The sequence below is a fragment of the Megascapheus bottae genome, chromosome 30 (assembly GCF_031878675.1).
Source record: "Megascapheus bottae isolate mThoBot1 chromosome 30, mThoBot2.hap1, whole genome shotgun sequence".
NCBI lineage: Eukaryota > Metazoa > Chordata > Mammalia > Rodentia > Geomyidae > Megascapheus > Megascapheus bottae.
The window spans coordinates 2,838,209-2,982,387 of record NC_143538.1 but is presented as its reverse complement, the minus strand read 5'-3'; the positions used below and the strand labels follow the sequence as shown (position 1 = coordinate 2,982,387).

At 41.5% G+C, this 144,179-nt stretch overlaps 1 protein-coding gene across 1 annotated transcript; it reads left to right on the top strand.

Moving 5' to 3' along the window:
• Positions 1-27,686: 27,686 nt before the first annotated feature.
• On the top strand, positions 27,687-136,320 carry Neo1 (neogenin 1). The gene is made up of 29 exons (XM_090321599.1): positions 27,687-28,140; positions 58,244-58,561; positions 59,679-59,954; positions 63,517-63,670; positions 66,925-67,061; positions 74,477-74,631; positions 76,674-76,794; positions 91,439-91,598; positions 94,230-94,384; positions 97,990-98,138; positions 99,094-99,232; positions 99,879-99,928; positions 100,369-100,516; positions 102,114-102,224; positions 103,449-103,643; positions 106,771-106,866; positions 110,062-110,285; positions 110,373-110,511; positions 112,280-112,387; positions 113,488-113,682; positions 114,292-114,324; positions 117,609-117,677; positions 121,153-121,297; positions 126,878-127,116; positions 127,528-127,620; positions 128,993-129,151; positions 132,399-132,662; positions 134,612-134,748; positions 135,533-136,320. The coding sequence occupies exons 1-29, from the start codon at positions 28,008-28,010 to the stop codon at positions 135,614-135,616; spliced, it is 4,386 nt and encodes a 1,461-aa protein (XP_090177725.1). The 5' UTR covers positions 27,687-28,007; the 3' UTR covers positions 135,617-136,320.
• Positions 136,321-144,179: the final 7,859 nt, after the last annotated feature.

The window sequence follows — 144,179 nt, the reverse complement described above, 5'->3', positions numbered from 1 at the left end:
GCAGGCAGGAAAGGAGGAAGGCAGGCAGGCAGGCAGGCTTGAGACCATAACCAAAGCAGAGAAATGACAGCAAGAATGAACCAAAGCATATTCAATCACAACCCTTAGACCCCAAAGAATAAATAACTGTACTGGAGCTGGGTTCAATTATCGTACATTCCCCATAATCTTTGAGTTCATCCAGGCAAGGCTGTGCAGCACTAAGTGAGTTTCAAGCCCAGGAGAGGCGTGTCACATTTGTCTTTTTCTCTGGCCTTTATCTTCACAGGCACAGCCTGACATGTGCTTCTGGGCTAATTAGAATGAGGTTGACACTGGGTTTAAGTTTTCCTTTTGACAGAGAGAGAGAGAGAAAGAGAGAGAGAGAGAAAGGGAGAGAGAGAAAGAGACCAGGGGGGGAGAGAATGATTTTCAAATAACTGTCTGGTTTTGTTTCCCAAAGCAAGTCATTAGATACCAGAATTTAAGGATTTAAATGCTCCTTCTAGCCCTGTGAGCCCTCTATAAGCTCCAACAAGTACAACTGCCTGAGTTCTGAACTCAGGAGGAATCAGCTGGGGAGGGACGAGGGAAACCCACCAAGAAGAATAATAGGTGTATTTAGAGTCATTTATGGGGCTGAGGTTTGACCGCCTTTGTTGCCTTGTTACTGGCAGAGAGTGCTGATTCATCAGGAAGAAAGAGGCTGGCGGTCCTGGGAAATAAACCATCTCTAAAGAGGTGCCAGTGTCTTCCCAGCCATGCTTTATTTGGTTAAGGCATAATGCCTAAATGACAAAATGGAAGAGCAGTCATTTCGGTATTTATGGGGACAGCCTGGCTTCCAGTCTGCTTTTACAGGCAGTCGAGGTGGAGTGGGGTGGGGAAAGACCACCAAGAGGCTATTTGGTTGGGGAAAAAAAAAGGAACAAATTTAGGGGACTAGGGGACAGACACGGAACAGTGTTTCCTAGAGGGGAAAACAAGGACAGTTCTGAAATCTGAGCAGGGTATGCATGGAGGTGTGCATGTGAACAGAAACAGCCAGGAGACAAGGCTCATGCCCGTCATCCTAGCTGCTCAGGAGGCTGAAATCTGAGGATCAAGAGTGGAAGCCAGGGGCCGGGAGTTTGGCCTAGTGGTTAAAGTGCTTGCCTAGCATGCATGAAGACCCGGGTTCGATTCCTCAGTACCACATACATAGAAAAAAAGCCGGAAGTGGTGCTGAGGCTCAAGTGGTAGAGCTCTAGCCTTGAGAAAGTCCAAGGACAGTGCTCAGGCCCTGAGCTCAAGCCCAGGACTGGCAAAAAAAAAAAGAGTGGAAGCCAACCTGGACAGGGAAGTCTATGAGACTGGTATTTCCAATTAACCAGCAAAACGTCTGAAATGGACCTGTGGTTCAAGTGGTGGACACTAGCCTTGAGCAACTACAACAAAAAGCTCAGAGACAATATTTAGGCTCTGAGTTCAAGTCCCAGTACAGGCACATTAAAAAAAAATAATAGGCCCAGGAGGGTGGCCTAGTAGGAGAGTGCTTGTCTAGCACGCGTGAAGCCCTGGGTTTGATTCTTTGGTCCCACATACACAGAAAAAGCTGGAAGTGGTATTGTTGCTCAAGTGGTAGAGTGCTAGCCTTGAGAAAGCCCAAGGATAGTACCCAGGCCCTGAATTCAAGCACTAGGACTGGCAAGAAGAAGAAGAAAAATAAGAATAACAATAAACCTAAATAATGTCACAGATCCTCCAAACTAAAAAATACTAGAAAGACACCGGTGACTCTTACTATCCCATTGTACTAACTAATGTAGAAACTGTGGCCCAGAGGTTAAAGGGATCTGAGTTGAAGCCTGAAGACCTGACTCCTGAGTCTGGAATCTTAAGGGGGTGGGGGAAGGCGGGGGGCTGTGACTGAGCATAACCTCCATCCCAGGGAATCAACAGCCTCTGTACTGGTCCAGCCTGGCCAGGACACCTGTGCCTATCAAATCTTTCTACTGACAGCAACTTCCTATGTAACACTCACTCCACCCAAAGATTTTTTGCTTTTGTGCAAGTCCCAGGACTTGATCTCAGAGCCTAGACTTTGTCTCTGAGCTTTTTTTGCTCAAGGCTAGTACTCTACCACTTGAACCACAGATCCATTTCCTTGAGAATTTGGGAGGAGGAAAACAGGTCTTGGGGCTTCCACTAAGGGCCTGGGAACTATTGTTGTTGTTATTCACAGCTGGTGCTCTACTATTTGAGCCACAGCACAATTCTTTCAGTTTTTCAGTGGTTCTTTGGGGATAAGGGTCTCATGAGCCAGATGTCAATAGCTCACATCTGTAATCCTGGCTATTTAGGATTCTGAGGATTACAGTTCAAAGCCAGCCCAGGCAGAAGAGTCCCCATGAGACTCTTTATCTCCAATTAGCCACTCAAAAACTGGAAGTGGCACTGTGGCTTAAGTGGTAGTGCATAGGCTTGAGCACAAAGACGTTCAGGGACAGAGTCCAGGACCTGACTTCAAGCACCACTACAAACAAACAAACAAACAAACAAAAAGTCTCGAAGACTTTCCTTCCCCCCTGGCTGGCTTCCAACTGTCATCTTCAGATTCCTGAGTAGCTAGAATGACAGACATGAGCCCCCAGTACCTGCCTGAGAGAACAATAAATGCCCTTCAATTTGAGAACTGAGTGAAATGGCTTCTGCAGAAGTTCATGATCAAATAGTGCTCACTTTGTAATTCATCTGCACACCAGGAATAGCACAGCCTAAGAGGTCCTGGAGGACAGAGGCCAGCCACTGGCCCAGGTGCAGGTTACCATGTCAGCGACTCAAGCTAGGCCTAACCTAACCACCCGACTCTGGAAAGAGTCTGATTGCAATTTTCTCTGCCCTGTCCCGGACCTTACCTTTATAACCACCCCCCCCCAAACCCCCACCCCCGCCTAAGGAAACTGATTGCCAAACAATCAAATGATGGCCCCTGTTGAACTCTCCCAAAGCATGACCCACTTGTCACTCAAACCGGACAAGCGTCACCAACCAGGAAGGCCACGCCCTCAGTGATCCTGAAAACTACCAAGAAAGCCCCCCAAAAGCCTCCTCCAGGCGCAGACTAACTTCACCCCATCTTGCCTTAAGATGCTGGATACTCAGTTATGTTCCTGTGCTAGGCAAGGGCAGAGAGGGGAGAAGTGTTAGGGGCTGAGCTAAGTGTGAGCTAGAAAGTTAAGTCCTGGGGCGAGGTGCTGGTATATTCCCCTGTAATCCTACTTATGAGGCTTGAGATCTGACAATCATGGTTCAAAGCCAGGCTGGGCAAAGAAGTCTGTGTGACTTTGATCTCCAATGAATGGGCAAAAAAAAAAAAAGGGAAGAAGTGGAGGTGTGGCTCAAGTGGTAGAGGTTTAGCCTTGAGTGGAAAAAGCTAAGCAAGAGGAAAAGCAAACAAAACCCTGAGTTCAAGGGCTGGTATGAGAGAGGAGAGAAAGAGACATACAAAAAGACAGCCAGATAGAGACAGACAGAGAGGACAGAGTGGGAGAAAGGAGAGGGAGAAAGGGAAGGAAGGAAGGAAGGAGGGAGGGAGGGAGGGAGGGAGGGAGGGAAGGGAAAGGGGAAGGGAAGGGAAGGGAAGGGAAGCAGGCAGGCAGTCTTGGGATTCATGTGATGTGGGGGTGGAGAAGTCCTGAATCAGTGACTGAGGTAAGAAGCCAGGAAAGTGGTATGGATTAGGAAGATGAGATTCAAGATGGGCAGAGTAAGGAAGAAACTAGAGAGAGCTGCCATTTGCCAGCCAGGATGTATGCAAATTAAGAAGGGTCAAGCCAGGTGAAATGGGGCCTAGGTGAGGTGGGGCTGGGAGGACACAGCCCTGGGCTGAGAGCTGGCAAGTGGGAAGGGAGAGAGAGAGGAGGGAGAGGGAGGGAGAAAGGGAGGGGAGGAAAGGGAGGGAAGGGAAGGTGCAGCTAGATGCTGCCAGGAGCTGCCAGCCACAGGGATTCCCAGCTGTGCCACCTCAGCTCAGGGGCACCTGACACACCTGAAGTTTACCTTTTAAGGAAAGTGGTCCAAACCAGTTCTTTCCTGCTTATGCCATGCTTTGAGTGAAACCGACTCATTGCCTTGGCTACAAATGGCTTCTCCAGAAACGCTAGCGCCAATCCCTGTCAGAGGCCAGCTGCTGTGGGACAGAAGCTTCCCCAAGAGGTAGAAAACTACTCCTTATGGGCTGAGGGGGGAGCCCACCCCACCTCTCCCACCCACTCCCCCCAAAAGTTACATGAAGCCCCAATCTCCAGCCTCTCTGAATGTGACTAAGTTTGGCAACAGAGCCTTTAAAGGAGGGGTTATATTAAAATGAGATCATTAGGGTGATCCTAATCCAATCTGATCAGTACTGCCTCCTCCTCCTCCTCTTCCTCTTCCTCCTCCTCCTCCTTCTCCCCCTCTTCCTGTTCTTCCTTCTTTTGTCCTGATACTGGGAGCTTGAACTTGGGGCCTGGACTCTGTCCCTAAGCTTTCCCACTCAAATCTGTGTTGGGTAATATTGCAAATGTACTACACAAATTTATAATAGGCTAAGATGTGAGGATCATGATTCAAAGCAAGCACAAAGCAGAAAAGTCCAGAAGAGTCTTACCTCCAATCAAGCATTAAAAAGCCAGAAGTCGAGCTTCCATGGTGAATTTCAAATGGTAAAGTGCCATTGTTGAGCAATAAATAAATAAAGCTAAGAGACAGTGCCTAGTCCCTGAGTTCAAGACCTGGACTGACACACTGACACAAGCACACAGACACACACACTCAGACACACACACACTCAGACACACACACACACACACACACACACACACACACACACACCCCACTGTGATAAAGGAAATGAGTGACAAATACCTTTTATTAGATGTCTACATAAATTGTAGTATAAATGTGCTTGACTACATACTTATTCCATTTATTTTTCAATCAAGTGTAACATTGTCTATGTTTTGCTTCTGCGTGGGTGCATGCATGCCAGGCTTAGGGTTTGAACTCAGGGCCTGGGTGCTATCCCTGAGCTTTTGTGTGGGCTAGCTTCACACTGCAATCCTCAGTTCTCACCCTCCTGAGTAGCCAGGTTGACAGGCTATGTGTTTTGAATTACCTCAAATAAAAACAAGATTTCACAGGTCCCATGTGGTCTTGTGTGCAGGAATGATCTTTCTGGAAACACCAATTGCTAGGGCAGCAATTCATTCATCCAATGGATTCCCGGTGGATGGTGACAAGGCTATGTGAAAGGCTGGAGGTAGCTGGTTTAAATCACTACCTGTCAGAGGCGCAGCAGGGAGGCCATGGGGGCCTTGGCAGCAGGAATGTCCATCCAGAAGGCAGCTAGGACCTCAGCACACGCAGGCACCAGACGCCAGGGGCCTCGGAGCACATCTGCCTGCGAGCCAGCACCGCTGCTCTGCCTCCCTAGACCAGATTTCATATTGGAGGGTCATGGCTGGAAACACCAGGTCCATTTATCTTAAACTTCCAAAGGGCAACTGGCAAAGAAGGGAGAAAGGAGAAAAGAAACCCCAAGACAGACAAGTCCAGAGCCTTGATTTCATGCATTGTTATGAGGTCAAAGGCACAGGCCAAGGGGCTATCAGAGAGGATGGTATGGTTTCAAAAGGCTGGAGCCTCTATTCATCAATCACTGGCTGCATTATCTCTATGTGAGCAAGCATACCTGTTGGGAGGTGTTATTGTCCCATTTCACAGATAAGAACTTGGAGGCTTAAAGACAAAAAAGGTAACTTTAAGGATTCATAAAGAGATGAAAAGAACTAGGCACTGAGGGCTCACTCCTGTACAGAGTCCTAACTACTCAGAAAGTCTGAGACGGTGAGGCAAACGGAAATTTGAAGTCATCTCGGGCAGATTACATTGCTAATGAGCCAGCAAAAATGTTTGGCTGGAGACTGGTTCAAGTGGTAGAGCACCAACCAGGAGCAAAAATGCTGAGTGAAAGTTCAAGGATCTGAGTTCAAACCCTGGTACTGGGCAGAAAGAAAGAGAAGGGGTGGGGAGGGAGAGATATTAAATGAACTGCTCAAGTTCACATGGTTAGTGTATTGTAAAACAGGAATTTCATTTTTTCTTCCATTGAAAGAATTTGTGTCTATGTCAGAGAATGAAAACTTAAAGGGAATAATATATCTAAATGAAAGGCTTTTTTTTGGAGAACTATGAAAAGCTAAACAGATGCAATTCTTATCATTAAAGGCAACTCTTTCAAGACAAGGCCACAAAGAGCTGGGGAAAGACTCTAGTTCAGGGAAATGTGCTCATTTCCCAGTGTCCCTCCTTCTCCGGTCACCAACAGTAATAAAGTGAGTTAATGACTGAATAAAGCTTTTAATGGTGGGTTGGGCTCAATGAACTTTAAGGTCCTGCCAAGTCAGTATTTCTGAGAATCATGAATTTTATCAGAGTAGTAAGAATTTAGAATCTGACCTCTGGGAAAATTATGAAGTCAGCAAAATGTTTCCTTTTGGTCTCTCATTTCATTTGTCTTTTTTATTTTTTTCTTTTGATGGCAGTACTGGGGCTTGAACTCAGGGCCTGGGCATTGTCCCTTTGATTTTTGCTCAAGAATAGTGCTTTACCACTTAAGCCACAGCTCCACTTACTGCTGGATAATTGGATATAAGAGTCTCACGGACTTTCCTGCCTAGGCTGGTTTCAAACTGTGGATCTTCAGATCTCAGTCTCCTGGGTAGCAGGGATTACAGACATGAGCCACCTGCACTTTCAACCATCTTTCCAGGCAGTCACTTCTCACTGTCCTTCGACATTGTACGCCAAAGAGGAAAGGGATTCAGAGACCAGAACAGAGAGATAGATCCTTTCTGACTATGGACTCCAGTGACAACTTTTGAAGGGTTGCCAATAAACCTTTCTTGAATCTAAGACTGTTTGTTCATAGATGAGACTAAACAACCAGGGCAGAGAGCTCATGGTAGAGTTGAAGCAATGTAACATGGAAAGTGGATGTGATTCCCTCTTTCCAACTCTCTCCCTTCATTTTTTTTTTTTTTTTTTTTGCCAGGCCTGGGCTTGAGCTCAGGGCCTGAGCACTGTCCTTGGACTTTCTCAAGGCTAGAGCTCTACCACTTGAGCCTCAGCACCACTTCCGGCTTTTTTTTTTTCTATGTATGTGGTACCGAGGAATCGAACCCGGGTCTTCATGCATGCTAGGCAAGCACTTTAACCACTAGGCCAAACTCCCGGCCCCTCTCCCTTCATTTTCTTCCTTCCTCTTCCCTTTTCTTTCTTTCTTTCCTTCCCTTCTTTTTTCCCATTTCCTTCCTTTCTTCCACTTTCCTTCTTTCCCCCTTTTCCTCCTTTCCCTCCTACTTTTCTAATATCTCTCTCTCCTTTCTTCTCTCCCTTCCTTCCTATGTTCTTTTCCCCTTCCTCCTTCTCTACCTCTCTTCTTGCCTCCTTTCTTCTTTTTTTCCCTCCTCTTTCCTTTTTGTCTTCTTCCTAAGTTTAGGAATACTTAACTGTTACTGCCAAGAATTTGTGTATATGACAGAGCCTGCTCTTAATAGCCTTTGCCTTTTGCTAATAAACAATAAATAATTCCTTGACAATATCTGCCCTTTATTGGTAATTGGAGAAATGTTTACTTTGGTGATAGAATGAGAGAGCTGTGACCTTTTAACTTTATTCAGTTGGTAACTGAGACCCAAAAAGGGAGTGGGGAGGGAATGGTAAATGAGAGAAGACAAGATTCTGGCAAACTTTCAAAAATGAAAAATCAGTACAATTTAATGCAGACCCAAAGCTTTGTAAGTGCCAGTTCTTCTTGGCAAAAAAAAAAATGTCTCTTACCTCAAAAACAAAAAATGGTTACAAAAATCCGTAAGTTTTTGTCTTGAATATCAAGTAGAGCTTTTAAAATATATTAAGTGAAATGGGATGACAGTCATGATTAAATGTCCTTTAAAAGATTTGGCATTTTTAAGATTTAAAAGACAAATTCCAAGGAGACCACATTTGCCTATTCTGTTCAAACCAAATGTTTGAAAATAGTTCTAAATAGTTAGTTGAATAGATAATCCTTCTGGCTACACAACATTTCCCTCCCTGCAAGTGATAAGTGTGTGTGTGTGTGTGTGTGTGTGTGTGTGTGTGTGTGTGCCAGTACTGGGGCTTGAACTTGCAGCCTCATGTTCTTGCTTGGGTTTTTCATTCAAGGCTAGTGCTCTATCAGTTGAGCTGTACCTCCACTTCTGGCTTTTTGCTGACTAATTGGGATAAGAGTCTCACAGACTTTTCTACTTGGGTTGTCTTTGAACTGGGAGCCTCAGATCTTGGCCTCCTGAGTAGCTAGGATGACAGGCATGAACAACCAGCACCTGTCTTGATTTTGATTTTTAAATGACAAAGCTAGTTTTCCTATCATTTCTTTACATAAATGAGAAAAGGGAGGGGCCGGAAGTTTGGCCTAGTTTGTGGAGTGCTTGCCTAGCATGTGTGAAAACGCGGGTTCAATTCCTTGGCACCACACATACAAAAAAAAAAAGCCAGAAATGGTGCTGTGGCTCAAGTGGCAGAGTGCTAGCCTTGAGGAAAAGTGCTGAGGCCCTGAGTTCAAGCTCCAGGACTGGCAAAAAAGAAAAAAGAGAAAAGGGATTAACATTTAACAATTCTTAAGTTGCTTATTTTTGACAGTGCTAGGGATACAACCAAGAGCCTTGGTACTATACTAGGCTGGTACTATATTACTGAGCTACATCTCTAGCCTTAGCAAGGCCAGTAATTTAGATAGATACCCAGTGTCCCCAAAAAAACTTTGCATGAGGATTAGGGGTAGAGGAAGTGACATTAAAGCTGATTGATTTGAATAATGTACCTGTATATTTAGAATTTGTTATATTTATCATTTGTATATGTATATATGTATGTATGTCATAGAAATTATTCATTTTCCTTATAATAACTTCAGAAATATGTGCTTCACTTTAAAAAATTTGCTTTTTAAAATAAAACTAGAGGCTGGGAGTTTGGCCTAGTGGTAGAGTCCTTGCCTAGCATGCATGAAGACCCGGGTTTGATTCCTCGGTACCACGTACATAGAAAAAAGCTGGAAATGATGCTGAGGCTCAAGTGGTAGAGCTCCAGACTTGAGAAAGTCCAAAGACAGTGCTCAGGACCTGAGCTCAAGCCCCGCCCCCCCCAAAAAATAAATAAAAATAAATAAAACTAGACAGGAAATTAAAACGTGAGAATGCCTGAGCGCTGGTGGTTCACGCCTGTAATCCTAGCTACTTAAGAGGCTGAGATTTGAGGATCGTGGCTCAAAGCCCAGCTAGGGCAGGAAAGTCCATGAGACTCCTAATCTTCAATTATCCACAAAAAGCCAGAAGCAGAGTTGTGGCTCAAGTAGTACAGCAGCTCAAGTTCCTGTGTCAAAAAGCTCAGGAACAATGAACAGTGCTCAGGCCCCCAAATTCAAGTCCTAGGACCAGCAACAACAACAAAAAAAGTTTTTAGGTTAGCCTGGCACAGTGGTGGAGCCTGTCATCCTAGCTACTCAGAAGGCTGAGATCTGAGGATCATGGTTCAAAGCCAACCTGAGACTCTTAGCTAAAATTAATTGCTAGAAAACTGGAAGTGGAGCTATGGCTCAAGGGGCAGGGTGGTAGCCTTGAGCTGAAGAGCTCAGGGACAGTGCCCAGGCCCAGAGTTCAAGTCCCACGACCTACAAAAAAAAAGTTTTTAGGTTGAGTCAGGCACCAGTGGTTCACACCTATAATCCCAGCTGTTCAGAAGGCTGAAATCTGAGGATCATGGTTCAAAGTTAGCCTGGGTAGCAAAGTCCAGTGAGACTCTTATCTTCAATGAACTACTAGAAAACTGGAAGTGGGGCCGGGAGTTTGGCCTAGTGGTTAAAGTGCTTGCCTAGCATGCATGAGGACCCGGGTTCGATTCCTTGGTACCACATACATAGAAAAAAGCCGGAAGTGGTGCTGAGGCTCAAGTGGTAGAGCTCTAGCCTTGAGAAAGTCCAAGGACAGTGCTCAGGCCCTGAGCTCAAGCCCAGGACTGGCAAAAAAAAAAAAAAAAAAACTGGAAGTGAAGCTGTGGCTTAAAGTGGTAGAGGACTAGCCTTGAGCAAAAAGAGCTCAGGGACAGCACCCAGGCCCTGAGTTCAAGCCCTACAACCAACAACAACAACAAAAAGTAGATGGGAGTCAGAGGTAGGCCACGTGCTTAGGGGATCAGAGACCTTGGTTTTGTGTGCTTATGTGCACGTGTATATGTGCACATCCATACATACAGAAACCAGGAAAAAGAAATCGCTGATCTGATGGAGTGGCTTTTTGAATGTAGACTAATCAACAGTGTTTATCAGTGAAGGATAGAACATATTTGGCTCTCCCCCACAGCCTTCTACTCAGCCCATGCAAAACAAATTGGAGTGAGACAACACCATCTGCTCATTTCACACCCACTGAAGAAACTAGGCAATTCTTTCTCAAGGTTAGGAAGTCCAAACTCAAAAAAAAAAAAAAAAAAAGACACTCCTTCAGTGATGCAGTTTGGAACAAAAATGCCTTCCTGAAAGCATGGATATCAGACAGAGTCTCCAAATCCTTGATATTATAAAGACTCAAGCTGGCGAGGGCTTCCTGTAGGAACATCATGAGTGGCTTTTCTTGGTGCTAGAATATCCAACTGCATTTCTGTAATTTTGTGTCTGTAACTTAGGTTTCTTTAAAAAAAAGGGGGGGGGGAGGAGGGGGAAATGGCTGGGATATAGCTCAGTGGCAAAGCACTTACCTAGCAAGTTCAATGTCCTGGGTTTGATCCCCAGGACCAGAAAAGATTAAAAAAAATACAGATTAAATAAAAAACACCTAAATAAACAAACAACAACAAAACTTCTTTTCAAGACACAGGTAACTCACACCTGTTATTCCTGGCCACTCAGGTTGAGATCTGAGGATTGAAGTTCAAAGCGAGCCCCAGTAAACCCAGGAAACTCTGTGAGATTCTTATTTCCAATGAACAAAATAGAGCTCAGGGACAGCACCCAGGCCCTGGGTTCAAGTTCCATGACTGACAAAACAAACAGACAAAACCCCTAGCATTAATCACCATTGTTCCTGCATTCCCATGCCAAGAAGAAAAGAAGTAGAAAGCAAAGTCTAGCTCCACCTGAGCGGCTGTTTTGTTTTGATATTTTCCTTCTGCAATTACCTTTGTTTTTGTACTTTCCTTTTTGGCAATCACTTTACAAATCTAAAATCCCTAAATTAAACTCCATTATTCTACCTAGAGAGATGATGCTTTGCACAGAAGAGGAAAAACTTCTCCTGCTCTCCTTTTCTAACTCTAGGTTCAAATGTAAAGATGGCTGGATGCTAGTGGCTCACATCTGTAATTCTAGCTTCTTAGAAGGCTGAGATCTGTGGATGTGGTTCAAAGCTAGCCCGAGAAGAAAGTCTTTTTTGTTTTTTTCTTTTAAGTAGGTCATGGGGCTTAAACTCAGGGCCTGGATGCTTTTCTTGAGCTCTTTCTGCTCAAGGCTAGTACTCTACTACTTTGAGTCACACACAGCTCCACTACTGGTTTTTGAGTGGTTAACTGGAGATAAGAGTCTCATAGTATTGCCAGGCCAGGTTGATTTTGAACCACGATCTTCAGATCCTAGCCTCCAGTGTAGCTAAGATTCCAGATGTGAGCCACCAGTGCTCCACCATGAGACCCTTTTCTCCAAATAACTACCAAAAAAAAAGAAAAAAAAAAAAGGGGGGGCCGGGAGTTTGGCCTAGTGGTTAAGGTGCTTGCCTAGCATGCATGAGGACCCGGGTTCAATTCCTCGGTACCACATACATAGAAAAAAGCCGGAAGTGGTGTTGAGGCTCAAGTGGTAGAGCTCTAGCCTTGAGAAAGTCCAAGGACAGTGCTCAGGCCCTGAGCTCAAGCCCAGGACTGGCAAAAAAAAAAAAAAAAAAAAAAAAGCCAGGGCTGGGAGTGTGGTCTAGCACGCTTCTGTGGGTCAAGTGGTAGAGCACTAGCTTTGAGAAAGCCCAAGAACAGTGCCCAGACCCTGAGTATAAGCCCCAGGACTAACACCAATAATAATAATTTTAAAAAGCAAACACACACACACACACACACACACACACACGAAACAACAAAAAAAGTAAAGATAAGGAAGGGTTCTCATTAGTTCATATTGAATGCCTCCAGAGAGTAGAAGGAAGGTTGTTGACCTTTGGTATTTTTTTTTTTCTTTTCCTTCCTTTGGTTGTTGCCAGCAAATCTTAATTTCCATACCGTTATAACCAGCCACCCATTAAATAATGCTTCTCTCAAGAGGACTCTGGGGACAATAGGTGGCTGGACAAATACAAAATTGGAGAGGAATTAAGCTTCTCTAAAATACTGGTATGCATATGATGTAGGATTCCCCTCAGAGAAATAACCGATTTATAGAAAAGGCTAAATTGCGATGTGCTTATTATCAAATAAGTATCCATTTTATAAAAAACTGTTCTTTTTATTCCTTCAAGCTCTTGTACCATAGTTTTGAGATTTGGTAAGCCAGCCACATTAGCTCAAATTCATCCATCCATTCAACCATCTGTTGGTGTGTCCATCTGTCCAACAAACATCACTCTGGGTTGACGTAGCCAGCCCCCAGGATTACCAAGACAAATAAATCATGGTTCCTTCCCTAATAAGGAAAGAAGACTTACAAATAATAAGATCATTATTTAGTGACATCACAGAAATGTGTTCATGATGAGTGAAAATGTGAGACAGGAAACAACTTTTCTGGGAGAGTTTAAATATGGCTGTAATCCTAGCTACTCAAGAGGCTGAGATCTGAGAATAACAGTTCAAAACCACCCCGGGGTGAAGTCCATGAGACTCTTATTCTCCAATTAATCACCATGAAAACCAGAAGTAGGGCCAGGAGTTTGGCCTAGTGGTTAAAGTGCTTGCCTAGCATGCACGAAGACCCAGGTTCGATTCCTCGGTACCACATACATAGAAAAAAGCCGGAAGTGGTGCTGAGGCTCAAGTGGTAGAGCTCTAGCCTTGAGAAAGTCCAAGGACAGTGCTCAGGCCCTGAGCTCAAGCCCAGGACTGGCAAAAAAAAAAAAAAAAAAAACAGAACTTGAACCAAAGCTGCGGTTCAAGTGATAGAGCACAAGCCTTGAGGAAAAAAAACAAAAAAAAACAACAAAAAAAAGCTCAGGTCAGTGCTTGGGCCTTGAGTTCAAGCCCAGAACTAGTATGAAAGAAAAAAAAAAAGGCCGGGGTGGGGGGAAGAGTTTAAATATGAGAGAGGGGGTTGGAATTTATTAGGCATGTGTATTTTAAACAGTAGGCACAGCTTGAGCAAAGGCAAAGAAGCGTGAAAGAGTCTGGGTGTTAAAGGAGCCAGAAGCTGTGTGACATCATGGCAGGGTTTTTGGTGACAGGGAGAAGAGTCTAGAGGCTAGAGAGACAGAATGAACAGGCGGTATGAAGACACTTCTCTGCAGGACACAGCCAGCCCTGGGGGTTCTCAGGAAGGCTTGTGTTTAGATTCATGTGTGATGGAAAGAAAATGGATAGGAAGAAAGGAGTTCCTTCCTTCCTTCCTTCCTTCCTTCTTTTCTTCTCTCTTCTCCCCTCTTTCATTCTCCTCTCTCTCCCCCCACCCACCTCTGGTCCCTGTCTTGTCCCCAAGCTTTTCTTGTTCTACAGCCTCCATTCCTATGGAGCAATTTGCTGGCTCGTTGAAGATAAAGAGTCACACAGACTTTTCCATCTAGACTAGCTCTGAATCACAATCCTCAGATCTTAGCCTCCTGCGGAGCTAAGATGGCAGGTGTGAGCCACCTCGGCGCCCAAGCACACACCAAGATTTCCAAAGCTATGATTTTTATCTCAGATTTTTTTCTTGGCCAAGAAAAATTGCAAATCTTAATATCATGGATCTCATGGTGATGGGTAATATTTTAACAGCCTGCTAGGACATATTACTCAGTCTGTTTGCAGCTAATGAACCAGAGGATCCAGCTGCCCTAAGTCCCCTAAGCAGCACAAGCTTTAAGGGAAACAGTAGCTCAGATTCCTCTATACTGGGGTGAGATACCCGCTTGTACCTTGGTGGCATTCCCAGTCTATGTGCTTCTGGAAACAGATGAGGCAATCACGAAACACAACCAGGCTAGAGCTGAAAGCCAAGCCTTGGTCCCCAGGCTCCAATTACAACGCCTTTGCCTTCCTGTCCAACTGTGCTGCCTATTGGAGCTGGGCTTTAGCAGAAATCCTCTCCCAGGATCTAGAAAAAAATACATACATAGTAACAGCTCGTTACGAGGTTGAAATATTCCAGGCTGGCCTAGGAGAAAAAGAATGTTTTCTCATAAAATGTTTTCTTCTTCATTTATTATCATTGTTATTATCACCATCATTATTGTTATTACTGCTGGTCCCAGGGCTTGAACTCAGAGCCTTGACATTATCCCTAAGCTTTTGTGCTCAAGGTTAGCACTCTACTCCTTGTGGGCACACCCCCTCTTCTGGCTTTTTGGTGGTTCATTGTAAATAAGAGGCTCACATGGGGCCGGGAGTTTGGCCTAGTGGTTAAAGTGCTTGCCTAGCATGCATGAAGACCCGGGTTCGATTCCTCGGTACCACATATAGAAAAAAAGCCGGAAGTGGTGCTGAGGCTCAAGTGGTAGAGCTCTAGCCTTGAGAAAGTCCAAGGACAGTGCTCAGGCCCTGAGCTCAAGCCCCGGACTGGCAAAAAAAAAAAAAAAGAGGCTCACAGACAGACCTTCCCACCCTGGCTGGTTTTGAACTATGATCCTCAGATCTCAACCTCTTGAGTAGCATTACAAATGTGAGCCACAATATTTTTGTATTTGACAAAGCATCTCTGAACCCTGGCATGTAGAGACCCAGGAGTTTGAGATAACCTGTGAAAGGAAATGAATGAGTGAACAATGAAACTAGACACACACACACACACACACACACACACACACACACACATATCCAATTTCTCTGAATTATAGCTGCCATGGTCTACTTGCCATGGTTACTCTTTCTTGCAGAGTTTTTCTGTTGGCGAATAATGTTATTTTTTAATTTGCTATGTGGTCTATGAATAATTCATTTAAAATAAAATTGTAGTATCTTTTGAGCTTATTTTAGGGTCCTAAGCATTGATTAAAATATCTGCCTGTTTAGCATACCAGCGTGGGGCTTAGCAGTCTTTATGAAAATGCTTTTCTTCCATCTCTGTGCCATTATATGTTCCTGGCAGATGGTTTGTTTTATTATTATGTTATTATTATTATTATTATTATTATTATCAGCTGGGCATGGGTGACACACACCTATACTCATAGCTGTTCAGGAGTTTGAGATCTGAGGATCAAGGTTCAAGGCCAGCACAGGCAGGAAAGTCTATGGGACTCTTGTCTTCAATGAACCACCAAAGAGCTGCAAGTGGAGCTGTGGCTCAAGTGGTAGAACATCAGCCTTGAGAGAAAAAAAAAGCCCAGGGAAGCTCTCAGGCCCTCAGTTCAAGCCCCAGGACCAGCACAAGAAGGAAAGAAAGAAATGAGGGAAGGAAGGAAGGAAGGAGGGAAAGAAGGAAGGAAGGGAGAAAGGAAGGGAGGGAGGAAGAAAGAAAGGAAGAGAGAAGGAGAAAGAGAGGAAGGGAAGGAAAAAGGAAGGAAGAAAGGAAGGATGAAAGGACAGAAAGAAAGGAGAAAAAAGGAGGAAGGAAGAAGAAAAGAAGGAAGGAATTATCTACTAGTGATTATTGTATCGTAAGACTTTCTGTGTGTCATTCACTCCATAATTCAACTAAGAAAAATGTTTTCTGCTTATCCTTCTACCCCAGTTACTGTTTGTTTCATTGTAATGGAAAGAGCTGTACTTCAAAATGTTGAAGTTATCTGTCAAGCTGGGAAGAAATACTACAAGTTACTTGTCCTGACCTCATTTCTGTCTTCAAACGCCACATCCGGGACTCAGAAAGGAATGTACACTACTGGTAACATTATATTTCTTCCTTGCTGAGACTGCCAAACCCAGTAGGCCAACAACTGTAATCATTTCTGGAAGGCATTCGTGATACTGACACTCAGCCCATTATGAGCTGCAGCTCACTGGAGTTGAAAAGCTGCTGTCCGTGATAAAAGCCCTCAGTTGTGACTGACATGGGGGAGATTTGTGCTCGGTTTACCCATTTCCCATTCCAGTTGGTATTTCTGTTTGGTGTTTGGATCCGGGCAAAGATACATTTGGACTCTTAACATTCCTTCCGTATTTCTTCGCATCAATACAAATCAAAAGCCATCTCCAGAAAGGCAATCTTGTCGATATGTCTGGCCAAGTCAGAAGCAAATGTATCTTCTTGCGGGGTTTGGTATTTTCTCCAAGAAGCACCATTTTGTTACCTCAATTAGTCTGATGTAGCAGCTTTGTCAGGGAAATGTGGGGACTCTGTCACTGGGCAGAGTGATTTGATTTCTAAGCTGCTAGAAGGAGACAAAACACCCATCCCAAATGGTAAATCCTTGTTATGAAAGCAGATGTACAGATCTTGACATGACGTGCTGGCTTAACTGTCAGAGAAACAGGATGATATTTGATCCGGTCTTCATCTGGGATTAGCGCCCTTCAGTGTCACAAGCCCAGAGATTCTGACTGTGACCATCAGGTTCCTCAGGGGTCCTGGAAAGTGACAAGACAGATGTTTCTTTCAGAAAGTCAGCTCCTTTTTTTTTTCTTCTTCTTCTTTATCTGCCTTTGGCTAGCCAAAGATAGAGCTGACAGCCCTGAACACCGCACTACGGGGCATATTTGAGAAAGGGGGGCATATTTGAAAAAGGAGGGTATGATACTCAGATACTATACGCAGGAGTCACACGTCTCTCACATCATTCAAAGGCCACAAAATTAATCTGCTGCTCAGCTGTGTGCACTGGAAATGTAGTCTTTTTGTCACGAAGACAACTAAGAGCCTCAATACAGTGGGAGAAGTCTGGCTTGCAGTACATAGATAAGAGAGAGGAGGATGGAACAAGAGAGCAAAACAGCATATTATCATTTTACTCTAACTCCCTGCTGACCTGATCTGGCCAGTCTAATATCTAAAAAAAAAAAAAAAAGAAAGTATTGTTATTATTGCCTCCAGGAACTACAAAGCAATCTCACTTGCATTCTTTTCAATCTAAGCCGGTTGAGAGGGGGAGGGGGGAAGGCCATGTATTGAACTAAATCGGAGAAATTTCATAAAATCCCAAAGCATAGTTTAATGACTACAGGTAACAATGTCACTCAGAGATGTCCCAAACTGGCAACTGAGTGACATTCTAATATTGTTCTATCTATGAATCACTGCTGAGATTTGGTGTGTCACCCTTATTGTCTGTTGCTGGACACTAGTTTTCTCTACATTTTGAAAAAGAAATGTGTGCATGTACAGGTCCTAGTGGTAAAATGTTAGCCCTCAACTCCCTGAGCTTGAGTAATCTGAGGTCTAAAACCACTCAAAGCACCTCTCATGGGTTCCATTAGTCATGAACCAATAGGCTATAATCACTGTGATCAACCAAGCTGAGTCAGGTGCCTACGCCACCAGGTGATATGGCCAGCCTTTGGGTAATGTTCCCTCCTTCTGTGGAAATAATGCATGTAAAGGGGAGTGAATGACTAGCTGTGTGTGTGTGTGTGTGTGTGTGTGTGTGTGTGTGTGTGTGTGTGTGTGTGTGTGTGGTCCTAGGGCCTAACCACAGGGCCTGAATGCTGTTCCCGAACTTTGGCTCAAGGCTAGAGCTCAACCACTTAAGTCATAGCTCTACTTCCTGCTTTTGGGGGGTTTCACTGGAGATAATCTCAAGGATATTCCCGCTCTAGGTAGCTTTGAATCTTGATCCACAGATCTCAGCCTCCTGAGTAGCCAGAATTAGAGGTGTGAACTAGCACCCAGCCACAAATATGTTTAACAGTTGCCCCCACCATATAGCTAAAGCAGAGAGGGGGTGGGGGGGAAGAAAACTTACAAATAAAAAGAAGATCAAGTTATATTAGGCACACTTACACATTCAAAAATTCAAATGCAAGTTGGGAGTCCATGTTCATGTCTGTCAGTGTAGCATCTCAGGAGGCTGAGATCTGAGGATCGTGGTTCAAAGCCATCTGAGGCAGGAAAGTCCGTGAGACTTTGATCTCTGATTAACCCTCACAAAACTGGAAGTGGAGCTGTGATTGATTCAAGTGGTAGAACACCAGTCGTGAGCAAAAAAGTCAGGATTGGTGCCCAGGCCTAAACACACACATACACACACACACACACACACACACACACACACACACACGCACACACACATCAAATTCAAGGTCAAAGCCACTCCATCACAAGTAATTTTATTTTGGTAAGAGATGTATTTCAAAACACAAACATAACTGTAATAAACCCTGAGACGGCAAATAACATATTATCAAAAACATAGTAAAACCTATTAGAGACATAAGGAGAGAGGAACTGTATGCCTATAAAACCAAAGAGATTCCATTAAAAAGCTATTTGAATTGATAAAAAAAAGAAAGAGTTCAATAAAACAGTAGGATGAGACAAATATGCAAAAATCAATAGCTAGCTTGTATAACAGCAATCATGTATTAAAAATGTGATTTAAAAAAAGAACATCCCACTCTTAACAACATAAGAAAACATAATAATGGTGGCGGAGAACAGTCTGGGATGATTAGAATCGTATGAAATTTATTTAGAAGAGTAAGTGATAAAAATACAGAAACACATATGTGAAATTCAAGAATAATGAGGAGGAAATTAGCCTTGCCAGCTTTGTACATATAAGGTCTTATATATGAATGATTGAAAGCGTGGTACTAGGGTGTGGGTGGGGTTGGGAAAGGTGGGGGGTGGAGAGAATGATGGATGAAATGGATGACGTTGATCAAGATGCATTATAGCCATAAAATGTCATGTTCAATTGTAACCGCTTTGTACAGCTTCTTAAAGACAATAAAAATTATTTCAAAAAAGAATAAACTGGTGGCAAAACAAAATAAACAGATTATACAAATTAACCTTGAGAAGGATCCTGATAAATGTCAAATGTTACTCCGTGATGCACGAAACTTCAAATGTTAATGTATGATGAGCAAAATCAATAAGGAAAAATTAGCCAATGAATGGCTATGCAGAGAAAGCAGCAAAGAGAAGTGTTGGCAACCAAGAGGAAATGGAAGGGTGGTAGGGTAGGTATATTGGTAGAGCACTCGACTAGAAAAAATGGCTCATATAAAGAATCTGGTAAAATTACTAAAGCAAATACTATTTTTTTTTGCCATTCCTAGAGACTGAACTCGGGGCCTGTGCACTGTCCTTGGGCTTTCCTCAAGGCTAGTGCTCCACCAGTTGGGCCACAGCACCACTTCCAGCTTTCCTATGTATGTGGTGCCGAGGAATCAAACCCGGGTCTTCGTGCATGCTAGTCATGCTAGGCAAATAGGATTTTTTTTAAGTTTATTTCTTTACTTTTAAAAAATCTCTTTTAAACTAGACTTTATTGGCTCACACTTGTAATCCTAATTACTCAAAAGGCTGAGATTTGAAGATTGGTGTGCCAGGTCAGCCTGAGCAGGAAATCCAGTGCAACTCTCATCCCCAATGAACCATCAAAAAGCCAAAAGTAGATTAGTGGCTCAAGTGGTAGAGTGCTAGCCTTGTGTGAAAATGCTCAGAGGTAGTGCCCAGGCCCTGAGTCCAAGTCTCCAGAAATAAATTAACAAGAAATTGAAATCAGTAAGGAACTGTGATTCTCCAGTCTCAGTTTCTTTAGTAGGTAGGATTACAAGCGTGAGCCACCAGCCTCTGGTTATTAGATACACTTGTAAGAATAATAAGATCACATGGGGGAGTATTTACGATTAAGTAATATGTTTAAGAAAGAATATGCTTTAATAAGCATACAGCCATGCAACACATAACAATGTTTTGATCAATGCTAGATTACCCCTGTGATGGTGGTCCCATACAATTATAATGGAGTGGGAAGGTTCCTCCAGGCTGGTGACGTCATCATTGTCAAAACATCTTAGCGCCAGGCCTCACTTATACATTTGTGGTGATGTTGACGTACACAAGTCTGCTAGTTTCAGGCAGTGCAATACTTGGCAACAGTGACAAAGAACAACCTGTTTATGCACTTGCTATTCTTCTAGTGCTATTTTAGGATGTGTGTTTATGTATGAAAATGAGAGTTTACTGGCTGGGTGCTGGTGGCTCACTCCTGTAATCCGAGCTACTCAGAAGATCTGAGTGAGGTGCATGGTTTAGAGCCAGTCTGGGCAAGAAAGTCCATGAGACTCTTAATATCCAGCTGATCACTAAAAAGCCAGAAATGGAGCTGTGACCTTGGTGGTAGATCACTAGCCCTTCAGCAAAAGAAAGCTCAGAGACAGCATCCAGGCTTTGAGTTTAAGCCCTAAGACCTGCCCACCACCCAAGAGAGAAAGAGGGGGAGAGAGAGAGAGAGAGAGAGATCACTGCAAAACAGAATACCATGTTAAGGTAACCCTAGCTGTATATTTCGTGTTAACTGTGTCTTCTGATTAATTTTCTCTCGTGCTTGATTTAATCGCATGATGTTTTTGTTTCATCATGGTTCAAGGAGCATCTAGCTAATACGAATATATATATATATATATGTGTGTGTGTATACATATACACATATACGTTTACACACACACACACATATATATATATATCTCAATCTCATATAGCGTAGGTGTGTAGTTGACTACACCCTCTATGTTTGTGTAATTATACCCAATGCATACAATGTCGAAATCACCTAAGGACACATTTGTCAGGACATGCTTCTGCCATTAGGAGACATGTGACTACACATTATGATCGCAAACAGATGAGAAACCATGCTGAGAAATGAAATCGGAAGGAGCTATCTCTGAACACTCAGTATAGTGTGGGAGAAGAGAATACAGCTTCTTTTCTTCCTCTACATCCTTCTGGGCATTACCCATTTGTTGTTCCATAACAACAAGCATGTCTTTAATACTGGGAGAATTAATGAATATCACATGAAAGGGAAGAACTTTTTAAAAAAAAATCATAAATGCTAGGATGGTATGATTTCAAATGAAAATAATGGCCATTGGAAAGACAGAGTAGGAATTTAAAAGTGCCAGAAATAGGAGAGTATAGATTAATGTTTTGTAGCATCATCAGTATAATTAGATACATTTGGGTTTAAGAATACAGTATGAGAAGGTGGCTGAGTGCTGGTGGCTCTCACCTATAATCCTGCCTGCTCAGCAGGCTGAGATCTGAAGATGGAGGCTCAGGAAGGCTTGTATATGCTTCCTTCTTCTCATGTCTCACACAGTGGAGGCACAGGAAAGCTCTCCAATCCATTTTCTAGCTACCTCTCCACTGTCAACCTGGTGAAAGTGATCATGTCTCAACATCTGAGGAAGGGGTTCTTTTTCTTTTTTTATTTTGTGCCAGTGCTGGGACTTGAACTCATAGCCTAGGTTCTGTCACTTACTGTTTTCACAGAAGGCTGGCACTCTACCACTTGAGTCACACTTCCACTTCTGACTTTCTGGTAGTGAATTGGAGCTAAGAATCTTATTGATTTTTCTGCCCCAGGCTAGTTTTGAATGTCAGTCCTCAGATGTCAAGCTTCCTGAATACCCAGGATTTACAAGTATGATCCTCAGCACCCCGCCTAGTTCTTAAGGTATTTCCGTCATTTAGTTGAGTTCCCTGGTGCTAGTGGATTTCAGGGAAGGTGGATAAGTCATAGCTTGGAATGAAGAGGTTGGATGTTTCCTAGTAATTCTACTTAGCAACTTACATCATTGTAGAAAGCAGCTTGGTGATGGTGGTGTGTACATAATCATAGCCAAGCTTAGTATAGACAATTAGTCCAGAGCAATAATGACGACCTCAATATTTCCTTTTTTTTTTTTTTTTTGCCAGTCCTTGGCTTGAGCTCAGGGCCTGAGCACTGTCCTTGGACTTTCTCAAGGCTAGAGCTCTACCACTTGAACCTCAGCACCACTTTCGGCTTTTTTCTATGTATGTGGTACCGAGGAATCGAACCCGGGTCTTCATGCATGCTAGGCAAGCACTTTAACCACTAGGCCAAACTCCCGGCCAATGACCTCAATATTTCTAAGACATACAATCATACAATTGATACACCAAACACCATTGCTTAAAACTCTCTCTCTCTTCTGTCTTTCTGACTCTCTGTGTCTCTGTCTGTTTTTCTGTGTCTGTGTCTCTGTCTCTCTCTGTCTCTCTCTCTGTCTCTCTGTCTGTCTCTCTCTGTCTCTGTCTCTGTCTCTCTCTTTTTCGGCCTGGGCGCTGTTCCTGAGCCTTTTTGTCCTCAAGGCTAGTGCTGTATCACTTGCACCACAGTACTACTTCTGGTTTTTGAGTGGCTAATCAGATATGAGTCTCCTATAGACTTTTCTGCGTGGGCTGGCTCTGAACCATGATCCTCAGATTTCAGCCTCCTGAGTAGCTAGGCTTACAGGCATGATTCATTGATGCCTAGGTACTTAAAACTTTCTTGTGCTCCTCAATTCTTTTGAAAGAGCCAACTACAATATTCTAGTCTCATACGCACAACCCATCTTTTATGTTCTTACTCACATAAATGGTACATCTGCTCTTCGATCTTCCTGAGTGTTCAGATTCCTGGACACCCTCATTTTTTCTCCTGGGCATCCTGCCCATTCTGGATTTATTTCCTTCCTTGTTGAGTATAAACCACATGGCTTGTCGCTGAAATAATTCACTGTTCCCTGTCAATCTTTGTTCTTTGCCTTCTCCACCTGCTCTTAGATTGCCTTGGCTTCATGTTGCTCTTCTCCTGATACCGAGAACCAGATGGAGAAAAGTCACAGCTGTGTCATTGCTAATTTCAATGGGGCCCCTAGAGAGTGCCCTTCTTAATCCCCTGAGAATCTCCAAGACATTTACCATTACCCTCCCTTCTACTCTTCTAGCTGCAGATGACGTACAGCTGACTTTATGGATCAATTCTATAGGCCTCTCAACTATAATCATCAATCTGGACATACACATCTTGGCCTCTTTCTCTGTGTGTGTGTGTGTGTGTGTGTGTGTGTGTGTGTGTGTGTTCCTGTACGGAGGCTTGTAACTCAGAGCTTGAGTGCTGTCCCTGAGTTTTTTCACCTGAGGCTGGCACTCTACTCCTTGGGCCACACCTCTACTGTTAGCTTTTTGGTAATTAATTGGAGATATGAATCTTTTTACAGACTTTTCTGTTGTTGGGAATGGCTTCAAATCATGATCCTCACCCACATCTCCTCTATCCGCCCCCACCACAGTTCCAGTTTCTATCTACCCATCTCCTAATCCCTCCTATCTGTTTATTTCCCTTACATCCTAAAGCTTTGCTCCATCCAGGCCTCCCCACCATCCCCTCCCAGAATACTCTAACCAAGCACAGACTAGTTTTCTTTCTTAGTCTTCTCTTGTTGCAACCTACTCCCCCACCCCCACTCCATAAAAAGCAGTTATTCTCAAATGCAAATCTGAGATTCAATCCCTTGGGAGTGGCTACCTGTGCCCTATCTTCAACATCACTTTAGAGACCAAAGCTTCTTCTCTAATTCCCCCACTCCTCCCCCAATTTAATCAAGTTAGAGGCTGCACTTTTCCCACACTCCTTATCTTTCCTTCTTGCAACAGTCTTCACACTTCTTTGTTGTAATTGTTGATTTCTTCTGCAGGATCAGGCTCATCATTTGGTGTTCTCTTAGCACAGCACTGGGGATGATCTGAGATATTGTTACTGTTTCACAAATCTTAAATGGAATGAATCAATAACTTCATTATTCCAATATCCAGCGTAACACTTGGTTTAAAAAAAAAAGAACAACAACAAAAACCAGATCGTTAATAATTCTTGCAGAATTAGGTAGATTGTTCTTGGACTAAAGAGATGTGATCAGCTAACCCATATACAATGAACAAAATTACAAAATTAATATTGTGTAGCTTTTGCCCTAAACAAATACATGTCCTTTTTAATTAGGATTAATCAGAGATGGCTCCCCTAAAACAGGTGGTGTTTAGGGGGGAGAGGAGAGAAACAGTGGAATGTAAAGAACAAAGGTAGAAACAGTGGAATGTAAAGAACAAAGGTAGAAACATCTATGTCTGTATTTAGGAGATATAGGTAAAAACTAGATAAAATCTGCTGTAATTAGAAATATTTTTTTCCTGGGATCTACTAGTCAGACAGTGGGGGGAGGGGGGAAAATCTTCAGTTTCTGCCTTGGATACTGGGATTGATCCAGGAAATCTGGTGTAAGAATCTCATTACTGACAGCAATTAAATACCGAAGGCTATTGCCTGTCTACTGCTCAAACACAAGTCCTTTTGCTTTAAAGAACAAAATTCTATCTTTTCTATCCATAAGCTTTTTTTCCTTCTCATTTATTTGCTTTTAAATATCAAAATATACTTTGAATGAGTTTCACAAGACTATTTGGAGTGGTTATTTTTGGCCTGTTCTGTGATAACTTACACTAGCATACAATAGCCACTCTGTTTTCTTGGCTCTGAAGTTTCTTTGTGCACCATTTCTTGAACACGGGCCTCGTTTTCTAACTTCACTTGGATGAAAAAAAAAAGTGCTATTTTCCGCGATGGTCTAATATCTCTTTGTTGATGAATAGTTTAGATTTACAAAAAAAATATGTTGCTTGGCAGGGCAGTTGTGGAGTGAGGTTAGTCGTTGACAATCTTGTTCAGGAGAATGAAAATTATGAATGAGATGTCTTAAATCTTCTGATATGCCTTACTAAACAAAGGAGAAGTTAGTCACTTTCTTTAAAAAGAAATGCCAACCCAAGGTAGTAACAGTGAAATGAAGTCAAGAATCTCAGTTCAAGAATGTATACTTGGGTTCCTCTTGAATTGATTGAGAATCTGTCATTTTTTTTTAAATCTAGGCTTCATTTGTATTAACCACTGAGTGACTTTCATGAAAATTTTGGTTTCATAATAGATCAGAAACATGATTCAGTCACTCTTTTACAGAAAGTGCCTTGAACCTTTCATTACAAACTCAATATGCACAGTAGGCTGTTAAATTAATGAGACAGACATCAGACAGGAGAATCAGCCTGTGATTTCATTAGCCACAATTCATGTGTTTTTCCAAAGTTGGGGAGATAAATGTGAGTTTCCTTTGAGAAGTCACAATACACATTCTGTAGTTTTAATATAATGAAAAAATGTGGGCCTCAGTCAGAAATTAACATTTGCCAAGCAATTTATAGTTTGCAAAGGGCTTTTCTCATTAATTATCTCTGAAAACTAAATAACGATGCATTATTAAAGGTTAATTAACCAAATACTTGTGAAGTAATTGGGAGGTAATCTATTTCTAATTTAACAGGTCAATCAGGGGTATTTAGGAAATATTTTTTTCTCGGGTTAATAACTCTAACCAAAACAAAAAGATATTTAAACATGTTCCCTAGCGGAAAAATAATAAACGTCTATTTGCTTTTTTTTTTTTTTAAGTCAATTGTTTCAAAGAATTGGGACCAAGGTTCCTAATTTCACTGATGATTTAAGAGCATTAATGAGGTTTCTCAGCTTTCCCCTCACAGATTTAAACCCTGCCATATAGTGTTTATTTTGGCCATTTCTAATAAAATAAAATATTTGAAGAAAGTAACTAGAGAAGGCATGGTAAAGTGGGAGGGATGTTATTAGAAAAATAACCATATCCTCGGGAAAGGCATGCAAGATGGCATCTTTTTTTTCCCCTCCAGCCCTGGGCACTGGGTTTTTCTCCACGGTAGAGCTCTACCACTTTGAGTCACAGCACCACTTCTGGCTTTTCCTGTGTAAGGGTCACTGAGGAATCGAACCCAGGGCTTCATGCATGCTAGACAGGAACTCTATAGGAACTCTACCACTAGGTCCCTTTCTATCTGGGTTACTGATCATACAGGAGTACAACTGGAAGCCACCATCACCACGACCTCTCCAAAGGCGCCACCACACAAAGATGTGTTCTTTGCCCGTTTTCCATGGGCGCAGTTTATAACCGAATCCCCGCATTCTGGTCCGCAATAGAACTAACTCCACACTGCTTTCTTCCTAACTTTGCAAGGGCTGAAGGGTGTCTCCCCCATAACTCGCTGGGTTCAAGTCCCAGACCCAGCAGCACTGCGCCCCAAAGCACACATTCCCTAGGTGTCCGCCAGGGCGGAGGTAAAAGGCAGAGGCAGTGCTACACAGGTCGCTATGGGGAGCCTCCAGGATTGGGTCTGGGGAACCCCACCGACCGCCAGAGCCCAGGGGTGCACACTGGGGACCTTTCTGGGCGGGGAAGGGGAGCGTGGGGGACCTGGGGCGCCCGGGAAGGGTGGATGGGAGCGGTGGCAATGCCCAGAGGGGGTGTAGATGGGGAAGGGGGGGCAGCGCTAGGGAGATTAGCGTGGGTCGTGTGTGTGTGTGGGGGGTAGATGTAGGGATGGGGGTGGGCAGTGCCCGGGAAGGGTGGACGAGGGGCGTGCGGTGCAAAGGGGGGGGCAGAGGATGGGAAACATGCAGGGCGGGCACGCCCGCGGTGGACAAGCATTGTCGCGGAGGGGGGGCCTGGGGGCGCGGTGCCCCGGTAGGATGGATCAGGCAGTGAGGGTTGCGATGCCCAGGCGAGGGGGGAGAGCAGCATCCTGGAGCGGATGAGGAGATGGGGGGAGAGCCCAGGGGTGGGCGCCCGGGTGGTGGGCACTCGGGCGTGGGGGGGGCGCGGCGCCCGGGTGAGGGGCACCGGGGCGTGGGGGGGCGCGGCGCCCGGGTGAGGGGCACCGGGGCGTGGGGGTCGCGGCGCCCGGGTGAGGGGCACTGGGGCATGAGGGGGGGCGCGGGGCCCGGGTGAGGAGCACCGGGGCGTGGGGGGGGCGCGGCGCCCGGGTGGGGAAGCTGCAGCCCCGGCGGCCGGGCCGGGGAGCGGGAGCCGCGCCAGGCCGCGTCAGGCCGGGCGGGCTCGCTATTGTGTTTGGCGAGCGCCGACCCCGAGCCGACCCCGCGCCCCGGGCTTCCTCCCGGAGGCCATTCGGTTTCCTTCCCGGCCCTATATAGAGACCCGAGCCCGGCTGCGCGGAGCGCGGCGCTCCCGCTTCGCGGATCAAAGTCCGGCCTCGGAGTGGGGTGGAGGGGGATCCCCAAACCCTGAAATCTCAGCCCCCCCGGGAGGTGAGATTCCTCGCGGTCCCCGCTCCTGGGCCGCGGGCGGGAGGCGGGGCGGAGGGCTCGCTTCTCCGGGGTTTCCCTGACGCCAGCGGCGGCGGCGGCGGCGGCGGCGCCTGGCGCGCGCCCCGCGCCCGTCCGCGGCTCGGGAGGAGGGGGGAGGGGAGCGGGTAGGCGCCGATCTCCCGCGGACCGCGAGGCGGCGGCAGGGATTGGAGCGGCGCACGCGTACGCGCGCGCACGCCAGGGCGGGAGGTGGGGGGGGGGCCCGAAGAGGCCGGGAGCGGGGGCCCCGGCGTGTGAGGCGCGCGCGCGTGCGCGGTGGGTGCGCGCCGGCCCCGCCCCCACCCGGCCGCCCGTCTCCGCCCCCCTCGCGCCGCTGTGTGCTGTGTGGAGCCGGAGTCGGCGGCGGGTGGCGGCGCCTGGAACCCGGAGACCGAGGCGCACCCCCGCCATCGCTGCCCGCCTCCCGTCCTCCACGGGCACCCCGCCCCGGCATGTCCTGACGTCCCTCTCTGCTCTCCTCCCCCCTCCACTCTGCAGGAGGGAGGCGCCCCTGAGTCTCCGAGGGTCTCGTCGGTGGGGGCCGCGCGAGCCGGGCCGGGCCGAGCCGGGCGCCGCCTGAGGGGAACCGGGCCCGCGGTGAGGGACCGGCGGAGGCGCGCGGCGGGGACGGGGCGGGCGCTGCCAGGCGCCGCGGCCGCCGCTCTCGGGGACGAGATGGCGGCGGAGCGCGGCGGCGCCCGGCGCCCGGGCGGCCCCCCGGCGGGGTCCTGGCTCTGCTGCCTGCTGTGGCTGCTGCTCGGGCGCCCGGCCGCGGCCGCCAGGAGCGGCGCCCCGGGGCCGGCGGCAGGTAAGCGGAGGGGCTGAGGGGGCGGGAGTCGGGGAGGGGGGGCGGCGCGGGCTCGGGCCCGGGGCGCGCGCGCGCGCTCGGCGGGGTGGTGTGGACCCGGGCCCGGAGTCGGGGCGCAGCCGGCGGCGGCGACTGAGGGGTTGGGGTTTTGTGTGGGATCCCGGAGGAATCCCGACACAGAACGTGCGGGAACTTCTCCGCCTCGGCTCCCGCGGGCCGGGGTGTGGACGGAGCGCCAGGCCGGGGGCCGCGGGGAGGGCCTCCGGGGACCCGGGGTCGGCTTTGTACCCGGAGGCAGGTTCACCCCTCGCCGCGCTCCCCCCCTCTCCCCCCCCACCCCCCGCTCCCTCAGGCTCATCCCACTTGTAAGAGTGGGACATTCTTGTGCTCGCGCAGGCACCGGTAGAGGCCACCACTACACACCTCATTAAATCAACAGCAGCGCGGCCAGATTCATTAATTGTCAGGAGAGAGAGGAGGAGGGGGGAGAAGGCGGGGAGGGTGGGGGGCTCTCACTCCCTCTGTGCCCAGCCCGGGGGGCTTCCCAGCGTCTAAAGTCCCGTCCCCTCCCCCCCCCCCAGGAAAGCGCGCTACTCCATGCTCAGCCTCTGGTGGTGCACGGATTGCAGCCCGGGAAGTCTGCGGGAGTGGGGAGAAGGGGGTGGGGGTGGGGAGAAGGGACCCTGAGGGTCCCCCCCTCGCCAGTGGCGGGTGTTGACTTAACCCCAGAGGATGCCTTGTGGGGGTGCTGGTGGGGAGCATGGACCCCCCCCCACTCCGTGATTATTGGGTCTTTTCGTGTTTCCGTTATGAAATGTCTCTTATTTTTTTTTCTTCTGGGGATTACAACTGTTGTTTACAGCCAGTTAACCACCCTTGACCCTTAATTCATTGTCTGACCAAGCGTCAGATTTTTTTTTTGCTGTTGTTGGTGGTGGTGCATTATTTCCAAGGGACACTATATAACCCGTGGAATCTCAAAAGCCACTTTCGCTTTTTAAAAAAAAATTTTTTTTTTTTGCATTTCATAGACTACTGAAATCACTTGCATTCCTCGTTTATTTTGAGGGGCCCTGTGAATAAACCAACAAAACGTGCAAACGTCGGAGACACCCAGCATTTGAAGGGCAAATTACTGTGTACTTTGTCAACTTTGTTTGACCAAGGTGGTGTGCCATAAAACTTGAGGAAACTTTCACTTACTTTCATGATGTAAAAGAAATTTTTTTTTTTAATGTTCTGAAAGTCATCCGATTAGGGCACAGTGGCACTTGTTATTGCTAAGCTGGCCATTGTTTCCTTTTGGTTATTTAAAATCACCTTGCAATGCCACTTTGGATGATGGGATTTTGCTTTCCTTTTTGAAAGATCTGTATGTGTGTGGCTTAGGTTGAGGACACCTTTAAACCTGGAGTTCCAGTGTGCTACATATGGCTGGCTACATTAAACAAAGGCTTAATGTCAAATTAGCATCACTTGAGAGATCAACTTGTCCAACGTTTAGGACACACCTTTGGAACCTGAAAATGAAACTGGATTTATCTATCTTGGAAAACAAGTTTCTCTTCCTGTTGGTTAATATTATGTGTAAATATATATACAGTCACATATGTGTTTGTTGTAGTATGTAGACTTTTTTGTTTAAAAGTTTTTCAGTACATTTTGTTAAGCATTGGCAATTTTATCAGGATAATAAAAATAATGTAAGTAGCATATTATGCTGTTATCTTAACATCTGTTTCAACATGAACTCAATCGATTTATTTTGCACTGAGGAGTTACAAGCCTTGTGCTCTCTGCCTTCATGAAGTTTGTAGTCTGGTGTGTAGGTAGGAAAAATAGCCATTTAAGTAATTATGTAATTAAGTGCTTGTGATAAGTGCTACAAAGGAAAGAGGCTTTGAGAAAGAGTCTGCTGGAGTGACTTACCTAGGCTATCAAGGTGTTCCAGAAGAAGTGAGATCTCAGAGGTGATAGGGTGGAGGTAAGGAGGCTCACAGCTCATTAATTAGTGGTGTGTCTAGAACACAGGACTGTTAACTCCTTTGCCTCATCACCAAAGGGAAAGGTGGAACTGCAGCTTCTGTTAGAAGGAATGGAAGAGCTCACAAGAATGGAGAGCTGATTATTAAGTAGCAGCTGGCAGCCAGAACAGGCTGTGTAAATCAGATGTTGTTTGTCAGTGGTCTCATGTATGAATGTATGTATGTCTGTAGAGAGATATACTCAGAAGTCTTTTTGTATGTGTTTGGAGAGTGGAGATGTCAGTAGTATAAGGTGGAGGAAAGTAGACACCAGAGACCAGAGGCTAAATGAATGTTTCCAGCTTAGGGTAGACATGTGATGGTAGAGTGAAACAAAAGGCTAAGGAAGACCAGTGATAGAAAGTGGTCAGCAGTGGTGGCTTGGAAATGAGTTGGCATTTAATCTGGCTTCAGGAATGGAGGAAGGAAGGAGGAGCAGATTTCTGAAAAGATTTGTAGGGAAGATGACTTCACTGAGAACCTAAGCATTGCAGGTCTTTTTGGTTCCAGGTCCACATCCTTTACTGAACACTCTCTAGCTCGTTTTTGGTGATGTAATTCATTACCTCACAAGGCTGTCTATTCCTGTTTTTGATCACTTCTGTTTGGAGATTTTGCTTTGTGCAGAGCATTTAAAGTAATGCTCACCCTTTCCCACTCTTCTTGAACTTTTTCCTCTTCCCTTGCTGTTACCAGCATCACCCTTTCATTTCATTCACTGATAACTTCTCTACCTGAATTCATTTTTTTTCCATATTTTTTTATTGTAATTAGTAAAAGGGTTACATGATATTTGCCAGATAGAAGGTGCATTAATTCACATACATTGATACCCTTTCACATGTCTTGGTACCCATTTCCCTCCCCCCCCAGACCCCCCACCCAAATTCATTTTTTTTTTTTAGACTTTTCTTGCACCTAGTCATTGAATTTTAGTTTCTGAAGTTTATCTCATTATCTCTTTGTCTTCATCTGCTACCTGTAAGTAAGGGACTCCCAAGTGCAGTCTTAGGGGCTCATTATTTTCACCAGGCACCTTACTGTAAGTGGATCTGAAGGTAAACTCAGTTCTTCTCTTCTCTCAGACTCCCCTCATCCCTTTTTTCCAGCAGTAACAAAAACAATGTCTGGCTCATGTTCATCCACTCACTCAAATTGAGATTTAGATCATCTACTTTCTTGGTTTTTCTTCCCCAAAGCCAATAAATAGCTTTGTTGGTTTTACCTCCTGGGCGTCTCTTCCATCTCTTTACTTTTTCATCTCTGTCCTCACCTGGGTTAACAGTAGTGACTTTGTATTAAATTTCTTGGCCCTTTACTATTACCCTCTGAAAAATCTGTCTTCCCCTTAGAATCAGTAAACTTTGAAATAGTTACTAGCATGGGCCTCCTCTTTATAATCTCTTACCTAGTGTTGAGAGATTGAGAGACTCTTGAATTCTTTTTTTTTTTTTTTTTGATAAGTAGTTAGTACTTGGGTGTATGTCTTTGTTTTGTATTTCCTCTTTAAGGTATCATTAGAAATTATATATATTTGCTGCCAATTCTGGGCCTTGAATTCAGGGCCTGGGCTACTGTCCTTTAACTTTTTCACTCAAGGCTGGCTCTACCACTTGAGCTACAGCACTACTTTCAGCTTTTTGTGGCTAATTGGAGATAAGAGTCGAATAGGCTTCCTGCCCAAGCTCTCTTCAAACCATGATTTTTAGATCCCAGCCTCCAGAGTAGCTAGGGTTACAGGTGTGAACCACTCACGGGTACCTGGCTTTGAAAATGTCCCTTTTTGGAGAGAGGGGGGACTGAGGAGGAGGTTTGATACTGGGATTTACTTGGTACCTTGCTTATTGGTTAGTGCTCTATCTGAACCATATCTCCAACCCCTGAAAATGGTTTTATGGGAAGAATTAAAATTCAGTCAGTTGGTTCTTTCTATAGACAGAACTTACGATTTAATTTAGACACCTATTTTGGGGGGCTACTTATACACAACGCTGTGCACTTTGGAGATAGATACTAAAATGAATTGAATGTATTATCTGTCCATGGGAGGTCTTTGGTCTGATGGTAGGAGATAAGAGGATAATAGGTAACTTGATTTGGAGAAAGTGTCATTAGGGTTCTTGGAGGAAAGCATCCTGGGTGTCATTGTTGATCAACTGTAGTATTACTCCCCCTCCCCCCTGCATCTTTAGTCCCAACCCAGTTTCATGAAGGGAAGAGGCTAGAGTTCTCAAAAAAGGGGGGAGTGGTTTCACATTTCTTATAGGTGATTACTAGAACATTTGACCACATAAGGGTGTGCGCAATGGAGCCACCAGGATTCACCAACCACCCTGTCTTAGTTGGATTAGTTCCTGGTGGTAGCTGGTAAAAAATCACTGAGGAGTCCCCGGCAGAGTGCACTTAAAAATTTAGAAAACAAAACAAAACTGGGTGCCCATGGATCATGCCTGTAATCATAGCTACTAAGGAGGTGGAGAGCTGAGAGCTACTGAGTGACAGAGTCTAGGCCCTGAATTCAAACCCCAGGACCAGCTACCCCCCCAAAAAAAGTAAGATATATAGAAATTGAATAAATTAAATATAGAATGTTTTTCTGCTGCAGAATAAGTGATTTAAAAATCATTTCTGAGGTCTAGTTAAGATAAAAATATAATACAAATTCAGACAGAATAATTATGTTTCATGCATACATAATTTTTATTGATAGCATAATTAAATGTATCAGCTAAAGCTTGAGAATTTCTTTGACTCATTTTGAAAGCCTTTGACATTTGAGGTAGGGTGGTGACATGGTTTTGTGTGTGTATGTGTGTGTGTGCGCGCGTGTGTATGTGTTTGCCTGTGTATGAGTGCCTATGTGTGTATATATGCACCTGTACTAAGGCTTGAACTCAGGGTCCAGTGCTTGTGATTTGCTTTTTTTTGCTCAAGGATGGTGTTCTACAACTTGAGCCAGCTTTTTGGTAGTTAAATTTTTGGTAATTAATTTTGGTAATTTGGTAATGTTGTAGACTTTTCTACCTGGGTTGCTTTGAACCTTATTCCTCAGATCTCAGCCCCCTAAGTAAGGTAGAATTAGAGGAATGAGCCACCAGCATCCAGCTTAAGGTTTTATATTTACATAGTGATAATATTTTGTATGTAAAGGATTGTGTCTACAATTATTTTAATGATAATCTGTTTTATATGCCTTACTTACATAGCACTTAGCCTTTTTTTTTTTTTTTTTTTTTTGCCAGTCCTGGGCTTGAGCTCAGGGCCTGAGCACTATCCTTGGACTTTCTCAAGTGTAGAGCTCTACCACTTGAGCCTCAGCACCTCTTCTGGCTTTTTTCTATGTAGGTGGTACTGAAGAATTGAACCTGGGTCTTCGTGCATGCTAGGCAAGCCCTCTACCACTAGGCCAAACTCCTGGCCTCATCACTTAGCCTTTTTTTGCACCTTACCTCCAGAATATGACTGAAGACTAGGGAGTAAGACCTTTTTTTTTTTTTTCCTAGTCCTGGGGCATGAACTCGGCCTGAGCACTGTCCTTGGGCTTTCCTCAAGGCTAGAGCTCTACCACTGAGCCCACAGCATCACTTTGGGCTTTTTCTGCGTATGTGGTACTGAGAAATCGAACCCAGGTCCTCCTGCATGCTAGGCAAGCACTTTACCATTAGGCTAAACTCCCGTCCCCAAGAGAAATAATTTCTATGCACCAAAACAAATAAGTTTCTCAGGGTCCTGTCTTTAATACTCATTTCTAACCAACAGGATAGTCTGATTTCTAAGCCCACAGCTGGTCAGAAGTAGGTAGAAGGATTGTCTTGGGAATGCTCCTGATAACAAGAAGTTGTGACAGTTGCAAGGAAGGGAACTTAAAATCTGGCATAAAAGCACAAAATCTTCTACAAACAGAAACAATTGTCTCAGCCAGATAGAGGAAATTTGCCTTTCCTGTCTTACTGTTTTACTGTTAATCAATGTGGCCTGTTGCTGGCCTTTTACCCATCATACGACACACATGTTTGCTCATCCATCTTCCCTCAGAAATCTCCAGTCTGTCTCACCTCAAATTAGTTTGTGTCCTGGTGAATGCCTGAGGTGGGAAGAGGGCTATGAGTAACAGAGGAGGTAGCTGGCAGAGCCTGGTTCCTGTTCCACTGATCTCTATGCCTATGGCCATGGCATTTATCTTTATTGACAGCATTACTGAGTCTGATTGCTTAACTAAGTTCGTGTATTTTTAATTTGGTGGGGGAGGGTAAAGTTAATTACTGATTTGATTCAAATAGTTCTAAAGCATTATAAAATCTGGTAGCAAAAAGTGAAGCCATATACTCTAAACATCAGTCCTTAGGCATAATCACTTTTAATAGTCTTGGACTTTTATATTTTATATAAACTGTTAAATACGTAGTTTATCATATAACAAAAATAACAAACTGGACTACACGTTATTTTAGGATCTCTTTCCATGTGGATAAATAAATTCATCATAGTTGTTTTGATATCCATTGGAGGTTTTACTTTATCATAATCTGTTTAACGGATTATGTTTAACAGATGCTCCCAGATTTTTATTGCAAGCAAATGATGCAGTGAACTTATTTTTTACAAATGTTATTGTGATGATGTACAAATGTACTTTGAATAATTTTGTAGATATGGAATTGTAAGACAAGGTAACATATGTTGATTTTTTTTGAATTATCCAAAGTGATAAAGCAGGTTGCCTGTGGATAGGTTTTTGAGAAACCTGTGTATGTATAAGTGGTAGAATAGTGCTAAAGCAATGTTGATTCTTTCCCTAATCCTTACAGTCTTGGCATGGTGCCTTTTGGAGTGCTAGGCAGGGAGAGCAAAGGCTTTCAAAGATAATTCTGAATAGTTCTTCACCTCAAACGACATTTTAATAACTTACAACCACCCCATTGGGCTGTGGTAAACAACCATTGAGTTAATATGTGTTCATGCTGTAGAAGAGTGTGGCTTATCTTATTAATAAAACATAAATTATATCATACTTTTTATTATTATATTCTAGATGGCAAGACTAGCCGAAAAGACATGAACACTAGATAATGCTTATATATAGTTGGCTTTATATTTTTATCTAGTGGCTTTCTGTAATTAAGTTGCTAAATGAATGAGTTTATGGTGTAGGAGGGTAAGAGTTTGATTTGTTCAATATTTTGGCGGTTTCTGGGGGGATGCACTTGTTTTGAAGCTAGATTTTTTTTTTAAAGTGGGCAGTTAATTAATTATTTTTGTGGGTCATGGGGCTCTAACTCTGGGCCTGGGCACTGTTCCTGAGCTCTTCAGCTCAAGGCTGGAGCTCTACCACTTTGAGCCACATTGCCACTTCCAGTTTTCTGGTGGTTAATTGTAGACCAGTCTCACGGACTTTAGTGCCCTGGTTGGCTGGGTTTGAACCACAATCCTCAGATCTCAGCCTCCTGAGTAACTGGCTCCTGACTGCTCCAGTTTTTTTAGTGCCTAAAAATTAAAGTTATCATTATATATTTTTGAGACTTTATTTTCCAACAAATGTTATGGTTATCATGGTGTGATCATTGATTTCACTGGAGTTGGTCCAAAGCCACTGATGCCCAATCCAGAACAGTATGCCTTGGGAAGTCCTGAGTAGTTAGTCTGCCACCTTGTGAATAAATCCTTGTTTCAGAAACAAACTTTTGGAAGCTTTTTTCTGTTTTGTGTGCTGGTCCTAGGGCTTGAACTCAAGGCTTGGGCACTATCCTTGAGCTGCCTTTGGTCAAGGCTAGTGCTTTACCCATTTGAATCACAGCTCTGCTTCCAGTGTTTTGGTTGTTCATTGCAGATAAGAGTCTCACAAGACTTTCCCTGCCTGGGCTGATATTAGACACCATCGTCAGTTCTCAGCCTCCTCCGGATCTAGGAGTGTAGGCATGAGCCACTGGTGCCCACTGGAAGTTTTGTAGAAGAGTAGTAGACTTACTCATTCTTCATACTGTTCTTAGGCATTTAGTTTCATCTTCTCCCCCATCCCCCTTAGTCATGGAAGTTTGTGGTAAAAAAAAAAAATACCATGAATGCCATTGTGGTAGTAGGCAGGCAGCTAAACTCTTTCCATACTCATAAATTTTTAGACTCTCTGCACATGCAAAATAGCATGGTCAGTTGTAAAATCATTTTCTTTCGGAACTCACTAGATAGTATTCCCTTCCCAATTCAATTTTGTTGTAATATCAACGCAGCTGGAAACTAAGTAGCTATATAAGTGTTTTCTGCATATGTGTGTGCATGTGTATGTGTGTCTGTGTCTGTGTATGTATATGTATACATACACATGAATACACAGGCTTGGACCCCAGTGCAATGGTGCTTAGAGGTGGGAACTTGAGGAGTGATAGATGGTGAAAGCTCTGTCCTCATTAGTTGATTAGTCCATTAACCCACTGATAGGTTCATAGCTTAATAGGCTTTTAGAGGTGTAGAAACTTCAGGAGGTGAAAGAAGTAGGTTACTGGGAATGTGCCCTCGGTATAGTTTGTTCCCTTTCTCCTTTTTCTTTCTCCTCTCCCCCTCTTCTCTCCCTTCTCCTAGTAGTTGTGCCAGGGATACTAATCATCTTGGGTCATCTCAGTCCTTCAGAGGTTGAGATGATGTCAGATGTGGGCTTCTGGCCGGCCTTGTGAGTTGAAATAGTCCAGGTTGCTTTTGCTCCTTGGTTGTAGTGCTTTGATATCTTAATCTGCAAGCCTAAGGGGCAGGTAGTTCCCTCCATTCCCCCCCCCCCCTCCTCTGGGTCTGTTAGAAGCTGTATTTATCTCAGCCTCTCTTGAGCACTAGTCGTTTTTAGATTGTGCTGATTTCTTCTGGACAGAAAGAGCCTAGAAGATCAGATGTATCCCTCCATTTTTTTCATGTCTCCATTTTTCATAGCCTTGATTACCTTCTCACAGATACTTTGTATTTAATCCAGTTTCTTCAGGCTTTCTTCTTGCCTTTCTGAATTCTCTTTGCTTTGTGTTCTGTGAGAAAATTTCAAACTTGCCTCTTTTTTTTGGTCTTTTTTCTTTGTCATGTGTGTTGGGTTCATTATTGTCCTTATTGTATTTCTTTGAGAGGTTCTTCAGTTTGTTATGTGGTCTAAAACACCCTTTGCTTATTTTAGATTGTTCTCTTTTCATACACTATGCTATTCTCTTAAATTTCTTTGCGATCTGTGGTTGGGAATTCTAGCCATATCCTAAAATTTGTTATCTCCCTAAATTTTCCATAGGGTTTACTAATATTTTTTGCTGTAATGGGTAGAACAGTCATTCTAGCTTCTAGGTCCTTTCAAGTGTGTATTTAAAGGAGGTTGATGGTGGGGTGGTGTTGATTGATGCGCTGTGTTGCTGGTTGATAAGGACTCTTGAAGCTTGAGTGAGTTCCTTTTCTGTATTTCAGGTGTGGCAGGAAGGATTTTTTTGGGGGGAGGAGGCTGCATGTTTGCCTTTCTCAATCCTCATTTTCCTAATTTGCAACGACAAGGTATAGTGTCATACAACTGTAGGACAGGGACATTTACTGCTGAAGGTATTTGTTTTCAGTGCTAAAATGCAATAATTCTAGTTCATTGCCCATATTGGTTGCAGAGCTAGCGGTGGAAGTTTCCCTTCTTCCCATGCTACCAGTTCTCTCTCGGTAGATGAACACTGAGGCCCTGGAAGCCGTGACTACACAAGGAATCACCACCTAGTTGTGCTAATACACCCAGCTCCAGATACGTCTCCTATTGAAGACCTAATCTTAAGACAGGATTATGCACTGATGCGTGTGTTTGCTTTCTTTTAAATTAAAACCCAGAATCTCATTTATATTTTCTGCTAGTTCTTCCTTAATTTGCTTTCATCATAACATTGTTTTATGGTATACTAGTAGTGCTCTTTTTTTGATAGTTGGAGGGTGAGCTTAGGGTCCTTCGCTTGCCTAACATGCACTCGACACTTTGAGCCATACCTCTAATCCTGTGTTGCTGCTCTTAATTTGTTTGGGCATAAGAAATGTCTCCTCATGGTTCTGAACATTTGTAATATTGAAGACTTGCTATTGTTCTGAAAATGTTTTATTTTCCACAAAGATCATCATATTATATATTTTTGTTGTTTGTGTCTTTTTTGCCAGTTCTAGGACTTGAACTCAGAGCCTACACACCGTCCTTGGACTTTCTCAAGGCTGGCACTCTCCCACTTGAGCCATAGCACCACTTCCGGCTTTTCTACATATGTGGTACACCCAGGAATCAAACCCGGGTCTCTTGAGTATGCTAGGCAAGCACTCTACCACTAGGCCAAACTCCTGGCCCTGTTTGTGTCTTTTTGAGACAGGGTCTCAACCATGTATCCCATGCTTGCCTAGAACTCCTGTTCCTCCTGCCTCAGCCTCCTGTGTGTGCACCATGTCCACTCCTCATGCTTTTAATGGTTTTTCTCAACTATGAACTATCATTAGAGTTTGGATTGTGTTCCATGAAAGCCTGGGAAACTCCAAATCACAGTACATTTCAAAGTAAATAATAGTAAACCTTCATTGAGTATATGCTGCATGCTAAGCTCTGTGCTGGGCCTGTTAGGCTGAGACTCAAGGTCCTGATAAAATCTACATTAGTTGCACTGAGATAGGGAGAAAATAACATGTAAGCAAGTGATCTATACCTTGCCTTACCAAAAAGAATTTGGAATGCTACTTAAAAGATAATTAACTAGCCTTACCATTCATTTTAATACATGCAAGAAAAAGAGGCGTGTGTGCATCTGTGGAGAAGATGGCACTGCGGTGGCAGTGATAGAAACCTTAGACAGACTGCTTTGAGAACTTGAATTTGGATTTTGGTGGAGGGAAGTTCATGGAGTTAAAAAGTATTTAGGCGATAAAATCAATTTTGGCTTTAGATATGGTAAGAGAAAGGGATATGTCAAAAATAATTTGTACAGTAGCATGGATAGTGCCTTTCTCAGGAAAGAACTACATTTTGGAGGGGCAAGACGAGCATAAGTTTAATTTTACATGTATGAATTTGAGACACCTTTGAGTCATCCAGGGAGCGGTTGCCTACAATCTAGTATAGTGGAGGATACTGTCTGTAGATTAGTGAGCCATCTGTTTATAGAGTATGGTTGAGTTGAGCATAGGCTATTATAAGACAAGAGAAATGAGTGGAGCAGTAGATGCACACTGGAGTGGGCTGTTTCACAAGGGTCCAGAAAGCAGTACCAGATTCTGCTGCAAGTTAAATATGGTAGAAGGCAGAGAATGTCTTTTGCACTTAGTCACTCATGAGCCATTGGTGATATTACTGACATTTAGGTAGAATTTGGAAATAGATTGAAGATTAAAAAGGAATGGAGGAAATGAAGACTGGAACATTCCAGAAATTTAGCAGTATATGGGGATGACTGAATGTAGTGGTTGAGGTCTAGGTGTAGGGTCTGTGTGCTTGTATGGTTGTGTGTAGGGATGTATTTAATGGACAAGACTCTTGAGTGATAAAATGGATTGTGAGAACATGGAGCTCTGAGCGGAAGCGTAAAGATTTGCATTCAGTTGAAGAAGAGACAATTCCAGTCTTTAACTGGAGGAAAGGTGCGTAACCTTCAGGTGCAAAATCTTCGTAAGGAAATGAACACCTGTGTGCAGGTGGGAAATAGTTTTGATGATAGTTAGGGTACTAGCTAACCAGGTAGATAGGGTCGCCTGTACCAGTACTAATATGACAGCCTGCCTGAGTAAGGAGATCAGACAAGGCTGTAAATTCTGTGGGGACAGCATTGTTTTCTATGCCTTTCATCCCATGCTCTGTAGGGGTCTGTAAACACATTGGGGATTACAGGCTTCAAGTAAACAGTTGCCTAAAGGCATTTTAAATGAAAAAAGATTCTACTGTTTATGCATAAACAGTAACTACTGTTGACTGACTTGAAGTTTTGTAGACTAATGATAAAATTAGTAAATAAGGAAGTAGCTTCTATAACAGTGTTTAATTCACCATTTCAACAAATCTCTCCCTATAGCCTACTAAGCTTTTCCTTTAATTAAGTATGTGATATACACGGCACATTTTATTCATTTGAGGACTCAGTCCTTGTGTAAGCAAAGGTAACAGCCAGGCATGGTTAAGATAGATTAATGCAATCACAATTTTACCCAAGCGTCTTCTCTTATAGACATCTTTCTCTAAAAACCTGTTGTGTCCAAAAGTGGGAACTTCTGTAACTAATTCCTAGGCTAATTATCTAGTTTATTCATCTCACTGTTATGTAGTCCTCTGGTTTCTCATCCGTTCTGATCTATCCATCCCTATGGCCATTTTGTTAGTCCTACTCATGAGTAAGATAAGGAGAGGAAAAGCAGAGACTCTGGATACAGTCATGGCTAAAGGGACATTCTCTTGCTTGTTAGCTTCTTTTTCTTACACTGTGAGAAGTGACTGCCATCTCCCCTCTCTCCCTCCTCTGGTCTGGGCCTGGGTGTTATCCCTGAGCTCTTTCACTCAAGGCTCCTGCCCTACCTCTTGAGCCGCAGCACCACTTCCAGTTTTCTGGTTAATTGGTGATAAGAGTCTCACAGTCTTTTAGTGCTCTGGCTGGTTTTGAACTGCGATCCTCAGATCTCAGCCTACTGAGTAGCCAGGATTACAAGCATGAGCCACCACACCCAGCCTGCCATCTTTTTAAAATTTATTATTACTTTTATTTATTGCCAGTCCTGGAGTTTGAACTCAGGGCCTAGGCACTGCCCTTGGGCTTTCTCAAGGCTAGCACTCTACCACTTGAGCCACAGTACCACTTCCGGCTTTTTTTTGTGTGTATGTGGTACGCAGGAATCAAACCCAGGGCTTTGTGAATGCTAGGCAAGCACTCTACCACTAGGCCAAACTCCCAGTCCTGACTGCCATCTTAATATTAATGCTATAAATGTATTGATGTGTTGAAGGTACTCACAGGTGATCCTTAGGTTATGGGGACAGTTAACTGTTGTCCCAGGTAGGATTTTGCTTTCATGTTTGTTGTAGTGGAGGTATATGGCAGGAGTACCTCTTCTCTCATTAGTCTTTATACTTATCCCTTCTTTCTTTTCTATCCATCTTTATCTCACTCCTAGATATTTCCTTTTCTCCTTTCCTTTCCTCTCCTGCCACTTTTTTTATTTGTTTGGTTTTTTTTTTGTACAAGCATTTGAGATGCTGGCATTCTATGACCAAGATAGGTAGACTATAATTAATCAGTGTCAGGCAAGAAACAGGCCAGATAGAGAAAGGCAGATTGTGATCACTGATATGTCATAACTTATACGATCAGTGATATACCATAACTTATATTCCTGCATTCTCAAGGACTAACACAGTGCCTGATAATATGTCTCCAGAAACAATTTTTGCAAAGTATTTTAAGTTTTCACTTTCAGTGCTAAGGAGCGAGCTTGTCCTTGCTAGGCAGCAGATCTACAACTGAGATATATTATCCTCAGCCCTTAATAGTTCTTCTTAACGAGAGTATTTAAAAATAAAATCATAGCCAGTCCTGGGCTTGAGCTCAGGGCCTGAGCACTGGCCTTGGACTTTCTCAAGGCTAGAGCTCTACCACTTGAGCCTCAGCACCACTTCCTGCTTTTTTCTATGTATGTGGTATCGAGGAATTGAACCCGGTCTTCGTGCATGCTAGGCAAACACTCTACCACTAGGCCAAACTCCCGGCAGGAGGAGACATTTTAATTCATCATCATCATTCTTTTTCTTCTGCTGCTGCTGCCGCTACCACCACCACTACAACCACTACCACCACCACCTCTTCCTCCTCCTGGTCCATCTTCTTCTTTTGTATGTGCCAGTACTGGGTCATGAACTCAGGTGCCTGGGCACTATCCCTCTTAGCTTTTTTGTTCAAGGCTGTCACTTGAGTCACACTCCTTTTGGTCTTTTTGTTGATTAATAGGAGATAAGAATCGTATGGACTTTTCTGATTGGGCTGGCTTTGAACCAGGATCCTCAGATCAATAAAGCAGCTAGGATTATAGGCATAAACCACTGATACTCAACTTATCTTTATGCTTTTATTGATGGAAAAAGTGAGGCTTAGATTTAGAAGTAGGTAGTTAAGTGCCTGTGACTTGGCTAATTAGATAAAACAGAGAGGTAAGTGAAAATAATATACAATCACAGCTTCCTATCAATCCTAAGCTAAATAACCAGCTTGGCTTTGGAGAAGGGCCTTTTGTCTTACTTTTGGTACATGCCTGAATTGGCTGAATAGTGCACTGTATAGAACATGCAGAATCATATAAGACATACTTTCTGCCCTTAAGGAACTTGTATAATGTAACAAGACAATGTGTAAAAATTACTGTCTCTTAAAATGGTAAGTGATAAAATGCCAAGTGAGTTATATGCCAGCTTTATAAAATGGCACAGTACTAATGGTCCATCATTGGAGAAGATTGGGGATGGGGAAGTTGGGTCTAGAGGAACGATGATGATGATTCTCCATTTGATAGAGATAGTGGACTGTATAGCTCTCAGTAAGAGTGTGTGTGTATGTGGTGTGTGTGTGTGTGTGTGTGTGTGTGTATGTGTATATGTGTGAGAGAGAGACAGAGACACAGACAGACAGACAGACAATTCTTAGAGCTGAGAATTTTTCCCCCCATTGGCAAGGACCTCCGAGATCATCAGCTGATTTTTCCCCCTTGCTTGGCCATTACCATCTCCCTTTCTTTCCTACAACTTGCTTGCTGCTAGGTTCTAGAGCATCACGTTTTGGCTTATAACACATCTATTTTTTCTTAAGTCTTTGTTCCTTCTTGAGGGAATGCTGCAGGATACAAGATGCTATCTTAGAAAAAGAACTGAGAGATCATGATAAGGGTAGAAACACAAGTATGACTAGTAAGAGGAAGTCTGTAGGCTAGGTGATCTCTTAACTCCACATAGCAGTTCTTCAACCACATTTTCAGGCTGTCCTAACTACATTTTAACTGGCTACATTTAAAAAAAAAATCCCAAATTATACTACCAGTTATGTTCTCCACCCTCCTCAATTTAGGCAGAATAAAGGCCTGTTTCACAGAGCACACATAAGTAACTACAAGGACGCTTATGTGAATGAAGTTCTGCTGTACAGCCTGGGGATCTGCCCTGATTTAGGGTGCAGCTCTTGGCATCTTCAAATAGTTTATGTTCTCTGAGGAAAACATTCCGTCTATTTAACTAAATTTAGTAAAAATGAATTATAATTCTCTGATGGGAAATAGATGCTTACACTCATTTATTCACTTAAGCATTATTGAGTAGCTTACATATGTACAAAGCACTGTACTATATAATGGAAGATGGGAAAAATATTAAGCTGCTAGGAATGTGGCTTAGTGATAGAGTGCTTACCTATCTTGCATGAAACCCTGGATTCAATTCCTCAATAGAAAAAGCTGGAAGTGATGCTGTGGCTCAAGTGGTAGAGTGCTGGCCTTGAGTTAAAAAAAAAAAAAAAAAGAATCTCAGGAACAGTGCCCAGGCCTTGAGTTCAAGCCCCAGGACTAGCAAAATAAACAAACAAAAATATTAGGTAGAAAGTGATGCAAACTGTAAAATGCCATCGACAGGTTTTGGGAAATTTAAAAATAAGGATATTACTCAGAGTAAGCTTTCTGGGGATGATAGACTTGAGCTAGTCCTGTGGCTCTGGCAGCACAGGTCCCTGAACAGGATCTGGGTGCTGACTCTGGCTGTGGATGTGTGGAGAGGCAAGTTGGGTGTTTTGTAGGTGATTGTTCTCCTAGTCTAGGAGTTAATATAACGGGGGAGGGGCACTTTCAGCTTAAATTAAGTAGAGAATCCCTGCTGAAGAAGCGAGAGAATGATACTAGTTTTCTTAGAATGATTTCAGTTGTATGATTACAGTAACCATGGTGGATGTTTGAGCCTTGTATAGATTTAATCAGTTTGAAATGTGTTGTTGTTTTTCCGGGATGACTTCACTATGATTGAGGAGCAACAGTGTAATTGTTGGGGCTTCCATCTCTACTCCCCTCAGTTCACAAAAGGACCCTATTTAACTTGGATAATTGCAGTGCTTCCTCTGTGGTCCTTGGGAGGTGCAGGGATGCTGTAGAGTAGGGTGTGACATGGCCAAGCTCTTGGTTACCCAGCCACAGGTAACTCTGTTTACATTAATACACAATTTCCTATATTTTCCTCATATCTTTCTAAACCATCTCTTTTCCATGCATGCCTACTCAATAGCCCTGCTGGGTGTTTCCAGGCTCTTCTCTGCCTGGTTTTCTCACCCACAAAGCACTATGTGCCAGAGACTTTTTAAGAGTGTGTTATACACTGTAAGTCATTTATCTGTGGATTTATATCCAGTTAATGACAAGCAGGAATCTGAACTCAGGGCAGAATTGCAAAGTGCGAAATAACGTAGCATTCCTCTCTTTCTAGAATGCCTCCCTTCTATAACATGTGTGGCTCCTGCTCATTTTGTTTAGTTAAGCTACTTCCCTGTCCTAGAGAGAAAAGAAAGCTGATCTTTTTAAAATTTGTCTTGAAGTATTAGAACAAAGAGATTGTTTTTGATTCCTATTGTTACTGGTTATGTTCTGCCTCAGATCCTTTACTTTGAAGAACAGAGATAGATGTTGCTGGAAAAAAGTGATGTGTATTGTAGACTATTATGCCACATAAGTCCAATATTGTGGCTTTATGAATACAATATGCATTTTAAAAATCCTGGAATTAGAACATGCACTAAACACTTTTTGATGAGAAGAGCAATATTTTTATTAGTAGGTAAATTGCTTGCGTTTATTCTTGTTATATTGAAATTTTTTTTGTTGTTCATGGGGCTTGAACTCTGGGCCTGGGCATTGTCCCTAAGCTCTTCAGCTCATGGCTACTGCCCTACTCTTTGAGCCACAGCACCCCTTCCATGTGTTTAATATTTTTAAATTAAGTATAAATGGAATAGAGGTAGAGATGATGATTTTGTAAATGCAGATCCTAAGTGAACTATTTAATGTTAACAGCGATTTTACTTTTGTTTTATTTTCTGTATTTTTATCAGTATGGGAATATATCCTTGGTTTAGACATCTTCCTTTGTCTTGTTTTCAGTGTATTTGTGCGGGTCACATATATTTTTAACTTGTGGTCTTAGGGTTTTCTCATACACATAATCAGACAACCTAGTTGTGGAGGTGATCTTTCACACAAGTATCTGTAGTACTTGAATAGTTTCCCTTTAATACTGACTGTTAGTGTTGGAGCTACAGAGAGTGAATAAATTTCCTGGGAGGAAACAATAGTAAAATATTCAGGAAGTTGTTAGGAAATGAGAACTTGTGTCCTTGTTCAAACAGATAAGCCATTGAGACCATTGTGTATATCCAGTCAGTTTGTATTAGAGGAAGGAACGAAGATTGGGCAACTTTCTTCAACTCGTGTTGGGGACCTTAGACTGTAGAACGATGAAGTATCAGTGAATACTGTTTATGGAAGAGAAATTTCTCCAAGCAGAAGTCTTTCAAAATTGTTTTCCCTTCTTATTTTTTGAGTGTTCATGGTAAGGGGTGAAAAAGAACTTTCTGAAGTCAGAAAGTTATGTAAGTAACCTGGTGAAGCAGCTGTTCTTTAAGACCTGTAGTAGGTGGGGTGCTTCAGGAGTGTGACAGAAGGGAAGAGTGTGTGTTTCCCTTTTGGTTCCACCAACAGTTTTTCTTCTTCTCCACACTCTTCTTCATGTCACCTTTAGACTGTTTACAGTCCTTAATTTTAGCTGTTTTATTTTTTTCTAAAGTAATACCTTGCCAGCCTGCATTTCTCCTTTTATTGAATGGAATTGGTTTACTAGCTGTTTTATTTAGCAAGAAGAATTTATCGGCTGGCTTTTCCCCCTCAATGTATTCTTGGCTGAGGCAGTTACTCTTAAGCAGGAAGCTCTGGGTCTCTATGGATCCAGAGCTGCTCCAACACTGTGTTCAGTAGTTAGATATTTCCGTAAAATTTGCCATATTGAGGTATTTTCTACTCCTGTTCTTCAAAAGGACCCCCAGATTGAACGTGCTTTTAAACTTGCCTTGAGGTAGGTTTGGAGTGACAGGCTTGAAAGCTATCAGGATGAAGCATAGTGAGGAAGCAGAGCCAGTGTATGTGCTGGCCTGGGGTTCAGAAGCCAGGCCTGCTTTTAACTGAGTGGCAAGCCTGGTAACAGGAGATGGTTTGTCGCACCCAAGGTGGTATGACATTACAGTGCTGTAGTCATCCTTAGATTTAAAGACTACGTTTGCAAGTAGTGTTTCCAGTAGCAATTTGAAGTAACTCAAGAATTATCCCCAGATAATGTACTTTATCTAGAAGTTTAGACATATAATGCTTTTTAAAAGTTTGAGAATCATTTTGCAGAAAAATTTGAAAAGCTAGCAGGTTAACTGGTGGACTGAGATTAAAGTCTTGCTGATCAGAACAGTTTGCTGAACACAGAATACAGCAGACATATCAGTCTTCAAGTTACTGTGACTTGGGAGCTTGACAGCTTCTTGGTGTGGTGGGGTGATTCTTTTCTATCCTTCCTTTTCTCATTATCCTCTGACATCTGTCTTTGTCCATCTTTTCATTTTAATCTCTTGTTCTCTTTCCTTTTTAATCCACAGCTCTCACTCGCTTCGAGGATTTTTGAGTAACTAGAATGTGCATAACTACATTTAAAAATTGTGTTTTAATGTTCTGTTCTCTTTAAAGATAATTGGGTGTTCTGCATGTGCCTGGAGACAAATTTACAGTTAAATAAATGTGTAATGTTCTGAGAGCCAACTGTATCTAGCCTGTGGTTAACTGGCTCAGGTTCAAAAATGCTTAAATTTGTTTTAACTTTTTCTAAAATTTCTTCTAATTGAACTGCCTTCTCAGCGCTGATAAGAACATTTACCAGGAAGCTGCGTAAGATCTGCCACCTGGTGGTGGGATGTTGAAGCACATGCTAAATATTAATATAATGGATTCTTACCTTGGTGGGCATTTTACTTAGGTTTAGACTCTGCCTAAGCTCTTTCACTATGTAGTATTTTATTTTGAGAAAATATTAAATATGACAGATTTTGATGGACTAATAGAGTTCTGTCTACTTCATTAAATAGGTCTTGTTGAATTATGAAATTAAGTTTTAATGAATTGAAATAAATGAGTTTGAAAACATTCTTCCTGCTGGGTGCAATGGCTCACTTTTGTAATCTTAGCTACTCAGTAGGCTGAGATCTGAGGATGGAGGTTCAAAGCCAGCCCGGGCACTAAAGACCATGAGACTTATCTCCAGTTAACCACTAGAAAAATGGGAAGTGGGGCTGTGGCTCAAGGGGTAAGGAGGTAGCCTTGAGCTGAAGAGCTCAGGGGCAGCACCCAGGCCCAGAGTTCAAGCCCCATAGCCCACAGAAAGGAAAAAAGAAAAAAAAACCATACTTCCTCTAAATTTTGAAGTTAGGAACTTTTGTTGATTACTCCAAAACTTGTGGGTAGTCATTGAGTCCCAGGAGAAAAAAAAAAAACCAATAGATTGATAGGATATGTTTGTTTTTTTGTGGGGGGGAGGGGAAATTCGGGGGGTGGGGGCGAAGCGTTTTATTGATTTACGTTAAAACAGAAACTACTTTTAGCAAATAGATTACTAATATAAATAAATATTATATGTGTTAGGCATAGAGATCAAAACAGTGACTGACGCAGAAACATTTCTTGCCCTCATGGAGTTTATCATCCAGCTGAGAAACAGAACAGAGTGGTAAAGAAACTGTGGCTTATAGTGTCAAGTGCTGTAGAGGACAAGTATCCAACAGAGTGAGTTCCCCCAGGCAGCCCCCAGGTCTGAGCTCAGCTCTGCAGTGGGAAGGAGGCTGCCAAGCATGAAGAATCGGAAGATGAGGATGACTAGAGTGATCATGGAAGAAGGGGGATCGTGTGTGAATGGGAGCTGGAAAGAAAGGCTATGAGTAAACAGCTCAGGGCCTGGTAGGTGTGCTAAGGACTTTGGACTTGGCTACAGGACTAATGGGCAGCTGTGGAAGTATGTAGTTAAGGAGTGTCAGATTAATGATAAATACATTAGAGCAGGACTGGACCAGGAGCAGGTAAGTCGAATAAAATACCCTTCTGGTATCTGTAACTTGGAGTAGTCTGGATTCGCTGTGCTACCATTTCCCAAGTTGTGGATCTGCAGGTTTCTTCCAGCTCTACTACCACGGATGCATCTACCATTCATTGCCAGTTCTTTGCCCCAGATCCTTACTAACCTTTGTTCAGCTTTCTCCTGAGTACAAACCCACGAGTATGGTTGTCAGATCATAGGGTGTATGTATAATAAAATTTCACCCGTTGTGGCTTATTTATTTTCTAGGATGTTCTTACTCATACTCCGGTCAAGGATATGTGTGGATTAGCATCTGCTCATGTTCTTGCCAGTAGTTGACAGGATTTACCTTCCTGAATCTGCCCTCTGCTATCCTGTAAAGTGCATTTTTGATTGCTTACAGGTCTGTCCGGGATTTAAGCATTTAGCTGTCTACATGTGTGACTTCCCTCACGAACAGCCCAGCCTTACTTTTGTGTCTCTTGTTGATTTCAGCAGCTTTTTGTTCTTGGTAATTTTCTTGCTGCTTTTAGACATGGCAAATCATTTTTCCTTGTAATATTTCTTTATTTTGCTTATGTTGTGTTTAGACCCATCCCATCACTTACTCTTTTCTCATTTTTTTATTTTAGTGGCAATAAATCTTATAAATTGGCTGGGAGTGTGGCCTAGTTGTAGGGTGCTTGCCTATCATGCAAGAAGCCCTGGATTTGATTCTTCTGTGCACTTACGCAGAAAAAGCCAGAAGTGGTGCTGTGTCTCAAGTGGTAGAGTGCTAGCCTTGAGAAAGTCCAAGAACAATGCCAAGGCTCTGAGTTCAAGCCCAGAACTTGCAAAAATAAAAACAACAAAACCCCTATAATTTTATCTTGTTAATAACATGGTGCTTTGAAATATATATGTTCTACTACTTGAGCCACATCTCCAGCCCTGCAATTCTTGATTAATTGGAGATTTAGTTTTATTGGCTGGCTTTTTGAATGGTAATCATTCAGATCTAAGCTTCCTGAAAAGCTAGGATTGCAGGTATAAGCCATTTGCCCCAGACTGGGGACTGGCTTAATTGAACTAATTAATGTATGCATTATTTCATATACATTCTTTGTAGTGAAGGCACTACTCTCAGAGATTATTAAGCTATAAGACAGAACTGGAGGTATGGCATCAGTTATAGGAAGAAAGGTGAGAATGTGAGGCCCTGAGTTCAAATCCTTGTATTGGGCCCAAAATTAAAAGATCATTCATTCATTCATTGTTATAACTATAGACACCATGTTGTATAGTAAAGCTCTTGAACATATTCTCCCTATCTAACTGAATTGCTTTGAGCAATAGTACCCAATTAATAGTCACCACCCTTCTTACACTCTCTACGATGAGTTTAACTTTGTGGAATCCACAAAGAAATGAGATCCTGCTGGGCTCAGTGACTCACACCTGTAATCCTAGCTACTCAGTAGGCTTAGATCTGAGGATCGTGGTTGAAACCAGCCCAGGCACTAAAATCCATGCCTGTGAGACTCTTACCTCCAATTAACCACAAGAAAAATGGGAAGTAGGGTTGTGGCTCAAGGGGTAGGCTGGTAGCCTTGAGCTGGAGAGCTCAGGGACAGCCCCCAGGACTAGAGTTCAAGCCCCAGGACCAACAAAAAATAAAATAAAATAAAATGGGAGATTCTGTTCAGCAGCCCTGGGTCTTTATATCTTTTCTTCTCTCTTATAGTCAAAGGATTTCACAAAAAAATAAATATTTTTGAGTCTTTGCTATATTCTAGACAGGCTCCAGAACCAGATACACAGGGGCCGCAGCCGACCTATAGAGTGACAGAATGCCTGCATTGACTGCAAAGTGAGGAAATGAGAGCATGCGAAAGTGTGCGGCAGGAGTGGGTATTGGGTGATGGAAGGATCATTAGTTCAGTTTAAAAATCTAAGTTAGCGTATTATAAAATTAACTGTGCATTGCAGGTCTCTGTTCTCTCTTGTGTATGGTAGATTCCTTTAACCACCACTGTGAACAGAATACATAGTAGTTTCATTCCTCCAAATCTCTGTAGTCAGCCCCTTTTTCCACTTCTGACCCTGGCAGCCACCAATCTATTTGCCACCCCTATAGGTTTGCATTTCCAGCATGTCTTCGAAGTGGAACTGTACAGTATACAATCTTTGGAAGCTAGCTTCTTTAAGCGTAATAGTATGGAGTCTTGTAAATACCAGTTTTTACAGTATTCCTTTGCAATCCCAGATACTTAGAAGATAGATGGGGACAATTGCAGTTCAAAGACAGTCCAGGTAAAAATGTTCACCCCATCTGAACCAGTCAGGCATGGCAGCTTATGCCTGTAATCCAGATATATGGGAGGCAGTGGTAGGAGAATTGTGATCCAAGTCTGGCCAAAGAGGAAAAGCACAATACTCTTAACTGAAAAGTAACTAAAGCAAAAAGGTCTGAGGCATGGCTCAAGTGGCAGAGCACCTTGTCTATCAAATTTGAGTTCCTGAAGTCACATCCAAGTATGTATGACCAAAAAAAGCATATACATACTAGTACTCTGTCTTTTCCAGGTAACCGTACATACTTTTCTCCAACTTGCTTCCCCCCCACTTAATTCTAGAGTTCTCTTTATGATAAAAGGTTAGCTTTACGTATAAATGTACAGTACCTCAACGTGTCAGTGTCTCTTATTGACAGACGCCAGAGTTGTCTCTGGGATACAAGTAATGCTGCAGTGCCATTTTTTATTTTGGTCAGTGTACTTTTGGAATAAATTTATAGGTTATATGATTGCTAGATCAATGAGTGAATGCATATATAATTTGCTAGATGTTGCAAATTTCCCTTTTTGGTAACTGTAACATTTTGCATTCCCATCAGCCTGTTTCTCTACACTTTGTCTAGAGAATATGCTATTAATATGCTGGTATGACAGGTGAGAAATTGTATCTCAGTGTAGTTTTAATTTGCATTCCTCTTATGAGATTGAGTCTCTTTTAAAGTGATTAGGGATTTTCGGATTTTATTTTTTTTAGTAACTAATTCTGCGTCTATCTGAGAATAATATGCAGCAGTGTAGAAAGGCTTATTTCACTTGCAGAGATGTGTTTTATCTACCATTGGTTGTTACAGATGTGACTTAATTGTGGGCTTTCTGGCATTGGTGTCCTATTCTTGGAGTACTGTTAATATCTGCCTTGAGTTTTAGAGGCTCCTTTCTTTTTCCTAAGAATGTTTCACATTGGATGCATGTTAAGAAATTTAGAGTTCAATGGGTGAATGACATTTTGTTGATTTAATCAACAGCTTACTAATAGAGGATTGTATTAACGCATTTTGAAATTCAGTTTATTTCCCCCAGTAAATATGTATGATTGGGTTGAATAATTACAGCACCTAGTGTACAGGGTCTCCAAGCCTGTAGCAAGATTTATTTTGGATTGAGAATTTATGCATGCACACCATTCTTGGTAGAAAATAGCTTTGATAAAATTCATTATTAAAGGATTCTCAGTTTTATGTTCTCTTTTGCATATAGTTAAATTGCGAGATTGTCCTATGGGATTTCATTAATACTACTTCAGTTAGTAAAGCTGCTGACAGCAAAAGCTTTTATTAAATTATTCATGTGCTGTTTATTTTCTTTGTGCAAGAATGAATGCATCTTTATTCAGATTTTTTTCTAGCTGAATTTGGGAATCATTTGTTGATGTATGGTGGCATACTTCAATCAAATCTGTAATGTTTTTTTCCATGAGGAAAATTCTCTGGTATTTTAAGCAATTTCAGTTTCCTGGAAGATAGATGATTACTGAAGAACAAATGGAAAGTTAGTTGAAAAAAAAATGCAAAGTAAGGGCCAGGAGTTTGGCCTACTGGTAGAGTGCTTGCCTACATGCATGAACACCTGGATTCAATTCCTCAGTACCACCTACATAGGAAAAAGTCAGAAGTGGTGCTGTGGCTCAAGTGGTAGAGCTTTAGCCTTGAGAAAGCCCAAGGACAGTGTTCAGGTCCCAAGTTCAAGCACCAGGACTGGCAAAAAAAAAAAAAAGGCAAAATAATTACTCTAAAATGCTTCTCTTTTTAAGATGTGTGTCATTGAGTTTATCATTTTGTCCTTTTATCACCATCTATACTTAGCTCATTTTTATATGTCAAGCACTTTGAACCTTGATTTTCAATCTTCCTTTCTGTTTCAGGTCTAAAATTCTATCTGCTTGGCTTACATTTCTAGTCACAGTTTAATTCTCTATCCTTATCTCCAGTGACTACTTTTTCATGACACTCAGATATCAGTTTTAGTCGCAGTATCCTGCTCTATTCATTGTTCAGTGATGCTATAATATTAAAGTAATACTCATCTCACCATCATCTCTTTCTCTAGTCATTCCAGGTTTCTCACATTACACAGGTGCTATCTCTACTCATTTCCATTCATTCCTGTTTATTTCCGCCCTTATCTATCTTTGGTACATTCAACTAGAAAAAAAATCAATTTTAAATATCTGTTTTCCTTCCTTTTCTGCTGTAAAGATCACATTGCTATATTCATAGTTGTGTGGTGTCCTCCTCACCAGGACTGTCCCCGGGTCAGCAGAGTGTGGTGGCCAGAGTACCTGAGTCCCTCAGTTTTTCTCAGCGCCCTGGTCATGTCTCCCACTCTGCATTTGGGGACACTCCATAGGCTTGGATGCTTGTTACTTCTGAGGGCACAATTAGAAGACGTGCCTCCAAGGTAGGAATCTGCCTGTCTGGCTTCCTCACAGCCAGTAGCTGCTCAGTACAGTAGAAGCAGACAACAGACCCTTGGCTGGTCCATCCTCTGTGTATACCTAGCAACCGTGTGCACTAAGAACTTCAAGAGTCTCCAGGTAGTTCTTCTCTGTCTGAGAAGTACTCCTATTAGGGGCCGGTTCCCATGAGTTTGACTGCTAAGCCATGCTCAAAGACAGAGGATTGGAGCATTCGGATAAAATTAAAAAGAGCAAAAGAAAAAAAAAGAGAAAAGAATTAGAACAGAGCATGCGAGTTCTCTGGTATACCAGTAAGAGACAAAACTTATAAATCTTGAACATAGAAGAGGAAGAGGCATAGAAAACATATTCACTAAAGTAATAGGAACATTTCCAAGTTCTTAGGAAGATGGTTAGCCACATGTAAGAGTCCTTTTTGTTGTTGTTCTTGGCTCTGGGGCTTAAACTCCATTTCTGATATTTGAGTGGTTAATTGGAGATAAGAGTCTCACAGGGACTTTCCTGCCTAGGCTGGCTTTGAACCATGGTCCTCACATCTTAGCCTCCTGAGCAGCTAGGATGACGAGCATGAGCTACTGGCACTTGGCATATAAGCATACTTTAAGACACCACGTAAAATGCTGGAAGCTTCAGGAGACAAGTGTCAAGTCATCAAAATAACAGCAATTCCAACTCCAGCAACAGCAACAAAACCCTCTAAAAGCAAGGAGGACATGAAGGAAAACATTGCCAACCTAGATTATTGTACCCCAGAAAGCGAACCTTCAAGATTGAAGGAGAAATAAAGACTTATGTGATAAACAGAACTCAAAAGACTTCACGACCAGCAAACCCTTACTGCAGAAGATACTTAAAGGAATTAACTACACACAGAGGAGGGAGCTAACCACTGCCATAATACTTTAGGTATAGGTAACACATTTCTGAATACGACTCCTAATTACTCAGGAAGTAAGAGACCAATGGCATTGCTTCAAATTAAAAAGCTCCTGCACATTAAAGGAAACAATTACAGAATTAAGAGAATTCTGTAGAATGAAAGAAAATCTTTGCCAGTTATTTATTTTTTTTAGCAAAAGGTCATTATTTATAACATGTAAAGAATTTGTATATCAAGCACCAAAAGAATCCAATTGTTAATCCAAGTGAATTGAAGTGGCAGTTCTCAAAAAAAAGTACAAATGGCCAATAAATTCACAAAAGAAATGTTCGACATCCTTAGCAATAAAGGAGAAGCACTCCAGTCAGAATGGTGTATCAAGACAAATGACAAATGCTGGTGAGGATGTGGGGAGAAGGAAAGTGGAAGAATATAATGGAAGAGGAGAATATAATGTAATTATAATGTAAATTAGCATGGCCACTATGGAAATTAGCCCAAAGGTTCCTTAAAAAAATCTAAAAATAGGGCCAGAAGTGTGGCCTAGTAGTAGAGTGCTTGCCTAGCATGCCTGAAGCCCTGAGTTCAATTCCTCAGTACCACAAACACAGAAAAAGCTGGAAGTGATGGTGTGTCTCAAGTAGTAAAGTGCTACCCTTAAGAAAGCCCAAGGACAGTGCCCAGACCCTGAGTTCAAGCCCCAGGACTGACAAAAAGACATCCAAAAATAGAACCACCAATGGTGCAGTGGTGGCCTGAGATTTTAGCTGAAGGAGTATTACATCAGCATATGCCTGTATATCCAAGTTTATTGCATCACTGGAATCAGTCTAGATCATTATCAGCCAATGACAAGATAAAGAAAACATGGTGCATATACCCGATGTGCTATAGAATACCAGATTATGTCATTGCTGGGAAATGATTGGAATTGGAGATCATGTTCAGTGATATAAGCTAGACCAAAGACACTCATCATGTCTTATCTAAAAGAGACATGATGTGAAGGAGGAGTGTTCAAGGGAACCAGCAGGAAGGGAGAGGGCAAAAGGTAAGGGTGATGGGGTGGCAAATACAATGTACTTCTTATGCATATATGGAAGTAGAATAATAAAGCTCATTAAGATGATGTAAAAGGAAGGGGAAAAGCTAAGGAAGAATAGAGGGTGTGAATTTAATTAAAGTAACATACATGTATGGATATAGCTCGGTGAAACTTCTTCATACTATTAATATACATCAATAAAAATTAGGGTCTTTATTCTGAAATCAGAAGAAAATGACAAAGTCTTTGGCAAACCACTGAAGATGCAGAGTTACAGTATTCTGTATTGTTAACCTTCTGTCTGAAAACAAATCTGTTCTTATGAAATGTTGTATAATTTCAGTAGTAAGGAAAAGCAAATTAGGACACAAAGTAGGACTGAAAATTCCTAAGGATAATTGTATCTAGTTTACTATTAGTGAGACAGAGTTCCAAATTAGTTGGCTGTCCGTTTTTATACTAGCTCAAGATAACTTTCAGGATTAGATTGAAGGCTTGGGTTTTAGTCACTTAGTGTTGTTTTTGAAGATAGAGTACTATTTCATTATGTGTATTTACTGCATTTTCCTATCTAATTACTGATGGTCTGACTATTTGGTTGTTATTTATAGCTACTTGGATGCAATTGGAGATAACAAGTGAAGTAACCAAGGCATAGAAGAACAAGTATTGCATGATATATATATATAGATGAGAGAGAGAGAGAGAGAGAGAGAGAGAGAGAGAGAGAGAGAGAGAGAGAGAGAGAGAGACAGAGAGACAGAGAGAGAGAGAGACAGAGAGACAGCCTATGTAAATGAGTGAAATCGAGAGTGAAATAGTGATGATCAGAGTTAATGGAGTGGGAGAGAGGAATGGTGAGATGGTTAGCAATGGTATTTAGTTATGGTTAATTAGGCCAAGAAGTTCTGGTGTGCTATTGCATGGTAGGGTAACTGTACACAACAGCAACAAATTGTCTATTTCAAGTAGAAGAAAGGATTTTGTAACTTTTCATCATAAAGTAAAAATAGGTACTATGGATAGTTTTCTAACTGTACATAGTACGTACTTGAGGAGATAAATATTTTTAACCTGATATACTAATGTATGTATGTGTCAAAATATAACATAACACTATAGAAACATGTACAACTTTTATTTTTATGCCATAATTTTTTAAAGATTGCAATTCTACATATAACAGTTATCAAAATGAAATTTTTTTTTAAAAAAATCAAGTGCATATTCTGTGTGTGGCAATTTAAGTATGATGAAAGAAAACTGTAGTCCTGGATTTAAAAAAAAATTTTTTTAGTAGTTGGGGGAGATATGGTAAACTTGTTGCTATGAATTGTTTCTCTCTGTTAGGGACCTGACAAATAGTGAGGTATCCACACCTCCACTTCCATCTGTATAGAAAGAAGGCATAGTTATTCCTATTGGGGTGAATGAAAGTTTTGGACATGAACAAATGCAATAACGGATGGAGCAGTTCCTTCAAAACTGGTGCTGGCTGACTCCTTTCCTGTGGCTTTTGCTACTGTCTTTTTAAGGTGGAGCAAGGAAAGAGGCATAAGGCTGAAAATTGAGGAAAAAAGAAGTCACCCCTATTATCATAAATGGCTTGTGGAATGGGAAGCCAGATGTGTTATTTGGGGGTATGGTGGGAAACTGGCTTTATAAATTAGAACATTGTATCAAAAGATTGATACAGAATTTCTCTAGAATTTCCCTATAGGATGCGGATCCTGAACCAGAATGTCAGATTCAGCTGGCAGTCACCATACATTCTAAAGCAGTATGCCTATCACATAAACTGATTTTAATAGTGTTAGTGGCTCATCATGTATTTTCCCCAGGAAGGCCCTACAAGCTCAGCACATTGGAAAGGCGATGTGTTTGAGGTAGATTCCACCCTTGGAGAAATTAGATGTGCAGCCCAGAGAGGAGATGAGAGCCAGGAGCACTAGCAGTTACATAGTGAAATGTAGAGAGAATGTGTCATCTTATAAAAGTTGATGACAAGAATGTATTTAGCTGAGCTCTTGAATGTTAAATTATTATTTAATTTTTTAATTATAAAAAGAAAAAGTCTTTTCCTTGAGAGCTTACAAGCAAGAGCCTGCCTGAGCTACAAGGTGGACACCAACATTTCAGAGCAGATAAATTGTAGGATCTGGTGGTTGAGTGGGGCTGAGATGGTTGGAAGTAACACCAAAGAGTAAAAGAAGCAGGAAGTCTAGGGCTTTGAGATTCAGTGGTAGAGTGTTTGCCAAGTCTGTAGGAGGCTCTGCATTCAATCCCCAGCAATCCCCCCCCCACACGAAGTCCTTTGAGAATAGTCTCTTAGCTTATAATGAAGTGTTATTCATAATGCTTACATTTGTAGGTATATAAAAATGCTTGTTCTGCATTTCCGCTCTTGTTAAACTTTGAACCTCTTCGGGCAGTAGAGTATTTTATTTTTGCTGGTGTTCAAATGCCATATGTTAATGTTTTACTCTGTGTACAATAAAATGGAGAATTATTATTGGTCATGCAATTAAGGTGGTTGGTGCTGATCTAATTCGTTGGCATTTGGGGAGATGGAATTTATAACAGAAAGAAGTTCCCTGTGGATATTTTCTTTTCCTAAGATGGAATTCTATCAAGAGGTGTGAAATAGTCTATCAAAAAGTGAGGAATAGCCTATCAAGAAGTGAGATCTATTCCATTAAGAAGTGAGAACTTTGCAGAGAGTTGGCAATGTACAAGGTATCAAGCATGATCATTAAGCTTATTTAAAAATAATTGGTTCAGTCTCTTTGGTCTCAGTACACTACTGTTAAGCAAACTTAAGTGGGTAGAGAATCAGGGACTGGTGAGAAATATAAGACAGTTTTTATATAACATCAGCTATGGAGTTGAATCTCTGATAGCGCTTCCACTCTGAAAAAAAGTGTTTTTTAAAAAAATACATCTTTGAAAAAAATCCTGTTTTTACCAATTACTCACTAAGCTAACTTTTATTGTATAACTTTCATATATATACTGTCATCTTCTCTCAGTAAGCAATGGTTAAAATTGGTAGGTACCTGTCTACTTTCCTTAAAACTCATGTAATTTTGTGCACTAAAATAAAACCTCTCGGATATCAATATTATTTAATAAGCCTTATCTTTGGAGGTTTATTTTGTTTTTTTTATAATTTCTAAATGAGTCAGTTTTTGGTCTCCTAGTAAGAAATAAATTACATATGTGGATCATACTCAGATTGAAGAACAGTATTTGGACATATTTGCTTATTTTCATTCTTTTCCTAGGAGCCAGTGTCCGAACATTCACTCCGTTTTATTTTCTGGTGGAGCCAGTGGACACACTCTCAGTTCGAGGCTCTTCTGTTATATTAAATTGCTCTGCATATTCTGAGCCTTCACCAAAAATTGAATGGAAAAAGGATGGGACTTTTTTAAACTTAGTATCAGATGATCGACGCCAGCTTCTCCCAGATGGATCTTTGTATATCAGCAGCGTGGTGCATTCCAAACACAATAAACCTGATGAAGGTTACTATCAGTGTGTAGCCACTGTTGATAGTCTTGGAACTATTGTCAGCAGGACAGCCAAGCTCACAGTAGCAGGTAAGCTTCATTAAGTGATTTGCTTGAACTTTCACTTTCAATTTTTTTTCCAGTCCTGGGCCTTGAACTCAGGGCCTGGGCACTGTCCTTGGGTTTTCTCAAGGCTAGCGCTCTACCACTTGAGCCACAGCACCACTTCTAGCCTTTTTTCTATGCATGTGGTACTGACTGAGGAATCAAACCTGGGTCTCCGTGCATGCTAGGCGAGCACTCTACCACTAGGCTAAACTCCTGGACTGAATTTTCAATTTTTTATAAAGAGTAAAGCTAGGCGAATGTGGTAAGACATACTTGTGATCGCAACTACTCAGGAGGCCCTTCTCAACCAGTGTTAGCCAGGTGGAGTGGTGAGTGGTCTTAGTGTAGGTCTAACCCAGTCAAGACAAGCTCCTGTCTGTGACTAAAGCAAAAAAGGAGTTGGGCATGGTTCAAGTAGTAGAGCACCTGATCTCAAATTCCAGTAACTCCAAAAGAAAAGAAAATCTAAATAAAATTGATATTGTCCTAGAGTTTTCATCTAGTATTGATTGTGCCTATATTTTTTTGTGGGGGCTCTGTGCTATGTGGAATAAAATAGCATTTTTCTACTTGTCTGATGGCTTAAAGTTGCAATCAGTTACTGAGCAGTTCTTTTATACTTGAAAATGGAAAAACTGGGTTCTATCTAATATAGTTTTGTAAAATTTTACTATAAAGCCCTCATCTTGTTTCCTTTGTGTCCTAACCAAAGACAGGGCATTTAGATAGATTGTTCTAAAATTTTTGTAGAATTACATGTATGTATATGTGTGTGTATGTATATATAAAGTAGGCAACTAGAAAGCTGCAAAAAGATTATTCACATCATTTCAGAGCATCTTTAGTCCAATAATGATACTATCCGTTAGGGAAATTAAGGATCTGGAAGAATTAGATGTGGTTGTCCTTTTTAGGTAGACAGTAGCATTCTTCAGGTAGTGCATCTTTACATGGGTACTGGATGAAGTCATTTTTATAAAGAACTATATTGTAAAATGATATTTTCTTTTATTACCATTTGCATTCACTTTGGGATGCTAGCAACAAGAAAGAGAACTGCCTGAAACAAGGGCCTTTTCTTTTTTTCCTTGTTGTCTAGGTCTTCCAAGATTTACCAGCCAGCCAGAACCTTCCTCAGTTTATGCTGGAGGCAGTGCTATTCTGAATTGTGATGTTAATGCAGATTTGGTCCCATTTGTGAGGTGGGAACTGAACAGACAGCCCCTTCTTCTGGATGACAGAGTAATCAAGCTTCCAGGTGGAACGCTCGTTATCAGTAATGCGACTGAAGGAGACGGGGGACTCTATCGATGCATGGTGGAAAGTGGAGGGCCACCGAAGTACAGCGATGAAGCCGAACTGAAAGTTCTTCCAGGTATGAACTCGCTCTCAGGGCCGGATGATTTGTGTTTATCAGTGGGTAAAAACTGCTCTGTGTTTTTAAATAAACACTGCTAATACATAGCATGACATACAGCTGTCAGCATGAAGAGACTCACTTTACAATAGGGTCCTAAAGAAGATATGCCTTAAAAATCTAGCATAGTAAATGTTTTATTAAAAATTCATAATTAATAAAGGCCAGTCAGTATCTAATGGCATTCTTCCTGGAGAAAGCAATATCAGTCCTGTGTTCTTCCTCAAGCCTCTATTGTAGTGAAGTTTCTGTGTACTTGTAAGAATCAGAAACTCACTTGGGGTGGCACATGGAAAGGCTGGGCAGGGTGGGAAGTGTGCCTGTGGTAGCTCTGGAAACACTTGGCAAGCTCTTGGATCTCTGGTGTTCTCCTTGAGCTCATCAGTTCCAGTGCCTCTTCCTTCCTTGTTGCCCCCCTTCTGACCTGTGTCATTTCTGTCCTTATATATTCTCAGAAATTATAGTTTATCTTAAAAAAAATCAGTTATCTTCACTGCCCTTTGGTTAAACTCATATTGTTACAGTATCTGACTTTGTTACCTGGCATATTGTACATATGTTTATTTGTTTATTTGAAATAGGAAAGGGAAGGGGGGAAATAAGATGATTGGGAGGGGTGGGGGGAAGGAAATGGGGACAAAAACATGAGAAAGGGTATCAATGTGTGAGGAGTAATGCACCTACTATCTGGCGAATACAATTGTAACCCCTCTATACATTACAATTAAAAAAAAATCCTAATGACCAAAAACTCAAAAAAAAAAATCAGTTATCTTCAGAAACAGCTCCTTGCTCCCCATTGTCATTACAGTAACATTTTAAAATATGATATGAAGTTTCATATGTTTTCCAAACCTCCCTGTTTCTCCCCACCATATCCTACTCCCCTATCCTATTGTATGTTTTAGGACTATACTTGTTTTTTAAATGTTACTTTATAGGTGATATATACAGAGGGGTTACAATTACATAAGTCAAATAAAGAATACATTTCTTTCTGAACAATGTTACCCCTTCCCTGGTGCTCTCCCAATTTTTCCCTCCCATCCCCACCCACAAGTTGTGTAGTTCATTTTCAACACAGTGTCTAGTGAGTATAGAATGTACTCTTTAGAGCCTTTCCACCTGAAGGCTATTTTCTCTGTCTAGAGAGTCCTGTCTGCCAGGCCTGCCAGGTCTACTCTCTAACCTCTGTGCTCAGTTACCATTTTGTTAGCTTTCCTCCAGTGCCGTGTTTAAAAACAAACAACTTTTATGGTTAATCTTATGTGGTTATTCTATCTGACTTTGTTACCTGGTATACTGTATATACACTTGTTTATCTGAAATAAGGAAGAGAAGGGGGAAAACAAGATGATTAGGAAAAGGTGGGGGAGGGAAAGAGGGACAAAAACATGAGAAAGGGGTATCAAGATTGGAGAAGTAATGTACCTATTACCTGAAAAATGTAACTGTAACCCTTTTATACATTATTCTGACAATAAAACACAATGAAAAATTTTATAAAACAACAAAACCTACCTTTTATCCCATTTTTAGAGCTTTTTTATTCCTCCTCCTCTTAGCTTTAGAGCCTCTCACCATCTGACCTATTTATTTCGTGTCTCCCTCCTCCCATTAGTACATACACTCAATGAAAGTAGGAAGTTGTCTGCTGCCATGAGCAATTGCTGGCCTAAGAAGTCAAATATTCGTTAGGAATTTGTTTAATTGGTTGTCAAAATTTGATTAAACAATACTTAAGTAACTCAAGCTCAGAAAAGGAATTATTTCCTCAAAATAAAATTCCTTAGCTTCCTTCGTGACTTGCTTGACAAGGCAGAGATCAGATATCCTCTATGCTCGGGGTCAAGCATACCCTTAGAATCTGATGCAAGAAAACAAGGTTTACTGAGGCAAAGGATGAGGCTGCTACTTGATGTCTAAAGCATAAAAAAAGTACTGGATGTTTTGTTTTAAGTATGACAGGGCTCTTATTGTCAAACTTTTCATAAGGAGAGTTAACTACTGATCTACCAAGTTTGTGAGAAGGGTTTCTCAGGTTGAGGCAGCAGCTGGTTTTGTGTTGGGTACAGGTAGAAGCAGGTTAGCGCCAGCCTTAGAAGCAAGTAACTTGGTTGTTTCTTGTCTGATTTTAGGCTCTGAGTTTGTCACCGTTTGATTGGCTTCCAAAAACACTCATCTACATGAATTATTACTAACCTGCTAGTGATGTTTAACTTGTTAACATGGCTACAGAACCATTAGTTAGCTAGACAAGTTTAAGGGCAGTTCTGGTCGTTTTTTTACCATGGTTGTAAAACATCTTTTCCTGAGAGACAAGACTTATTGGGATAGGAATTACATCTCTAAGAGTAGTCTTTATTTTGGTTGAAACTTATTAATAAGTTAATATTGCCCTATTAAGTAGACAACTCTTTTTTTAACCAATAAGCTTTTGTGAGCTTTCTCACATGTCCATAAAGTTTAATATCTGAATAAGAGATTCACAAACACAAAATGTGGTAGCATTATAAAATCAAAGGATTTGAATAAGCAAGTTAAAGAGAGGAAACCCATTTTGCACTCCTGTCATTCAGGATTTTGTTTTTGTTTTTGTCAGTTGTGGAGCTTGAACTCAGGGTCTGGGCTGTTCCCGGGCATTTTTGGTCAGGAGTAGCATGCTGCCACTTTGAGCCACAGCACCACTTTCAATTAATGATGGTTAATGGAGAGAGAATCTCATGGACTTTCCTACTTGGGCTGACTTTGAACTGCCGTCCTCAGGTCTCAGCCTTCTGAGTAGCTAGGATAATAGGCATGAGCCAACAGAGCCCAGCTCTGTCGTTCAGTTTTGGAGATCTAGAATTTACATATGAGAGAGCTTGCAATTTTTTGGGCTTTCTCAATCTGGCTTATTTCACCTGATATGATCTCTAGTTCCATCCATTTTCCTGCAAACAACATAATTGTTCCATAGTTTTGCTGTTGTATGTAGTAGGTGTGCAAGTATCTTGATTGTATTATGACTTAATTTTTTCAGATGTATGCCTAAGAATGGTAGAGCAGGATCATATGGTAGTTCTGCTTTTAGTTTTGTGAGAAGGCTTTGTACAGATTTCCATAGTGGCTGGACTAATTTAAATTCCTACCAATAGCTGGCCTCCCTGCAACTCCCATCCCTCACTAGAGTTTGTTATTTTCTTGATAATTGCCATTCTGATTGCGCTGAGATAGAATCTGTGTTGTTTTGATTCTCATTTTCTTTATGGCCAAAGATGTTGAAAATTTCTTCATGCACTTATTAGCCTTTTTGTAACATGCACATGTTTTAAGACCCCTCAAGAGCTCAGCACAATGTTTTACATATAGAAATTACTTGAGATATGCTAATTGAAATGGAATTTCTTGTGTTGGGTTTTGCTAATTTTGTTATGTAAAGGCACATAGACTAAATAGGAATTAGTCATTCCTTGTGATTAAATTGGAAAAGTATTTGGCCTTTTATTTGATCATCGTGTTTTATTTAAATTCCTTTCAGATCTCGAGGAAACACCAAACTTGGTATTTTTGAAGCAGCCTTCCTCCTTAGTCAGAGTCCTCGGTCAGAGTGCAGTGTTACCCTGTGCAGCTTCCGGACTTCCTATTCCAGCTATTAGATGGATGAAAAACGAGGAGGCACTTGATATAGAAAGGTAAATGCTGTCTGCTGAAACCTCTTTCCAGCCTGATCTGAGACTTTTCTAATATTGTTTGGGACAAATTGGTTAATAAAAAATGATTGCTTTAAACACATACACTGTCCACATCATCCTTGAAATATGTTCATATACTACGTGTGGTGCGAATATTTAAAGAAAAAAGAGCACGCATTCAAGGGATTAAGATAATACTCCATTTATTCTCCATAATGTGTCAGTATGCTTAGTGTACAGCTCTGGAGTCTCTCTCTCTAAATTTTTGGGAGAGCTTCTCTTTGGCTTGAGCCTTCACTCTCACTCTCACATGCAAACAGTGTAAGCAGATGCATCCCTCATCCTCTCACTCTGTTTTTAAGCTACACCAGCCTTCTGCTGTGTTTACAAGTTCTCCATCTTCTACAGAAACCTCCGTAAACACCAGCCACCCTGTCTGTGTCCCTTTCTCCTCATTTGTTTCTTACTTAATGAACACCATCTGCCATTATGCTTTGAGTAGAGAATTGGGGTGGCGCAATGGTTAGGTACGTTTTCGTTTCAGTAACACTTTATCTGTCTTGTGTTCCATGGATATTTGCTGGCATCCCTGGCCTCTCCCATAGATGCCAAAAAGATTCCAAGTTCAAAACTAAAAATATCTCTAAAATTAACTGCAGTTGAAGACCGACCACTCTTCTAGAGCAGTGCTGTTCAGTGAAAATATAATGCATGTCTCCTTTGTAAATTGAAGTCATCTGGTATCCACATTAAAAAATGAGTATAATGTATATATTACAAAATATCACTAATTTTATGGGTCTTAGTCCAGGAGGTATTAGTGGATGCCTTACTGGGAGCTAGAACTTTCAACTATAAGTAACAATGAGACTCTACCATCTCCTTTAGTGATCAGTGGAGGCTGAATGGGGGCCTGGACTCTGTCTCCCCCCACAGTAATGAAGTGGCTTCCTCGTCCATTTCCTGCATCAGTGGTATCAGAAGAAAGCTAAAATAGAATGTAAATAAGATATGTAGTTCAGTTGAAAATCACTCTTGATACCAAGAACTATGAAAATCTCAGCTTAAATGAGAAAAGACAACAGATGCCAATACTGAGATGACAAAGCTCATGAGTTGCCTCAGTGAGCAATTTACATTTGCAACACACTCCAAGCAAATGAAAAACAAATAGAAAACCCAGCTAAGAAATAGAAGGCATTATTGGCATCCAATGGGGTCTTGGAATCTGTCCCCTTGTCAGTGGAGAACACGTGGGACTTTTGCTCCTTTTCTGTCTCCTTCCTTTTCCATTTCCTTGAGAAGTGATAGCAAATAGATTTCAACAGTATATAAAAGAAGGGCTGCGAGTTTAGCCTAGTGATAGAGTGCTTGCCTAGCATGCACAAAGACCCAGGTTCGATTCCTCAGTACCATATACATAGAAAAAAGCCAGAAATGGTGCTGTGGCTCAAGTGGTTGAGCTCTAACCTTGAGAAAGCCCAAGGTCCCAAGTTCAAGCCCTGGGACTGGCCAAAAAAAACAAAACAACAGAAAACGAAACAAAATTTAAAAAATATGTAAAAGAATTATATACCATCCTGGAATTCTATAGAAAGACAAGTATTTTAAAATTAATTAGCATATTCCCCCCATTACTAAAAACACCCTACATGATAACAGTCAATGTGGTAAAAACATTTGACAATACTTAATATATGCTCATGGCTTTTTAAAAAATTGTATTTTATTGTCAGTGTGATGTATAGAGGGGTTACAGTTAACATTCGTCAGGTAGTGGATACATTACTTCTTGAACATTGATACCTCTTCCCATGTTTTTCCCCCATGTCATGACTTTTAGAAATGTAGAAATGTGCAAATCAAGACAACATTAAGATTCCATCTCACCTCAGTTAGTTTGATCAACATTGAGAATTTGAACAATAAAAATAAATAAACTGCTGGGCAGCAATGATTCATGCCTATAATCCTTGTTTGTCTGTAGCCTGAGATCTGAGGATCTTGCTTCACAGGTACCCCAGGCAGGAAAGTCCATACGACTCTTAACTCCAGTTAACCACTAGATAGACTGTGGCTCAAGTGGTAGAATGTCAGTCTTAAGCAAAAAAACAGCTAATGGACAGTGCCCAGGCCCTGAGTTCAAGCCCCAGTAACACATAAAAATAAAAAGTTAAAAACTTAGGAAAATAATAATTTCAGAAGATCTACAAAAACCCTACATCTAAGATTATACTTGATATATAAGACCTACCAAAAGTCAGAAATAAATTAAAGAACTCCGCTATTATAGTACCTGAAATTCTTAAACCAGCTTAATAATACAAGAAAAAGGAAGGAGTACAAGAGTCCCTCCCTACTGGTAGATAACACAGATAATATATGTTCCTTCCCTCCTTCTCTTTGTTCTTTCTTTGTTTTGTATTCTATTGTTCAAGCCATGTTTCTAGCTCTTTTTGCTCTAGTTATTACCTGAGATAGGGTCTTGCAGCCAGATATCTTATTAATTTATGACAGGTACATTTGTAATATTGGATTTATTTTGTAATTCTCCAAATTAACCTTGTTCATTTTACAAAAATTTGATTGGAATATTGAATTGTGATTGCTTTCATGATGTTATAAAAATTTTTTTTTAAATAGGCATTACTCTGTAGAGTTGGTTCAGTATTTACCATCCTTGTTTATAGCTGGTTTATACCTAGTACCACACCCAGGGACCTATTCTCTGGCAATGACCTCTCTTCCTTCCCTTCCTTTTTTCCTCTCATTTCTAGCCAAGTCACCACAGGAAACTTTCAGCTGGCACTGTCCCCCCTGACTTAATGTTTTTTGGTCTGACATTTTACCCTCTTCACTTTCTCTTTGTGTTTAGTAATTTTAGTGTAGCATAGTTGTGGTGGAGACAGTTTTTGATTGGTTCCAGACATCAAAAATTGCATAATTTCCAGAGAGTTGGCCAGAGAAAGAGTTGAAATTGGTCATAAAAGTGGTAACTCTTTGGGAATAACCAGAAGTGTCAGAGATTGTAACATTTGATTTGAATTTGTGATATTTATGCATGTAAAATATGAGCCAAGCAATTTGAAACTATAATAGTTTGATGTTTATTTCAGTCCATTTGTAGCCACATCATAAATAATAGTGTTTGACTATTTTCTCTTACTTTCATGTAGAAAAGTTTTCAGGTCCTGTTTTCCTTGGGATGAAATGTATCACTTTTTGTTCTTGTTGTTGTTGTTGTTTAAATACAGCTCTGTAAGATTGGCCTTGCTGGCAGGCGGTAGCCTGGAAATCAGTGATGTCACTGAGGAGGATGCAGGGACGTATTTCTGCATCGCAGACAATGGAAATGAGACGATTGACGCACAGGCAGAGCTTACAGTGCAAGGTATGTCGGTATTCACTGTTTAATCAGAAAGTCCTGTGTCTTCCCTGGGTCTGCTCATTATTCAACAGTAATGAGAGAGACTTCGTAACACAGCAGTTAAAACCAACATCTAGACCAAACTGCCTGGGTCCAAATTCTGGTCTTCTGCCTTCTGAATATATGACAGTAGGGAACTTTGTGAACCTCATTTTCCACGTCTGCAAAATGGAGATTGTAAGATGGAATTGTATTAACAATCAGTAGCTAGTCTTTATGGAAGATGCAGAATAGTGTTCGTAATACAGCAGTAGTAACAGTATGGGGGTGCAGGCTATGATCTTGGCCATTCACTGTTCTCGCCTCAGGATGCTTTCTCACAAAGTCATCTATCTGTTCTCTGACCTGGAACCTTGTCTCGCAGTGTTCATGTTTCTTCTCCAGTTTAGTGGATCACCGGGGAAGCAGTGCTGGATGTGATTTGCTTTGGTGATTCCATGTCTGTTGCTGACCATCTCCACAAGCTTAGCTGTCCTTTGCTTTTCTCTGTACTCTTTCCATTCCTCTTCCAGGTCCTCTGAGAAAGATGGCATTTACTCATAGCCTCCTCCTTATCGCCATCCCCTTTACTTTTCCTTCGAGGGGTTCTGAGAGCAAGAGGGAGGAAGGGAGGGAAGAAGGAGGAGAGAGAGAGAGAGAGAGAGAGAGAGAGAGAGAGAGAGAGAGAGAGAGAGAGAGAGAGAGAGAGAGAGAGAGAGATTGAGAGATTTAGCTCTTCAGGTTAAGGCTACCACCCTGCCTCTGAGCCTGGGTATTGTCCCTGAGCTCTTCAACTCAAGACTACTGCCCTACCCCTACCCTTGAGCCAAGCCCCACTTCTGTTTTCTGGAGGTTAATTGGAGATAAGAGTCTCAGGTCCTTTTGTGCCCAGACTGGCTTTGAACCTTGATCCTCACATCTCAGCCTCTTGAGGAGCTAGGCATGAGCCACCACGCCCCCGGCTTGATGCTTGATTTATCTGTTTTGATCTCTGCTTCAAATGACTATCCTTAAGATCTTTTCTTTTTTTTTTTTTGGCCAGTCCTGGGGCTTCAACTTAGGGCCTGGGTACTGTCCTTGAGCTTTCTCAAGGCTAGCATTCTACCACTTGAGCCACAGCACCACTTTTGGCTTTTTTCTGTGCATGTGGTACCGAGGAATCGAACCCGGGTCTTCATGCATGCTAGGCAAGCACTTTAACCACTAGGCCAAACTCCCGGCCCTTCCTTTTGTTTTAACCATATTTAGCACAGCTTTGATATATAGAAATGCAGGCTGGGTTATTGTATTCAACCAACTTGAACATGGGATGGACAAATAGTCCTGCCATACGATGGTACTCTAAATAGTGCATACTGACAAACCCCGACATTCAACAGAAGCCAGATACAAGAGTAAAATAGTGTAATAAAGCTTATAAAGTAGAAACCTAGGCAAAGTAATGGCTTGAGAATTGCACAGCTAGGTTTCGGTATAGTACCATCATTCTGAATCTAGGTACTGTTTATAGTTCAAACTATCCAGCCAATGAGAGGTCATATCTTTTTTATGGTTTATAGGCAAGAAGTCATGTGCAGAACATATTTGGAAAATTTTGTTTTGAGCCCTGTCCTATGCCCAATAGTATTTATTATTTTTCTCTCATGGGGAAAGTAATTTATGAGAAATTATTGGAAATAATTTGAAAATATATATACACACGTAGATATGAATATATACACATTGTGTTTATAAGTATATCCATATGTATCTAAACATTCAGTAATACATTTGACTCTTGTTATTTTTTAAGAAGTTATAGCTCTAGGAAATGCCCTAATGAATGTGAATGCAGAAAAGGTTATAAGTTCATTCTTCATCTGTTAAATATTTCAGACTTATTATCATAGACTCCTGGGATTTGTACACATGCTGTGATGTGAGTTAGCCAGTGGTGTATTTCCTGTCATCTCAGAGTGTTGATAACAGTTAACATGGGTCATGTGCTGCTTTTTTTTTTTAAGCAGGAATTTTCCCTTTCTCTTAAAACAGTTGTGATAGTGTGTAATACACATTTCCCTGACTCCTCTCCCAAAAGGAAAATTTCCATGTGGGTTTTCAGTGGGTTTCAAATTGGCCACTGTTTTGACATGTCAGTGCCTATAACTGATCTACAATTAGAGATTTAATGCTTCCAGCTCTCTTGATGTCTTGACAGTACCCATAGTACAGTCATAAACACCACCTTCTCCCTCCAAGCACAGCCTCATGCCATTCTCTTTTCTGTTATGTGAGATAAAATGAAATATGTGAGGTTAGAATCTCCGTTTATGTAGACTACTAGAAGGATTTCTGACCATGAGAGTGTGGCAGAATTGAAAAATCATTCACTTACCTAAAGGTGCTGCCTGTTTGCTGTTTTCACATTGAATAACAATAACAACAACAAAAATCTTACAAGAATTTCCCTCCATTGTGATGTTGTTGTATAACACTAGTGTGGAGGATACTTTGTGGTACAAATAAATGGATCTCTGGTGGTTTTGTTTTGTTGGTATTGGGATTTAAGCTTAAGGCCTTGTACCTCTAGGCAGGCACTCTTATCACTTGAGCCACAACTCAAAAACTTTTTTTTTTGTTTTTGCTATATTTTTCTAATAAGGTCTGGACGTTGATCTTTTAATTATACTCATTGCATAAATGAGATGACAGGTTTGTGTGCCACCACACCTGACATTTTTTATTGGTTGAGATGGGTTCTTGTGAACTTTTTGCCAGGGCTGGCCCCAAACTGCAGTCTTTCTGTACTTTGACTACTCCCCCCCCCCCAGTCTATCCCCAAGTAGCTAATATTACAGTCATGAGCCAGTGAGCCCAACTGGATCTGTGGTTTTTATAAAACCTTCCATTAAGAGGTCACCACTGTGTGGGCCAGGAGTTTGGCCTAATGGTAGAGTGCTTCCCTAGCATGCACAAAGACCCGGGTTCTATTCCTCAGTACCACATACAAAGAAAAAAAGCTGGAAGTGGTTCTGTGGCTCAAGTGGTAGAGCTCTAGCTTTGAGAAAGCCCAAAGATAGTGTTCATGCCTGAGTTCAAGCCAGGATTGGGGGAAAAAAAAAAAAAAAAGCTCACCACTGTTCTCACAGAGGGAATATGGTATGCTGATAGAATCTTGACTCACAGCAATGGAAGTTAGCTTCTAGCTTTCTCCAGGAACAGTGGAGGATTTAAAACCCCTGTACTTGTTAGCAGAGCCAGTACCTGTCTATATCTACCTACTAGGCTGCTAAACAAAATTCTGAAAGGATTTCAGCCTGTTTAAATGTTTGGGTTATTAAAGTATTTAAGAAATTGATGTCAGTTTGTGAATTACAGAAAAGAAGTCTATATGGTATGGAGTTTATCATATAAGTGGATAAAATTTCTTTGTTTTTCTACCTAAACATTTCAGTGAGAATTTGACTGTTTAAGAATTTAAGGTGAAACAATGGAAATTTCCAACATTTCAGAGCTGATGTAAATGAAAGCTATTTCCTTTCAGATCATAGCATAATCTTGAGCATTGGTGTTGGCCCCATATTATTTCCTGTTTGAATTGAATGGCAATTTCCAGTTTTATATGGCAGTCTAGGATTAAGTTGATTTTGTAGTAAAATAATCTTGCATGTATAATCCTACTTATACATTTAGCAATTAAAATTACTCTTGTGATAATGATGGTATTAGAAGGGTTAGATAACTATCATGGAGAATCTGAAGCTTAATTATCTCTGGTAACAAAATGCATAATCTTCCATTACGACACTTATTTCCTTATGGTAATAAACTCATTTATTCTATGGTTATCAATTTAACTTCTCAACCATAAACATCTGTTCTTACATGCATTTAATTGGTGTAAATGTCATCAACAAAGTAGTTAAAATTCCACGGAACATTTTAAAGGCATTGTTTTATAATTCATGAAAGGGAAAAGTGTATGCTGAATTAAAGACTATTTATGAGTTTTTTTTTCTGATAATCTTTGGAAGTCTGTTTACTAAAAGTAAATAGTAAAATTATAGTAATTTGATTTTTTTATAAGAATATTGTAGTTGGGTGGCAGTGGCTTGTGCCTATAATCCTAGCTACTCAAGAGGCTAAGTTCTCAGGAACTCAGTTTGAAGCCAGCCTACCCAGGGAAATCTGTAAGACTTTTGTCTCTAATTATTCATCAAAAAGCCAGATGTGGAACAGTGGCTCCAGTGATAGATCACTAGCCTTGATCATAAAATCTCAAGGAATAACATCAAAGCCCTGAGTTTCAGCCCCAGGACTGCCCTGCCTCACATTGTTCTGTCCCTCCCCCCAATCCTGGGGCTTGAACTCAGGGCCTGGGCACTGTCCTTGGACTTTCTCCAGTCTAGAGGTCTACTACTTGAGCCACAGCACCACTCCTGTTGTTTTTCGATGTATGCGGTACGGAAGAATCAAACCCAGGGCTTCGTGCATGCAAGGCAAGCACTCTACGATTAGGCCATACTCCTGGCACCCATTGTTCTGTTTTATAGGCTTACATTAGAGAGAGGAATGCTTAAAGAGAATTGCAGTTAGAACTGTTGTATTTAGGGGTACAGGCTTTGAAGGGAAGATTTTTCATAGGAAAGAAACGACATACACTACTCTTACATCACAAAAGCTTTTCCTGCTCCCACACTACAAGACTATTCACACATAGTCCTTTCCATGTCTCTTTCAAACAGTCTAGTCTTTTAGAAGTAAATATTTATCTTTTGTGGTTTGTGGGGTTTGAACTCAGGGCCTGGGCTCTCTTGCTCAAGGATAGTGCTCTACTATTCTGAACCATAGCGCCACTTCCAGTTTTATGGTGGTTAATTGGAGATAAGAGTCTCACAAACTTTCCTGCCTGGGCTGGCTCTGAACCATGATCCTCAGATCTCAGTCCCCTGAGTAACTAGGATGACAGGCATAAGCCACTGGCACCCAGCTATGTTTATGTTTTTCTAAATGTCAACCTCAGTAATATGATAAGAGGAACTGGTTTGAAAATTTTATTGAGAAGTCTTCTGTCCATTTAGGGAGTTTATTTGTGAGTACTAGTTTTGAAAAACAAGAGTTTTAATTTGCTCTTGTTCTAAAATAGGAACTTACGTTACTTGTAAGTACACTAAGATCTTTCAGCTCTGTGACTTTATGACTTTAGTTAGTAATCTAGGAGTGTTTTCACTTGCATCTGCTGAGATCCCATAACAGTCCTATTGTCTGGTATTGTTATATTAGTTTAACATTTTACACAAGGCTGAGTGCTCAAAGAGGTGACATTGCATAAGAGGGTGGTACAGCTGTGTCAGTGACTAGGATTTGAACCCAGATAGTCTGGTACAAAATGTTTATTCTTTCCCAAAGCATTTTTACAGACGAGAATGACATTCCCCATGTAATTGAAGTAGCTTCACCAATTACCAACTCAGCATCAGTACTGATTCATCTATACCCTAGTCCATCTGATCTCCATCCCACAATAAGATTATTTTGAAAGCAAAATCCAAGAATCCAAGAATCGTATTATTTTTTCGTACACATAATTGTATATATTCATATATTTAAGTACCTCTAAGCATAACTATGTTGGTAGCATCATAAAAATTTCCTAATATCAATTATTCAGTCAGTATTCATTAATTAGCCAGTTACTTTTTTTTTGAATTTTTACTTTTTGAATTAGATGAACAAGGTATCTTCACAAATAATTTTGTTTCTTTTTGTTTAAAAGATGATCTTGCTACCAGGCTACCCTCAAACTTGAAATCCTCCTGTCTCAGCCTCAAAAAAGCTAGAATTACAAGCATATACTACTTCAGTTTTTTTCTTAATTTGCTTTTACAGTTTGTTTCTTAATTTTCTTTTCTTTCTCCTTTATCTTTTGTAATTGTTTGTGGTTTGAGAGAACCAAGCCCTTTATCCTGAATGATCTCCTGCGTTGTATTGCTAACTGCATTGCCATGTAATATTCAGTGAATTTGACCAATTAGATGTAGACACTTGCAGTCAGCCAGTTTTCATGCCACCTTCATAATCAGATCCAAGTGCTTCCATCAGTAGGTTCATAAGTGACTTTCTTTTTGTGAGGTAATAGCCTTTGATAGTCATTGCCCATAGGAATTGCAAAGTAATAGTGTCCTTAATCTGTCACTCTTCCTGTAAAGAGAGACATCTTGTTTGTTCTATTCCCCATTAATTGTTCGGGTAACCCCTCCGTTATCTGGCTAGCCTGAATAAAGTGCTACACAAGGGTAGGATAAATGCTTGACTTTTGCTTTTCAGAATGGGGAGCTAGTTCATAAGCTCCTCCTCGGGTGCCCACTGTAGTTCTTTTCTTTCCTTTTTTTTTTTTTTTTTTTGCCAGTCCTGGACTTGAGCTTAGGGCCTGAGCACTGTCCTTGGATTTTCTCAAGGCTAGAGCTGTACAACTTGAGCCTCAGCACTACTTCTGGTGCTGAGGAATCGAACCTGGGTCTTCATGCATGCTAGGCAAGCACTTTACCACCAGGCCAAACTCCTGGCCCAGTTCTTTTCTTTTTAAAGCATTTCTTTAATACATTCAATTTATTTCAATTCACTGAAGTTACCATTGTGGTGATTCTAGGACTGTCCCATCTTTGAGCAGTGGAGGAAGCCTGGGCCTGCTGGAAGCTCCTGTCTTGCTTGACATGACTTTACTATTGGTCTTCAGTATTTTCTGATCAATGTTTTAAGGCATTTATTGTAGACAAAGTTAGCAATTACTTGCTTTTTTTTTTTTTCTAGTCCTGGGGCTTGAACTCAGGGCTTGGGCACTTGGGCTTTCTCAAGGCTAGTGCTTTTCCACTTGAACCACAGCACTACTTTCAGCTTTTTCTATTTATATGGTACCGAGGAATTGAACCTGGGTGTTCATGGATGCTAGGTAAGCACTCTACCACTAGGCCACACTCCCGGCCCCCAATTATTTGCTTGTTAAATATAAACTTGAGCATGATTTTCTGTTAGTATTTCCAATTAAATTCAAGATTCTGTAGTCCTGGGGCTTGAACTCTAAACTTCTCACTCTTGCTCAGTTTTTTTTTGTTTTTGCTCAAGGCTGACACTCTGATGTGAGTCATACCTCTACTTCCCTGCTTTTCGCTGGTTAATTGGAAACAAGAGTCTCTCAGATTTGTCTGCCTGAGCTGGCTCTGAAGCAGGATTCTCAGCTCTCAGTCTCTTGAGTAGCTAGGATGACAGATGTGAGCAACTGGTATCCAGTAAAACATTGTTTTAACTGAATCTTCTTAACTTCTATATCTCATAATTCTTTGATTTAAGAAAAACTGGTTCCTATGTGAATAATGGCCCATTTTGATTTTTACTAATATCTTAATTTCCTTTCTATTTTAAAGCCCCACCTGAATTTCTGAAACAACCTGCTAATATATATGCTCACGAGTCCATGGATATTGTATTTGAATGTGAAGTAACTGGAAAGCCAACTCCAACTGTGAAGTGGGTCAAGAATGGGGACATGGTAATCCCAAGTGATTATTTCAAAATTGTAGTAAGTATCTTACAAAGAAAAGCATTTATTTTTATTTAATGTCAAGGAATTTTTTTTGTTTATTTGATTATAATCACCAAGAGATCATTTATCCTGCCAATACCAACTAAAGTACTACAAATGAAAGTAGAAAAATTATACAAAAATCTTCTAGAGTATAATTTCTTCATTGATTGATAAGAAAGCTGAACCCAGAAATGTTTTGGTAGCTTATGCTGGGTCATATGGCAGATGGGTGGCTGAACTGTGCTGAGAGTCTTCCAGATGGTCTGATATGCTTAAAAACAGCTGCCACTATTTTCCGGAAATGGCGTGATCATGTGTATGAGCATTCCCAATTGTCTCTGTAGCTCTCTACTCAAGGAGCAGAAAGCTCTTCCTTAAAATGTGGAAATGTGATCCTTTTGAAAAACATACCAATTAATTATACAGAATACAATAAAACGTAACCACAAATCAGATTCCAATTCCTCAGAATAAGGTTACCCCATATCAGAGAGCTATAACATTTTAGGTGAAGATGATTTTTAAATAGCATTAATGTGTATGGCTTGTATGTTTTTAATGTATCAGTTATTTAAAAAAACTCAGTAAGTGCAAATGAGATATGTCACATCTGTATTATTTCAGCACTGAGAAATCTACAGCTAAAGGACAGTGATTTCAAGGCCCATCTAGGCTATGTAGCAAGACTCTTGTCTCACATACACACACCAAAAGGAAATACAAAAAAAATTGTTATATATTGCTGAGACTTCTCAGTTACAATTACTTTTTATATCTAGTACCTTAGTAAATAGAATTATCTAAACTTTAATAGTAATTACTAATGACATACCTTAAGGTCTGAGTATGATACTCATAGAGGTCAGATGTAACTATAATTGTTAAAGACTTAATCTCATTGACATATTTGTCACAAAAGTAATACATTGGAAACCTATTTTCTATTGTGAAATACATGGTATCATGTTTCCAAAATTCATGCTAAATGAGTGACTCAGGCCTGTCATTCTAGCTCTTCAGGAGGCAGCAGAAATCAGAACTGTAGATGAAAGCTAGTCTGGGCAGAAACTTTGTACTACCCGTCTCAACCAATAGGAACTGATGTGGTGGTTCACACCTTTCATCCCAACTGTACCAGAAGCATAAATAGGATTACAGTCTGGGCTGGCCCAAGCATAAAGACAAGACCCCATGCTGGGACATGGCCAGATTAGAAGTAAAGCCACCTGCCTAGCAATTGTGAGGCCCTAAATTCAGATCCCAGCATTACTACAAAACAACCCACCAAATTCATAAATACTGAATATTAAAAAGCATCCTGTTACAGTTAGCATTTTTCATCAAAACTTGCATGCTTCTTTAAACTTTTTTTTTTTTTTTTTTTTTGCCAGTCCTGGGCTTGAGCTCAGGACTTGTGCACTGTCCTTGGACTTTCTTAAAGCTAGCACTCTACTACTTGAGCCTCAGCACCACTTCTGGCTTTTTGCTATGTATGTGGGGTACTGAGGAATCAAACCCAGGTCTTCGTGCATGCTATGCAAGCATTCTACCACTAGGCCAAACTCCTGGCCCCTCTTTAAACATTTTTAAACTTACTTCACAATAACAGTAGTCGGCATTCGTGCAGTATTTTTTTTGTTTTGAAAAGTCAGGTGTGTAGCTTCATTTGACTTACTGTAGTCTAATCTATTAAAACCATAGATATTGTATATAATGTTGGAAAATAGTGCTTTGTGTTTACAAATTCAGGCTTTATAGTGCTTTCCAGATATTTTTCCAATAAAGGTATAAGCTTAAAAGCAGTGAGGCTGTGACTTTCCCTCATTCATGATGTTATTCTGGTCACATAAGTCTATGCCTGGCCAATACTCTCATAAAAAATTGAGTTAACAAGTACATAGGTAGATAGGATTCAATAATTGAATCAGAAAGTGACTTGCTTTTCCTCCCATAAAAGAGCACACCCTTAAGATTTTTAAGTCACGTTTGTCAACCATTTTAAATGATAAAATTTTGTGCATGTTTTTCTTCCTTAGAAGGAACATAACCTTCAAGTTTTGGGTCTGGTGAAATCAGATGAAGGGTTTTATCAGTGCATTGCTGAGAATGATGTTGGAAATGTGCAGGCTGGAGCCCAGCTCATCATCCTTGAACATGGTAAGAGGCTGAGACCAGAATAGGAGTGCAGGTGAACTGTGTGTCTGAGACACCGTGAGACACTGTGACATCAGAGACTTCATGATTGTTCATTTATTTGGGAAGCCCAGTATGTGGAATAGCTAGGAGAATATGAGTTACACGTCTGTCACTTAGAATTATCTAGAAATACATTTCCAGATAATGTTGGAAAGAAATGAATATTAATAAGAAAAAGTAAACAGTTTCAGTCCAAGTCCTAGGTTACCCAAATTATTTTTTCCAGAATCCATTTTTTTTTGTGGGGGTGGGGGGGACAAAAAGAGGCAGTCCTGGGACTTGAACTCTGGATTTAGGCACTGTCCCTGAGCTCCTTTTTTTTTTTTTTTTTTTTTTTTGCTGGTCTTGGGGCTTGAACTCAGGGCCTGAGCACTGTCCTTGCTCTACCACTTGAGCCACAGCACCACTTAACAGCTTTTTTCTATGTATGTGGTACCAAGGAATCAAACCCAAGTCTTCCCGCATGCTACCACTAGGCCAGACTCCCACCGCTGAGCTCCTTTTTGCTCAAGTCTATCTATCACTCTAACACTTAAGCCACAGCACCACTTCCAGCTTTTTCTGTGATTAATTGGAGATAAGAATCTCAAGAAGTTAACTGCTAGGGCTGGCTTTGAACTTCAATCTTCAGATCTCAGTCTCCTGAGTAGCTAGGATGGCAGGCCTGGGCTACTGGCACTGGCCCAGAATCTACTCATTTTAATCTCATAAATTGATTTCTGCCCTATAAATAGAAAAATTCTTAATATGAATTTATGCTGATTTTTAAAGTTTTTCTAAAATAAGATTAGCTTGCATTTCATCAAAAGACACCTATATGCACTATAAAAAAAAACAAAAAAACAAAGTGTAAAGCCTGAGGGGGGAAAATGTGACTTGTGTCAGCCAAATGAGGAGAATACACTGTAATTTGAGCAGGAAAAAGCTTATTGTAAAGATTATTAATTATAATAGGATTAGAATAGCATAGAGTTGGCCTAGTAAGAAATGAACACTTAAATGTATTAAACTGGCAGACATAAAAGTGGCTCCAGGTCCAGTCTAGATGAGTATGCAGGCAGAGCCTTCCTCCTGGGACTGAGATCTGAACAGGTAGAGCATGGCTTTGGCTGTGGCTTTCCCTATTGGCAGAGCATGTGATGTACTTTGCTGTGGGAACTTGCTCACAATTTACCTTTTAGAGTCTGAGGGAAACTGATCCTAAAGAAGAGTCCTGCCAGAAGCATTCTGCTGCAGAATCCCTGAGGGGCTGGGTGTGGGGAGAGTGGCTGGCTCTTAAGTCACCAGAGTCCTGACCAGGCAGCCCCATGGAAAATCCCTTCTCTCTTCAGTGCCATCCCCAGTGACCTACACTGAGAAAGCTCAGTGGATGTGCCAGCGAGCCAAGAAAAAAATAATACCTAAAAGAGCCCAGCTCCATTCTTGCAGGATATGAAATTGGAATTTTGAACTAAGAGGCAGTGAATTGATAACTAGAGGGTGATAACTGACCCCTACCTACAAATTCTAAAGGTATGATACCTGGTGTGAATGGTTGCACAGCTGCCTGCTCTCTGGAAACCATAGCTGTAGGTGACTTTCTAAGTCAACAGATAGAGATTTCCATCAACATGATTGATTGTTGCGTTTTGTGTGTTACCTAAAAGTAAAAGAAGGTCTGAGGTGTGGCTCAGGTGGTAAAATACTGCCTAGCAAGCACAGACCCTAAGTTTAGTCCTCAGTCCTCAGTTTGCAGGGTTGGATCAGAAAACAAAAAAAGTTGAAAGTCATTGTCCTTTTCAGTAAATGAGATTAGATTATAAGGGTGATATGATACTGTCTAGTTTTATTTCTCTGCCTTCAGTTACCCAAAATTTATTTCTATTACTCACTTGAAAAGCCTCCGGAGACACTACACCATCAATATATATTACTATGGGGTTTGTTTGGTATTTTTTCCTTAAAGGTCAAGAAATTCATTTCTGGTTTGCCTTAAAATTATGCTATTTTCTGTGGACTTACATCTCAGCATCTTAAAGATAGCTGTATTTCCCATTTGGTTTTTTTCTGTAGCAGTTCTAGTTATACGATATGGCGGTAGAGTCTGTTCTTCTGTTCTGTCGTGTGTTTTCACTATGGTCTCTTCATGTACCTGGTTTTCAAAAGCACCTGTCATCCTAGATCCTTGAGAGGACTGACATCTAAGGATCTTGGTTTGAAGCCAGCCAGGACAGACAAATCCTCAACACTGTTATCCAGTTAACAAGAAAAAAAGGCCAGACTTGAATTGTGGCTCATGGTAGAGCACCAGTAGTGAGCAAAAAAAAAGCTTATATTAAAAGCCAGAGGCCCTGAGTTCAAACCCTAGTGTGTGTGTGTGTGTGTATGTGTATGTATAAAGAGAGAGAGATGTACATATATACATATACACATGTATGCCTATGTACATACGTATGCACATACACATACTCACTTACTCTATAGGGCTGAAAGAAGCTAGCATAGAACCAGCACTTTACAGTTTTACTATAGACTGAAATGATCAGGAAATACAAACTTGTATGTTTACCTTGTGATAAATAAAATGAAGGAGAACTAATATTTTAAAAAGTCATAAAAAGATTGAAAGAAGGTAGAAGGGTCTTGCCATCTACTTTTACTGAATACAAAAGAAAATACAGGGGAAAAATCAGTTGCTTAGAAATATAATTACCTTGAGTAAATTAAAGATGAGAAGTTAAAGAATTGCAAGAATTACTTTAAATTACTTCAAGAATTATTCTGAATGTAACAATAATACAGGCAAGTGATGTAGCTTGAGCTACATAGTGAATTATTATTCTAGACCACACAGTAAGACTATTTCAGAAAAGTAAAACAAATGTAAAAGAAATTACTGCTTGCAAGTATGTTAAAACTAGTAAAACTAAAGGGAAAATATCTGATTTCTTTTTGACCCATTAACTTTTTATTGGCCTTTCTTCCTGTCAGTTGAATTTAAAAATAGATTCCAAAATTATTATGTAAAACTGGAATGTAAAAACAGAAATACTCCTTTTTTTTTTTTGGTATGTCATTTGATACCAACTCTGATCTGTGTCTGTGGCAGTTTGATATAGTTTCAGCAAGGAAAGAAGGGTTGATGAAAAGGGGGTAGCATAAGCTTGTTTTCAGTAAAGGAAATTCACAGTTTCCCAGCCCACTAACGACTTCTAGGATATTGTGGCCAAAGCAGATAAGAATTTATATTGAACATCACTCTTTTCTTTTTGACAGAAAAATTTGTCAAAAATTCCATATAGTATCTGAGGTTATACTGCATAACAGAAGTTCTAGAATGAGTGACTAATGGTCTGGCACCAGTACAAGTTGGCTAGAGACCAGGGAATTGTTAGTCATTAATGGAATATTTTAAATCTGAAGCATTAAAATATGTTGGTGTTAATCAAATTGGTTACTTTGTTTTTTTGTAATTATAACTTTAGGAAACATTTTCTTCACGATAACTCCTACAATTTGGCTTCCTAATCATGAATTCCATATCTAGGAATGTCCCAAGATTGAAAATGTATCTGAGGGCTTTGAACATGGCTCAAGTGGTAGAGCTCCTGCATAATAAGCAAGGGGCCCTGAGTTCAAATGCTTGAGCTGCTCAAATGCTTGAGCTGCTGTTAGTGTTCTGCTGCTAACTCACTGATTGGACCAGTTCTTGAAAGCTTGGGTTTTGTTTTTTAAATTTTCTATAAAATAAAAGAATGACACGATCTCAGATTCCTTATCACTCTAAACACTTTATTAACTGAAGTTGTTTTAGAAATACCAGGTGTGTTTTAGTACACTTTTTCCATGGTATTGAAATAGGTCAGTTGATAGCAGACAGATTGGAGAATTTCCAGTTAACAGTGCTGTATATATAATGAAACACACACACACATATATATAACGAAACAGCTTTGGTGCTGGTTTGCAATCACTTGCTCAAATGCTTGCAGGATTGTGATTATTCATGTCGTGTTCCCACTGTGAAGAGCTGAAAACCCCTATGAACATCACTTTTCCCATCTCTAAAATATAAATAATTTGTGTTAGGACACCTGAGGTGTAAAAATAATGATAAGTACTCTTTTAGGTAATAGTAATTGGAAAGAACACACAGACAACACACTGAAAGGAATTCAATAGTCAGCAGTGAAGTAAATGAATGTGGAGGTAAAAGATTAGCTTCTTGAAGCCAGGTGCTGGAGGCTCACGCCTGTCATTCTAGCTACTCAGGAAACAGATCTGAGGGGGACAGTTCAAAGCTAGCTGGAACAAGAAAGTCCTGTTGTGGCTCAGAGTAGATCACTAGACAAGCAAAAATTGTTCAGGGATAGCACCCAGACTATGTGTTCAAGCCCCCCAAGATGGACAAAAAAATATATATATATATAAATAAAAAGAGCAACTTCATGAAGTAAACATTGAGGATTTATTTTTATTTTATTTTTGCCAGTCCTGGGCCTCAGCTCAAGGCCTGAGCACTGTCCTTGGACTTTCTCAAGGCTAGAGCTGTACCACTTGAGCCTCAGCACCACTTCTGGCTTTTTTCTATGTATGTGGTACCGAGGAATCGAACCCTGGCCTTTGTGCATGCTAAGCAAGCACCCTTCCACTAGGCCAAACTTCCGGCCCCGAGGATTTTTTTAAAGTAGGCAACAAAAATCCACTTAATATTCATGTAAACTATTTAAATTTGCAAAACAAAATAATCTTATATGACCAGATTGTAAGGCATCTGATACGGTCTGGCAAAAACTATATTTGTACTAAAATATTTTCAAATAAACATAACACATGTTCATTGTCCAAATTAAGAATGCATAATTGAGTGATATAAAAGTAAACTTTTTAATTCTCTCACTTTCTAGACAGTGTTAACTCATTTTGTCTATGTATTTATTCATTCAGTAATTAGATTGAACAAAATTCTGTAAACGTATGCTTTTGTGATGCTGTGTTGGAGTTGAACTTAGCCAGCAAGCAGAAGTTGCTCTGCTTATATACAGTTTATATTCGATGACTGTGGACAGACAAAGTGTAAAGAAAATAGTACAGCTCTTACGGCTTCTTAGAAGGAATGAAAAACTGCTTATATTGGGGGTAGAGTGAGAGTTATTTTAAATAAGACAAACAGGGCTTTGCGCTAGTGGTAATATTAAAGTTGAGACCTAGAAGATTAGATGAAATCTCTGTGTGTTTTACATAAACACATTCACACATAAACAGTTTCATTGTGCTTGCTTGGGAGGTACTTCAGCTGTTTTGTTTTGTTTTGTTTGGGGGGGGTTGCTTGTTTCTTAGATCTTAGGGGTTTGGTTTGGTTGGCTTTTTTTTGATTGAGGATTGGCCTTGGACTGCAGTCTTCCTACGTGTGCCTTCCGAATAGCTGTGATTACCAGAATGGGCTACCATGCCTAGCTGTAGATGTATAAATTTTATTCACAGAAGTGACATGTTTGTTGGCATATTTACATTAGCCATCATTTTGTGGCTTTATCAGTACTTCCAGGTTTATCTTTATATATATATATAAATTTATATATATATATACATACATATATATATATATATGACCGATCAGATTAGACAATGAGAAGATGCATTTTTGAGGATTGTTTGTTTATTGTGCTGCTCTTGAAGTTTGAACTCAGCGCCTGGGTGCTGTCCCTGAGCAGCAGCAGCAGCTGTCAGGGGAGATAAAATCACAGCAAGAGTAAATCTTAGAGGGCTCAGTAGTTAGTTCGGAGACTCAAGTGACTTGTCCTAAAAATGGCTTAATCAGCTGATATCTAGATTGTACATTTCAAAATTCACTGTACTGCTTTAACAAGTTTTAGTGTTTTCCAGACAGATCATGTTCTGTTTTTGGTATATTTTCTCTCAAGTTCAGTCTTGTAAGTCAATACTGAGATGGACTTATGGAAATATGATTTTTATAAGATAACTTTGGATTTTCAGGAAAATTACCAAAAGTACTCTCTGTCACTCTCAGAACTATTGGGATATGGTTGTATTTTGCATGGTCACCCAGTTATTCCCAATTTCTTGAGTTTGAAAGGTTCTACTTACTGCCAAGGTAGAAACAGTTAATGCAGATAATTACTCTGCATGCTGTTTAGAATGCCATCATGCTACTCTGATTGAGAATGGGAAGAAACTATTTCTGTTGAAGTTGATCAGCAAAGAAAGTATTTTTAAAAAATGGCATTTGAGCTAAGCCTAGTTTTACCAATATTAAGGAAAGTAACTATAGTAACATAGGTTAGAAAGATGTGTGTAAAACAGGTTTTATTCAATACTAACTCCTAATGTTGGACCTGTGGCTCACACCTGTAATCCTATCTACTCAGGAAGCTGAGATCTAAGGATCATGGTTTGAAGCCAGCCCAGGCAGAAAAGTCCCCCATGAGACTTATTTTCAATTAACCACTCAAAAACTGGAAGTGGGGCAGTGGTAGAGCCCTAGGCTTGAGCACAGAGGCTTAGGGACAGCACCCAGGCCCCCAATCCAAGCTCTACAACTGACCCCCCCCAAAAAAAAAGTAGTGTATGGGCAGGCATACTGTTTTTTTTAAAAATTGTAATTAATAGAAGGGTTACATTATAATCGCCAGATAGAAGGTGCATTACTTCATAAACGTTGATACCCCTTCTCATGTTCTTGTTCGCATTTCCCTCCCCCCACCCCTCTCTTCCATCTTGTTTTCCCCCCTTCCCTATCCTATACTAAGTGGTTTTAAGGAGAAGGTAAGGAGTCTGTGATAACAAGATTTTGTATCAAATCAGATTTACTGTTGAAAGCTCTCAGCTGGGTTGTCCCTTAAGGTGTATAAACTATATAACAAACATTTATCAAATGTTGGGTAGATGCTCCTACAAAAGAAATAGGATCAGATTTATGATTTATTGAGCCATTTATTCCGAATAGGGAGTGGAAGAGTTTTATATGCAGTAGAGATAGATTTTTCTGTATAACCCAAAGGTTACATCTTAAGTCTCTAAATTAATAAAGTTTGTCCCCAGTATTCTTGGGCTATCCCACAATTGAATGTTGATGATAGCTTTGATGAGATAAACTTATGATTAGGTGCAAATAGTTTGTTTAATGTAGAACATTAATTTCATCGTTGTCAAACATCATGGATTTTAAGGTCAGAATTTAGGAAGTCCAAGTAACAGCTTGGTGCCTTCACTATGCTTTCTGCACACAAAGACAGACTTAGAAACTGGGATCAAACTTGAATTTTAACCTGATGCTATTATTTTGTTATAAAGAAAGAATCCATTATGCACTGCTAAAACATGAGAAGGATAGTATGTATGAATATCTTTAATTGGTAGCTATATTTAAAAGATGCTAATTTATACAATAATGTCATCGCTGGCAGAATATCAATTTTAGTTCTGAAAGATATCACTGGCAATCTGGCTGCTTACAGACCTGCTTTTATAGTTTCAGTGCTGAAATGAGTATGGTTTTCATTTTGAGTTATAGTGTTGTTGGCATTGAGAATATCTCCTAGTTCATGCATTCTTAAAAAAATCACCAGAAGTAAAACGTGTAGCATCATTTGATAAGTAATTTTTTAGCATATTAAATGCTATCACCACCTTGTAACTGCTATAATACTGTCCTAATATTTATATAACTATATGCATGTATTTTAAAACAACCTTTGTTGTGCCACCAAATTCTACTCTTGGGTTTCCCTTTCTGTAGTATGTACATTGCCCAGAGAGTAAGATGAATGAGAGAGATTCTTTTAGCTGAATTTCAGTTCAGTGATGATTTTCTCCCAATTTTTAGAACTCCTCTTCAGTTATACTCTCATGAATTTGAGTAGCTGTAGCTTAAAATACTTCTACTGAAGGTCTTGATTGGAACTGTTTAATTTCAGTGTTTTTTGCACAATCTGAGGAGAGAAAAATCTGTTAGAATTTGGGTTTCTGAATCTGAATTTTAAAAATATTAAATGCTCATTCTTCCAAGTACACTTAGAAAATTGGTTTTGGTTCAAGAAGATCATTCAGCTCATTTGAACAAAGTTATTTTTTCCTTTTAATTGGGTCAGATGGGGGCTTAGTAGGGTTACTTTTGCACATTTTGTGTTTCTCTTCTCCTCTAGGGCTGGGTCTTGCTTGGGAGCCACTGCTGTGGTTCAGGATGGAGGGAGGGAAGGCTCCCTTTCCTGGGCTGACGGCTGTGGTGACTGCGTCATTGACATTTGACACACCTGTTTTAATGAGCGCTTTTGATGTCAGGAAAAAGTCATATGACTTCCTCAAACCTGAAACATCCTTTCTGCACCCAAGAATGGGAGGAGTATTTTGTGTTCATTTTTTTTATAACTTCCCTCAATTGTTGCTACATCATTTAGATCAGAGACATCAGAACACACACAGTAGGCATCCCCAAGAGTATGTTTCTTTGTTAGCAGCTTGCTCCTGCTCTTCCTCTCTTAAGGGTTAGTTCAGGGAAGGAGCCCTCAAGTCTTTGGGGTTCCACTCGCAGCTCCTACGCTCTTGCACTGACATTGCTTGACCTCTCAAAGTACTTAGGCCTTTTTGTGTTTGAGAGTGTATGGTCAGCTGCTATTTTATCCTTAAACAGTCTCCAAGCATTTCAGGTTTTGCTCCTGGGCATTTCAGGTTTTGGTGGCTTTTGAAATTTTTTGTTTTGGAAGTAAATCTGTTACTCTCGTACAGACAGTAAGAGTGAGTGCCCAATTCATAAACCAGCTATAATCATATTAATCATTAATGGGCACTAACACAGTGCCAGAAAGCACGTTGATCCTTATATCAGTACAGAAAGAAGTCTGCTACTCTTGGTGTAGCAGAAAGAAAACTGAAGCTTGAAACTATTGAGCATGCTGCCCAGAATCACACAGCTAGTGTATTTTTTGGAACTGGGATGTGAACCTAGCCTGAGTTACAGGAAGTCTGATGCATTTAAACACTGGGTAGCACTGTTGATCTCCACCTCCTCTCTCCCCAACCAGTTACCTTCAGTTCCTCACTCACTCATCTTATACTTAGCATTTAAATTGATTTTGCTACATAATAGCCTTCCTTCTGCAGGACCAGCTCCTGTTTATCTTCCAAGGCACAGTTTTAAATGCTACTTCAGCCACATGTTTCTTGGCTTCCAGCAAAAGGGTATCCTTCCCTTAACTCCATTTTTGTCTTCATTTGACCTCCTTTAGAGCATGTTCTGCTTTATGTATGACATCATTTGATGGCCTTCAGTTCTCCCCTACTAATTTTTAAGATTACTAAGAGAAGAATAAATGTCCATTGTTTATACCAGCTGGGTCGTTTTACTTTATAATTGTTAACATTCTAAGCATGTGCCATGTCGACAAACCTTAATGTATTTGCCTATTGTAATTTCTGCATTTTAATTTATAAATGTGCCCTCTGAAATCAATTTCTACATCAGAATTGTTGATTCATTTTAAATATTTGTATGGGTTTATTTCAATATGAATAAGGGATCTTGAGGGTATCTGAATCCTGCTATGGGTATTAATATTTATGAATGACAAGGCAATGGCAAGTGATTTTAAAGTTAATTAGGGATTCCTTGTTCTACTGGCATCAATAAAGGTATCTGAATATGCATGAAAACTTGAAGGAGAGTCAGAATATTTGGGAGTCATTTGCATGCTAACTAAATATTTCGATTTTTCCTTCCAGAAGTTAAATAGTATTGATTATTATATGAAAGACGATTCCCAAATCAACAAAAGGCATCAAATGAATGTTTCTATCATATAAGCCTTGAAGAAGCACAGTATTATCTGTCAGGTCTTAAAATTCACACTATCATTTCTCAAAACAGTTTGGTTCTGACTTTTTTGTTGTTGTTGTTGGTTGTGGGGCTTGAACTCAGGGCCTAGGTACTCACTGTTGCTGAGCTGTTTTGCTCAAGGCTACCCACTTTGAGCCACAGCTCCACGTCTTGAGTTTTTTTAGTGGTTCATTTGAGATAATAGTCTCGCGGACTTTACTGTGGACAGACTTCGAACCATGATCCTCAGTCCTCAAGCTCCTGAGCGGCTCGGCTTACTGGTGTGAGTCAGCGGTGCCTGGCTTGTCATGCCTTCCTTTTAAACAATACATAGCAAAGACAAATGCTTTGTTAAATATGGAATCCCTGGGATTTTTAGCACAATTACTTATTCTGTCAAAATTAGAATCTGAACATTGTAAATTTCTTGTTTAAAGTTGTTCTTCATTTTAAGTTAAAGTCTCCCCTGTTTTAGTGTTTTGTTTTGTGTGGGCCTGGGTTTGAATTGAGATTCTCCACCACAGCGAGGCAAACTCCCGTGATAGCACTGGGGTCACTGGGGTCACGTTCCTCACCCTCCACCTGTTTTCCAAAGCTTTTTTTCTCACTTAACTCTTTAAATCCCTGGTATCTAGTCAACATTTCCATGTTTAGTTCCATGATCGTCTTCATGGGGTATCCAGCAGCAGAAAGGATAGAACATAAGCATTGCTACTTCTTTCTGTGAGTCTACTGAAAGCAGATGTTTATATATCGAATTATGATAGTGTGAGGAGGTGCTAATTCGAAATCATCACCATTGTGTAACAGTATTGCTCTGCTTCAGTTTTCCTCAGTATCATATTTTAAATTTAGAAGTACTGGCAGATTTTATTAGTTTGGAAAGCAAAGTGTGTGTATGTGTGAGGGGAAATCCCCTTTCCTGTGTTTTCACTTACAGACTTCCATGAAATATGACTGAGAGTCAATGGAGAAACACCACTGGGACAGCAGTGTGAGGCCTGAGCTCATTGTAACTGCCACACATTTTTCAGTGGCTCCTTTACATGACAAATTGCTCTCACGAGCAGATAATATGGAGCTCTTCTCTTTCTGCTAGAGCCTTTATTTTTAATAAAGTCTGATTAACAGCCTAATGCATTGTTTCCCCATTGAGTGTAAGTGCTTCATTTAACTATCTTTAATCTCAATGAACAGCTGTTTTATTGGACTCTGGTTGTTTTTCTATGCTTCTCAAGTTGTTTATTGCCTTCTTTGAGCTCTTTGCAATTGAAGAAATGAACTGGAATGGGACCAGTAGAGAAACTTTGAGTGAGTTCTGAGATACATGAACTTGAAAACGTGCATTTATGTGGTGACTTTAGAACCGGATAGGCACTTAAAGCGATTTTGCTTGGTCTTCTAAGGGCTGTTAGAAAAACAGCTGACCTCTGTCTAGCTGGTATTTTGAAGACATTGCCTGATAGATGATTAAAATGCCAAGTGTGGTTTTTGTTTTGTTTTGAAGGCAGGATGCCTTTGGCTGCCTTCAGCCTCACTGCATTCTGCGCTTGTTCCTGAGACTCTGGCTGGGATGGGAACCATTCTCCGTAGCCATAGAGCAGGCTTCCTATTACTCAAGTTTCCTATTACTCTCCTAACTACCAAGCTTTTAAATACATTTTGATTTAGTAAAAAAAAATAATAATAAATATACAGGTCTATAAGTATGACTGATGTTTCCACCTAAAACTGAAGTCAGAGTGGCCTTTCTGAAGACTAGCTGGCACCACTCTTCATGCTTTCAAATACACAGACCTTTATTTTACTGAAATATTAACACAGGTGCACAAAGGTAAGTGGACAAAAGCATTACTAAAAAATGGCAAAAAAAATTTAATGGAAGTAAATTTTGATGCATCTGTGCTAGGAAATAACTTTGTCACAATAGGACTGTTGTCATTAGTTTTTCTATATTGATATGGACCGTCTTAGGCATTCCAAGTCCATGCTTTACATGGCTATATAAATGCGTCTGTGTTAGTCAACTTTCACTTCTATTTTACTGTGAGGAATGCTTGAGTAAACAGTGTATTAGGAAGAAAGGATTTCTGTTAGTTCCCATTTCATAGGTTTTAGACTGTAGTGTCTGCATGGTGTCACGCCATGGCAGGATCCCCGTACTTCCTTTAAGGAACCACTCCCAGTCACCTACCCTCCTTCCGCTAAGTCTCATCTCAAGGTTTCACCAGCTTCCCATAATACTGCAGCTGCTGACCCCTGTGCCTTCGGTGGACTTTTAGGTCTAGATGAATAGTGCCACTGTAAAGCAAAGATGTGGTTACCAGCAGTGGTGTTTTGGAGGTGATAAAAAGTGACACTTATTTCCTGTGCTTTGTGTACTTCTGCATTATATATGTTGTTTCTTACAGCAAGCTTACTGCATGTTCTAAAAATATGCAGTAGACAGCCTATAGCTGTTGAGCGGCCCGGGCTAGTTTTTGTGTGGAAGCTTTTCTCATTGTGCAGCATCTCAGTAGAATTTAGTCCAGGGTGTCCAGGCCAATGCCTGTTGGGCAGCAGAGACCGCATGATTCAGTGAAAAGTACTAGTTGTTCTATAGAACTGTCAGAAGTGGTTAGCACACATGGAAGTCTCTACTGCCTCCCATGCTTGACTATTTTCTTTTTTTCTAGCCTCCCTCCTGCCGTTTTCCAGAAGCAGTTCTCTGGGGAGCAGTAGCTGTATTCACAGTGCATCTGTGTTTATAGTGTGTGACAGTTCTGATCTAATTGTGAAGAACATACCTGGAAAGTGTCACCTGAGTGGATTCCTTTCATTTTCTTGAAGCGAAATTTTTATGCTGCTTCCCTTTTTTTTTTTTTGGAAGAAATTTTTAAAAAAATGGAAAGAAATTTCAAAATGAAATCTGTTTTGAAAACCACAAGGAACGTACTTTGGATTTCAAAAAGAAAACTTAAAAATGCACCTACTCACACCTGCCTGGTGTGAGCAGGCATCAAATTCACATAATTGGATCTCCTTCCTCCAAGAACAAGGTGTCCAACATGCCTCAGGGGTCTTCACCTTCTGTCTCAGGAACTCACATGTGTTAGCTAAACTCATAAACTCAGCCCCAGCTTCCTGTGCTGTCTGTTGCTTTACAAACAGAAACAGTGTGAGCATGGAGGCTGAAAAGCCCGTTCTTGTTAGATAACCAGAGCTGGAGCCATGTGTTAGCACACAGCGTACTTCAGTGTTTCCTAGGCAGTGAAGCTAGGAGGGGGCCAATCTGTGGAGGACTTTGAACTCCGTGCTGAAGGTTTTGAATTTGATTCTGTGGTTCATTTTGAAGCAAGAGTATTTAATCAGATCTTTTAAGAATGAATTTCTGGTAACAGAAACCAGAATTAACTGTCTTTGAGTGCTGGGGTCAAGCCCAGGTGCTCAACCACGGAGGTACATGCACCCTGACCCCTCAACATGATTCTAATTAGTTTACCCTTATAATTAAAAATTGTGGGATTAGGGGCCGGGAGTTTGGCCTAGTGGTAGAGTGCTTGCCTAGCATGCACGAAGATCCGAGTTTAATTCCTCAGTACCACATACATAGAAAAAAAAAGCCAGAAATGGTGCTGAGGTTCAAGTTGTAGAGCTCTAACCTTGAGAAAATCCAAGGACAGTGCTCAGGCCCTGAGCCCAAGCCCATGACTGGCAAAAAAAAAAAAAAAAATGGGGATTTACCGGATGTGGTGGTGCGTGCTTGTACCCTAAAGTTGGAGGCTGGACGATTGTGACATTAAGTATAGTCTGAGCTCCATAATGAGACCCTGTCTTGAGAGGGAAAATAGAAACATTAAACTTGTACCCTCTGACTCTGTAAAGAAAATTTTAGGTTCAATATGAGGAGTAAATGTCTTAAAGTAAGAAGGGCCTGGGGGAACGGGCTGCCGTAGGAGGCAGAACAATCGAGGCTGTGGTGGAGACAGCAGCTCCCACCAGTGCCACCCCTTCTTTGCTCTCACCCGTGTCAGGTTCCAGCCGGGTGAATGGACATTACAGCCAGAATCAGCAGTCAGACCCAAGTTACCTGTCACAGTTTGATTTAAAAAAAAAATTCAGTGTTTTATACTGTCATACTTAAATAAGTTGGCCTGGTGTCAATGGTGGCAAATGAAGTTTGATTTAGCAACGTAAAGGAAGTTTTCACTTCTCTGGGTGTTGCCGGTGCAGAGAGAAGCAGAATTTAATCTTAAACCACTGGGGAACATGAACCTGTCAAGTCTCCTACCCAGCAGTGACTCCCCAGAGTTTTCCCTGGGGGCTGCTATCCACTATTACCAGGCTGACCGTCCATATTCCATGCATTCTATACTTTGGTAAAGGAGAAGGAACTATTAATGTCGCCTATGAGAGTCTTACCGGCAAAGCTGGACATGGGTTGCATGCTCCTTGCAGTATTAAGCACTTGGAATTGGTTGTGTCCTCCTCTTAAGATGTCACCTCCCTCAATCATTACAGAGACCAGAAAGTCTGCTTGTCCTGCAGTGATGTGTCTAAATAGTGCCCATTGGTAGTTACCCCTGGCCTGCATGTTAGCCTTCAGTTTAATGGCCTTTTTTATGTTCATTCATTTTATTTTATTTCCCATCGTGGTTTTGTTTATTTCTTTTTTTGTGTTTTTGTTTTTCTGTTCTCTTTTTAAAAACCGTCGTGGTTTGCCCTTCATATTCCCCAATGTTTGCACATGACAAGATGTTGCCATCCCAACATTACCTCCCACTTCACTGACCAGTGCCACTACTGACCATCTAGCACCAGCCACAACGGGACCCCTGCCTTCAGCTCCTCGGGACGTCGTGGCCTCCCTGGTCTCTACCCGCTTCATCAAATTGACATGGCGGACACCGGCCTCCGATCCCCATGGAGATAACCTCACCTACTCTGTGTTTTATACCAAGGAAGGCACTGCTAGGTAAGTGCCTGGATGTCTGCAGCTGGTGGGCTGTGCCTCAGCTTACCCTGCCTGTTTGCTAAGGTGACTTTCCTAATTTTAGGTCATTAACTACATTTCAAAGAGCCTGAAGTCCCTGCCTTTCTGTGATAATGTGGGGTGGGAGAGAAGGAAAGGGAAGAAGAAAAAAGGAAGGGAAAAGAAAATCAAGAAGGTGGTTTTTCTGAGACTAATATCTTTGGTTATACCACTACTTTCATTTTGTGACTTTTTGAAGAGGCAATGAAAGAGTAGTAAAATACTCTGTAAATCTTTATTACTTGCTATATAAACAGAATTTATTAATCACTCTAAGCTTAAATTTTCTCACCTTAAAATATAAGGGTAATAAATTATCTCACATCCAGTGTAAGGATATGAGCCACAGTCTCCATAGGAAAATTCCCCCACCTGATTTGAAAAACCCATCCACTAGGTGGCGGTAAGGCATTAACATTAGTTCTCTTTTGTGTACCTAATTCCCTAAGATTCCAGAATCTGTCCTCTCTCTGCTTTTTCAGCTATGGAGTTCTTAACCTTTTTATTTTTTTTTAATTAATTAATTAATTTGTTTATTTATTCATGCATGCATGCATGCATGCCAGTCCTGGGCTTGAGCACAGGGCCTGAGCACTGTCCTTGGGCTTTCCTCAAAGCTAGAGCTCTACCCTGAGCCACAACACCACTTCCAGCTTTTTTTTTTTTTTCTATGTATGTGGTACCGAGGAATTGAACCCAGGTCTTCATGCATGCTAGGCAAGCACTCTACCACTAGGCCAAACTCCCAGGCGATTACCTTTTGATTTTTAATTGTGTATGTGTGTCCTGAAACTTGAACTTAGGCCCTGGGTGTGGACCCTCAGATTTTTCACTCAAGGCTTAACATTCTACAATTTCAACCACAGCTCTACTTTAAGCTTTTTTGATGTTTAATTGAAAATAAAAAAGCCTCATGGCTTTTTCATAGTCAAGCTCCTGAAGAAATTTTTTCCAGTTTTAATAACTTCACTCATTCACTTATAAGGAAGCAACGTGCAAAAGGTAGTAACATAACATGATGTACACACCAGAAGGCAAATTTCCATTCATCCCTTAGACTGTGTGTGAGAACACTTCCCTGTTGTCACACTAGCTCCACTCAGTGCTTCTACACGATGTGAGTTTGAAGTTACCTTTCTAGGAGAGAACGTGTTTATTAAAGTTTGATATACAAAGAGAACAAAAGAAACCTAAGCTGTGCTCTCCAAGGAGCTTTTGGTTTGGTGTAAAACACAGACACTTCCAAGTAAGCAGTAGTTGTTTGTGCTCACACAATGTGAGAAACCTCACAATTAATGTCTTCCTGGCACAGCACTAGTAATTTTTTTTCCAGTCCTGGGGCTTGAGCTTAGGGCTTGAGCACTGTCATTAGGCTTTTTCAAGGCTAATGCTCTACCATTTGAGCCACAGCACCACTTCCAGCTTTTTCTATGTATGTGGTACCAAGGAATTGAACCCAGGGCTTCATGCATGCTAGATAAGCATTCTACCACTAGGCTACACTCCTGGCCCTAGTACTAGTAATCTTAATGACAGTAATTTTTGTTACCACAGTACTCTTCCCAACAACGTGACAACATCTTAACTATTACGTTATGTTCTTACTATTTTGTTGATATTTGTTTGGAGATGGAGTTTCTAAGACTTTTCTGTCTGTGCTGGCCTCAAATCGTGATCCATCTTCTATATGTCTGCGCTAACAAGTTAGTATTACAGGTGTAAGGCCCACAACTCAGCGACGTGGAGATTTTTGATGTTTCTGTTCTCAGTTTAAAAAGTGATTAGTTCTCCTTTTTATGCAAGATACAGTCAGGATTCTTCGATATTTTCTATGGAAATTAGATGATACTCACAATCACTTTCACCCAATTTTCCTGACCATCTCTCTCTTTAACTTAGCAATTTCAAAACTACATGGTCAGCTGGGCACCAGTGGCTCACACCTGTAACCCTAGCTACAAAGGTGGCTGAGATCTGAGGATCATAGTTTGAAACCAGCCTGGGCAGGAAAGTCTGTAAGACTTACCTCCAATTAACCACCAGAAAGCTGTGGCTCAAATAGTAGAGTTCTAGCCTTGAGCCCAGAAACAGAGCCCAGGCCCCAAGTTCAAACCGCAGAATCTGCACAGAAAGTAAGGAAAAAAGGGGAAAGAGGCTGGGAGGGAGGGAGGTATGGATGGAGGGACAGAGGGACAGAAAAGTATTGGTAACAGCTGTGTCTCCAAAAGGAGTCTGTTCACAATGAGCAATAGCGATATTTAAAGCAAGAATGTCACCACTTGTCAGCGTCTTTGCATTATGCTGTATACTCTTAACTCCCAAGTTTCATTTTCGAAAATTACTTTGACTCAAATTATTATAGGAGTGCTGTGGTGGTGACAGCATTTATTGGTACTGGACTTAAACTCAGGACTCCTGTCTTGGCTTGCTTGCTCGTGATTAGTGCTCTTCCACTTGAGCCGTATCTCCAGCACAAATTAGTAGATTTTGATATGAGCTGGAAATCAAACCTGTACATTCTAAAAATGTTCACAACAAATATTGTTTCTTTCCAAATTGTTTCTTTTTCCAAAGGGAGCGTGTTGAGAATACCAGTCGCCCAGGAGAGATGCAGGTAACCATTCAAAACTTAATGCCAGCGACTGTGTACATCTTCAGGGTTATGGCCCAAAATAAGCATGGCTCAGGAGAGAGTTCAGCTCCACTACGAGTAGAAACACAACCTGAAGGTGAGTCTTCCATCTGTCTGCCAGCCCCTCCCAGAAGGAAGCCTATAAGAAACTCTACCTATTATGTTTAGGCTGAAGATACTGTAGGGAAATAGAAGGTTAATAGTTCGGTTGACTTCAAGGTGTTTGTTTCCTTGCAGTGCTGGGGATGTTTTTCCAATTACATCTCTAAGGTTTTCTGTGTCATATTGGCTTATATTATAAATGCCCTATATATCTTAACTTTTGGTTATAAATGATAGGTTTGAAATGGTAAGAAAAAAATGTCACAATGATTTTCCCCACTTGAAACTTTCTTCTAAACTTTTTCCCTTCACACCCAGCACTGTTTTTCTTCAGAAAATTCTCCACTCTGCCTTTACTGTTCACTGTACCAGATTTCTATGTTCACAGATGTCACTAAAAAAGATGTATTATGGGCTAGGAGTTTGGCCTAGTGGTTAAAGTGCTTGCCTAGCATGCACAAAGACCCGGGTTCGTTTCCTTGGTACCACATATATAGAAAAAGCCAGAAGTGGTGCTGAGGCTCAAGTGGTAGAGTTCTAGCCTTGAGAAAGTCCAAGGACAGTGCTCAGGCTCTGAGCTCAAGCCCAGGACTGGCAAAAAAAAAACAAAAAAAAACCCAAAAAACAAAAAAATATGTATCATGCATGTTCCCTGCTTAAAGCAACATGTGTGAAAAGTACCAACCTAAGAACTAAGCAGAATAAATGAACTTACAGTGAGACTATGAAACAATTCAGAAACTTCCTGATTGTTAGAATAAAGTCAAGAAGCTATGAGGTGGGCTAGAGTCATATTCAAGTAGTAGAGCCAGCATAAAGCCGTAGGCTTATACCCCAGTACCTCAGGAAAAACATAGGATACTTTGAGACCTCACATTTCCATGCTATAACAAATTGCTCTCCAGTCATTTCAGTACCTTGCATGTTAGTTACTATGCAAAATATTAGCAATACCAGGATGCACATGGTAAGAGTTGATCTCTTTAAAATGAACAGAAGATAGGAGGCCACTGGTTGCTTCATTATACAGATGGAAGATCAGGAATCAAACCCAGGCAAGAACCCAAGAGGCTGATTGTAGGAAGAACATTCTCATTACAGAGAAAGGATGGTTTATTTCATAGTCCTATGTTCAGACAAATGTGGGAATTTTTCATTCAGTTTTAAACTAAGGTACTGTGTCATAGCTTCTGAGCGTGGATATCAAAACAAGGAGGTATAAACAGGGAAGTTATGACAAGTACCTAAAATCGTTGGGCCTGAAGTTAGCCTTGAAGCATTTGACTTAAGATAGCATTCTTGGAGAAGGAGACTGCAGGATCCAAGTTCCAGAAATAGGATCAGTATGCTGGATCACAGCCAGTGCCACATACTATCCCAGGACTGTGAAACTTCTGAAACCACATGGAAATGTTTGCATGTCTGATTATAGTCATCTTTCTTTGAAAGGTCCATAACTTTTATCATCATTTCAGACTTTATGAGTGAAAGTATTACCAACCACTGAACTAGATAGTCAGATTTACAGATGAAAGAATAGATGTAAGGAAGAATGCCGGTAGCTGTGTTAGGTGGACAAGATGTGATGATGAATAAGCCTGGACTTCTTTCCACAAGGAACCAGAGACAGGCAGACAAACAGAACCCAATAGTGTGTGGTGCTGACATCACACCAGAAGTAAGCAGTGCAGTTGCTTGCTTAAGGGGTTTGGTTTAGTAAGACTATAGGTGGAAGTGGCAACAGGTTCTGATGAGGGTGTTTGGGGGTTGGAGAAAGACTTATCATGTATTTTGGAAAAGAGAAGCAGAGAGAGCAGAGAGACTTGCCCTTTATCTGGAGATGTTCAGCTTGGGTAGGGGAGGTAAAAATATTGGAATCAACCCTTGAACATTTTTGCCTATTTAGCTTCCAAAAAAAACTTGAAACTTTTCCCACTTACTGTGGTTCTATTTATCTGGAATGAAAGAGTTAATTAGTGCCTTTTCCAGGTCCTGTTTCTCTAAGCTTAGCCAGCGAGTATACTGAAAGTGATTTCAAGGGATTTAGAAACTGTTTTGGTTTTTTTCCTGTTTGGTTGAGTTACAGGAAAGTTTTCCATAGCAACAGAAGTGTGACAAATGCCACCTGTCAGGCTGCACAAAATACACTCTTAACATTAAGTGAATAAGATTATTCATGACTAAATAAAGCAAACAACTGTTAGAGTAACTATATTCAGGTTTCTCCACTTTGGTAGCAAAACAAATCTTAAGTCATAGTGCTGTTTTCAAGAAAGAGAGTTTGTTTTACATTGTTATTTTTTCCCCTTCCCAGCTATTAAATCTAATGGGTGTCTATTACAGAGATGCTACTGCCAGGAAATTTGTTTTCAAATATAGGATGTCTACCAAAATGTAGGCATGTCAGCTACCCAGGATTGAACCAGACTCTGTGAGAAGCAGACTATACTGAAAAGACAGGTCTGTGAGACATTGCAGAGGGCAGATCACTTCATCTGTCAGCCTCAAGCCTCCCTTCAGAAGGTCATGCACTAGACTAATCCATGTTGCAACGTCTGAACCACATGTGTCTTTCCCATCGACTAGAATAATTTCTCCTGAGTGACAAGGAGGCTGCTCACTCTTGACACCAAGTCTCTCAGGCTGTCCTCCCTGCCCTACCACTCCCGCTGCAGAGTCCTGTACTTGTCTCATTACATCACTAGAGGCTGTCAATACCGAGGTGTTGCTGTGATTCATATGCCTGGCTTCCTTGTTGAACTGGGAGTCCCCCAGAGTTGGGGACGCCCATCATTGCATTCCCAGGACCTGCCACAGCATCTGACAAAGGATGTCTTGAGGCTAGTTTGCTCCTTTCTTTCTTTCTTTCTTTCTTTCTTTCTTTCTGTCTTTCTTTCTTTCTTTCTTTTTATGTATTTTTCTTAATTTGAATAAATTGAATTTTTTAAAATGTGATTTTTATTTGAATTATAAAAAAGGAAAGTAAGCCAGATGCAGTGGATCATGCTTGTCATCCTAGGCAGAGATCTGAGGACCATGGTTCAAAATCAGCCTAGGCACTAAAGACCTTGAAACTCTTATCTCCAATTAAGCACTAGAAAACTGGAAGTGGCTCAGCGGCTCAAGGGGTAGGGTGGTATCCTTGAGCTGAAGAGCTCAGGGACAGTGTCAGAGACAGTGCCCAGGCTCAGAGTTCATGCCCCATGACTGACAAAAAAAAAAAAAAAGTATATGTATCCTAAAACAACTTGGATCAAAACAATTATTTTCCTAATTTTATTTTATTTATTTATTTATTTTTTTGCCAGTCCTGGGCTTGAGCACAGGGCTTGAGCACTGTCCTTGGACTTTCTCAAGGCTAGAGCTCTACCACTTGAGCCTCAGCACCACTTCCGGCTTTTTTCTATGTATGTGGTACCGAGGAATCGAACCCGGGTCTTCATGCATGCTAGGCAAGCACTTTAACCACTAGGCCAAACTCCCGGCCCCTCTAATTTTATTTTCTAAACTGTGGCATGCATGACAGACAGTACCCCTAAGAATAGTTTTGTGGGAGTGTAGTAAGTCTTACATCTTCCTCTCTTGAACTTTTCTTTTCAGTTCAGCTCCCTGGACCAGCCCCTAACATCCGAGCTTACACCACGTCACCTACTTCCATCACTGTTACATGGGAGACCCCACTGTCAGGCAACGGGGAAATTCAGAACTACAAATTATACTACATGGAAAAAGGAACAGATAAAGAGCAGGTATAAAACAAGGTCTTGGGGGCCACGAAGACCCGGGTTTGATTCCTCAGCACCACATACATAGGAAAAAAAAAAAAAAAGCCAGAAGTGGTGCTGAGGCAGAAGTGGTAGAGCTCTAGCCTTGAGAAAGTCCAAGGACAGTGCTTAGGCCCTGAGCTCAAGCCCAGGACTGGCAAAAACAAAAACAACAACAAAAAAATGAGGTCTTGGGGGTGGAGGGAGGGAAATGAGGACCAAGACATGAGAAAGAACATCAGTGTTTGTGAAGTTATGCTCCTTCTATCTGGTGAATATAATGTAACCCTTCTAATAATTAAATAAAAAAAAACATGGGAAAAAAAGAAATATGATATAAAAATCAATGTTAATAAATTCTTTAAAAAATTAAAAATGAGATCTTGTTTTAAACCATTGGCTGGGACAGTATCATTGAAATATAGTTCCAAAATGCAATAGTTGCTGTATTGGAAACCAGAGAGTAGAAGATCAAAAATGTGTAAAAAGTAAAAATTTGATAGTCTGTTCTGTTGTATCAGGATTGATTTAAATTCTGTAGTTTTTACCAGCAAGGTTCTCTCAAGAAATGTTTGTAGAGATTGAGAATGTGGCTTACTGGTAGAGTGCTTGCCTCAAATCCATGAAGCCCTGGGTTCCATTACTCAGTGCCTGGAAGTGGTCCTGTGGCTCAAGTGGTAGAGTGTTAGCTTTGAGCAGAAGAAGGTCAGAGACAGGTCCCAGGCTCTAAATTCAAGCCCCAAGACTGGCAAGAGAGAGGGGGAGGGGGAGAAATGTTTCTAAATAAATTTGTCATGATGATTAATCTGCTAACTTAAATGCCATTTTATAAGAAGGTTAAATTCTGTACTATAGAACTTAGATAATTACTCTGTGTTTCTCCCTCCCCTCTTTTTTTGCCTTGAGTTGTGCATATATACAATGTTGTGTTTTATTCAAGGATGTGGATGTGTCAACTCACTCCTACACAATTAATGGGTTGAAAAAGTATACAGAGTATAGTTTCCGGGTAGTGGCCTACAATAAACATGGACCTGGAGTCTCCACACAGGATGTTGCTGTTCGGACCCTGTCAGATGGTAAGTCTTTTTTCCTTGGAAAGAAAATACCATACTCAGTTGTCCCTGGTGATATAGTAGCAAGAACTAGGCTTTGGTGTCAAGAGCATTCAGTTGAAATTCCATCTGTACTCCTTACTGGACTTTAGTCAAGTCACCTGACTTTTCTGAACATGTTACCTGATGTTTAATATGTAGGTAAGCCAACACCATTAGTTTGCTGTGAAGATTCATCAAGAGAACATAAAACCTATGGCCTGATACTGAATAAGTCTCAGTGATTGTAATTTAGCAGAATCATCCATTTGAATAAATACCATTGCTATTTCAGGGTTGTTGGAAATTCAGCTTTACCTTTACTTAGTAATCATATTTACTGATCTCATTGAAATAAGTGTCTGATTCCCCAAAGATACTACCTGGCATGGATATGAGCCTGGCATGTATGCTCCTATGAAAGTATCTCAAATATGACTGTGCCTCAGCGCCTCATCTCCCCTGGAGCCAGCAACAGAAGGCATTGGCAGCTTGAATTGAGACCTGGTCACATAACTGGGGTGGGAGAAGATGTGTACTTGTATAACCTGTGCTCAAGAACAATCATACAGTTGGTGGATTGGTGACAGTGGGTGACTAATTTTCTTTTTTTTCTCTTCTGCTCATCTAGTGCCCAGTACTGCCCCTCAGAATGTGTCCGTAGAAGTGAGAAATTCAAAGGTAAAATTTTGTGATAATGCCAATCATTCTTATGAGATTCTTGTTTTCTTCTGCAAATACCCACCCATTGAGAATTATACCATTTCAGCTGTTTCGAACTGATAATGGAAAAGTATTGCTACACCTAAGAGTAGTTTACTTCCTAATCCACGTGCCACCAGTCAGTGGATTCTAGGATTTCTGACCAAACACCTTTATTCTGACAAAATGCACACGAGATTCAGAAGGTTCTCCTTGAAAATATAATCTCCTCATTCAACAGTGGGAGTTTCAAAAGCAAAAAGTAGTTTGAGTGACTGCATTCACTTGAGAAACTCTCAAGCACTCTATTGTCTGTGTGTTTCTTCTCTATGCGGTGAAATTAGGGTTAAGAACACACGCAGCAACTGGGCCCAGCCTTTCCCTGTGTTCAGCTCTCCCCTCACTGTTGTCTTTCCCAGAGTATTAGGATTCACTGGCAGCCACCTTCTCCAGCCACACAAAACGGGCAGATCACTGGCTACAAGATTCGCCACCGAAAGGCCTCCCGCAAGAGCGATGTCACTGAAACCTTGGTTCCTGGCACCCAGCTGTCTCAGCTGATTGAAGGCAAGCCACTTCATACATAGCAAAAGCTTTGGCATTGAATTATAATACTGTGGGGCTTCCCCTGAGCTAGTGACTTACTTACATAAACAAAAATGTTTAAAGTCCCCTCAAAATATTGTAATAGTCTACATCTAACTGCATGCAAATTAATGGAAAGTAAGATTACATTTTTTTTGTTTCTTTATATTCTGTTTTCTGGGTTTATATACTGGTGGTTTTATTTTTTTGTTGTTGTTTTGTTGTAGTACAAGGAACATAAAACAGATATGTAAATAATTACCCCTCATTCTTGTAGGTATCAGGCCTACAACGTGTTCTATAACATTAAATGTCATTTGTGGCCTTCAAGAATATTTGTGAAGAACTATAATTACGTTTTTGACTGTAGATACTGTGAAATTTTAGAAAGTTCTATCAGGAATCATTCCTTTTGTATAGTTTTCCTTTTGTAAGCAACAAGTAGCTCCCTTAATAAAAATGAGTCCAAGTGCATATTTAATGAAGTTCACCTTATAAGTCATGAAGAATTCTACTTTTTCTGTCACAGGTAGAGAATGGAGTGTCAGCTAAGCAAAGGCAAAGTTTCTTTGCAAGAGATCCTCTACTAAACAATAAGTTATCTGATTAAGTTATAGCCAGAGGCAGTTTTATAGCACTTAACACTTCTCGTAGTATATCTTTTTAAAATGTGTTATGAAGTTTAGTAATAGTTTATGAATTCTGTTACTTAGAGGGCAAAGAACTCCTAGCTGTTTTGTTCCCTAGTACGTATCAAGTTTCAAGTTAATGCCTCAAGAGAGCAACCGTATTTGTTTTTCTGGATCTGCCATTTGTGTTCATCATTATATATCCAGGTTAACATGCAGATTAAATGCTTTCCATCCTTTGGATGTTGGGAAGTGCCTCTTTGTTCCTAGCTCCCTCCCTCCCAATCATTGTAACTTTCCCCAAAGTGCAAAGAATCATAACAGAACTGGCTGATTCTTTCACGATGCTAATCTAGTGGTTGTTCACAGTTACAAATATGTGTGGCTACTCTAAGACTTCCTGGTTTGCTTTGTGCAGAATCAAGGGAGTGAGATAAACTGACTTGGGCCCAGCGATTTTGATTCTCTTTCTGTCCTTCCTTTCTTGTATGAAAACAGATTCAGATTTAGGTTCCATCTGTAGAAAGCAGAACCTCCCATCTCTTGCACACTGTATGTTAACTGGTTAACTGAGCCAGAGTGTATCTTACATTCTTGCATTCTGGCCAAATTATTCACATTCATTCTGTGTGTGTGTGTGTGTGTATGTGTCTGTCTGTCTGTCTGTCTGTCTGTGTGTCTTCTTTCTTTCTCTGTCTCTCTGTCTGTCTTTGATTAGAGTTACTTCTTTGTTCTATATTTATTTTGCTTCCCTCACCCCTTGTACTGGGGCTTGAACTCAGGAACCCTGAGCTTGTTTGTTCATAGCTGGTTGCTTGAAACATTGATTTTAGCAGTATTTGTGAAGCTCTGAACTGATTTAGTGGATGGGATATTTGCTTTGATAGATTATGAATATCATGTTTTCCGAAATTCATTTCAGCTGTGTTCTTTTGTGTTCTGGGTCTCAGGTCTGGATCGGGGGACTGAGTATAATTTTCGTGTGGCTGCTCTTACAGTCAACGGTACAGGCCCAGCAACAGACTGGCTGTCTGCTGAAACTTTTGAAAGTGACCTAGACGGTAAGAACACACACTTGGCAGGATAGGTACTAACTGTAGTCTTTGATCAGCTTGAAAGGCCACATATCTTGGCTTAAATCCCTATTACACTGCTGGTGTTCATACAGACAACAAAGTTTTCTGAGATTGTTTTTTTCCTGTGGTTTTTTTAGAGAAGTGCTCCTCTTTAAGCAGAGCCAAAAAAAAGGGAAAATGAAAATGCGTTGGTACATTTAGTCAGGCTTTGTTTTACCTGGACCATTAAGTAGTTGGATGATGTAACATTAAGATCAAGAAATATCAGTATATCAATTATGTGTTTATTTTAGTTATACCTTTCCTGTGCCTTACTCCTGAAAACCCTTTCTCTCTTTTCTTACTGTTGAGCCAGTGAGTAACTCCTCTGAGAATATGTGTCAGTACCTTTATCAGTGACAGGTGCCAGATTCGGGCGACATAAAGACCTTGATTCAAATAAAGATTGTAATGTATGATTTGAAGTCATGTACATAAAATATACTACAAATTGCTCACTTTTTAAAATGTCAGTTACTGGGGCTTTAACTCAGCACCTCAGTTTCATTTGGCCAAGGCTGGAACTATACCACTCAAGCCATAGCTCTACATAAAGCTTTTTTGTTGACTAGTTGGAGATAAGAATCTCATAGAGGGGCCGGGAGTTGGCCTAGTGGTAGAGTGTTCACCTAGCATGCATGAAGACCTGGGTTCAATTCCTCGGTCCCACATACATAGAAAAAAGCCAGAAGTGGTGCTGAGGCTCAAGTGGTAGAGCTCTAGCCTTGAGAAAGTCCAAGGACAGTGCTCAGGGCTGGCAAAGAAAAAAAAAGAATCTCTTAGAATTTTCTGCCCGTGCTGGCTTTGCACCTTGATTCTGAGATCTCAGCTTCCTGAGTGGCCTAAGTCACCAAATCTCTTCATTAGTTGTGATTCTCAGACTTCATTTTTTCTGAGTTACTTTACTCCATTAGGCAGAGGTTCTGGATCTCTTTTTCTTCTCTTCCAAATATCGAAATGTCTTGTATTTAAGGTTATTTGGGCTTTATTTTCTTAGAGTATATAAAATCTTGGGCCTTATTTTCCCACAGTTGTTTTTGAATTCTTGACCAGCTACTAAAAATCCTAGCACCACATAGTTTGGTAGAAGGCTGAACACTACTTCCCAAGGGTAGTGAAATATTCTAAAGGAAAGTAGGTGTCATTTTACTTTTCTGCTTTTCTTCCCAGAAACTCGTGTTCCTGAAGTGCCTAGCTCCCTTCATGTCCGCCCACTTGTCACCAGCATCGTAGTAAGCTGGACTCCTCCAGAGAATCAGAACATTGTGGTTCGAGGCTATGCCATTGGCTATGGCATTGGCAGCCCACATGCCCAGACGATCAGAGTGGACTATAAACAGCGCTATTACACCATTGAAAATTTGGGTATGTTTGCTAAGCAAAGGAGGTAATTGTATATGTGATTTCTTCTTTCTGTTACACAACAGTTTTATTTATATGTTCAAAGCATCCCCATCCATTCTTTTCCCGATTTCCCAAAGTTAACATTGAGCCCTATTTGCTTTGCTTTAACTTTCTCTTTTGTTTGTTTTTTGTTTTGGGTTTTTTTTGGGGGGGGGGGGCATGGTCAGTCATAGGGCTTGAACTCTGGGCTTGGGCACTGTCCCTGAGCTCTTCAGCTCAAGGCTACGGCCCTACCCCTGAGCCACAGCCCCACTTCCCGTTTTCTAGTGATTAATTGGAGATAAGAGTCTCATAGTCTGAACTGGCTTTGAACTGTAATCCTCAGATCTCAGCCTCCTGAGTAGCTAGAATTACAGGTGTGAGCCACCATGTCTGGCTTGTTTTTTCTTTATAATTAATAAGTTCTTTGTTGTGGAGATACTTTGAGTTTCATCAAATTCTGTCTCTCGTTTTTGTCTATGTAGAAACACAGTTGTCACTCTACATTTTCCCCAGACATAGTGTCCTAGTTCTACACTTCCCCTATGTTTATTAGAATTTTACAAATAAGAAAGAACTTTCTTTGGTGGCTATTTTATGACCATACCAGTTTGAATACTCCCAATCTTATCTGAGCACTGAAGCTAGACAGAGGCAGGCCTGGTTTGTACTTGGATGGGAGAAAGTGAACAGCCAGTGATTCCTATGTCACTTGACATCTTTATCATTCCCTTCCCTGTTGAGACAGCGAGATGCTCCAGGCTTCTTTGGTATTTTCCCAGCCTCCACACTGGAGTCTTTTATGAAAAAATGGCATTTAAAAGAAATATCTGAGCACTGCTCCCACACTTACTGTTATTGAGGTAGAAAATTCTGAGGAATCTGAAAACCGTAAGTGAGCTAATAATAAGCAAGATGATAAGTTATAGATTAAATTATAGATTAATAGTCAGAAATAGGTCCATAGGTCCATATATATATAAATTTTAAACTGGTCCGGGGGCTTGAACTTAGGGCCTGAATACTATCCATGAACTTTTATGCTCAAGGCTAGTACTTTACCACTTGAGCCAAGCTCTCCTTCTAGCTATTTGATGATTATTAGTTGGAGGTAAGAGTCTCGTGGACCTTCCTTTCCAGGCTAGCTTTGAACTGTGATCATCCTCAGATCTCAGCCGCCTTAGTAGCTATGATTATAGGCTCATCAATCAACCTTCTGAGTAGCTAGGATTATAGGCATAAGCCCCTGGAGTCTTGCAAGGTCAATTGATTTTTGAGAAAGGTACTGTGATAATCAGGAAGGAAAGGATATCTTCTTGACAAATGATTTGGGAGTCACTGGACCTCCAGTATGTATGAAAAAGGGTAAGGACCTTCATCCTTACCTTATAGCATATACAAAAACAGACTTGAATGTAAGAGCCAGAGCTGTAATGTAGTTTTTCAAGAAAAAAACAAAACAAATGAAATCTCCATGACCTTGGGGTAGACCTCTTAGGATATTAAAAGGCATGAAGACATTGTATCTTAATTGGTAAAAATAGATTTCATCAAAATTTCAAAGTTTTGACTTTTAAACTATTTTGGGTAAGATCAATAAAATGAAAAGATGAGCCACGGACACATTTGACAAAGAATTTCAGCCTAGAATATATAAGCATTCTTAAAACTCATTATGAGCATAAAGAGTGAGGAGAAAATTTGGATAAATACTTTGCAAAGAAGATCTAATAAAGAATTGGATTTGGGCAGGTATGATACATTGATAAATGGAATTATCATTCTTTGGTGTTTTTTCATATTTTTATTGTAATTAGAGGGGTTACAGTTATATTCGCAGGATAAAAGAAGTATTATTTCACACACATTGATAACCCTTCTCATGTTTTTGTTCCCATTTCACTCCCTCCACCCTTGTTCTTTGTTTTTAAGACTTTTTTAAAAATCAGTCATGGGGCCTGAACTTGGGGCCGGAATGTTCTTCTTGAGTTCTTTTGCTCAAGGCTACTGCTCTACCACTTTGAGCCACAGCACCATTTCCAGTTTCCTAATGGTCACAGACTTTTCTGCCCAGGCTAGCTTTGAACTTGGCTCCTCAGATCTCAGCCTCCTGAGTAGCTAGATATAAGCTAAGACTTTAGTTCTGATTCTAAATCTTCTCTGATAATAAAATGTTTATCCAAATTATTGCTTTGTGACATCTTTCTTTTTTTTTTTTTTTTTTTTTTTGCCAGTCCTGGGCTTGATCTCGGGGCCTAAGCACTGTTCTTGGACTTTCTCAAGGCTAGAGCTCTACCATTTGAGCCTCAGCACCACTCCCGGCTTTTTTCTATGTATGTGGTACTGAGGAATCCAACCCGGGTCTTCATGCATGCTAGGCAGGTGCTCTATCACTAGGCCAAACTCCCGGCCCATGTTTGACATCTTTGTTAAGAATAACTTCAAGTGACTTTTCTGGTAGAGAAACAGCAGCAATTTAAATCCAGTCAAAGGCCAGTAGCACAACTAAACGTCCTCTGTGCTTTCCCACCTAAGCAGTTGTCTAGAGCAATTGTTAGAGCAAAACTAGAGCTTTGCTGTGGGGTAAAAATGTCCCTGTGATGACCAGCCTCCTACTGTTTCCTTTTTGAGATCACTGACAGCAAAATCCTTTGCACTGCAGTCAGGACTTGGTCCCTGACTTCAGGTGCTTTCAATCTAACAAGAGAGCGAAAGGGAAACACAAGAAACAGTGAAGTGAGTTGAAGTACATTTCAGAGAAGGGAGACCTGGGAAGAAACTCCTCTGGGCTTAAAAGTCTGCACCAGAATGCTTGTTACAGCATAGTTGAGAAGAGGCACTGTTAGTGCTAAGATAGTGAGCAGGTGAAATGGAGGAGAGGCCAGGAGAGGAGGCACTGGCTTCTTCCACTCTGACACTAAATCTAGGGAGGTGATCCACCAGGTCTTCTATACTCTATGTGCTTCCATCTCCACACCTCCTGACACCCCAGGACAACCTCATACATAAAAATAGAATCTCTACAGTTACGATTATACATAGTCACCCTTGAAATTGTAAACTACATAGCGAGGGTTTGTTTTCAGTTGTTTGGACTTCTTTCCCTCAGATCCGAGTTCTCATTACGTGATTACCCTGAGAGCGTTCAACAGCGTCGGCGAAGGCGTCCCACTGTACGAGAGTGCAGTGACCAGGCCACACACAGGTAGGCTCCTGCTCGTCAGCAGCCTTTCTCCAGTAGGCGTGCAGAGCACTGGCTTGAGGCTGGCCTATCGATGCCCCGGAAGGGAAATGTAGGTGGCAATTTTGAGTGCATGTCTTAGGTGCTACAATGAATAAGAAAAATCCTCTGTATTTCAGTTTTACTTGTTGGAAACTATTAAGTGTGGTCGTGAAAACCATGTTATGGAAATATACATATATATGTGTATATACATACTTACACACATTTTAACATGTAAAGCTCTAGAGAGCAATATTTGAAGAGAATTAAAAGTGCTTTTTGCAGATCAGGCTTAGTGGCTAATACTTGTAATTCTAGTTACACGGGAGGTAGAAATTAGGAGGCTCACAGTTCAAGGACAGCCGAAGAAAAATGTTTAGAGACCCCCATTTCAATAAAACACATCTGGGTTTGGTAAAGTATACCTGTTACTCCAACTTCAGGGGAAGTAGAAGTTTGCAAGCCAGATTTCTGGCTAGAGCAAAAATATGAGACGCTATTTGAAAAATAACTAATGCAAAAGGACTAAACGGTACTTAAGAGGTAGCTTGCATAGGAAGCAAAAGCCCTGAGTTCAAATGCCAGTAATGCAAAATAAGTAAATGATTTCTCATCTTTCAGATGTAACTAAATGAGTCAAAAAAATAAAAGCCCTTTATCTCTAGAGGAATTATATAGGTTATTCATTGTGGCAATAAATGTGTGTTGATGAACTTAACAATTGCTATACTGGTAAGCTGAGTAGGTTTGAACAGTATTTTTCTATGTCTTTAGTGAGCTTCACATATTAATAAACATTATAAAGTCAGATGCATTGTTTTATCATTGGTGCATTTATTACACTAGGGATCAGATGTTTGCTGTTTTCTTTGAATTGTCTATTTTAAATATTTCTAACACAAAAGTAATGTAAATTTTCTAGAGTGATATGAAATATCAAACTTAGATTTACATGAGAAAGTTTATTGAAGCTTTATTTTGTTGATTTTATTTCATTTTTATGCCAGTTTTGGGACTTAAAATGAGGGCCTGAGCTCTCTCCCTTAGCTTTTTTTAGTCAAGGCCAGCACTCTACTGCTTGTCACCTAGTTTTTTAGTGATTAATTGGAGATAAGAGTCTCATAGACTTTCCTGCTAGGACTGGCTTCAAATCACGATCCTCAAATGTTAGCCTCCTGTGTTGGTGCTAGGATTACAGGTGTGATCCATTGGCACCCAGCCTGAATTTTTTTAAAGACCTAAAAATCAAAAAATGCTTCAGCAATGCCTGTTTTCCACTGGTTGCACACAAGTTTGAGTCAGTTATCTGCTGTGTATTCTAGGTATTCTGCATAGTCATACAGATTTGGCAGTATTCTTGCAAAAAGATAATATTGTCCCTTTTTTAAAAAGTCTACTAGTGATCATTACTGCATGTTTGTTATTGTTATTGTGGGGTTTTTTTGGTTGGTCATGGGGCTTGAACTCGGGACCTTGGCACTGTTCTTGAGCTTTCTCAAGGCTAATGCACTACCACTTAAGCCATAGCACCACTTTCAGCTTTTTCTGTGTATGAGGCACAAGAAATTGAACCCAGGGTTTCGTGCATGCTAGGCAAGCATTCTACCACTAGGTCACATTCCTGGCCCTCCACTTGCAGTTTTTGAGTGGTTAATTGGAGATAAGAGTCACACAGGGTCTTCTCTGCCCAGCTTTGAACCGTGATCCTTACATCTCAGCCTCCTGAATAGCTAGTGTGACAGGTGTGAGACATGGGTGCCTGCTGCTGCCTGATTTATAGCTCTGTTCTATCTTCTATGTGCCCATGTAAGTTCTTCCAGAAATACCTTTAGCATCCCAGAAAAAGGGCGGAGGTTACTTAAGTAGGAGTCTTTTATTTTTTAAAGTTGAGTTCTGAGTCAAAAATATTGAATTTGGTTTCCTTTGTGTGGCTTAGGAATGTACTCTACTAGGTATAAATATGAAAGGAAGATGTTCCTTATAACCTAGGTACCTTTTCCAAGAATTGGTCTATATGAAAGAATTGTGCACCTAGAGGTGCATTTTTTAAAACTAATTGGTATATGTCCTACCAATCTTTGAACAAATGTCTTGATTATGTATTCAGCTTCTGTTATTTTTAGTCCTCATTGTGAAGGAAATAACACACACAGTTACTTTAGAGTAACATATTTTCATAAGCAAGGCCTATGCCTTTTCAAGTTTTGACTTATACGATGGACCAATCACCATAACTGAATGGGGAACCTATTCTAACACCTGGAGTTTTAAAATAAATGAGCCTGGGTATCCTTAGGAAACGTACCCAGGAGTTTGGAAAGCCAAATTGTCAGGATGCAAACCAATGCTGCGATAGTCCCCAGTCACGTCCTTCTGCTTTTGTATGTGATCCAGCTTCTGTGTTGCAGTGACTCCTCCTAGAGAATGTGTCTTTTGGTAGGTCACAGCACACAAGCCTAAACTTTCATAGTATAAGCAAGCACTCTGATGACTATATGGTATTGTCATTAACTTATAGGAATCCACTACTAATTGTTCTCTGACTGAGCTGGAGAAAGTGCTGCAACTAGTCCAGCCTGGCAGCAGCTCCTCCTTCCTGTGGAGAGCTGCCATGAGACCCTTTGCTTTCACTCAGTGGTCTAAACCTGACCTGGCATAAAGAGAAGAATCCTTACATACCCAATGAGAGTCACTAATGACTCATGTCCCAGAAACTCACCACATCTACTGATATCTCAAAACAGGCCATGAGCTATTGGTTGCTTGTTCAGAAATAATGCCCTTATTTAAAAAAAAAAAAAAAACAAGCAAAATAAAAACCAGTTTTTGTTTTTATGTTCCTTTTTGGACAGGAGTTTGATTTTTCAAGTAATTTTAAGAAAATTCAAGCATGTCTATACTAATGTAATCACTGAATTATCACATTCTAGTATGCCTATAGAATGCAGCTAAGAATATAGTTAATTACTGCTTTGTTCAACATTCCTCTTTTAATTTCTTCCTGAAAGAACACAATTAGAAATACTCTTGTTTAAAAATGAATGTTATCTATTAACTATGATTTTCTTTCTTTTTCTCCATTTCTCATCTCTCATTCCATTATATTACCCTGCATTTCCCTTTTATTTTTGTTTATGTTTAAATGCCACTTCCCTTTTTAAATTACTTTTTGCCCAGACACTTCTGAAGTTGATTTGTTTGTTATTAATGCTCCATACACTCCAGTGCCAGATCCCACTCCCATGATGCCACCCGTGGGAGTTCAGGCTTCCATTCTGAGTCATGACACCATAAGGATCACATGGGCAGACAACTCGCTGCCCAAACACCAGAAGATTACAGACTCCCGGTACTACACAGTCCGATGGAAAACCAACATCCCTGCCAACACCAAGTACAAGGTAACCAACCACACATTTACTCTGGTTGAAAACAGCTGCTCATTAATGTTTTCTGATCTTAAAATTCTTGATTCATCTTTTTTCCAGAATGCAAATGCAACAACTTTGAGTTATTTGGTGACTGGTCTAAAACCAAATACACTCTATGAATTCTCTGTGATGGTGACCAAAGGTCGGAGATCGAGTACCTGGAGTATGACAGCCCACGGGACCACCTTCGAATTAGGTATGTGTTGTTGGAACCCGTGTAGAATGGCATTTCTTCTCTTTGCAAAGTATGAAAATCAGTGGAACTTTCTGCTAATGTGCCATCTTCTAAGTTATGAAGCTCTTCATTGCCTACTTTTTCCACCACAAAGAGAAATGAGTCTGTGAACGGCTGGTTACTGAACAGCTACATTTGGAGTTGTAGTTGCTCCATCAACTACTACTTTTTTTTTTGTCTCTGTCCAAGAACGTTAGGACAAAGCACATAGTGTAATTTTAGGAATCCAGAGACTTGATTTCAATTCAAGATTATCAACACTCTACTGGCAGCGATTGCAAGCAGGTCATCCTGTCTCTGCATCTTAGCTTCTTACATCCTGTCTGTGAGGAGTAGTAATGAGTGCCTTTCACTTGACAGGGCTGTTACGAATAAAATGAGGAGCAGATGGGAGAGCATTTTGTGCAATATGTAGCATTGGTTGGATGTAGTTTATAGTCATTAATCCTGATTTATTGGGGAATTGAGATTGAAAAAAAAAAAAATGAAGTGATCTTCCCTTGACCAACTGGTTGCCCAGTCTTGCTTACAGCTGGAATACATTACTGGGTGTATCCCAAGGTTTTCTTGGAAAACAGAGTCTTTTCTTTAAAAAAAAAAAAGGTTCACTGAAACATCCTTTGGATTTTTGTTTGTAACTAGACATGAAGGAGAAAAGATAACTAAGCAAATGATGAGAGTGGCGTCGCTGAGGTTTAGACTGTGCTTGCTTTTTTTTTTGGTAGGTCAGTCCTTCCACTTGCCTTGCTCTTTGCTAGTCAGGGGTTACTTTGGCCTTCTGTGACTTTTATGAATAATGAAAAGCCAAGTATGTACAAACAGACTGGGGCCTTCTGTGCCATAGGTTAGAATTTCTACAGAAAAAGGGGAATTTGGAAAGTTAGAAATATAGTACATATAGAGTAAATGGACCTTCAGTTTGCTTTCTTTGCCTACTGTCTTAAGAATGTCTTTTTGCTTTAATTCCAACTTATTAACTAATAAATGAAATTTTTATTTTCCCTTAGGATAGTAGCTGTTTACCAAACTTTTTTCTAGCTCCCACTAGAATTTTAGAATTTTAGGAAGAAAAGAGTATGTTTGAGTGTTTACTTAGCTTGGATATTCCCTGAAAGTACACTAAAAGTATTTTACATAGGTAGAAACTATTCCTTTCATTTTGTTTCTGTTGTGTAGCTTTTCTTCAAAGCAGTAACCTTAGTGGTGATAGCATGCTTTCAGTGTAAATTTAAAATGAAAAGAATGTCCATTTGCAAGTCATTCCTTTCAGGAGATGAGCTTTTAAATGCCATTATTGTTTTAAAGAGCCAGCTAGCCATAAGAGGGGAAAACAGTTCTAAACTTCAAAACATCCCAGGCAAATCTAGATTAAGAAGGAGAAAATCATCTTATCAAATTACATCATGTCTCTCATTTTTAGTGTTCTGACCTTTCCAGGCGGTCACACACATACATACTGTTTTTGTGCTGTGCCTGGCATAGGAGTAGGTACTTGGCAGTGGCATGAGTTGGTTTTTCCCAAGTTCACATGATAACCCTCCAAGATGCCGGTTCTGTGTCCTCACACTGTGTTGTTTTGTTTGGTTCTTTTTGCGTATTTTTTTTTCCTGTGGGGCGGGGGGGGGGGTGAAATCTGGTGCCTTCATTGTGTCTCACAAGTAGAAATAGTAGAGAAAAGTGGTGGATTGTCCTGATGGATGGGAATGATTGAATGATTGTTATTTCATAGTTCCTACTTCTCCACCTAAGGATGTGACTGTTGTGAGTAAAGAGGGGAAACCCCGAACCATAATTGTGAATTGGCAGCCTCCCTCTGAAGCCAATGGCAAAATCACAGGTAAGACGCTCAGCGTTCCCTTTTGTGTTCTGAACAGCCTGCTGCCATGGTTGTTTTTTGCTGTGGCTTGAGTCATGAGAGCCCTTGGGGTTAGCGTGAGGGTGAACTGTTTGCCTGCTGCTAATTGTGCCACCTGCTCCCTACCAGTCTGTGGGACAGTGTCCTGCACAGCCTTGAATAAGCATTCAACTCCATCATATCCATGCAATTATCTTCCTTGAGAAACACCTGTTCAGTGACCTTTGGAATTGTGTGTCCATCCTAGTTCTGCCAGGCAATACCCAAGAAAGACTAATTCTGTTCTTTTGCCTAAAAACAAACAAAAAAGGCCCATTTGGCTTTTTATTCCAACCCCCACCATACCTCCAGGCCTGTTCCTTTCAGTTCCTGGGCTCTCACAACCACTTAAAAGCCTTCATTATCCTGGGCCATTTGAAGGGACCTGAGTCTTTTCTTTAGAGTACTCATCATCTAGTAGAGGACATTGTGGCCTCTGCTGCCTCACATAGGGTGGAGGGAGACCAAGGTGATGGATGCTGTAGAGCTAATGTTCTGGGAAGGATTGTGCCGAGGAAGCAGTGTCACAGTGCTGTCCTTTCAGTGGGAAGCCTGGGCTTCATAGCGTTTCTTCAAGTTTTTCTCCTCTATAAAAGGGTCAAGTATAACATGGCTGGGATTTTGTATAACTTTATCTTTTAAAAAAACAGAAACAACCCCGCATGTGTTAGCACTGTTGAATAGGCTTGTATCAAGGAGTCTTTCCTACTCATCCGTGGTGACTGAGTGCCCTCTGGTGGACAGGTCCAGTGACACTGTCTGAGAATTTTATCAGAGGTTGCTATGCCTCTATCTGCCCTGCATTTTCCACCTAGGAAATCATTGTGATAAGAGCTAAAACAGCATAGCAGTCCATTACTGGGTTTCAGAATTTCATACTGTTGGCCCTGGAGGTATATTATTCAATTTCATATGTATGATATATAATTGATTAATGTATATATTATTACATGTAATTATATATCATATGCATTTATTGGCTTCTTGGTTACAAACAGAAAAGCAGAAGTGAGATTGTTTTTCCCATTAACTCCTTTGGACAGGTTACATCATCTATTACAGTACAGATGTGAATGCAGAGATACATGACTGGGTTATTGAGCCTGTTGTGGGAAACAGGCTGACTCACCAGATTCAGGAGCTAACGCTTGATACCACATACTACTTCAAGATTCAGGCCCGAAACTCAAAAGGCATGGGGCCCATGTCTGAAGCTGTCCAGTTCAGAACACCAAAAGGTAAAATGTCCTGAGCAGAGGGTTGGATTTTGAGGGATCCTTAGCGTATAGAGCCTACGGGTAGAATGAGATGTCTAGTGATAATCCCTCACCTCCCCACTCAGCACCAAATCAGTGTTCCCCAAGTGACCGACCTAATGGCATCACATACAAGAACATTGGGGCTCTGGGTTGTCAACCCATTGCAGTGACCTAAAAAGTTTTGCAAGACAAATGAGATAGGTTCTTTTGCTGACCACACAGAGAAATGAGCATGTTATTGTGATGGATGGTTCTGTTTTAACAGGCAGGCTTTTTTACCATTAGACTTTATTGGCAAACCTTTGTAGAAAACAAGAGACTAAAAGGGCCTTTTATAAAAACCTCAAAACAAAGAAACTAAAATATTGAACCAAGCAAGGCTAGACTAATAAAATTTAGTTGGGGACTTGAGTCTACAGAATGGTGAAAACCTGGATTTCTTTTCTGTTGACAGTATAAAAGCAAGACTCAATTTGTTTGGAAGCTTATGGGGGCTTAGTTTTTTTTCCTTTGAAACTCTGTCTGTCCCATCTTCAAAGCTTGTGATCCTTGCTCTTGTTTTTTCTTCCCCCGTGCTTGGCTGGTTAGCGGACTCCTCTGATAAAATGCCTAATGATCAAGGTAAATGAGTAGATGGCCTCTCATTCCCTCTCTCTCGTGACCTGTCATTAGCTTTTCATTTTTGTTTTCTTTTTAATTTTTATTTTCCTGCAAATCAATATCATGTGTTAAAAGTTACATATTGATTGCCTAGAGTGGAGTAGAGTCCATATTTGTGGCACTTGGGGTATCTGAAAAGCTGGGATTTCATGTAGGAGGAAATAAGCTGGCAGAAAAAAAAAATAAAGCTGAGCTGAATAAACTGGGTCTGCAGTTGCAGGAGACAAGCCTTCCACGTCGGCCAGATCATCAGAGTTGATGTTAAGATACTGAAGTGTATCTTTGAGTCACACTGAGACCAGTCATACCGGGTTTTCATATTTGTACCTATAATCCCATCTAGAATCTTATTAGTGACTCTGAATAAAAAGTTGATTTGAAATTCAGTGAGCCCCCTATTTTCCTCTCCCAACAAAGAACCCATAGGTATTTCCTACTAAACTATGTGATTATCCAATAGACCTTAGTTGAATGGAGTCAGAGCTCTTTTTCTATTTCTTCTCCTAAACATCTGATCATCCTCAAACAGTTTAACATGGAAACTTAGGAAATGTGCTCTTGGGGTCCCCCTTCTTGTCCTCATCTGTCAGTGTTCTGTTGTAATTGCTGTGTTGGAGGGAAAGGCAGCTGTACTTTGTGGATTTTGTCTTTAGAAGTTAGCTAAAGCTGGATTTACAAACTGAGAAAGAACACCAAAGATAAAGTTGGCAGTTGCTTAAGAGTGATTATTGGAACTATAACATCAAGTATGACAGGCATGATGGCACTGGCCTATAACTCAAGCAGGAAAGGGCTGTGTGTGTGGCTTATATTGCCAGTACAAGGTCATGCATACAAATCCCTGTTCTGCCCCCCCCACACACACAAAAAGAAATACACGGGTTTGGGGTCTGAATTCATACAGGGAGAGTTTTTGGAACTTTTTGGTATTGAATCTCCTGTACATTAAGGAAACTACAGCCATATATTTTGGGGCATGTGCAGACTGAAATACAGATTATCATGCATATGTGCAGAATATAAATGTGCCTTTTTCACCTCACCTGACAACCAGCATGAATCTTCATGCACTTCATCTTTGGTATTCAGAATCCTTCACCCATTGGTATTTTAGTGCTATTTTCATCGGCAGTTTCTGACAATTTAAACTTTAAAAAATATTGGGAAATATAGTAATAAAGATCAGCCAGCTTTTTGGCAAAAGTGTACATGTGCGCGCACGTGTGTGTGTGTGTGTGTGTGTGTGTGTGTGATATTATGATATAGTGCTCCAGATAGTTCTGTGCCTTGTGAGCACAGAAACTTACCAACTAGACTTTAAAGGGGAAAAAAAAAATAACAAAAACATGACCAGCAACTGGAATCTTGTCCTCAGCTATATGTCAGGATGATGGGGAATGAGGGAGCAGATGTGATGAAGTGTCCAGAGGGAGCAGTGGAAAGATCAGGACCTGAGTTAAATCAGAAAATATATGCTTTTTGATATCCAAGAACTTTTCATTCTTTTGTGCATTTTCAGCTTTGGGGCAGGTGGGCAGGGGGTGGGGGGAAGGAGATAACACGATTTTAGTCTCTAGATTATTCTGTTAAATGAATTCCTTAGAATTTCTGATTTGAATTTTTTTCCTTTCTTTGAAATCTGATAATTTGGAAAAGGACTTACTGGACACTGTTAGCTCATGCCTGTAATCCTGGCTACTTAAGAATCTGAGCTCTGGGGATCATAGTTCAAAGCTAGGAAAGTCTGGGAAACGCTTATCTCTTATCTGGCACCAAAAAAGCCAGAAGTACAGCTGTGGTTCAAGGGCTAGAGTGCTAGTCTTGAACACAAACACTCAGGGACACTGCCCAAGCCCCAGGGCCACCACAAAAAAAAAAGAAAAGGGCTTGACTTAGCTGTAATGTTTAAAGAGGCACATCTAGTTTATATACTTCTAGTCAAGCTTTATTTATAGAAATAACTCTCATTTATAGCCTTTTTTTTTAAGCTCCATACTCTGTGACAAGAAAGATCATGTTCCTTCTCTGAAGATTCATTATATACATAGTGATAATGTTTATAATTTTTTAAAATGTATTGAAGTCAGGCACTAGTGGCTTACACCTGTAATCCTGCTACTCAGGAGGCAGAGATCTGAAGATCTTTGTTGAAAGCCAGCCTCAGAAGGAAAATCTGTGAGATTCTTATTTCCAATTAACCACCAGGAAAGGAAAAAAATGGCAGAAGAGCTATGGTTAATAATGGTAGAGTGCTAGCCTTGAGCAAAAGTACTCAGGGACAGTTAAAGCCCCACACTGACCGGGAAAAAAAAGGAACATTTATTATACATCAGGCAGTTATCAAAATGTTTTGTAGTATTAAATTTCCATTTATATTCACATCAATACCATGGAAGAAACCAACGCCCAAAGAGAATAGCTAAGTAACTTGGCCAGACCCAAACGTTTGGGAGATGACAGAACTGGTATTCAGATGCAATGTAAACGGTGCTCTGCTGTGTCAGTCAGGAGGAGCAGCTTTCACCTTGCAGTTTGTTCAAGTCTCCTGACAAGGCGCGTGTTTCTAGCCACAGACATTGGGTGGCTGTTTGGGCAAGGGTTGAAACTGGTATTTGCATTAACTGAGCCCCACTGCTGAGGTGGTCCCAAAAAACCTGCCTGTGATGACAAGTCAGGGGACAGTGACCCTTGTTAGCAACTATAGTTACAAAGTGTCTCTGGATGTCAGAGTGACAGGAAGCACAGAACCCAACCAGCCTCTGTTGAGTAAATCTCCCTGCTTCCACCTAGGCTGACTTTACTCTTAGAAAGGCAACTTGGTGATGTGAGGAAAGAATCAGAACAGTACTGACATTGGCAAGGTCAAATTAGCATAGCCAGGTTCTTGGGAGAGTGTAGTTCTGAGACCCAGGCAGCAGCCTAACTAATGGCCCTAAGTCCTCTGAGCTCTTTTCTAGGCTGGGGGTGGCTGGGTGTGCCCACCTGCTGACCTGCAGAGCAGCAATCAAGTCACAACTGTGTGATATTGATGTCAGCCTTTCAGATGCCTCATTGTATGGAACAGCTATACCCTAGTTCATTGCACATGTAGACTAGATACTCCCCTGTTGTTTATGTGTTAACTTCATGTTCTCAGACTAGGCTGAAAATGTTTTGTTTATTTTGTAGAAAACACTCACTAGCTGTGACGTGAACTGTCAGGCCAGTGTGTTGGGTCCTTACTGACATGATTTCTTCTGCTTCAGCCTCAGGGTCTGCAGGAAAAGGAAGCCGGCTGCCAGACATAGGATCCGACTACAAACCTCCTATGAGTGGTAAAACCCTTCCTCCAGCTTCTTAGCCTACTCTGAGCATGAGGTTTTTGCTTAAAAGAGCTTGAATAATGGACTACAGCATGCTTGCCTATTTCCTTTATTTAGCAGATTTAGCATTAGGCATTTGTGGCAAACGTTTACTAAATGACTGCGAGCTCATTTATTATTATAGGATATGTAAATAAAATTATTTCTCCACATATCAACTTAGGACAAGATTAATTTCTAAACAAATGGTTCTCTTTCCTGCTGAACCTTCAGAAGTAAGTCCTTGGTGGGGTTAGCAAACACCCAAAGAAATGTCTAGAATCACAGAGTTCTCCCAGTATGACTCACTGCAGGTTTTTTAATTTGGTTTAATTCTGGAATCTTCTTCCCACTTTTCTCATCATCCTAAAAACTAATGCCTTCTAATTTAATAACATCTCCTTTTCTACAAAGCTTCATTTACGATTTCCAAGTTTCTTCCACACCAGAAATCACCTGAAATTTGATAGTTGGCAGCAGGGAGAAGCGGTGCTATTATTCCCAGCTAATATGTTAAGACAAACATGTAGAAGTAATATGCCTGGGGCCACCTGCTAATTCTGGCATAGAATCAAAATTCAGGCCTCTGTGTTTTGCCACTGTCCCATGCAACCTAAGTGGAACTCTGCACCGGACATGAGAATCCTGCATGGCAAAATGTCTACAAAAGTAGTTGCTAGAGACTGAGTGTAATGGGTCATGCCTGTAATCCCAGTTACTGGAGAAACAGAGGCTGGAAGATTGGGAGTTTGAAGCCAGCCTAAGCAAAGCTAGTAAGACAAAACAAAATTACAGATAAAAGGACTAAAGGCTGTGGCTCAAGTGGTGCAGCACTCACCGCCTTCAGGGTACATGCACAAAATCCTGGGTTCAATCCTCAGTACTGCCAAAATATTGTTCTTAAAAAGAACAGATCTTATCACCTCTGTCTATATGTACATAGAAAAGAAAGTCCAATCTTCTAGAAACTTGTGAACTAACTGTGGGAATACAGTGTTCTGTCCATATCCACCAGTCTGGGTAACCAGAAGTTGGTGCTGTTGTCTGGTGTCAGAACTCACGCCTGTTACTCAGGAAGCTGAGAACTGAGGGGCATCGTTTGAGATCAGCTCAGGCAAGAAAGTTCATGAGATTCTTTATCTCCGATTAATCAAATTACCCAAAAAGCCTGGAGTGGAGCTGTGGCTTAAATGATAGAGTGTGAGCAGCACCTACACCCTAAGTTCAAGCCCAGGAAAGGCATTTAAAAAAAAAAAAGGTATTGTTGATACTTGAGTGAAATCAGCCCCCTTTTAGAAGCAGATGAGCTTGCGTGCTTCCCCTCGCCTCCCTGCCCTAGCTCCCAGTCTGGTTCAAGGGAGCTGCCCACCAGTGCTCAGCCCTTGGGATGACAGAGGCCCTGCTGGAATGTGAATGGGTCAGTCCCATCTCTCAAAGACAAAAACTTTATTGAAGGTCAGTATGGACTGTTTACTTCATCCGCTTTCCTTTTTCTCAGAAACAAAGGCTTAGAAGTGATTGACCAAAATGTAGATGACTAAGCTCTTAAGCTCTTCTCAGTAAGCCCAGATTTAGCTCTGTGTTAGATGTAGTCTCTAAATCACAGAATCAAAGTTAGAAGGCCCCTAATCCAGCATTGCAGAACCTTTTCCCAATAGTAGGTAAAGCTTGACTTAGTCCATGAGTGTATAAAGCAGGAGGCATAAGAATTGCCAGAGGAAATTTCTCCAAAAACACAATCTCACAACACCCTACAGCCATAGGATACTTCTTACATACTTCTAACATCTAGTAACTCATCACTCAACAAGGAGTCTTATCTCATTATTGTACCTTTTGTACATTATTGTATTAGACTCAAAGATGATGATTAAAAGGAAAGACACCAGTGCTAAAGGTCTGTGTGCCTCATTTTGATGTAAGTAATGTGGTAAGGAAGCAGACATAGGTTTCAAAAAATGGAAGACACCAAGACTTGTTTGCATTACAGAAGGCTGTGATAAAAAGCCTCAAACGCATCCTATAAGCAGTGGGAAAAAGCAGCCATAGAAGAAGAAAATCCAAATTTCTTCCCGAGCCAAACTGATCTGAGCTCTGCACATGTCTGGCCTCATTTTTCTTCTCATTTCCTTCCCACTGGATCACATCTCGGTGATTAAGCAATACTGGTTGCCTTTTCCTGCTTCAGGATCCATCCACCAGCAGTTACCTCTGACCTCCTAAGAGCTCTTCCCTGAGATCTTTGTATGATAGAATCCTTGCTTACCTTCCAAATATCATCTCAAGTGCCATCCAAAAGCTCACTTCTTCGTAACTCCTTTCCTCCTGTCCCTCCTTCCTTCCTTCTCCCTTGCTTCCTTTCTTTCTAATTTACTTACCAATATAGTAAAACAGATTAAACCAAGCTGAATGTAGAATGCAGATTGAATACTCCCCTGTTGTTGATGTGTTAACTTCATGTTCTCAGACTAGGCTGAAAATGTTTTGTTTATTTTGTAGAAAACACTAGCTGTGAAGTGAACTAGATGCTGTATGATTTGTCTCCTGGTCCTTGTCCACTGGACTGTGGGAGGTTCTCAGAATGTGCAAGTGCAGGCTAGATCTGGCTGCTTCTTCAGTGCTGTGGAAAGGGATTGTCCACAAGGGCCCCGTGCCCTGAGCTCCTCAGTACCTCATGGGTCTCCCGAGGCATCCACCGTGCATTCCGAACAGCTTCTTAACCTTTCCACCCAAATTAGCCATGCAATCATCCTATCCTATTCCGTATTTTATTTTGTGGCTTGGCACTCATTATTACTAACTAATAATTGCTTTTTTTTCTTGCCCTACCCCAACCATAATAGCAACACACTTTTATTGTTCACCGTTTAGTACCTAGAGCAGTGACTGAAACGTCATAGCCACTCAACAAAGAATCATCAGGTTAATAGTGCACATCTGTAGAGCTGTGTTTATCTCTGCGTAGTTTTATTAATCAAAAGATATTTTCCAAAAATTCTTTAGTAATCTCTGCTATCTGTAAACTAGGGGATACTTCTGCTTTCTATAAATGTATGTATATATATATATATATTTATTAATGGTTCTGAAAGTCAAATGATTTAGTACCTTCCAAGGTGCACTGGGTATATCTATTACAAGAGAGACCCCAGGGAGGCGAGACCCTTTATCCATCCCTGTGTAGCTGAGCTGAGCCTTTGAAACCTCTTGAACTTGCAGCGCGGTTGAAGAGCTGTTATTGAACGCAGCCTTTGCTGCCCTGCTGGACCCTGCATTTGGGGAGTGTCTGGACTCATCGTGTGGAGAGCTGGCCGGTCACCTTCTCACAGCCCTCTGTTGTAGGGCTCAGTGTGACCAGTAGTCAGGGAGTGTCTTGAGTGTTTGATAGCCTAAGTGAATGCATTTTTTTGAAACCGCTTAAGTTAACAAACATCCATTTTCTGTGCAGGCAGCAACAGCCCTCACGGGAGCCCCACAGCCCTAGATAGCAGCATGCTGCTGGCCATCATCGTCTCGGTGGGCGTCATCACCATCGTGGTGGTCGTGATCATCGCTGTCTTTTGTACCCGGCGCACCACCTCTCACCAGAAAAAGTAAGCAGCCCCAAGTAGACCTGTAGCGTTTCCTCCTCTCCATGCAGCTCCTCTTAGATGGGTTCCAAGAACTGAAAGGAGGAATCCGTGAAAAGCAGTGTGAAATGTAGTACCTGATAGTATGTAAAGCAGCACAGCACCACACATGTATAGGACGGTGCTCCCATGCGGTGCTGGTGGAGTTGAGCACTTCCTCACATCCAGTGAAAAGAAGAAGCGGGAGAAAAAGAAGCTGCAGAGGAAAAGAACTCTCCCTCTCCCCCCACCCCAAGAAAGTTCTCAGCTTTTCCACACCTTCACAAGCTCCTTAAATCAGCTTTTCCACACCTTCACAATCTCCTTAAAACATTTGGAATCATGGCCTCCCCACACACATACCACTCGCACGCATTCCACTGGCAGCAAGGAATGCTCTTGGTGCACTATTTATATGCAAGTTGGTAATGTAGAGAAATGAATCGAGCAGACATGCAGGAGATCAGTCTCCAGAGGAAAGCACAGTTGTCTTGGGAATCCCAGACCCTGGTTACTGCCCGCAGGTCCGGCAGGAAGACAGTAGGACACAGATGGTGGGAATGTGTCGGTGTCAGTGTGCTACTGTGTAAGGGATAATTTTAAAAGTAGAAATACAAAGTTTATGAATAACCATATGAAGGAGAAAAAAATCCTACAATTATATAACCTGAGTTTTAAGTTAAATGTTACAAGAGTCACTCTCCCAGTTACAACTGTGTTTTTAAAGGTTCATCTTAGCAATGTGTCAGGTTTCTAACAAGGTTCTCAGAAGAAAGGCTTTACAAAATCATAGATGGGTTTAGGGGTAGCAAGGCTGGCAGTGCAATGAGGTACAACCACCTTTAATCCTGGAAAGTCTAGAGGAGAAGCAGAAGTCTACAGCAGTGGAGCACAGAAGAGCTAGAGGAATGTTACCCAGTGAGGAGAGGCAGTAAAGGAAACACCTCCTTCCCCCAACCCAAGTCTCTTGCCAGCCCCCTTTATTACCATATGCAACTAAAAGCCAGGAGTGAGATCACCAAGCAAATATTGTTCATTTAGTTCAACCTACTTGATGTTGGAGTTGGAGAAGACAGTGAGAGCTGACTAGCATTGTATGGCGCCCTTTGGAGTATTGTCTGTGTGTACAGCAAGCCAGGCAACCTGAGATTCATGAGCAGGCCTACAACAGTCTATGTCCAGCCAAGGTGGGAGAAAACCGTAAACCTCTTACTATTTTTTACTTGTTTACGTGCTGCCAAGCATGAAGAGAGGGTGTTATTCTAATGGATGATTGGCAGTCACATGCTTCACAGAGCCTGCTAGACATCAAGACTTGTTGCTACCGCTCCAAGAGCAAATAGCAAAGCATTCAACCACGTAGTGCTTGATGACACATGCTACTGTCCTTGCACAGCCCATCTCTCTGAGCAGCAAGACAGAGACAGGGAAAGGAGATTTTTCCAAGATGCCCCGAATAGCAAAATCACTTTCATACAGCATCCTAAGGGGTCACCAGGGAGATTTGCCCCATAAAATGGAAAGTTGTGTCTGTGTGGGTACCTTTCAGATTTGATCCGCCCAAGGCAAGAATGCATGGATTTAATCATGATCTATTTATTTTCAATATATATAGGGCAGGGCAAGAACCCTGGAACTGCTGCTAAGAATGACTTTGTCTTTTTCTGTAGTTTATGTGATATTTTAAACCTCTTTCTTTTGCTCAAATAAAACAACTTTCCATGGCTTACATTGCCTCACTCTTCCAAGAGAATGAGAATGAGGGCTCCTTTTATATCTTTCCTGATCACCACCTCTTACAGTGCCCTGTCCACTTTGTATCGTGGAAAACAGTGTTTCTTAGAACCTTCAAAGTCTACTTTTTTTTTTGTCTACTCTAGAACTTCTCTGCAAGCTTCTTTATTTGGCATTGTACATTTACCTATCTTTATGAACTTAGCTTTTATATCTTGTTTGAGGATTGATTTTTGAGATCTTTATTTTAATAGAGTCTAAAAACCAAAAGAACAAAGAATTCCTTAGTGCTTTAGATTTAAAATTCAAAGTAAGTAAACTTCATGGTCCTTGGTCTTCAGATTCAGACTAGGAAATGAGCTGATAATGGAAATCTGCAAGGGCTCCAAGTCTGAGTTCTGTTTTTAAAATAATGATGTCAAATCTTCACAGGGCTTTTCCTTTTCTTTCCCCCAACAGCTGCTTTCCAAGTATTCTGCTAGCCAGTTAAAAGTGAGAGCTTTGCTTTTTCTTGTTGCTTCTCTTACTAAAACCTGAAGTACCTTTTCCTTACATAGTAACTGTTTATAGCATCTTGCAACCCCAAATCAGTAGAGAATTTAGAAAGCCTAAGTGTGTTCACTTGCGCTCCCTCAGTCTCAACAGATGGCCCAGCTTTTCCTTCAAGACAAAGGTCGAGCCATCAGATGAACTATGGCCTGTTCTGTGTTGTTTTATCAAAATACTTAAGGTTGCATACACACAGCCTCCTTTAGAATTGAAATCATCACTGGAGTACTTACACGTGTTGAATATCTTTTTATTTACGCTTGGGATCAGAAGTGTTTTGTTTTCAGCATTTTTCAGATTTTGAAGTATTTGCATAATTTACAAGTTTGAGCTCTAATTGATTAAAAAACCTGGGCTGGGACTTTGGCCTAGTGGTAGAGTGCTTGCCTAGCATGCATAAAGACCCGGGTTCGATTCCTCAGTAACCACATACATAGAAAAAAGCTGGAAGTGGTGCTGTAATTTACAAGTTTGAGCTCTAATTGATTAAAAAACCTGGGCTGGGATTTTGGCCTAGTGGTAGAGTGCTTGCCTAGCATGCATAAAGACCGGGGTTCGATTCCTCAGTAACCACATACATAGAAAAAAGCTGGAAGTGGTGCTGAGGCTCAAGTGGTAGAGCTCTAGCCTTGAGAAAGTCCAAGGACAGTGCTCAGGCCCTGAGCTCAAGCCCAGACTGGAGGGGAAAAAAAAAAACACCTTTAGGAATTTGTAGCATTTTTTTCCCCAGTTTTGGTGGGGATTGAGACAGGGTCTCAACTATGTATAGTTCAGGCTGGCCACAAATTCAGGATTCTCCTGCCTCAACTTGCCAAAGTGCTAAGATGTTTAAGTAGATCTAGACTTTTAGATTCTGGATGGTTAGCCTGTAATACTGGATATTGCATATGTAACCATGATCCCAAAAGATTATATCACTTAGTAACATCATAGCCATGTTAATTTATGTCTGTATACTCTGATAGTTACACATAAAAATGCCTAAGAATGTATTTGTTAGGCATCCCTCCTCCTTGCTAAGAATGTCTTAACAGTATTTGGTGACCAGCTACTCTTCCTTCTGGAGGTATTCTCTTTTTTCACAGCCCATCTTCTCTCCCCAGTCACCACGTCCAGGCATCTGTTCTCCTACCATGCTCATTTAGTCGTACGATCTCATGTCCTGTGTGCATCCCAGGCCCTTCTCTTCTGAGAATCAGACTTTAGCCTCTTACTTCCTCATACAGAGCCACCGTAAACTCCACAGGCCCAAAGCAGTTCATGATTATTTCAAGCAGTTTCTAGTCTATTATTCTCAATGTTAGTAAGTGGCTTAAGCCAAAGACATCAGCCTCATCCTTTATTCCTTTCTCTTCCTTACCTCCACTCCGCCCTTCACCCATTTTTTTTTCATTAAGTCTGCCTCCTAAACACCGTTCAGATTTGCCTGCTCTTTCCATTCCCACTGTAAGAAAACTTGGAGACATAGGGCATCAGAATAAAAAGAAAGCAAACTCAATAGACCACCAGGTTTTATTTGGGAATGAAGCCTAGGAAAGGTATTCCAAGTCTCTCCAGCCTGGCTGAGAGGAGATGAAGCAGAAAGAGTGAAGTCAGGGTGGGCAAGAGCGGGGCAGACAGAAGCAGAGTGAGATGGAGGTACAGGTGGTTGAGCACTGTTATTTCCACTGAGGAGTTTCAAGGTTTTCAACAGCATCCAGTCTTTACCTTACACGGGTCTAAAGCTTTAACTTAAAACTGATTTTATTCTCTTGCTACTCATAGAGGGAAGTTAGTAGTCTGGAAATTTCTCCAAGAGTCTTTTCTAGTATTCTCCTGAGTACTTCCCAGCATTGTATGCCATCATTCTCTGTGTGGTTCACTGTGCGTGCACAGTGAACACACACACACACACGCACACTGGAGATGTCTCAGAATCACTAATGTACAAAACGACTGTTCTCTATTTCAAGGCTTTGACATAAGCTGATTTTCCCACCGAGAATGCACTTTCTGTCCCCATTATGTCTCCACAAAAATGTCATATCTTCACTTTTTTTGTCTACGTTATGTTCACTTATTAAGATGTTATCATGTCAGTGCTGGTAGCTCACACTTGCAATCCTAACTACTCAGGAGGCTAAGATCTGGTTCAAAGCCAGCCCGGGCATGAACATCCATAAGACTCTTATCTCCAATGAAATGGCCAGAAAACTGGAAGTGGTGCTGTGGCTCAAGTGGTAGACTGATAGCCTTGAGCTGAAGAACCCAGGCACAGAGTTCAAGCCCCATGACCAACCAAAAAGATGTTATAACACTTGACATTCACTAAACTCTGAGCATTTAAAAATAGTAACTCAATGTCCCATCTTCCTCACTTGACCAAAAGTACTGAGTATACAGCAGCACGATGTAGTACTTGGCACACTCGATTATTGAACAGATAAGTGAGTGACTGGGGTAGGGAGAAGCTAAGGCGCAGTGAAGGACACCATTGCCCCATTCTTGATCCTAGTTTGGATTACCTGAAAAGCGACTCACTCCTTCCTTCCTCCCTTTCTTCATCCTTCCCACCTTCCTTCCCTTCTTCCTTTTTTTCCTTTATAAAGCCATAGACTTCACTTTGCTCCTTTGTTGTATTTTTCTGTGAATTAGAAACTTCAGGAGGAGCCTTCTGTTTGAGAGTTTAAAGTACTATGTTGATAATCTCTTTTAACACTAAAAAAAAAAAAGGTAGTATGCAAGCACATACTAACACAGTCTATGACCATATACCATATGAGAGCATACTGTTTTGAGAAGTAGGCATTTTGCCACTGGTTTTTTTGGTTTTATTTTTGCTTCTTACATTAGTTTCTGACTTTGACAAATGTGTTCAAGATATTTGTCTTTTTTTTTTTTCTTTTTGTCAATCATGGGTCTTTAACTCAGGGACTGGCACTGTCCCTGAGCTCTTTTGCTTAAGGCTAGAGCTCTATCACTCTGAACCACCACCCCACTTCCAGTTTTCTTGTGGTTAATTGGAGATTAGAATCTCATGAAGCCGGGCGTGGTGGCTCATACCTGTAATCCTAGCTACTCAAGAGGCTGAGGATCATGGTTTGAACCTAGCCCAGGTAGGAAAGTCCATGAGACTCATCTCCAATAAATTAACCAAAAAAAAGAGCCAGAAATGGAGCTGTGGCTTGTGGTAGAGCACTTGCTTTGAGTAAAAAGAAGCTCAAGGAAAGTGCCTAGTCCTGAATTCAATCCCCAGGAACTGCAAAAAATAAAAAAATAAACTCCTTTCAATTTTGTGCCTAGGAAACGAGCTGCCTGCAAATCAGTAAATGGCTCTCACAAGTATAAAGGAAACTCCAAGGATGTAAAACCACCAGACCTCTGGATCCATCATGAGAGGCTGGAGCTAAAGCCCATTGATAAGTCCCCAGACCCGAACCCTATCATGACGGATACGCCAATTCCTCGAAACTCTCAAGATATCACGCCAGTTGACAATTCCATGGACAGCAATATCCATCAAAGGCGAAACTCATACAGAGGTAATTTTCAGTGCAGGTTTTTTTTCCTTAAATTATTTTCCACTTTGCATGGTTACCTTAATTTGGTGATTCATATAAAAGATGGTTGTTGTTTTTTTTTAAAAAAAAAGTGTGTTACAAGATTTGATCAACATTGGATAGAGGACAACTTCCTAAGTCTTGGGTCCCATCAAGCTCTTGTCAGGCATGTGAACCCCCTATCCCCCACCTGCTCACCGCATCCCTCACCACGGTGGAACTCGAGCTATCTATCCTCAGTTCAGACATTAGTGGTCTGGATGCGCAGACATGCAGAAGCACAGTGGACAGCCTTCCCTGTTGCCTTGAGTCCTGGGTAGAATTGTTCTTCGGTGGAGACTGCGCCATGGCGTAGAGCAGGTGCTTGCAGCTAACCTCCCGATTGCTGTCTAGGGCATGAGTCGGAAGACAGCATGTCTACACTGGCTGGAAGGCGGGGAATGAGACCAAAAATGATGATGCCCTTTGACTCTCAGCCACCCCAGCGTAAGTAGAAGCTTCCCTTTTCCAGTGCTGCTGGCATGTCCCATCACATGGGGAACAGCAAGCGTGATCTCTTTGACTCTCCTTGATCCAAGCACTAAAGTAATTTACCAAAGTTATGAAGGAAGAAGGAGCAAACTCCTGCCAAGTTTTAGGGATAAATAGTATTCTTAAGGCTAGCATCTTTACGCTGTGGATAAATAAACTTTAGAGCCAATTTATGTCATCTCCCAGGAGTAGCAAAGTATCCTGTATCTTGGTTGTTGGTTTTTGGTTTTTTTGGTCTTTTTTTTTTTTTTTTTTTTCGCTAGTCCTGGAGCTTGAACTCAGGCCCTGGTCACTATCCTCGGGTTTTCTCAAGGCTAGAGCTCAGGCCCTGAGTTCAAGCCCCAGGATGAGAGAGAGAGAGAGAGGTGGGGAGGGATCGATCATCAAAGAAAGTTTACATGGAAGCTCTGTGTAGAACTTTGAGTTCTTTAGCTAAATGAATAAATGCACCAAATTAAATCCCTGTCCATTAAAGGCAGGGATTGTCCATTTATATTTCAAAATGCTAATGGATGTAGCTGAGCCCCCAACAGGAGGCAGAAGAAATGGTATCCCAGATCTGTAGTTCATGAGTTAAATTTTATTTGTGGTCCTTTTAGGATAGGAAAACTAATTAAACAGCTACTAATACCCATCACATGCGACTGCAGGCAAATAAAAGAAGAGAACAAACAGCTATACCTTTAGAAGAACAAAAAAATACCATAGACAATCGGGCACCAGTGGGTCACACCTGTAACCCTAGCTACTCAGGAGGCTGAGATCTGAGGATCACCTTTGAAAACCAGTCCAGGCAGGAGACTTCAATTTACCACCAGAAAACCAGAAGTGGTGCTTTGGCTCAGGTGGTAGAGCAAGAGCCTTAAGCTGAAGAGCTAAGGAACAGTGCCCATGCCCAGAGTTCAAGCCCCTCTACTCACAAAAAAAAAAAAAAAAAAGACAAGCCACTATTTCTTTTGCCTTTTGGATCCATATTTTATGCCATCCAAATAGCAAATAGACATTTTAATACCTTGTGTCCATTTTTGTAATAGAAGAATTGGAAAATAAGACAAGCCAAAAAGAAAACACTCTATATCCTATGCAGAATAATTATGGTTAATATATATATTCCCTACAAGTTTTACTCTGTACGTAGGTAAACTCTGCCTAGGAGTACATTGTCAAGTGTGAAGTCAATGACAGCAATGCCGCCAGCTGCCGTCAGAGTCAAGGGAGTGACTGGGTTGTGTGGGAGGTGGGAGAGGGTGGCTTTGCTCTTGAAATGTGATGTGTGTGTGTCTGTGCAAGCATGTTAAGCATTTCTCTGTCTTGTGTTCATTCACAGCTGTGGTTAGTGCCCATCCCATCCATTCCCTCGATAATCCTCACCATCATTTCCACTCCAGCAGCCTCGCTTCTCCAGCCCGCAGTCATCTCTACCACCCGGGCAGCCCATGGCCGGTTGGCACCTCCTTGTCCCTTTCAGACAGGGCCAATTCCACAGGTGAGAGCCGAGGACCCAGCCCACGTGGAAAGCATGCCAAGAGTCTGCGAGCAGAAAGGGGGACTGCCTGGCCCTGCTTAGAAGTGTTCTGTTATTTAAGATAACATTTCTGTGACTGCTCAAATTTCTTTCTGCAAAATTCATCCCACTTTTCTCCCTGAATTTTAAGTTCTCGGTGTTATTATGGTAATTAAATAACAACAACAACAATAACTTGAATCATATAAGCATCCCATAAAACTTGCATCTTAACTTAGTTTTTGTTGTTGTTGTTTGTTTCTGTTGTTGTTGTTTTTGCCAGTCCTGGAGCTTGAACTCAGGGCCTGGGCACTATCCCTGAGCTTCTTTTTACCAAGGCTAGCACTCTATCATTGAGCCACAGCACTACTGTGCCACTGCCACTTCAGTGTATGTGGTACTGGGGAATCAAACCCAGGGTTTTCTGCTTGCTAGGCAAGCACTCTACCAGTAAGGCATATTCCCAGACTAACAGTCATTTTCCTCACTTATTTTCCTTCCAGTTTAGAAGGAAACCTCATTCTTGGTAGTTTTCAGGCATCAGTGGTTACCTTTCTTTTCTCTTTTTTTTTTTTTTTTTTTTTCCAGTCCAGAGTCTTGAACTCAAGGCCTGGGTACTGTTCTTGAGCTTTCTCAAGGCTAGAATTCTACCGCTTGGATGCCTTTCTTTGCCTAGAAGCCAGTCTTGTTGGAAAGCCATGAGGAGGGGCAAGTTCCTTCCCTTCAGATAAGAGTTTAAGGACAAAGTCTGAGAGCCACCAGATGGCACTGGACCTCCAGCCACATCAAGTTTGTGCTGACCACAAATCTCCAACAACCTCACAACTGTGAAAATGAGATAGATTAACACATCAGTCTTCTGTGTAGCTAAAATACATTGTCAGACAGATATGTCCCAGTTTAGAAGTCTTAAGAAACAGCATTATCAGACAATTTTAAGGAGAAAATAGTGGAGATGGGAATAGATGGAATAAATATTATTGTTCTTCATTAATTGCTAATTAATGTCATCATCTCTGTCTTAAACTGTAAATCTAGTCTCTGAACTCCATGTGATTTAAAATAGTCAGGATGCCTGGTGCTCACACCTGTAATTCTAGCTATTCAGGAAGCTGAGATCTGAAGATTATGAATCAGAGCCAGCTGGGGCAGGAAAGTCAGTGAGATTCTCATCTCCAATAAACTACTCAGACAAAACCAGAAGTGGTGTTGTGGTTCAAGTTCCTTGAACACAGAGGCTCAGGGACAGCATCTAAGACCTGAGTTCAAGCCTCACAATGTTAAAAAAAAAAAAATCACCCCATGCTAAAAACAGACATTTTAATCATAGCCTAGTATCTGAGTAGAACCTGGTCTCGCCCTTACAGACAATGCAGCATGCCAGTACCCTCAGAGAGTACTAGACAGCCCTACTCTGCAGACAGTCACTTGGTTAAAGACAGTCAAAACAGTGTGCCCAGAATTACAGGTATCTGCTGGTGCCTGCTGATGTGGTCAGGACTAGAGCCCATTCCCTTCTCTCCCCCTTCATACTTCCTAAACACCTCCTATCTGGGCCAAGATGACACAGATAGTGGCTCTTCAACTCATGATGGCAGCTGGCCCAAGCAAGCTGAGAACTAACATCTCCAGCATTCCTTCAGAGGGTTCAAGGTGGCCCAAGCCAGGGTAAGGGAATTATAGACAGACACATTGGGAAAGCATGCTCGCCCCTCATTCCTGAAAATCAAAACTTCCATAAGCTAAGGAAGCTTACCCCAAGCCCAAGGCTGAGGATTCATTGCTTCCTCAAAAAGACAGAGAAATGGGTTGAATTTCTGCAGAAAGCTCCCATTCCTACATTATTTTTTCCCCTGTCCTAAGGCTTGATCTCTGGGCCTGGGCACTGTCCCTGAGCCCTTGCGTTCAAGGTTAGTGCTCTACCATTTGAACCATGGTCCTACTTCCAGCTTTTTCTGAGTACTTTACTGGAGTCTCACAGACTTTCCTGCCCTGGCTGGCTTCGAACCACAATCTTTGGGTCTCAGCCTCCTGAGTAGCTAGGATTACAGACGTGAACCACCGGTGCTCAGCCATACATTCTTTTTTTTTTTTTTTCCTTTTTATGTAGTGCTGAGGAATCAAACCCATACATTCATTTTTAAGGGTGAGGATTCCAGAAGTCAAAAGCTTCCAGGCTGTGGCCCGGCTGGCATGCTTCCACACCTCTCCTCCTCTGCTCACACTGTGTGCAAGTCTGACAGTAGTCCACCTCCACCACTAATGCTGCTGCTGATCACGGAGAAAGACGGCATGGGATAGGCAGGCATGGGGAGAAGCGCGGGGCCTGGCTGTCCTCATGCTCTGTTTGTGGGGCACTTGCCTGCTTACCCTCCCTGTGCCTTCCCAGTCACTCTGGGGAAACAAATGAGCCAGTGAGTGGAGAGCATTTAGCACAGTACCTGGTGCTGATTAAACACTCAGGATCATTCAAGGAAAGGAATCTGATCCATTAGGTACTATGCACCGCTCTTTGCAAACATGTCATTTAATTCTTGGCAAATAACCTGATTATTCTCCCCGTTTTGTAGATGAATAAACTTAAGACTCAAAAGATTTCGGGACTTTACCAAATTCACCCATCCAGAATGCCACAGCTAGAACACAGAAGTGTCAGACTCCAGAGCCATTGTCTTTCTGTCATATTGTGCCACATCAGGATAGCTCTGTTCACTTTACATGTTGGAGATTGTTACCACGTTCTTCCTAAAAGTCTTTCCTTCTCCTGGCCTGAGCTCTGCAGATCTCTGGACTGTTTTGGTTGTCCAATCCTCACCTAAGCTGTGGGTTTTCATTGTAGTGAGACCAAAGCTCTGCACAGTCCCTAGTGAGCAGGAGAATCTGAGGTATTGGCCATAGATCTTGCAAAACTAATTCGTGTCAGGTAGTAGGGCAGCCTTGTAACTAGTCATGGTTGTCTAAGAAAGGCATCCATCAGAGGGGGAGAGTTTAAATTCTCTTTCCTATTACTTGTTTCTAGAACCTATCATCTGTGCTCCATAAGTTGTGACTGTCTAACTGTAGCTGAAAGCATTGGAACTCTTGTTGGAACTGAGATTAGCCAGTTTGTAGCTGGGCTAGCACTGATCCCAAGTGCTTATTGAATTAGTTAGGGACGCCAAGTAGTAGCCAGAAATGTGTGTATTCTAACAACAAAATAAGTGCTAACCTTAAGACTTTCCTGCTGTAGAGTCTGTTCGCAACACCCCCAGCACTGACACCATGCCAGCCTCTTCGTCCCAGACATGCTGTACTGACCATCCGGATCCTGAAGGTGCTACCAGCTCCTCTTACTTGGCCAGCTCCCAAGAGGAGGATTCAGGCCAGAGCCTTCCCACAGCCCATGTTCGCCCTTCTCACCCACTGAAGAGCTTTGCAGTGCCAGCAATCCCACCCCCCGGACCTCCCACCTATGACCCTGCGTTGCCAAGCATGCCATTACTGTCCCAGCAAGGTGAGTGGGGCGGCTGCAACCCTGCAGAGACTCTCCTCCGCCTGGGATGGAATTCACCCCGTTGCAGAAACCAGAAAGCAAATACCTCCTGAGCTTGCCCAGCAACTTTGAGTGGCAGGATGTCATTGTCATACTCAGTGCAGGAGGCTCCCTTTTGTGGCTGTGTACAAACCAAAGCAGCAATGTTTTAGAGGGCAGTCATTAGCATTTGGGGTTCTTTTACAGGCAGAATCCTTGGTAACAAGCCAGTAGCTTATCTCACCCCTGAAACCATCTCACTCCCTAAGATGCCTGCAAGCTAGAAAAGGTTCAGGGAGCCCACGTCTGGACACCAGAAGGAGCCCCAGAAAGGAGCCCCTTAGCCATGTTGTCTTGACTTCACGCAGCTCCAGCTCAACCATGCACCTGGCCTTTCTTGGTTCCTCCTCTTTCCCACCCTTGCCTGTGGTGATGCTGTGTTTCAGAGTCAAGCACTTAGTGCTCAGACTTTTCAGTGTCAGAACTTCTTTATATACTAAAAGTTATCAAGAGCACAAAAGAGGGCTGAGAGTGTCAAGTACCTGCCTAGCGAGTGTGAGATTCTGAGTTCAAAATTAAACCCAGAACATCTTTAAGTATTCCATTAATCTGTTATTTAGAACAATAGCAAGAGTTCTATCATGTTAAGGCAAGTAGCACAGTTTTAAGAAAATCACTTTAAAAATCTGTAGTGAGAGCATTGTCATTGTCAGTGACATTGCTTCAGTGTCTGGTTGAAGAGAAGACAGCTGGGCTCTCATATCGATTGCATTCCGTCTGTTGAATATGTTTTTTTGGTGAAATACAAGAAGAAAATCTGGCCTCACAAATGGGTAGTTGGCAAAGGTATTTTTATAACCTTTCAGATACTTATAGATATATATTTTTTATTTATTTTATTTTAATAAAGACAGGTTTCTCTATACAGCCCAAACTGACCTCAAACTCACATTCTTCCCACCTTCTCATTCTCCTGAGTAAGGGGTAACAGGCATGTGTTGCCATACCCACAGCCTTTTTGATACTATAGTTTGTTGGTCATGGGGCTTCAACTCTGGGCCTGGACTCTTCAGCTCAAGTCCAGTGCTCTGCCACTTGAGCCACAGCACCACTTCTGGTTTTCTGGTGGTCCACTGAAGATAAGAGTGTCATGCCCGGGCTGGCTTTGAACCTCCATCCTCAGATCTCAGCCACCTGAGTAGTTAGGATGACAGGTAAGAGCCACCTGGCACCTGGCAATTATTTTTTTAATTCTCACCTAAAACTCAAATTCTGTCATTGGTAATAAATACTATTATTTCCTTATGTTCCCAGGCTCACTTTATTCAGTTTCTGGAGAACATTTCAATGGCCCATTTGTGTGCCTTTTAACTAACAGAGGTGTTCAGAACGAGCACGGCACGCCAGCTTTTTTCATCCTGTCATCTGCCACAGGGCCCTGCCTTAAGACAGTGTTATGCTTGGTACAGAATCACTTTTTTTTTCATGTTTTCCATTTGGGTCAAGAGTCATCATGTCTGCTGCTTTAGTAATGACACTCAAGTAAAAACATGTTTTTCAACTGCTGGAGGTTATATGTCAGCAGCTGATTCATTTGGCCATTGCCTTAGTTTGTGGTAAGGCTCTGGTAGTTTTACCCACCATTGCCTGCCTACCCCTCAGTGCAAGGCCAGCAGTAAAGAAAGAAGATATGTCTTCAGTGGTATTATGCAGAGCTCTGACCACCCGGGTATTCTGCAATGGGACTGTGAACCACCACACTTTGAGAAGTCAGTTTCTGGGGCCAATGGGATATTGTCTGTCCTCTTCAAATGCCCCGCTGTCTCCATCTTCCCCTCTTGTTCTAAAAAAGTTTTCAGAGAGAAAGATGGCTGCACAAGCTTGGGGGCTGCAGCCTTAGCCACATCCTGACAGTGCCCTTTCCCCCTCAGCTCTGAACCATCATATTCACTCAGTGAAGACGGCTTCCATTGGGACTTTAGGAAGGAGCCGGCCTCCTATGCCAGTGGTTGTTCCCAGTGCCCCTGAAGTACAGGAGACCACGAGAATGCTGGAAGACTCTGAGAGTGTAAGTTCATGGCCATTGGCCCAGCTTGTGAGCGTGCTGGTCAAGCTCACGTTGTGCACAGGCCCAAGCCTTACACAACCTAAGGGCCCAAAGCAGACTCAGTCACTCTTTCAACAGACATGTCGTGAGCCTCTCCTTTAGATGAGAATTGTATGTGCTTGCTTAAATGGACTTACCACTCCAACCCAGCTACAAATGCAGGCATATACATGTGCGCGTGCGCACACACACACACACCCAGAGCTAACATCCCCATAAATACAGCTGCCTATGCATTTACACACACACACACACACACACACACAGAGCTAACATCCCCATAAATACAGCTGCCTGTGCATTTCTAAGCACAGAAGTCTCTAAGAGAAAGCTTGGGAAAACATGGTGCAGTAACAGTCTTGCTGTCACGGAGACCTAGGAAAGGCCAACGCTGTGGGCAGGAATGGGAGGGGGAAACAATGAAGGAAGGGATGATGTCCACAAAAGAAATGTACTCACTACCTGGCTTATGAAATGATAACCCCTCTGCACACCTTAATAATAACAGTAAACACACACACACTATTTTAAACTGGTTAGACATGAGCTAGGGAGTGTTGGTTGGGAGAAAGATATTGTATAGTGTCTTGGCAGCCTTAGATGCCTCTTGGTACTTCTGACTCTGCTCAGCCAGCTTGGGTGTGGGCAAGCTAGCCTCTGGGGCCCTGACAGCTCTGACCTCTCTATATGGGCTCTCCTTTCCACTCTTGGGTCATGCCTAGTAACTGCATTCTCTTTTCTATAGAGCTATGAACCAGATGAGCTGACCAAAGAGATGGCCCACCTGGAAGGACTAATGAAGGACCTAAATGCCATCACAACAGCATGATGGCCCTCACGGGGACACGACTCCAAGCCCAAGTCTGGAAGTCTTGGAACTTAGCCTTGTAAACAAGGAATTGTACAGAGTACGAAGGACGCACTTGAGAGCACAGTGAGCCAGCAGACCAGCCAGCACCTCCACTGCGGCTGGCGCCAGGCACAGCCACCGGCCTTCCAGTCAGCCTGGACCTCACCGGTGTCGAGGCAGCTTCCCTTTCCCTGCTGATACCCTGCAGGACTGGGCACCATGGGCCAATATTTTGTGTCCAGGGACGATGCAGGAAGTACAACCTGCGTTTCATGTTGGTCAGGCTGTGTCTTCGTGCTGCAACTGCATCACGTTTATGGAGTGTATACATTGGGATTTGTGTACAATTTTATTTGTGTCCTATTTTATTTTACCTTTAAAAAAAACAAACAACAACAACAACAACAAAAATACTATCAAAACCCAAGGAAGTCCTCCACAGGCGACTGGTGTGTGATTGCTTGTCCCAGCTGCATGTGGAAAGTCACTGACAGAATGGGTTGTTAACGGGGTGGGTAGGCTTGGATTTGGTTTTGCTTTTATTTTTTCATTCTGAGACATTGCATCCTCTGCCAGCTTTTAATCCATCACTCTGAGGGAGAGGAAATGTTGCATTGCTGTTTGTAAGCTTTTTTTTTTATTATTTTTATTATAATTATTAAAGGCCTGACACTCTCCTCTCATCACTGTGAGATTATAGATTTATTTGAATGAAATGTAACATTGGAAAGACTTGTCTATTGCTTTCTGTGCAAATTCAGTATTGGGGTGGGGGTTGGGGATAGGAAGTGGAGGGGCCACTAAGGTTCTGTGAATGTTTCCGTCATGTACTTTCTTCCAGAAGCCTGCAGAGAATGGAAGTGTCTTCTTTACTGCCCTTTCCTGGCATGTCCATCTTACTGTCACTACATTGCAACTGGAGTTTGATTTGGATCTGGTTTGATTTGGATCTGTGCAATAGGTGGGTCTGAGGAACCAGACGTCCCCCTCCCCATGCCCCGGGAACGTCCACGCTCAGCCCCCCATGCTGCTGCCCGTGAGGCTTCCCCATCCACGTTCTTTCTGAACATAGTTCTTCAAGTAGCAGAGGACAGGGACAGCAGAAAGGGCGAGCAGAGGCACCTACCCACCCACCCCCACCCCAGCTCAGCCAGACCCCCCTGAGAGGAAGATGCTGCTGAAGGAGGTTCGAGGCACTAAATGCTCCACCTTTGCCTTTGCAGAGCTCTGGGGGTCATTATCTTAAAAAGGTAAGCTGAGGTGTGTGCTTGTCTTTTGTAATATCAAGAATATGTGATGAAAACCCAAGACCGGCCCGCAGGGGGATCGGCAACACCCCGGAAGCAGTCGGTGTGGGTTCTACATTGACGAGACTGCCCAGACCACCACGGTGGGCAGAGTCTCTGCATCATCCTTAGGCCTTACCACATGCTTACTTTTCTCCAGGGTGAGCTCTCTGTGTTTATGGGTTTGGGATTTTTTTGGGGGGGAGGGGAGGGTGTAATGAAAAATTGAATGCTGGAATTCCTGGGGGCATATAGTTTAAAGAGCACTTCAGCTGCCAAGAGAGCCACATTGCCCAGAAATCATCTTTTGCCCAAAGAACATGCTCAGTATTTAGGGAATCCCCTCCCATGAACCCCTACTTTCATTATCTCAGGGCTTTGGTACCTGGATACTGCCACAGAATAGGGGTGGGTGTAGGGGGGGGACCTATTTTTAAAGTAACTTCAAGGTTTGTTTTTTTTTAATTAAAAAAGGAAAACTATTCTGTATTGCACCTTTTCACAATTTAATACGTTTTCTTACATTTTTCTGTGATTTTTGAAGCTTAAGCCATTGTGCGTCTCGTATCCTAGTAAGCTGCTCAGCAGCTCCGGGTGTGGGAGGGTGTGGGACTGGGGTGTCCCTGTTCCTGGCTTGGCTTGCTGAAGGGCCCGGAGGACTGCTGGACTGCGCTCTGAACACACCTGTTTGGCCTTTACTGTAGTTGATGCTGTAAAGTCTATGGCTTTTTTAAAAAAAGAAAAGAAAAAAAATGACAGTTTCGTGTTTTTATTTAGTATTGGAAATCCAATACACTTTTCTAATCCAATCAAACTGGTCCGGTCCAACAGTTATTTTCCTTCAAATCACTTCCTGCTTCTTGGCCTCTAATTAACTGCCCTGTTGCCTCTGACAACTCTGAACCAGGAGTCTTAAGAGGAACCTGAAGGAGAGAGAATGGATGAGTCTCAAGATACCTGACCATCCACCTGCCCCTGTGCCCACTTGACTGGTACTACCCTGCAGAGCCTGGGCTACTCAAGGATAGCAGATGGCTCTAGAGAGGCTGCTTCTACCCTCACAGCATTTACACTGTCTGTAGCAGCCTGCAGCAGAGCCAGGACTCTGCCCTTGGGGTAGAGTCCCTTAAGGACCCTCCTGTCCCCGTGAATGGTTAGCACCCTGTTGGCGGCAAGTGAGATCACAGCATGTCTGACCACTCCGGCCTCTCCACACAGACAAGCAGACGCCTGCGGCTCCATCCCCAGGCTGCGCCCTCCACATCCCTAGGTGGAGCTCTTGGCACACTTTGCCGTCCTGGGTCTGTTGTCATTTGCTGCAGGCCTGTGGGCTCAGTAGCGATGGGAGAATTTCTCCCTTCTCAGGACTGTAGCTGATGTCTGCCTCTTGGATGAGTGGACAGTTCCAGGGACTCAGTCCCAAGGCTCCCCCCGACTCCTTTCCCAATCCTGGCAAGAACCTTCCCCCATCAGCATCTGTGCTGGCATCGTGGGGTGAACTTGAAAGATTTGCCTGTCCACCTGACAGTCCTGAGAAATGAAGGCACGGTGTTGAAGTCGGTTCTGTTGGTAGATCACCAGCCAGGGCGTGAAAGCAACAGGGACTGAATTTTGAGTCTCTATCTTGGGCGAAAGACAGGAAAAATTGTTCTTGACACAGCTCTGTGGATAAAGAGGAAGAAAGGCCTCTCCTGTACCCCTTGGCCCTCGGCTCTCTTCCTTTCAGCCACCATTTCTCGGGAAGAAGCACCCTCAGGGGAGATAGAAAACAAGAACAAATAAGCCAGCTGTGGATGCCTGTGGGGCATAGTTAGGACACAAACCAGCAGCAGCCACCACAGACCAAGGAGCCCCTCCCATTAGGTGCTGGACTCTGGAGGTGCTGAGGAAAAAGAGTGAGTATGGAAGGAGATACTTGCACTTCTGCATCCATTGTGTTGGAACAGAGGGCTGTAAGCCTACAGGACAATGTTGCCACTGACAGACCCTCTCCCTCAACCAGGAAACTTGATGGATCGATCGAGAACATGAAAGAGGACCTCAAGCGGACCTCAAAAAAATTTAGAGGGTGTTGCCTGCTGCACTTCAGAGAAAGAAGAATGTGCAACTTCCTGAAATAATTGGGCGGTGGGGGTGGGGGAGGAGAGGTGAAGGGGCAGCCTGTATCGTCAGATAGAGAATGTGGAAGGCGGCATGGGGAGAAGAGCCCCAGTGCGAAAACAGAACCCGGTTGCTAATAGTTTGCACTTCTGTGAGGCTAACTCCCCACCCCTACACCCCTAAGTCTTGTAGAATAGTTGTCCCAAGGCACAAGTGATACCCAGCCATAAACGGAACTCATCACTGGCTGCAGAAGTTTGGAGTCAGAAGCTCTTTCCAGAAGCCACAGAATCCACAGAAATCCATTCAGATTTGAAGAGACAACTGGTGTCTAGGTTGTCACAGTACATTTCCATTCGCTCCCAGAGCCCTCAACACCCCATTGCCTTGTTCCTGGATCCCTGCCTGGTTAATGGTTCTACCCTCCCAAAAAGGGAATCTGGGAATCATTCTAGACTTCCCTCAATACCACAGCACACTGATCAGCAAACTGTCTCAGCTCTACCACTCAAATGTCCCTCCCAGCTGCATCGTTAGGCCAACTCAGGGACTCCATCTTATATGGCGTTGATTCTACACATAGCTGTCCAGGTCTCTCATTAGCTCCTAAGCCTTGCCCCTATAGAACAGTTGTCAGAGTGGCCTTGACAGCCTCTTCCCTTTAGTTTCCCATGAATCTCCCCTTTTGTCCCATTTGTGCTTATAGAATAGCCATGATGTCTGGCCTCTGTATGTCTCCTTAGTCTCAAGAGTTTCTCCCCATCCCCTCATACTGCCACTGTTTTTTTGTTGTTGTCATTGCTGCTATTTTTTGTTTCTCTTGGCTGATCCTGGGGCTTAAACTCAGGGCCTGGGCTCTGTCCCTGAGCCTCTCTGTGCTCAAGGTTGGCACACAACCACTTGAGTCACAGTGCTACTTCTGAGTCATTTATTGAGAGTAAGAGTCTTGTAGATTTTCCTGCTCAGGCTGGCTTCAAACTTCTATCCTCAGATCTCAGCCTCCTGAGTAGCTAGGATGACAGGCATGAGTCACCAGCACCCAGATTTCAACCAATGTCTTTTTTATGCTGGCAAATATCTCTTCATCTTTAAAGACCAGCCTGTCCCTAATCTGGTCCCTTGATCATTTTTAATTTCTCTTGAGTTCCTAAAGGAAAGGAACCATATTTGTGTTTGGACCTAGTCTTCACTAAACAAACCTGCCTGATGAAGATGAAAATTGAGGTTCAAGACTAATACTGGATTTCTAGTCATGTATACTAAGACTGAGCCCAGTCTTGGACCTGACATGAGGGATCTCTGTGCAGGGAGGAGAAAACTCCGAAGAACTGGGCTGCCGCCTGCTTGCTCACAGCCATCGGTCTGCCTGAAGAGGACTGGTCTCCTCCATCCCTGAATCAGACCTGTGATCTGCCTCCTGTCACTGGATTAGTTTTGGGGTGGCCCCAGCAGTCCAGTGCAAAGTCTGTGAGGGATGTGAGGCTGGCTGGCCTTCAGTGAAGGGAGCTAACCTGTGCTCTCTATCTCCAGATTTCTGAAATTGCTCACAGACAATGCTGGATGTGGCCAAGTTTGGCTTATCCTATCAGACCATAGCTTGGGTTCAGTCCTTTCATAAACTCAAAATGCAGGTCTTGCCCTGAGCAGTTAATACTTTTCTGAAAGAAGAAGGAGAGGGCAAGAGAGAGAAAAGAGTATCTTGAGGGCAAAACAAGTCAGGTTCCCACAGATAAAATTACCTGGAAGATAATCGAAGAACCTACATACAAACATTCTAGATGGATGCAGAGATGAAGTAGACCAGAACAGAATGGAGTCAGGCCAGCTTGATATGGACCATTATTATAAGAAGAATCATTTGGGGCCAATTTGGAAGTATTTTTCCCCCACAAAAATCTAGAAGTCATTCCTTGTTTCCAAACAAAGCTACCATCCACCATGGAACAAGCCAAGGAACCTGAATAAAATGACCTGGGATGCAAGATTTCCCACAAATCTGGATTTGTGTTGTTCAAATCTTGCATTTTCTTTCTGATCTTTAGTTCTATCCATCGTTAAACGTGATTGTTGTTTAATTCCATTTCTCCTTTTCAACATGTCAGGTTTACTTTGTGAATTTGGGGGATCTGCTGTTAGTGGTATGTATCTTTATAATTGTTCAGATTGTCCTTATGGATTGACCCTTTTATTGTTATTATAAAATGGCCTTTGTCTTGAGCAACAATTTTTTTTTTTTTTGCCTCTCCTTGGACTTTCTCAAGGTTAGAGCTCTACCACTTGAGCCTCAGCACCACTTCCGGCTTTTTTTTTCTATGTATGTGGTACCAAGTCTTTGTGCATGCTAGCTAGGCAAGCACTCTACCACTAGGTCAAACTCCCAGCCCTTGAGCAACAATTTCTTTCCTAGAGTCTGTGTTGATGTCACTGCAATTCTCTTTAGGCTAATGTTTGCTTGGTTTCACCTTACACATCCTTTTATTTTCATCATAGTTCTACTTTGAAAATTAAATTAGTTTTCTGTAGACAGTATTTTGTTGGATCATGGGTTTTTAAATTCCATTCTGAGCTGGGCACAATGGCTCACGCCTGTAATCCTAGCTACTCAGGAGGCTGAGATCTGAGGATTGTGGCCAAAGCCAGCCCAGGCAGTGAGACTCTTATCTCCAATTAACCACCAGAAAACCAGAAGTGGCACTGTGGCTCCAGGGGTAGGGCAGTAGCCTTGAGCTGAAGAGCTCAGGGACAACACCCAGGCCCATACAAGTTCCATAACCAAAAAACAACAACAAAAGACTCCATTCTGTTAACTTTAATCTGAGTGTTTAGCCCATTTACAGTTGATATAATTACTGACAAGGTAGGATTTATGTCCCTTTCACCATTGGCTTTCTATCTGTCTTCTTTGTAATCACTCTTGATATTACAGTTCCCTTCCTCCTTTCCTGGTACTAGAGATAGAACCTGGGGCCTTGAGTGTGTTAGTTAAATGCTTGAGCCATACCCCTAGCTCTCTGTCAGGTACCTCCTATACTAAATTAATAAGTTTTTTTTTTTGTTTGTCTGTTTGGTTTTGCCAGTCCTGGGCTTGGGCTCAGGGGCTGAGCACTGTCCTTGGACTTTCTCAAGGCTAGCACTCTACCACTTGAACACAGCACCACTCCTGGCTTTTTTCTATGTATATGGTACCAAAGAGTCAAACCTGGTCTCCCTGCATGCTAGGCAAGCATTCTACCACTAGACCAAACTCCTGGCATTAATAGGTATTTTCTAATGTGTCACTTTAATTCCTTTGCAAGAACCATGAATCATAAAATAAAACTTGGAAAAGCTAGATACCCTCAAAATTAAAATGTTTAATCTTAGACATGACTAAGAAATTGAAAAGGCAAGCCACACACTAGAAGAAAATATTTGCAAAGCATCTGTCTTATAAAGGACTTGTCTCTTGAATATATATTTTTGTAATTATATAAGAAGGAAACATGATTTGGTAGAAACAACTGTGCAAAGATTTAAACAGTCACTTTGCCAAAGAGCATATATGGAGAGCAAATAAGGAACCTGAAATGGTGCTCAGAACATCTTTTAGTCATTCTGGAGATGCAAATTCAAACCTTTTTGAATGGTATAAATCAAACAGATGGACATATCAAGTGTTAGGATACAAAGTAACTGGTAGTTCCATACAGCTGCTGCTGAGAATGCAAAAGCATACTCCAACTTTGGAAAGCAACCTATAAAAATATTAGACTTACCATTTGATCCAAGAGTGCTATCCCTGGATATCTATTATCTTGAAGAAAAGTCACATGAAGTCTAGAACATATTGAATGTCCATAGGAGCTTTATTAATAGCCAAAAGAAACAGTTTGTCATCAACAAATTCAGACCTATCTTAAATAAGAAATATTGCTTTACATTCCATGGACAGACTTCGAAAGCAGAATGAAAGAAATTGGACACAGACGAAAAGCTCGATGACTCCATTTACATGGAATTATTCTAGAAACAGCAAAACTTTGATACCAAAACCAAAAAAAAAGATTGTGAGGGATCAAGAGTGGGAGGAGAAACATGAAAAGTAACATGAAGGAAGCCAGGCCCTAGTGGTTGACGCCTGTTGTCATAGCTACTCAGGAGGCTAAGATCTGAGGATCGTGATTCCAAGCCAGCCCAGGCAGGAAACTCTGTGAGGCTCTTACCCACAATAGTACTCAAAAAAGCCAGGTGAGATGCTAAGGCTCCTGTGGAAGAGTGCTCACCTTGAGCAAAAAAGCAGCTCAGGGACAGCACCCAGGCCCAGAGTTCAAACCCAGGACCAGCAGAATAAGAAAACAAAGTAGTATTGAAGGAACTTGGGGAGTGATGAAAACGGTCTCTGCCCTAGTTCTTGAGCAATTTTTGCTGTATATATGTCATTCCTGGAGGAATAAGAATTCCTCAATTCTTCATCAGTAGCAACAAAAACAGAAGAGAGCTAAAACAATACAAAATCTTTCCAGGTATCGGGGTAAACTGAGATCTGAGGATTGTGGTTCGAAGCTAGCTCAGCCAGAGAAAATCACAAGACTCTTAAGTTTCTAAATACCCAACAAAAAACAACAACAACAAAAGCTAGACTCAAGTGACGAAGAGAGAAAGAGGGAGAGAGAGAGAAACAGTTGGATGGAGAAAATTAGAAAACTATAGTGAAAACTGTCATGTTAGATGTCCCCAGCAAACTTTTCAGGCCTCACGGGGGTGGCCCTGTGAGAGGTCCCTCATATCCTGTTCTCTGTGACCTCTCCTCTCTGCCATTGGTCTCTTCTCCCACAGGAATCTTGAAGTAGAGGACTTCAAGTTTGTTTCGGTAAAGACAGTGGCTGCCTGATTTGCCTAGGATGTTACCTGCCTACCATACACCTTTGGTGTGGTAAATCACTAAAAATTTGAGACTATTCCTATGGGGGCAGGTAATACTATACAAAGACAGTAAATAAGACCCACCCAAATATAGGGTGAGGTATGCAAATTTTCATAATGTCAACGTCAGTTGTAATATTCTACCGAATTCTTCATGCATCTTAACTGCTTCTAAAATATTTGTGTGAGTGCAGAGAATAAGATAGCCAAGATACTCCAGAAGAACTGAGGGATTTTTCTCTACTAGATATCAA

Coding starts and splice junctions, on each gene's coding strand:
- Neo1 (XM_090321599.1), top strand. CDS start 28,008: ATGGCGGCGGAGCGCGGCGGCGCCCGGCGCCCGGGCGGCCCCCCGGCG. Junction 99,929..100,368: donor TAGAAGTGAGAAATTCAAAG/GTAAAATTTTGT, acceptor TGTCTTTCCCAG/AGTATTAGGATTCACTGGCA. Junction 117,678..121,152: donor CTACAAACCTCCTATGAGTG/GTAAAACCCTTC, acceptor TTTTCTGTGCAG/GCAGCAACAGCCCTCACGGG.